This window comes from Monodelphis domestica, chromosome 3, assembly GCF_027887165.1.
Source record: "Monodelphis domestica isolate mMonDom1 chromosome 3, mMonDom1.pri, whole genome shotgun sequence".
Lineage (NCBI taxonomy): Eukaryota > Metazoa > Chordata > Mammalia > Didelphimorphia > Didelphidae > Monodelphis > Monodelphis domestica.
The window spans coordinates 195,696,490-195,828,385 of record NC_077229.1 but is presented as its reverse complement, the minus strand read 5'-3'; the positions used below and the strand labels follow the sequence as shown (position 1 = coordinate 195,828,385).

Here is a 131,896-nt window from a genome sequence, read left to right as displayed (position 1 = left end):
TAAATTTTTCTAATCATCTAGGTCTGCCTTTGTGTGAAAAGAGTTTTGTAATTGTGTTCATATAGTTGCTGGGTTTGTTTTGGTAAGTATACTGCTAGGTATTTTATGTTTACTGTTATTTTTAATGGAATTTCTTTCCCTCTCTCTTGCTGCTGAACTTTGTTGTTGGTAAATAGAAAGGCTGATAATTTACATAGGTTGATTTTGTACCCTTTTGTAGCTTTTTAAATGTTCCCAAACTTCCTCCAGAAACAAAGGCTCCATTTTAAAATGTTAATATAGTTCTAGTGTTATTGCATGACTAAAAAATATGGTACACTAGAGTATCCAAAGAATTGAAAATTAAGATCACCCAGAAGGCAATGGAAAGGCAGGTGTGAGTAGGCTTTAAACATGTTACAAACAGGGAATATGGAGAAGCAGAGTAAAGGATGTCATCAAAGAAATGTATGAGAGAAAAAAGAAGAGCTGGTCATGTGAGAAAAAGGAATAAGCAGTGGATAACCCACATGTTCCATTGATATCTTCATTATGTTAAGAGATAGGGAGGGGGACAGCTGGGTGGCTCAGTGGATTGAGAGTCAAGCCTAGAGACAGGAGGTCCTAGGTTCAAATCTGGCCTCAGACACTTCCCAGCTGTGTGATCCTGGTCAAGTCACTTGACCCCCATTGCCTAGCCCTTTTCACTCTTCTCCCTTGGAGCCAATACACAGTATTGACTCCAAGATGGAAGGTAAGGGTTTTTTTTTTTTTTAAGAGTATATTAGCAAGGTAATTTTATTGGTAGACAAAAAATTAAATCATTATCTTTTCAGCAATCTTGTCATCCTCTCTACTGGAGTTCTGTTTGAAGCACTGAAAAGAGGAATTTTACCAAATGAGAATCAAAGAGTTTTAAAAAGCTAATGCCCAGAGGCAGCTAAATGGCATAGTGGATAGAACCTCAGGACTGAAGTTGGAGGATCTGGGTTCAAATCTAGCCCCAGACACTTTCTAGCTATGAATTAGGCAAGTCACTTAACTCTGTTCGCATTACCCTTGCCCTTCTTTATGTCATAGAGTTTTCTTTCTTAGGAACATGGATAAAACAGAAATGTTTTACATGACTTCACATGTATCATCTATATCAAACTGCTTGCCTTTTCAATGAGGTGAGAAGAAGGGGAAGGAAGTAGAGAATTTGAACTCAGTATTTTTAAATGTATGTTTTAACATTTTTTACATATAATTGAGAAAAAATGTATGAAGAAATCAGAATAAAATAAATTTTAAAAGGGTACATCATTGGAAATTAACCAGAATGAAAGAGAGAATCATAGAAATCAGTTCAAGCAATGATGAGGATTTTGGAGAGCAGCATTGCTGATATCAGGGTGAGGGTGAGCAGTACTTCCTCCAGAGCCTTAGTCAGGTAATTAATCAATCAATAAATATGTATTAAGTATCTACTATATGTCAGGTACCGTGCTAAACACTGGGGATACTATAAGACTTAGGGAGTCTGTGCTAACTCTGTGGGAAAGAGAGATTCACTGGAATGTCAAAGTTTTTGTTCCTTTTCGGGAGGAACTTATGGACTATTTGGTCAGTGTTTCTACATCTATTTTGGGCTCCTTTGAGTATTTTTGCATTTTATGCACTTTCTGTGCTGGAAAATAAAAGCTGTCTTGTATCTGACATGCATTTGGTACCTTGAGTGCTAGTATAGTATCTGGGGACCTTGTATCCACATTTGGGGTGACCTAAGCATGAACTATATTATGTTATATAGGAGATTTTTCTGGAGCAACTGCTTATGTGATAGGACCAAGGTTCCTCAGTTTCTCTGAAACAGAAATTAGCTCCCTAAAAGGTGACAAAGTTGTCCTCAGTATCTACTTGAACCCTGCCTCCTTTGACAAAGTTTCCTGGTCATCTAAGGGCATGAAAAAATTCCACTCATGTGGAATGATCTTGGTGGATGTCTGAATACTCTGGGAGTCACCACAGGCTGTCTGCTGACAGTTTTTTCATCTGAAGACAAGAAATGGGAGGCATCAATAACAACTAAGTGCCATTGAATCTTTGTTGTTTATTCTGGCTATTGGGGCTAAGTGAATTTCTGTTTGTTAACTGTTCAATGCCTTATGAGTCCCTCATTTCATCCCCAAATCAAACCTAAACTAACAGGGTGCTGGAATCAGGCCCAGTACTAATGAGAGAAAGTAAACCAAATGAATCAAAGAGAGAAATTGCCCATCTTGGGGTCAGGTCCCCTTAGTGGATCCAGTCTGTGAGAATTCATTGTATTGGGGAGCTATACAAAATAGAAACACTTAAGGAACTCTGGTGATCACTATTCACATTCTCCTTCATGAACCAGATGGACTAGAAGTTAAATTATTTGCCATCAAGATTTATTGGGTTTCTAAGCTTCAGGTTTAATACTATATACATTAGCATTAAAGTCTTGTTTTTTCAAAAGATGAGATCATTTCTTAGGTAGGTCCTTCCCCCCCCCCCCTTTTTATTTGAGCAGGTCATGTGAGTATTCACACCTATTTTATTCAAGCAGAGCATGGGAGTTTTCACACCTGAGAATTCTGTCTATCAATGAAATCACAGATCTAGGGCCAGGTCAAGGCCCCTTTAGCAGAGAGGTTATTATTAACACTTCAGTTTCAAGGATTCATCAATAGTCTCAGCATGGTAGCTTCCCTCCATTGATGTTAATTGCAAATGGCAGTCCCTCTATGTATTGATAGTGTTCCAGAGTTAGTGGGATTAATAAATTAATCACCATTGGGCCAGCATGGGCAAGAGGCTCCCTGACCTTAGCTATGCTGGTCCTCAGAGGGCAGTTCATCATTATATTCATATGCCAAGTCTTCCTAGTTTAGCTTTTAAGAACTCAGGGTTCTCTTTTTCACCTGATGGGTTTCGGAAGTGGGGGGAGAAGCGGAGGAGGACATTAGCGGTGACATCTTTAAGTATTATTAGCATAACATTAGGTCATTTCATCAGGTTTCCAGAATTAAAATTTAATAGGATTTCTAAACCTTAAATGAGAATGATTCAATCAGCTCATAAAGTTCTGTTGAGTCTTCATATTAAGCCCACATATCTAATAACTTTTCTCCATAATGTAAATTAAGGTCTATGGAATTTTTTTTTCCTGTTTGGAAGCAAATGATTTTAGAAATATTCTGAACACATTATTTTTAGAAATTATTTTTACCTAATTAGCCGGTATAATGAATTAACAGGCCAGTAGGGTTTAGAGAATTCTATCTGCAAAGAAAATATTAATGTAAAAATAAGAAAATGAATTCATAGGAGAAACAACTGTCACATCCAATCAAATAGTAATTTGGAAACACCCAGAAAATTAACCAGATGGATTCAATCTTATTTTCCCACAAAAAAGGAACACTTTTATGGATTTTTGCTATAGTAATGGAAACTTCCAATAAAAATACCTTTTATCATAAGAGGGTTCAGTTCTACAGAATTTTTGACTTCCGTATTCATCTGAGAACTAAAATGTCTAAGAAAAGGAGCTTACAATGAATTGGGGGGAATTCTTGTTGCCAGGATCATTATAGCAACTCCATTTCCTATTTCTTTTTTCTTTTCTTTTCTTTTTTTTAATAAACATTATTTTATTTGGTCATTTCCAAACATTCATTGGAAACAAAAATCATTTTCTTCCCCCCCCCCCCCATAGCTGATGCATGATTCCACTGGGTATCACATGTGTTCTTGACTCAAACCCATTTCCGTGTTGTTGGTATTTGCATTAGAGTGTTCATTTAGAGTCTCTCCTCAGTCATATCCCCTCCACCCCTGTAGTCAAGCAGTTGCTTTTCCTCGGTGTTTTTACTCCCACAGTTTATCCGCTGCTTGTGGATAGTGTTTTTTAGATCCCTGCAGATTGTTCAGGGACATTGCATTGTCCATAATGGAGAAGTCCATTACCTTCGATTGTACCACAGTGTATCAATCTCTGTGTATAATGATTTCCTGGTTCTGCTCCTTTCGCTCTGCATCACTTCCTGTAGGTTGTTCCAGTCTCCATGGAATTCCTCCACTTTATTATTCCTCTTAGCACAATAGTATTCCATTACCAACATATACCACAATTTGTTCAGCCATTCCCCAATTGAAGGGCATCCCCTCATTTTCCAATTTTTGGCCACCACAAAGAGCGCAGCTATGAATATTCTTGTACAAGTCTTTTTCCTTATTATTTCTTTGGGGTACAAACCCAGCAGTGCTATGGCTGGATCAAAGGGCAGACAGTCTTTTATCATCCTTTGGGCATAGTTCCAAATTGCCCTCCAGAATGGTTGGATCAATTCACAACTCTACCAGCAATGAATTAGTGTCCCTACTTTACTTTGCCGCATCCATTTCCTGTTTCAAAAGCCACGAATTTCTCAACCTTCTGTTCTACTTTGCAAATACTTGTATCTGTTTAAAGAATCAGAAAATGTTGAGATCAGAAGAGAAGACCTAAGACTTAGAAGCCAAGAGCTCAATCTCCTACTTATAAAGATAGAAGGGAAACTGATGTCTTGAGAGATTTTTATGACTTGCCTCAGTTTCCCACAATTAATTAATGGTGGAGCAAGGACCAGAACCTTGTCCTCTCCTCAGGATAGGGTTCTTTCTCTTACCCCAGATCCCTTAGAACAAGAACTATAGAGTTTGCTGTTTCCAAAAGTAAATCACATTAGAGAAAGAGATTTATGAGACCAAAACAGAAGGAGGCATCAAAATAGCAATGAGAAATTCTGAAAGGGCTCTTCTTGTCTTATAAAATACTTATTTGTATAAACATCATGAAGCCCACTAGAGTAGAAATCCTGGAAATCAGGGACCATATCTTATACATCTTTTAATATTTCCCATAGGATATAGCATAGTATAGGTTTTAAGTACATAGTAGATATTTAATAAAGTTACTGAATAAATGAATGAGTCAATGAATCTTCCATTTCTTTCTATCTAAAAATCTTTTTTTAACTTCAGATCTCTTTCTTTTCCAATCTGTTTAAATAATTGCTCTGGGACAGCATGACATCATTGTATATGTATATGCAGTCATAACTAACATAGAGGAAAACAAGGATTTGTCTAAAAAATAAATGTTTAGCAACTTTGGAAGGGAGAGGAGGAATGCTTCCTCCTCGTGATGACTGTCAACCCTATGTCACCTTAACTGCCCCCAGGGCCTCACTCCAAAGGGTCCCTCCTTGCCACCTTTTCCCCTAACCCCTGAGGGGGCAAGTATAGGAATGCCCCCTTTTTTAATATGGCCTCTCCCAAAGTCCACCCATCCTCCCTGCTGCTGACTCCCCACAATCTAATAATTTTTGTACTGAGAGAAAATACTCTGTTTTATGACTCTGATAAGAAGTCCCCAGTATATGAACAAAAAGTGTGTGGCAGCAGAGAACTACGACCTCAGACTTCATTTGGTTCTCTGTGTCCCCTATATGGAAAGTCTCCAGACAGTGTTTTGACGTGATTCTCACCAGATGACCACAACCTTGTACTCTTAGAGTTGTCTATGTCACAGATGAACTCAATCAATAGTGGCCTGAACTTGGTTGCTAGGACAATAAACACAGTAAATTCTGTGTTTGGGGAAGCAGGGGAAGGGAAGAAGCACGTGGATATGAATGTGATTGCCACAAACTTTCATCTATGTCTCCTGTAGTAGATATTTTGAGTCAGGTCTTGTTTCTAAAATCACCTTTTACCTTGTTTACATTTTTAGGTCCCTACTGACACTGTTTGACGTAGCTTTTCAAAGCTACCTATTAACTTTGACCCAGTCAGACTAGCAGGTCTGGGAATATCATTTTAAGGCACGTGGTGTGGTTGCCTCTTCTATGATTTTCTCTCCAATTCTATCATTCTATCCTATCCTTTCATTTTATTTTCTTCTCTCTTTTTCACAGATTCATGATCAGATTCAAATAAGAATATGTACATAGTTGTTGTTTAGTCCTGTTGGACTCTTTACAATCCCATCTGGGATTTTCTTGGCAAAGATGGTGGAGTGGTTTGCCATTTCCTTTTTGAACTCATTTTATAGCTGAAGAAATGGAAGCAGAATTAAGTGACTTGTCAGGGGACTCATAACTAAGTAAGTGTCTGAGACCAGATTTGAACTCAGGAAGACTCATCTTCCTGATTCCAGGCCCATCACTCTGTCCACTGTGCCGGCCAGCTGCCTTTATATATTATCCTGTCCATGTTTATTGAATATCTATTATATGTAGGCACTAGGAATACTAACAAAAAATAGTCTCTTCCTTTATAGAGCTTACACTCTACTGAAGCTAAGAACCTGTATGCAGCTAAACAAAAGCAAAATAGCTACAACACAAAGTATTTAGGGGACTGAGCTAATAAAACTGGGGCAGGCTGGAGTAGAGCTGTGTATTAATCAGGGAAGACTTCCTGAAGGAGCCTCACCATGAGCTTAACTTCAAAGAGATCTAGGGTTTCCAGGAGGCAGAGGGGCATTTCTGTGCAAAGGCAGAGGAACAGCAAGTAGGCAGTTTTAGCTATAATACAGTGTGTGTGTCCATGTGTCTGTGTGTATATATACTCCATATTTCTATATATTCCATAAAATTAGCTTGGGAAGATAGGTTGGAGTCAAAGGGTATGACTTTAAATTCCAGAGGAGAGTATATTCCATCTTAGAAACAATAAGGAGATGCTGGAGTTTCTTGAGCAGAGAAGTAACATGCTTTAGGAATCACAATTTGACAGCTGTGTTGAAGATGAACGGCGAAGGACAGCGCCCTGTACAACCTGATTGGTCCCTTCTTGCTTTTCCAATCTTCTCATACTTCCCTTCCATCCATAAATTGCAATTCCATGGCCTCCTTGCTGTTCCTCACACCAAACTTCCCATCTCCCAAACCAAGGCATCTTCCCTGGCTACCCCCATTATTTGGAATTCTCTCCTCACCCCTCTTGGCCTCCTGGCTTCCTTCACTAAAATCTCACCTTTGCAAGGAGTGCTCTCCTGTCCTCTCTAATCTTGGTGTCTTCCCTCTGAGGTTATCACCAGTTTATCCTGTATATATCTTGTTGGTACATGCTTGTTTTCTTGTTCTCTTTCCCATTAGATTGTAAGCTCCTTGAGAACAAGAACAGTTCTTATTTATCTTTCATCTGAAACATTTAACACAGTGTCCATGGGGTTTAATAAATGTTTGTTGATTTTGATTTTGTGACTGACTTGAGAATTTTTTCCCCGACCTTCTAGTGCATACAGTTTGATTTTCAAGGGAGCTTCTTTGATTCAAATTTCAATTTTGTGTTCTTATCAAGTTTCTAATTCTGTCCCAATTCAAAAATGTTGTACATGTCTAGGTGTTCTAGCCAGGGGCGTAGGCTCTGTACAGAGATATTGTGAGGCTCAAATGAGATAACCGATGTAAAGCAATTCACAAACCTTAAAGTTTTCCTACAAATGGCAGTTATTATTATTATTAATTAATTCATATTGGCTTCCAGTCACCAGGCCTGCAGGATGGTGAAGACTTCATTCCTCATCATTTAAAATAAATATAATTTATTTAAACAAATGGCAAGGCATTATCCCTTGAAAGTAACAAATCCAGCCTTCACTGCTGTTCTCTTTAATCATATGATTCCGTTCATTTCCCTCAAATGCCAGATCCTTTCCATTCCTATTAGCAATTTTATCTAGATTGATTTTACTGTGAATGTCTCTGGATAAGCTTCAGTGTATGAAAAAATCAGCCTAATTATTAATGAAACACCAAGACTCGGGCCTTTGAGCACCTCCCCATGAACTGGTGGCCAGGGGAGTGCTGGTAAATGTTTAACAACCTGACTCTAGGGAAAACAAAAAAGCATGCACACACACTTTTAACTCTAATCTACATTATTAGCACTTTTGGTCTAAACAGTCAACAGAACATTAAATCAAAGCCTGATTTATAGTGATTACCAATTTAGGGCTAGGTACTTTCTGCATTTCAGACATCCGAATCAGCATCCAATCAGTCCTAATAACTTGAGCTAACAAAGAGTGACAGCAGCTATAACTGCCACAACTGGGGTTGGTTCATTTCTCAGTTGCCATGGCATCTGCACAGCTCAATTAATAGGATATTGACAATGATAAGAGAGTGAAGGAGGAGCCCACCACTTAGGGAATGGGGAGGATTCACTGGTGGCTGATGAGGAAAGGCATGGGTAGCTCATTGAGAACAATAGAAAGGTCTGTGGTTTGTTTTTTTTTAAAGAGAGATTGTAATTATGGTGGCTTCAGTTAAGAGAGACAGAGAGAGAGAGAGAGACAGACAGACAGACAGAGAGAGACAGAGAGAGAGAGGGAAGGAGGGAGGGAGAGGAGAATAAGTGAGAGAGAGAGACAACTCCTACTATGTAATAGCGTTGGGGATACAAGGACAAAGTGAGAGGGAAAAAAACAGTCTCTGTCCTGAAGAAATTGGTGGATAAACCACAATACCAGATAAATGAAGTCAAGATAAACTGAGGAAGAAGAAAACAAAGTAGAAAAGTAAGGTTCTGAGTTGAGAGGCTGTTGTGAAAGATGTGGAAATTTTTAAAAATTAATTTTATTTAAAAATTCTTTTTGTAAGATACACATGTCTATTTGGGTTGTAGCTGATGTAAGATATATATAGCCAAATGGAATTTAATGCATATTTAATGTTAAGTGTGGGTATCTGCATGAATTGTTTAATTGTATAGACACATGATTTCTACATCTTGAGGAGAGAAGAAGAAGGGGCCTGGGTGGTCACTCCTTCACTTGCCTATCTTGAACAGGTATATTCTATTAGAATTATGTCTATTTGCACATACCCCCTACCACCACCACCACCACCAAATTCAGCTTAGAAAAGGGTATGACTTTTTTTTTTAAGTTTCAAAACAAATGCCACTTCTCTAGTCGTTCCTAAGGGGAGGGTACACCCTTATCTGACAGCTCCTTCTCTGTCTCCTTTGCTGGATCCTCCTCCATATCACTGCCTTTAACTAAAGGTGTTCCTCAATTCTGTCCTGAGCCCTCTTCTCTTCTCCTTCTATACTATTTCCCTTGGTGATCTATCTCATTAGCTCCCATAGATTTAATTACTACTTCCTCTATGTTGATGATTCCCAATTTCTATGCTGATTTCCAATCTCACATCTCCAATGGTTTTTCATATGTCTTGAAGTGAATGACCAGCAGACATCTTAAACTCAATATATCCAAAACAGATCTCATCATCTTTATCCCTAAATTATCTTCCTTATTATTGTAGAGAGTAACACTACTCTCCCTTCTCCTAGTCCCTTAGGTTTGCAATCTCGAGTCACACTAGATTCCCCACTATTTCTCCTCCTTTCCCCCACATACCCAAGCTCTTTTGAATGCCTGTCTTTCATCTTTGCAGCATCTCTTGAGTGTGCCTCATTCTCTCCTCTGACATGGTCACTCCTCTAATGTAGGTCCTCATCATCTAACACTTTGATCACAATAGACTGCTGTTGGGTCTACCTGCCTCAAGTCTGTCCCAACTCCATCCAGCTACTAAAAGTGATTTTTCTAAAGCTCAGATTGGATCATGTCACCTCTCTACTCAATAAACTTCAGTGGCTTCCTGTTGCCTCTAGGACCAAATACAAAATGCTCTGTCTGGCATTGAAAGCTCTTCCTAACTTAGCCCCCTCCTACCTCTCCAGCTTTCTTATATCTTATTCCCCACCTCATATCCTTTGATCCACAGCATTGATCTGGCTGTTCTACAAACAACCCATCTCTCTGCTCTGGGATTAGCTGTCCCCCATGTTGGAATGTTTTTCCTCTGCTCAGTATACTGACCTCCCTGGCCTCCTTCAAGTCCTAAACAAAACTCCACATTCTATAGAGAGCCTTCCCCAAGACCTCTTAGTTTCACTGCCTTCCCTTTGTTAACAATTTCCTACCTAGCTTGTATATATCTTGCATTGTATATATTTGTTTGCAGGTTGTCTCTCCATGGGCTCTTTTAGGGCAAGGACTTTCGTTTTGCCTCTTTTTGTATCCCCAGCATTTAGCATAGTGTCTGGCACCTGGTATGCACTTAATAAGTATTGATTGCTTGATTCAAGGGGAAGGAGATAGGGAAAGAGCCAGAAGAATGATTGTATTTGATGCTATATTAGCCTCAGGGATTAGTTGTTGGGTATTTTGGGGGTTTGTTTGGGGGAGCTTTTTAACCACTAGAGAAGTCATGAACAGGTTCAGAAATCGATTAATTATGTGGAAAGTCACTGAGAAGTGAAGTAGAGGAATTAATTAGACAACATTGGCTGAGCTGAGCAGTGAAGCCCTGGCCTGAGATGGGGGTTCCTTGTAAAGGTTTCTGCCATCATGCTAAAGAAAAAATGCCCATTAAATTGATATTGTCAATACCATAGAAGTAGTTTCTCTACAATTTTAACACACTATCTCAAATGGAAGGTTTGCCTACTTTCCTGACACTAGACAGTTGAAAATAGTAGCTTTAACAACCCAAAGGAAGATGTGTGTATAGGGATACAGTGGATGCTGCCCATCATGGCCCTTTTGCTTACTAAGTATATGTCCTTGGGCAAGTCGCTTACCTGATGTAAGGGCAGTATACTCTGTAAAGATGAGTAAGGAAACCTCAATGACCTTTTGGGTTCCTGGTCCTATGAAAACATTACAACATTCTACTTGTCTTCAGGGCTATGGCCTGTTGAAACCCAAACTACTTGATAAAAAGTGAAAGATTCAGTTAAATATCTAGTTGTTTTGTCTACTGGCACCAAAAAATATAAAATGGAGAGAAGAATAGAAAGAGGTTGGGTTTTTTTTATTAATAATTAATTTACAGATTGAAAGAACCTCTGCTATCCTATTTAATCCAATGGTGACTTGTGATTCACATAAGTTCGGTCTTTGTAATTTGGGTATCAACTCTCTATCTTAAGGATTCTGTGGGTCTGTTTGGATTTATACATTAATGTTGAAGTGCTGTTATTGATTTCTTTTTTTAACAAAACCAGCCAAGTAATTATTTATTGTGCTATGGAACAACAACCTTTAGTTCAAAATATAATAGAAATTCAAAGAAATATATCTGTTATAAAGAACCAAAAAAGCAGAGAAGGCTCTGCTTTGTCTGATGGGAAATTTTTGAAGGAAAAACACCAGCTAAGGCATTTTTAGTGTCAGAAAATTAGCCATGTTCTATTTCTTTCCTCCTTCGGAGTCAGTTAGATCCCATTAAGTCCTTTCCCCAAAATTGCAGTATTGTGGCTGCTGACAAAGAAAAGTCAGATGCTGGATGGCCTCTCCGGGGACTCTGGGCACTTCTCCTTAATTGGCTTGAAGAATTACCACTGGGTATCAAACATCTGCCCCCATTCTGTGCCATGTCAGAAGCCAAGGGTGGGGAAGGGTGAAAAGACTGAATAAGAATGAAGAATGATACCTTAATCTGCCTGGTTTCAAGGCCCTCCTCCTGCCTAGCCAAGAGAGGGTTTTCTTTCTGCTTTCATTTTCTTTTTCAACTCTTCTAGGATTCTTACAGGAACCTCTTCCCAAAATGTATTTTTTTCTTTCCAATTTAGTTACATGATTAAGCCTCTTCTGATGGTGTCCACAGGCTTCCATTTGTCAGGGATTGGTGATTGCTCAGGAAGTACTTCCTGTCTGTAGTCAACAAGGTTGGCAAATTACTGGATTCCTCTTCTCTTTGCTCCCAGGTCTTGCTATTTATGATGTCTTTTGTTTTCTCCTTTGTCTTAAAGCTTCCTCTCATGTTTTCTCTCCATTACTTTCACTGATCCTTTTTAATAAGGTAACCAAGTCTGTTCCATGGCCTGTGCCCTGGGTCTCCCTGGCTACTTCTGGGGATAAATGGGGTCACCTCTGAGGCACTCATCAATTTGGGATGACAATCTCCTCATCATATTGCTTCACTAATTAAGGAGTAAGGGATCAAGTCAGGGTTTTCTACATATCTTAAAGCAAAAATTCAGAGATGAGGACATTTTTGAGAAAGTAGCAAGGGGGCAGGGGGTAGTGAGGTGGTCAAATGGACAGAGACCAAGGCCCAGTAAAAGGAGGTCCTGGGTTCAAATTTGACCTTGGACAATTCCTAGCTTTGTGACCCTGGGCAAATCACTTAACCCAATTGCCTAGCCCTTATTGTACTTAGTATTCTAAAACAGAAGTTAAGGGGGGGGGGGGAAGGAAAAGGTAAAAAAGAAAGAAAGTAGCCAGGGTAACTCAATTTATATACATCATGGGATGACCCTGTTAGAGTTACTTTCCTACTCCATTCTTTCTTTTTTGTTAAACTCTTACCTTCCACTTTAGAATTGATACTAAGAAACTAAATCCAAAACAGGAGAGCAGTAAGGGTGAGGCAATTAGGATCAAATTAATAAATGCCCAGAGTTACATAGTTAATGTGAAGCCACATTTAAACCTAAGATCTTCAATCTCCAGGTCTGACTTTCTATTCCCTGAGCCACCCAGCTGCTCCAGTCTTCCTCCATTTTTTTTTAACCCTTGCCTTCCATCTTGGAATCAATACTATGTATTGGTCCCAAGGCAGAAGAACAGTAAGGGATAGGTAAAGTGATTTGCCCAGGGTCACACAACTAGGAAGTGTCTGAGGTCAAATTTGAACCCAGGACTTCCCATCTCTGGGCCTGGCTCTCAATCTACTGAGCCACCCAGCTGCCCACTCTTCCTCCATTCTTAAACCCTCATTTCTCCATAAATTTCCAAGCTCTCACTAGTACCCATTGGCCATGTCCATCTCAGGAAAAGGACTGTATAACTAGGGTCTGACCAATGAGAGAGCAGTCTTTACAAGCATGCTCAGTGTACTTGGCCAGATGAAATTCCCCCAAGTGGACTTCAGAGAAACCAGGCATTCTATGATTCCTGTACATTTAACATGTGAAGAAAAAGCCTTTGATTAGCAGCTGAGCTGGGACTGGGAGTGCCTGTAAAAGACTCCTACAGGGTTGACTTAGTCTTTCTCTTTTCTGATGGTGATCAAAGGGAGACATACTGTAAGCCTCTGAGAGGGAGGCAGACCTTGAGCCTTTTTATCCTCCCATCTAGACTTCCATCCTCCTGTTGGTTCTGTCTCTTATGTATCTCTTCTTTCCTGCTCTTTAGGAAAGAATTATTGTGGATGGCTGAAGCTCGCCTGCTCTGAAAAGCTACAAGTTCCATGAGGACAAGGATTGTCTTTTACCTCTTTTTGTAGCCCCAGCATGTAGTGCCCACCACAGTACCTGGCATACAATAGGCACTTAATAAATGCTTACTGATTGATTATCTGAGGCCAAGCCTGCTCTGATGTCTAGGGATGTGAGTGCATGCCAGAGTGAGGAATTAGTTATCTGTTCATCCCAGCACAGGAAAGGACAGTGGGGGGAACAAGAGGCTTGGCTATTGCCATTGGCTACACATATATTCACCAAGTGAAGTTGGTTGGGTAAATGGTTCCCATGGAGCCAATCTCTGTCCCCAGTGAGGGGAGAGAGGAGGTTTTATCTTTCTGTTCTTGCTCTATCTTCTCAGCAAATATCCCTTTTGTAAAAGTTAGCTGATTTTAATCGGTTCCTGTTATTAGGGTTCTAATCAATGCTATTGATGATATTCAGGAGATATTAACTGGCAATTAGTTGGGTGATATTGAAGAGATAATTGGAGACTGGTATGTGGGAGAGAATACACCAGAACAGAGCTCAAACTGATTGCATCAGAAAAGAGCATCCTTTGTTTCTTAGGAGAATTTCTGGAAGCCTGAAGGGAAGCATAAGGAGCCTTACACTAGAACCCCAACTTGTCAGTGACAGTGGAAGTTGGGATAAGGACTCCCAGAGCTTTTGCAGACTGCAGAATACTTGCTATATTGGGCAAAAAGAAGGTAATAGATTCCTAAGAGCTTGGCAGAACACTTTTTTATTTGGCCTGAAGATTTCATATGTATTTTCTCCACCTTCAGTTTCTTCAGGGCAATGATGAGGAACTGGGCCCTAAGGCTTTTCCTAACTCCAAATACTGTGGATATAAGTCTCTTGAGGACATTAAAGTGGCGGGGCAGATGTTACAGAAGGCCTGGTGGAAAGGCAAAACTTAAGTTTATTAAAGGAAACATAGTTTTTGTCCTTTTAATAATTGTATCTCTCCAAAGGTGGTTTCAAACCTTTTTAGTATCCCCTTAAAAATGCTTTATGAATCTCTCCTCCTTGAGGTTGCTTGACCGTACTTATATTTTCAGTCTGTACCCCTGTTCTTGGTGATAATGAGCCCCATGTGTTTACTATCTGTTGCATAAAGATCCACTTCCTTTTATATCATAAAATTTTAAAAACTAGATAATTGTATAGATGAGATAACTGACTGGTTTGTTCAAGTTCACATGAGTGTTTAGTTTCAAAGATGGAACTAGATTTCACTTCATCACTTAACTCGTGGTTACATACTGTTTTCATGAGATCACACTAATTTAATGATTCCATAAACGTCTATTAAGCACCCAGCAGGCATAAAACACTGTCCTAGGCACTAGGGGATCAAAGAAGACATTGAACACGCTCTCAGTAAAGAAAAGAGATACATAGAAATATGGATGACTCAAGAGAATGAGACACCAAGGAGCAAAGTAGCCTAGAAAAGGGCTCAGCCAGCCCTCACACCAGAGATATTAGACTTCCCTGAACATCCTGTAAACCCCTGCCAAGGAGATTCCAGATAAAGTGCTACAAGATAATTGGGGTCAGTTTGAGAGTATTCAGGGACCTCTTCTTTAATTTAATTTCTTTAGTTTAATTTTTTACTATATTATTATTACATAATACATGCACACATATACATATATAAACAATATACAAGAAACAAAGAGAATCATAGAAAACTGAAAGTTTTTGTTATGTGACATTTTGAACTGTGAATTTTATATATGCTTTTTAAAAGTGTGTTTAATTTAACACAATAGTAACAAAATCTCTCATTTTCTTTGTGTACCCATCTCCTATGTATTTTTGAATTGTTTGGGGTTAAGGAATTCATGGTGGAAGTGGCATTGGTTGATGAAAAGTGAAGCTTATTATCACAGAACCCTCAGGAGCTAGAGGAGAGGGTAACAGGTAGTCTTCGAGATAGAGCTCTTCAACTAAGGATTATAATTGAGGCAGGAGTTTATAGGGTGTTCAGGGAAGTCTAATATCTCTGGTGTGAGGGCTTGCTGATCCCTTTTCAAGGCTACTTTGCTCTTTGGTGTCCATCTACTACCCAGTGCTCACCTGAAGCTCCAAGAAGCTGTAGCATGAGCAGAAGCTACACTCTAATAAAACCATCTTGGCACAGGAGCTAAAAACAGGTTGAGGGTAACTGAGAGGCAGTGAATTGGGGTGGGATGTCTACCTCGGGCATGTGAAGACACTTCCCCAGGTAAAAGGGCTGGATGAAAACAATTAGTGCCAGCAGCCATGAAGGCAACTGAGACAAGTGCTGAGAAGTACTTAGAACTTGGTCAAATATAGAAGAAGCTAAAGCCATCCTGAGTCATCATAACTCCTCTTAACTTTTGTCTTGTTGCTGGACCTGGTTGACTATGGAAGAGAGAGTGAGGCTTTGTGCAACTCTGTCTCCCTTAAATACAGTTTATGTTTGAATCAAGTAGGAAGGGCAACAGCCATAACTGAGTCACATTAGAAGACTATGAGACATTCAGAGGAAGAATTGTAGGAATAGAAACACAGAAGAAAAACAACTGCTCGACTTTAAGGTAAACATGGCAAAACATGGCAGCAGTCTAGATGCAGGATACTTCCTCTCCTCAGCATGTACCGATATCGACTACCTTAAAAGACCAAAAACCTCAAATTCATTTGAAGGAAGGGACTCTACAGTAGGGCACAGAATTGAAGGTGCATGGGATTTGGGAATTGCCACACTATAAGGGGGTGGAAAAGCTCCCACCAAAACGCAAGTTGATCTACCCTTCCCTACCCCACCTATAGAGCCAGAGTCAGAGCCAGAGTGCATCAGAATCAGTGAGTGAGCAAGGGGCACCTCTAGAGTGAGTGAGGAGCACTTCTAGGTCCTTGGCAGCTGACTAAGACCACCAAAGACCTACCCCTGAGATCAGTTACACCAGAAACCCCAGCAGGTTGAAGAGCTCAGGCCGTGGGCACTTGCGTGAAGATAGCACAGAGAAGGGCAGCAAATAGCAGAAGCTGTGGACATTTGAGAACTTGCCTCAGGCAAAATCCTTGCTCCTTAACTCCATACACAGAGAGCCTGCCCATCTCAATCAGATTTCTGACTAAAAAGGGAAGGAAAAACCTCCTCAGTGATGGCAAATAGTGGCCAGGAACAACAACCTCCCTCCAGCAAGAAAAACAAGAAGGGACTGACCCTGGAAAATTGTTACAGAGGAAAAATACAGGCTACAGAGGAAATAGAAGAGGAAACTCAAATAAATGCACCAAAACCTTCCCCCCCAAAATGGAAATTGTCCACAAGCTCTTGAAGAATTTAACTTGGAGCTTATCAAACAGATGGAAGCCTTCTGGAAAGAAAAGTGGGGAAATAGTGCAAAGAGAAAATAACAGTTTAAAGGACAAGAACTCCCAATTGGAGAAACAGCTGGAAGTCATTCAAATACCACAGAACTACAGGGAAGATAACACAGGATCTGGCTGCATCTACACTGAAAAACCAAAAGACATGGAATACGATATTCTGGAAAGCAAGGGAACTAGGTCTACAACCAAGAATCAACTACCCAGCAAAACTGACTATATTCTTACAGGGGAAAGTATGGTCATTCAACAAAACAGAAGAATTTCAAGAATTCGTAAAGAAAAGACCAGACCTGAACAGAAAATTTGATGTCCAAGCACAGAACTCAAGAGAATCATCAAAAGGTAATTAAAAAAGAGGGAAAAAAGAAAAACAAAACAAACAAACAAAATTTTTAAGAGACTCAATAAGTTAAAATGATATGTATCCCTATAAGAAAAGAGGTCATTGGTAACTCTTAAAAACTGTTGTTATTACCTGGGCAGCAAAAAGAAGTACACTTAGAGGGAACAGGGTACAAACTGTATAGGATGAAAGGACAAGACATAAATAGGTATATAGATATATGCATGCATTAATACATACACATGTGTATGCATATATATATATATATATATATATATATATATAACTAGAGCTTAAAAATAGGTTAATATTAAAAGAAATGGGAAAAGAAACAAATGGGGGTAAATTTATATGTCACAAAGAAGCTCATTGTGGGAGGGGGGAGAACATCAATAAACTGGAAGGGTAAAGAGGTCAGAGACAGGAAATACTCAATTCTTATGTGCATTGAAATTGACTCAAAGAGGGAAAAACAATCCAATCCATCGGGGGCAGAGAATAGATTTGCGCCTATAGGGGAGTAGAAGGGTAACAAATGGACTAGTGGGGAGGGAAGCAGTACAAGGGAGGAAGTGGGAGGGGGGTTAATTTTAGAAAGACTACAGGGAAAATAAGGGGGAGGATAAAAAGGTAGGGGGTTCGAGAGGGAAGTAAAATAAGGGTGGGAACTAGGGGGACTGATTAAAAACAAACATTGGTATAAAAGGAAATAGTGAAAGAAGAAAAGGCAGGAACAGGAATAGAAATCAAACTGCTGGAAAATACACAGCTAGTAATCATAACTCTGAATGTGAATAGAATGAACACACCCATAAAATGCAAGCGAATAGCAGAGTGGATTAGAATCCAAACCCCTACCATATGCTGCTTACAAGAAACACAGATGAGGAAGGTAGATACACATAGGGTGAAAATAAAATGGTGGAGCCAAATCTATTGGGCATCAACTGATAAAAAGAAGGCAGGAGTCACAATAATGATATCCTACAAAGCCAAAGTAAAAATGAATCTAGTTAAAAGAGATAGGGAAAGTAATTACATCCTGATAAAAGGCAGTATAGACAATGAGGAAATATCAGTACTCAACATGTATGCACCAAATGGCATAGCATACAAATTTCTAAAGGAGAAACTAGAGGAACTCAAGGACTGAACAGAAAGAAAAACTATACTAGTGGGAGACCTGAACCTTCCTCTATCCAAACTAGATAAATCAAACCAAAAAATAAATAAGAAAGAGGTAAGAGAAGTGAATGAAATCTTAGAAAAAATTAGAGTTAGTAGACATGTGGAGAAAAATAAATAGGGACAAAAAGGAATATACCTTTTTTTCTGCAGCACATGGTACATTCACAAAAATTGACCATGTATTAGGGCATAAAAAATTGCAAACAAGCTCACAAGAGCAGAAATAATAAATGCAACTTTCTCAGATCACAATGCAATGAAAATAATAATTGGTAAGGGAACATGGAGAGGTAAATCAAAAATTAATTGGAAATTAAACAATACGATTCTCCAAAACCAGTTAAAGAACAAGTCATAGAAACAATTAATAACTTCCTTGAAGAAAATGACAATGATGAGACATCCTTTCAAAACCTATGGGATGTAGCCAAAGCAGTACTCAGGGGGAAATTTATATCCTTGAGTTCATATATTAAGAAATTAAGAAGGGCAAAGGTCAATGAATTGGGCATGCAAATTAAAAAATTAGAAAGCGAACAAATTAAAAATCCTCAGATGAAGACTAAATTAGAGATACTAAAACTCAAAGGAGAAATTAATAAAATTGAAAGTCAAAGAACTATTGATTTAATAAATAAGACTAGAAGCTGGTACTTTGAAAAAACAAATAAAATAGACAAAGTACTAGTCAGTCTAATTAAAAAAAGGAAAGAAATAAACCAATTTGACAATATCCAAGATGAAAAAGGAGACCTCACCTCTAATGAAGAGGAAATTAAAGCAATCATTAAACACTACTATACCCAATTATATGGCAACAAATATGGGAATCTAAGTGATATGGATGAATATTTACAAAAATATAAATTGCCTGGACTAAAAGAGGAAGAAATAAATTACCTAAACAACCCCATATCAGAAAAAGAAATTGAACAATCCATCAAACTCCCTAAGAAAAAATCCCCAGGTCCAGATGAATTCACAAATGAATTCTATCAAACATTCAAAGAACAACTAATCCCAATATTAAACAAACTATTTGACAGAATAAGCCAAGAAGGAGTTCTACCAAATTCATTTTACAACACAAACATGGTACTGATCCCAAAGCCAGGCAGGTCAAAAACAGAGAAAGAAAACTATAGGCCAATCTCCCTAATGAATATAGATGCAAAAATCTTAAATAGGATACTAGCAAAAAGACTCCAGCAAGTCATCACAAGGATCATCCACTATGACCAGGCAGGATTCATACCATGAATGCAAGGATGGTTCAATATTAGGAAAACCATCCATATAATTGACCATATTAACAAGCAAACTGACAAAAATCACATGATTATCTCAATAGATGCAGAAAAAGCCTTTGATAAATTACAACACCCATTCCTATTGAAAAAACTAGAAAGTATAGGAATAGAAGGGCCTTTCCTAAAAATAATCAACAGTATATATCTAAAACCATCAGCAAACATCATCTGCAATGGGGATAAACTAGAAGCCTTCCCAATAAAATCAGGAATGAAACAAGGATGCCCATTATCACCTCTATTATTTAACATTGTACTAGAAACACTAGCAGTAGCAATTAGAGAAGAAAAAGAAATTGAAGGTATTAAAATTGGCAATGAGGAGACCAAACTATCACTCTTTGCGGATGATATGATGGTTTACTTAAGGAATCCTAGAGAATCAACCAAAAAGTTACTGGAAATAATCAACAACTTTGGCAAAGTTGCAGGATACAAAATAAACCCGTATAAGTCATCAGCATTTCTATATATCTCCAACACATCTCAGCAGCAAGAATTAGAAAGAGAAATACCATTTAAAATCACCCTAGACAATATAAAATACTTAGGAATTTATCTGCTGAGACAAACACAGGAACTATATGAAGACAACTACAAAACACTCTACATACAGTTAAAACTAGATCTAAACAATTGGAAAAACTTTGATTGCTCATGGGTGGGATGAGCTAACATAATAAAAATGACAATCCTACCCAAATTAATTTACTTTTTTAGTGCCGTACCCATTGAACTACCAAAAAACTTCTTTACTGAATTAGAAAAGACCATAACAAAGTTCATTTGGAAGAACAAAAGATCAAGGATATCCAGGGAAATCATGAAAAAAAAATGCGAAGGAAGGTGGCCTTGCAGTCCCAGATCTCAAACTATACTATAAAGCAGTGGTCATCAAAACAATATGGTACTGACTAAGAGACAGAAAGGAGGATCAGTGGAGTAGACTTGGCATAAATAACCTCATCAAGACAGTCTATGACAAACCCAAAGACCCCAGCTTTTGGGACCAAAATCCACTATTTGATAAAAACTGCTGGGAAAATTGGAAGACGGTGTGGGAGAGATTAGGTTTGGATCAACACCTCACACCCTACACCAAGATAAATTCATAATGGGTGAATGACTTGAACATAAAGAAGGAAACTATAAGTAAATTAGGTGAACACAGAAGAGTATACATGTCAGACCTTTGGGAAAGGAAAGATTTTAAAACCAAGCAAGACTTAGAGTCACAAAATATAAAATAAATAATTTTGATTACATCAAATTAAAAAGGTTTTGTCCAATGTAACCAAAATTGGAAGGGAAATAACAAATTGGGAAACAATCTGCAAATCAAAACCTCTGACAAAGGTCTAATTATTCAAATTTTTAAAGAGCTAAATCAATTGTACAAAAAAATCAAGCCATTCTCCAATTGATAAATGGGCAAGGGACATGAATAGGCAATTTTCAGTCAAAGAAATCAAAACTATTAATAAATACAGGAAAAAGTGTTCTCAATCTCCTATAATCAGAGAGATGCAAATCAAAACAGCTCTGAGGTATCACCTCACACCTAGCAGATTGGCTAACATGACAGCAATGGAAAGCAATGAATGGTGGAGGGGATGTGGCAAAGTCGGGACATTAATTCATTGCTGGTGGTGTTGTGAATTGATCCAACCATTCTGGAGGGCAATTTGGAACTATACCCAAAGGATGATAAAAGACTGTCTGCCCTTTGATTGAGCCATAGCACTGCTGGGTTTGTACCCCAAAGAGATAATAAGGAAAAAGACATGTACAAGAATATTCATAGCTGCACTCTTTGTGGTGGCAAAAAAATTGGAAAATGAGGGGATGCCCATCAATTGGGGAATGGCTGAACAAATTGTGGTATATGTTGGTGATGGAATATTATTGTGCTAAAAGGAATAATAAAGTGAAGGAATTCCATGGGAACTGGAACAACCTCCAGGAAGTGATGCAGAATGAAAGGAGCAGAACCAGGAGAACATTGTACACAGAGACTGATATACTGTGGTACAATCGAATGTAATGGACTCTTCCATTAGTGGCAATGCAGTTATCCTGAACAACCCGGAGAGATCTATGAGAAAGAACACTATCTACATCCAGAGGAAAAACTGTGGGAGTAGAAACACAGAATTAAAACAACTGCTTGATTACATGGGTCGAGGGGGATATGATTGGGAATGTAGACCCTAAAGGAACATCCTAGTGCAAACATCAACAGCATGGAAATAGGTTCTGATCAAGGTCACATGTAATACCCAATGAAATTGCGCATCAGCTATGGGAAGGGGGGATTGGGGAGGGAGGAATAGAATATGATTTTTGTAATCAAGGAATAATGTTCTAAATTGGTCAAATAAAAATAAATTTAAAAAATATATATATATATATATAAAGAAGGGAACCAAATCATCATTAAAGGCTCTTCCAGTTTTGATATTCCAAAAAAAAAGAAAAAGGAAAAAAAACCAACTGCTCGGTCACATGGTTTCATGGGGATACGATTGGGGATGTAGACTCTGAATGATCAACGTGGTGCAAATATCAATAATGTGGAAATAAGTCTTGATGTGTCTTTACACATGAAAATCCAGTGAAATTATGTATCCAGAGGGTATTGGGGAAGGGGAAGGAAAGAATGTGAATCTTGTAACCATGGAAAAATATTCTAAATTAACTAATTAAATAAACTTTTTTTCAATTAAAAAAAAAAAGGAGACTGTGAGAGCACACCAAAAGTGCCATAACCCCTCTTTTCCCTAGGAGAAGCTTATTAACCTCCATGCTCCCCAGGAAATAGTGAACATAATGAAGAAGAATAATAGTATATTTCTGCTATATTTCTGGCACTGTGTTAAGGACTTTACAAACATCATGTCATTTGATAAGGCAAAACAGTGGTAGCTGCTCTTTGAAGAGAAAGGCTTTTAAAATGTAATATGCCTGACCTCACACACTTCCTAGCTGTGTGACCCTGGGCAAGTCACTTAACCCCCATTGCCCAGCCCTTAATCCTCTTCTGCCTTGGAACCAATACACAAGACTGCTAGGAATCCCTCTTCTCCAACTGGACCTGAACTTCCCAGGTATCTTCTGGGACATCCAAAATTCTGTTCAGCATTCATGAGAATACTATGAAATATAGGAAGAATTTTAGAAAATAATGTAAAATTGGGGGGAAGGACTATAATAAAAATAATTATAATCACATAAAAGGGAAGATGAACAAGAATGAATGGATAAACAAAATCCTAATGAAGACTTAAAGAAAATGGAGAAGATGAGTTCAGAACTGATGAATGAAGTAAGGAAAAATAGGACAGGTACATGGGGACACAGTACCAGGCCAGGAGCCAGAAAGATCTGAGTTCAAATCCAGACTTAGATACTTCCTACCTGTGTGACCAAGTCACTTATCCTCTGTTTGCCTCAGTTTCCTCATCTGTAAAATGGGGATAATAATAGTACTTTCCTCTCCAGTTTGTTGTGAGGATCAAATCACATAATATTTGTAGATCATTTAGCATAGTGCCTAACTTATAGTGCTATGCAAATGTTAGCTATTATTATTTTTTAATAAACTTTTACTGAATAATGTAAAAAAAATCCTTCACCAGAAGTGAATGACTATAATTGTCTCTCCACATCCCAGGCACAGTTTGAATTTTTAAAATTGATGGGTATGAGTCAGTATCTCAAAGTTACCTTTATTTGAACTTTTTTTAAATTAACAAGGTTGAACATTTTTTTCAAGTCATTGCTAACAATTTGTTTCTTCTTTTGAAAATTGTCAGTTCATATCCTTTGGCCATGTATCCTTTCCAGTGTTGGCTGGGAATTACCACTGAAGCTTTTTAATACATCTACATCTCTTTCAGATGATTATTTTTTATTTTTCTTGTTTTCCATAAATATTTCTCCCACTATTATTTTTCTTTCTTCTAATTATGTTTTTGTACAGAAATTTTTATTTCTATGTAATCCAAAATCCTTCCATTTATTAAATAAAAATATTCATCCCTCTAAAATTGAGACACATTTTAATTTTTCATGTTTTTATTTTTACCTTTTAATTTTTTGAATCTCTCATCTTAGATAGATGTAAGATAATAATAATCACCAACATTTATTTATATTTACTAACCAATGTACAAAGCATTGTGCTAAGCTTTTCATAATTACTATCTCATTTGATCCTTACAATAACCTTGGAAGGTAGATGCTATTGTTTATTGCCACTTTACAGATGAGGAAACTGAGGCAAACACAGGTTTGTTGTTTTTTTAAGTGACTTGCACAGGGTCCCACAGCTACTAAGTGTTTGAGACTATATTTGAATTCGAGTCTCTCTGGCTCTAGCCCCAATATTTTTACTTCATTCTACCATTATTTCTGAATTCATCATTGCCCTGGATTTGAACTGAGGTCTCCCTGATTACAGGTGCTTAATCCACTGGACCATCTACTTTGAGTGCAAATTTTCTTCCTATCACCTTTTCTCTCTCCTAAGATGGAGTGGTCAGAAAAAGATGGAATCCTACAGATTTGGACCCCATTGGGTGCAATTATCATGTACTATGATCCAAAGAGTATTGTTTGGAATGAGAAAACCTCCAGGAGTCTAGCGGTGGGTTTGCCACTCACTATCTGGCTCATTATGGAGTCTCTTCTCTTTTCTCTCTTTACACATCCAGTCCTATATGTGTGATGATCATTTCTAGGCAGGTGGCTCTCAGATCTCTATCCAACCTTAGTCTCTCTTCTGAGATTCTGTGCCACATCACCAACGGCCCACTGGTCAATCATGTAGGCATCTCAGACTTAAGATGGCCAAATTAGACTTTTCCTCTTAAATTTACCCCTATTCCAAACTCCCCTATTTCTTTAAGAACAATGCCATTCTTCCAGTCACCCAGGTTTGCAACTTTACTCTCATTCAGCCCACACACACAGTACAATATGTCAAATCTTGAACATTGATACCATTACAACACCTCTAACATCTGTCCCCTTCTTACTCAAATAACCACCAACCTGGGGTCTAGCTAGGTGGCTCATTGGATAGACAGCCAGTCAGAGGTGGAAAGTCCTGGGTTCAAATCTGACCTCAGACACTTCCTTAGCTGTGTGACCCTGAGTGAGCCATTTAACCCCCAGTGCCCAGCCTTTACCACTCTTCTTCCTTGGAGCTGATTTTTAGGATCAATTCTAAGACAGAAGATGAGAGTTTGTTAAAAAATAACCATCAACCTGATTTAGTACCTCATTAATTCCTACTGGAACCATTGTATTAGTCTCTACCTCAAATCTAAATAGAGGTTTCAGAGTCCATGGTTCCCTTTGTAAGGGTAAAATTAGGGGTTATTGACTGAATATATTATACTAGTGGTCACCAGGGATTAATTCAATTCCAATAAATTACTCAAGTCAGTTTGGGAGTTTTTATGGTGGTTTAATTACAATAGAGGGAATGAATTAAGAAGAAGAAGAAGAGAGAAAAGGGTATAAGTTTTTCTCTGGCCTAGCCTAAGCCAAGGGAAGTTCAGAGAACTCAGCCATGATGCCTCCTCAGAAGAGTAAAACTATCTCAGCTTCCAGCCACGAGGTCTACTCTGAGATGAGGGGCCTCCTAAGAGGATAGTGCTTTAGGAGGTAAAGGAAAGGAAGAATCAGCCTAACCACTCACCCAGGTTGCGCAGGGAAGACACCTCACCTAACTGCCAAGATGCCCAGCATGCTGCCACAAGCCACACAAGCCAGAGAGAGTGCCACATCTCCACAAGAAAGGCTGGAGAGCGGAAGTGATGCAAAATATGTAGACCGTTCTTTACATAACTTCCTGGGTCTCACATGTACTAATGGTAGTTTAAGCTTGACTTAGGACAGCCCAGGGGATTGTTTCTTATTTGTCACTTGCTAGCATACGTCAGTCATAAGCCATCCTCCTCAACACTTAATCCTTAAGTAGGGGTGTAGACATTCCTGGTTGCTAGAATTTCTCAAGACTAAGCAGGTTTAAGTAAAACTAAAATTCATACCTTCTCTAATCAGAGAGGCAGCAGTTGGGGTGAAACTGGAGCGCTGAAGCTATTGAGATCTTGCAGTAAATCAGGACTGTCACTCTGCCTCCAAGTCCCCATTCCTTCCCTGGTGCTCTGTGTGAGCTTGTGGAAATGAACTCTCTTGACATTCACTTTCTTTGAATGGAGTGTTAGGACCAGGGGAATAGCTGTGAGGCAGTTCCAATTATGAAAATAAGGACTTGGTGACAAAAGCAGGAAATTTCCTCTATTCTTACAAAAAATTGCATACAGACATAGAAAATGAGTAGAAATAGTGATATTTCATCAGAAATGAAATAGCTTTGTGACTGTATCTTACATTTTTCCTGCAGAACTGTATTTTAAGTATATTAGACTGTTTGTACTTTAAAAATTTAAACATAATTCTTCATTGGCTCAGCAAAAGTGAAGTCCCCACAAAAGAGGTTATCTAAACTGAAGTTATAGTTCCCCTTGCATCCAAAATATTCTAGGCCCTAACAAGATATCTGGAGTTCATCAAATCCATATTAATATTATCTATTATTAATATTATCATCTTACATATCTCACCCTACCTGTTGTTCAGTTGTGTCTGACTCTTTGTGACCCCATTTGGGGTTTTCTTGACAAAGATACTGGAGTGGTTGCCAGTTCCCTTTCCAGTTCATTTTACTGATGAGGAAACTGAGGCAAGCAGGCTGAAAGTGACTTCCTTGGGTCACACAGCTAGTGTCTAATGTTGTATTTGAACTCAGGAAGAAGAGACTTCCTGACTTCAGATCCAGTGCTCTATCCACTGAGGTATCTAGCTGTCCTTTCTATAATGAGTGTCAGAATGCAAAGCTCCACTTGATAGGAAATCTAAAAATATAGACAAAATATAATATATGCATGCATTATAAGAAAATATGATGCTAGTGATAATAAGTAAATATAATGGCAAAAAAGGGAGGAAGAAAATAAGGACATATTATGTGCCTACTGACATACCAAACACTTTGCTAAGCACTTCACAAATATTCTCTCATTTTATCCTTACAACCTTTGGGGGGAAGTGCTCTTATTATCCCCACTTTGTAGTTGAGGAAACTAAGGCAAATAGAGGTTAAGTGACTTGCCCAGGGTCACACAGCTAGTAAATGTCTAAATCTGGATTTGAACTCAGGTCTTTCTAACTTCGAACCCAACACTCCATCCACTTAATTACCTGGCTGTTCGTTAAAGGAGCAAAATCCTGCATATGTACATCAAAAAGGCATATATCATATTAATAAAACATGAACCTCTCTATTTGACAGGCTGTCTAAAACATGTAGAAAACCCAAAACATGTATATCTTATAAAATTATGTATAAAGAAAAGGAAATGTAATATTAGTAATAATAATTAAATATAACAACATATGCAAAGTGCTATAGATATGAACCCAAAAGTTGTATGTCCACAAAACATAAGGAGCATAAATAAACATGAAAATCACTTTAAGAATGCATAATAATAGATGTTACAATTTAACTACTTGCTTTATATTTACATTGCTAGCTTTACATTTGTGCTTTAAGAACTTTTAGATGTCTTTGTTGTCTCCCCATTAAAACATAACTTCATTGCTAATAGGAATTGTTTTATTCTTTGTACTTCTATCCCGAGAGCAATTTATTCCAATGGTGGTATAGTGTACTATAGCTTGGTCAGACATTAGAGACTCCAAGCATCAGCTGCATCCCAGGTCCTGACTTTTATCTTGTCTCTGGATTTCCATGACTCTGGAAGGCGTGAGGCTGAAGACTTTGTGCAACTCTGCCTCACTTAAATCCAATTCACCCGAAAATCAAAATAGCACCCCATGGTGTCATCCGTCCTCTTCAGAAACAAAGGACAGACAATGACAACTTATTTCCCTAGCACTCAGCACAGTGTCTGCTACATAGCAGGGACTTAAATACTTGTTGATTGGTTGAACAGTGAACTGGGGTGAATGAATAACTCTTTCTCCTATAATATGGTTGTTTATACTACTCAGAGGACAGATGATTCTAGGTTTACTGACCTTTATGCAGATATGGCTCAAATTAATGATGGTATAAGCTGATTCTCATTATCTCTAAACCTTATAGGGTTTCTACAAGGCAGGAATTTAAGGGTTGTATTTAAATTTAAATTAAATTAATTGTTACATTTAATTATTTTATAAATTAAAATTAGACTTTTTTTAGGCAGGAAAGGTATTGCCTCTTCTTTCAGTCCTCCACCTTTGGCTGAACAGGGGTCCTTAGGAGTCTTAGGAAAGGTTAGTGAGTTTCTACCTACAGAGTTTGCTTACATAAAGCAACTTCTTTTCTCTGCCCCACATTAAAAAAATTTTTTTTTCAATAGCATGTAGAAACAATTGTTGGCAATTGTTTTTTGACATTTTAGAATTCAAGTTTTCTCCCTCCTTTCTCCAACCTCCCCCCTCCCACTGGTGTTAAATAGTCTATTATAGGTTATATCCACACTTTTATGTAATACATATTTCCATATTGCTCATGTCATGATCACTCACATATCACAAATACAATAGGAATCTCATGAAGGAAACATAATAGAAGAGGGAATGCTATGATCTGCATTCAGACTTCAACAGTTCTTTCTTTGGCTGTGGATAGCATTTTCATCATGAGTCCCTTGTGGTTATCCTGAAGACTTGCTTTGCCAACAATGGTTTTACTCCTTCACAATTGATTATTGTATAGTATTTCTGTTACTGTATACATTGCTCTCCTGGTTCTGCTTTTCACTTTGCATCAGTTCATATAAGTCTTTCCAGGTTCTTCTGAACTCATCTTGTTCATCATTCCTTATGGCACCCTAATATTCCATTAAACTATATACTACAACTTATTCATCCATTCCCCAAGTGATGGTCAATCCCTCAATTTCCAATTCTTTGACACTATAAAAAGAGTTGCCTAAAATATTTTCATACACATAGGTCTTCCCTTATCTCTAATCTCTTTGGAATACAGACCTAGTAGTGATATTGCTGGGTCATAGGGTATGCATAGTTTTGTAGCCCTTTGAACCTGGTTCCATATTGTTCTCCAGAATGGTTGTATCAGTTCACAGTTCCACAGTTCCAGTGTATTAGTGTCCCAATTTTTCTACATCCCATTCAACATTTATAATTTTTCTTTTTCATCATGTTAGTCAATCTGGTAGGTATGAGATGGTATCTGAGAGTAGTTTAACTTTCATTTCTCTAATAGATAGTGATTTGGAGCATTTTTTCATATGTCTATAGATAATTTTAATTTCTTCCTCCCTGAGAACTGTCTGTTCATATCCTTTGACCATTTTTTGTGTGGTGAATGCTTTGTAGTCTTATACATTTGACTCAGTTCTCTATATATTTCAGAGATTAATCTTTTTTCAGAGATAATTGCTATAATATTTCCCCAAAATTTGTTGTTTCCCTTCTAATATTGGTTGCATTGGTTTTATTTGTACAAAAACTTTTTAATGTAATCAAAATTATTGATTTCATTTTTCTTAATGTTCTCTATGGCCTGTTTAGTTATAAATTCTTTCCTTATCTATAAGTCTGGCAGGTAAACTTTTCCATGTTCTCCTAACTTATTTATGGTATCACTCTTTATTTCTAGATCAAGTGTTCATTTTGACTTTATTCTAGTGTGTGCTGTGAGATGTTGGCCCATGCCTAGGTTCTGTTATATTAAATCAATTCCTTTTCGATGAGTATTACATACTGACTGGAAAGGGAGCTGGGTTCCTCTTTCTTAAATAGCCATTTCCATTCCATGGTTTCCTTTTGAGCATTTTAATAGCCTGTTCATATTAAGGTGGTGGTTTGCTTTAGTCTCTAGCTATCTTTCTATCTACAAAATGAATAGCTTGATTTTGCATAAAAGTCTGCCTTTGTTACTATATTCAGCTGAAACTATTTCATGTTCAGGTTTTTCTATGTTTATGAAATCTGTTTTGCTTCTCCTTCCAATCTCTCCAATATGTCAACTTTAAAAAAAGAAAACTATCATTTTGCTGAATGTTACAATTTTGTTATTGCAGTTTTTGATAACAAACCTACTAAGCACTGTGCTAAGCACTGGGGATACAGAAAAAAAGAACAGTCTCTGTCCTCAAGGAGCTTGAAATCTAAAAGGGGGTGAAAACATGCAAACAAATATATACAAAACAATCTATATGCAGAATAAATAAGATATAATTAACCAAGGGAAAGCACTGGAATTAGGGGAGTTTAGGGAAGGCTTCCTGTAAATGGTTTTACTTGTGTAAAAATTAAAATTGGTCTCAATAATAAAATATTATATTTTAGGAGATTTATTAATGATCATTAGAAATCAAGGAATAAAGAGAATACAAAATAAAGACCACTTGCCCATGATTGATTAGCCCATTTAAAATCCCTGTGCTTAGCTTACCCCCACCACCATGCTGGCTGAAAGCCCACTCACTAATATCCTCTGTCTACAGGAAGTATGTAATAACAGGAAGTCAGTGGGCTCCCGGGAAATGCAGTTCTTTTTTAGGGTAACAGATTTTCAATTATACACTTGGGACTTTACAGGAATTCATAAAGGCAGCTAGGTGGCTCAGTAGATAGAAAGCCAACCTGGAGATGAGAGATCCAGGATTCAAATCTGACTTCAGACACTTCTTGGCAGTGGGACCCTGGGCAAGTCGCTTAACCCTCAATTGCCCAGCTGTTATGGCTCTTCTGCCTTGGAAATAACCATTAGTATCAATCTCTAGGACAAAAGGTAAGGTTTTAAAAAAAAAAGCCAGGGATCAATAGTTGGATCAAAGGAGGGACAGTGTTCCAGGCATGGAGGACAACCAGATAAAATGCCCAAAGCTGAGAGATTTCGAGTCTTGTTTGTGGAACATTCAAGAGAGCAATGTTAAGTATAAGAAGACTGGACAGATAGGAAGGGGCTAAGATATGAAGGGCTTTGGATGCGGAACAGAGCATTTGTATTTGGTCCTGGATGTAACAGGGAGTTTTCAGGTTTCATTGCATTGGGGGTGAAGTGATCAGACACCTGCACTTAAAAAAAAATCACCTTAGTGATTGAATGGGAGATGAATTGGAGGGGAGATACTTGAGTGGTTTTCAGAAAACTTAGAAAGGAGAAAGAAGGAGAGAGTGATCAACAGTATCAAAGACTGCAGAGAAGTCAGAGTGGGTGAAAACTGGCAACTAAGAGATCCTAAGTAACTTTGGAGAAAGCAGTTTTGGGTATTGACAAGATCCACATTTTTAACAGCAAGTGTCTCTGATTGGACTTTCATAATGATGTTTTGTATTAAAATACTATGATCTATCTTATGATAAGGTCATTCTTACTGTTTTCAGAGTGTGGACAATCTCTATCCATCATTGTTTCTTTTCTTTTTAAAACTCTTAGAATCGATACTAAGTATTGGTTCCGAGGGAGAAGAGCCTGAATAGCCAGAGTTTTGGCACAAGTCTGTGAGAGAGAATTTTTTGTATCTAAATCTAAGCATTTCTGATTAGAGAGAGATTCAGGAGCTGTGTTTTCCTTGTAAAAATCTGATTCAAGCCATTTTTTCTCTTTTCTTTTTTTAAAGACTTAACCTTCTGTCTTAGAATCAATACTAAATATTGGTTCCAAGGCAAAAGAACAATACTTGCCCAGGTACACACAGCTAGGAAGTATTTAAGGCTTTATTTGAACCCAAGTCCTGCTATCTCTCAGCCTGGTTCTCTATCTACTGAGCTGCCTAGCTGCTCCTGAGCCATTTTCTACTTTAAATTTATAGGAGTTAAGAATAAGAGGCATAATTCTTCCATTGATTAAACGAGGGTACAAAGTTTAGATTAATCGTTTTAAATTTATTTAAAAAGGAAAGAAAAGTAGTAATAACTTTCAGTGAACCCCTGGAGAATCATTTAGCTAACCCACTATATGGGGCCAAGGTGGTGAAAAGGAGGTACAGATCTTAATTGTAGTCATCAAAAGACCTCTTGCTCTAGCTTGGTTAACCACCTTAATTCTGCCTTCAGGGAGAACCAATTCCTCTCTGAACTTTGATTAAGCTTCTCTTTAGAAATGGGTTAGGCCACTAATAAGAATGCTAAAAAGGATTTTAGACTGAAAGACATCCCTAAGAATTGGATTAAGTACTGACAAGATACATTTAATTTAGAAGAGTCCAGGGTAACTTCAGAATGAAATAATTCTTGATAAAGAGTGAAAAGAGGCAGGAGAGCCCCTTAGCATCCTCATTCCTTGTTCCTAAAGGACACAGGTGTAATAATGGCTAGTCTTTCATTTTAAGGTTTGCAAAGTGCTCTGTGTGTGTATGTGTGAAGATATATATTTTCTAGTTATATAACCCTCGGCAAGTTACTTAACTTCTCAGCCTCAGTTTCTCTATCTGTAAAATAGGGAGGATAACAACACCTGTCTTATAGGATTGTGAGGCTTCGATAATGCTTACAAAGTGCTTTACAATTCTGAAAATGCTATTTGTGTAAATATTCATTATTATTAGGCCAGGCCCATAGTGCCACTGTGGTTATTTTGCAAATGTTATGGCTGTGTGATTTCAGGTTTTCTTGCCCTTAGAGACTCCACAAGTTCAGAAGTAGGTCCCTTGATGCTTCCTACTAAATTATACATTTTGTCTAGCTCAGATGCCTATGAGTTTTTAAATCATCATCTAGCCTATTCAGTCTAACCTCTACTGATTCTCTCCAAGGAGGACAAGGATCTTGTCCCGAGAAGATTCCTGGCCAGGGCCAATAATAATGTTGTGACACAGGAAACCTATATTTAGCCCTCCCTCTGTGTAAAGCTTCTTTCTCTGATTTCAGCTTGCCTTGAAGTTTTTTCGACTGGCAAACCTCTACACAAGAAAGTCTCCAGCTTTTTAATTAACTCCTCCTTCTCAGAGGTGATTTAAGGATGAATTTCTAGGTGTGGTCACTGTATCAGGAATTTTGAAATAATTGAGTCTGTTAATTCACAAAATACTGACTGAGCAGTTTCCCTGTTCTTATCCAGCCAATTATCAGGTAACATTCTTCCTACTCTTTTTTAAAACATATTTATAATGCCCTTTAAAAAAAAAAAAAAACCTTACCTTCCATCTTGGAATCAATACTATGTGTTGGTTCTGTGAAGAGTGAATCAAACTCTCTTTGTCTATCAATCAGCAACTTTTAAGTTAATCAATCACAAATTTAAGTACCCCTACTTAGTACCTTACCAGTCACTAAGTAGGAGAATTCACAAGTCACTTGCTAGAGTGGGTGACAACTCCAGAAGCCACTGCCACCACCACCCCTGGGCTGTGCTAGGCAAATGGAAAAACTGTGGTTGGTTCCTGTAAAGTGGGGGAGGGACAGGAAGTGATGACAAGAAAATTGCTTTAAAAAGGCCAGCTCAAGGATACTGTCATTCTCTCTGTGTTGGTGAGCCAGACTGGAGGAGGAGACTTTTTCCTTTGGATCTTGCGGTGGTGAGTGGAATGATTCCTTCCTTGTTTTTTTGGTGAGAAGACCCTCTCTATTTGCTGGTGCTTCAGTGGAACACTCCCTTCAGTGTGAGTTCTGGTGCGATTCTTGGTGGTCTTAGCACTAAAGGTTCTTGACAGATCCTTAAGTGTCTTCTGGCTCCTCCAATTTTGGCTTCCTAATTAGGACTTTGGATTCTGGTGAGATTCACTTTTGGGATTCACATTTGTGATCTGGAGACATTAGGATTAAATTTAGGGTATTTGTAACTAGGCAGTACTTTCTGTCTCCTTATCTACCCTTTTCTACTTTCACTCTTTCCACCTCTTTGTAAATAAAGCTACTAAAAGTCATTTTTACTTAAGCTGTAATATTTTTAAATCAGTATCTACAATATTATTTTAGAATTCTCATATTTAACATAAAACCTAAATTTAAATTCTTGTATATGTTGTAATATAATTTGTAATAGAGTTGTAATGGGGGGGAGGGAGCTTAAAAGATGATGGGACCAGAAAAGCAGCTGCTTTTGGGGACTGAGTTCTGGGTAACACTTCCTTTTTCCTCCTCTAAGCTGGGCAGCTATAATGAAGTCAGTCAGTCCTGACCAGAGGGTAAGTCTATCCCTCAAAGCCTTCTTCTTTTGATGAATTTGAAAATCCTCCCACCTATTACATAGACTTTGAGATAGTTCTGCTGTAATCTAAATTATCTAATTTATTTTCTTGAAAGGAAGGGAGAGAGGGTAGAGGGAAAATAGGGAGATCCCTGCTAGCTATTTCCTATGGCCACTTTTGATGGTGGGATCAAAAACTATCTTCAAAGAATACAGCTTTTAATTTCCCCTAAGGGAAATTGTAATCCAAGGTGGTCTTCAGTTGAGGGCAAGAAACTTTCATTCAACTCAGCCAGGCAAAAAGGGTTTAAGGAGAGTATCTCTCTCATCCAGCTTTCCCAGAATCTTAGATAAGAAGACTGACCAGAAAATCTGTAGCAGTCCACCCCTAGCTATGGGCAAGGGAAACAGTTGGTATGTACAGATTGCCTTAGAAGAGAGCATGCTCAGTCTTGAGCATGCTCAGTATTGCACGTGGCTGGGAAAGCCTTTGACCCTTGACCCCAGCTTCTCCCAGGTTAGGCGGGAACACAGGTTTTTTTGTGCCCACCTGGTTAAGAGAAACCACACCTATACCTTGTCATTAACCAATGAGAATCATCCCTATGTACTGTGTATATTTGCATATCAAAGATTATATATAACCCAGCAAGCTCCATCTCTCTCTCTCTCTCTTTCAGGCTAGCAGATGGCTGTCCTGGCAGGAGCTTGGCCTCTGGCCAAGCTCCATCTTTAAACCTTCTCTATCTCTCTTTCATCTCTCCGACCTGTGTGGTATTAAATGTGGATCTCTGGACTGGTAAAAGCCTTCGGAAGGGTCCTTTGATCAGAGCTTTGGCTGTGGCTTATTGGTAATTAATAAAGACTCATTCCTGCCACCTCATATCTCTAATTTGACTCCGTCATCCCCCTCATGGTATCTAAAACTTCTATCCTGTCTCTATCTTCCTACCTTAAAGCTTCTCTCCCCTCTGAGGAAGCTTTAAAATCTCTCTCTGGCCAACAGTTTTCCTTTTAATCTTCATGGAACTCTCCCATCCCCCACAAGTCCTGAATGCTTCATTTGCCCCTCCAGACATTTTCTTCCACTTTGCAGGTCTCCCTTATTTTTGGCAAATTCCTTCTTCACACAGTTCCAAGGCAGAAGACTGGTTAGGGCTAGGCAATGGGGATTAAGTGACTTGCCCAGGATCATACAAGAAGTGTCTGAGGTCAGATTTGAACCCAGGACCTTCCATCTCTGGACCTGACTCTCAATTCACTGAGTCATCCAGCTGCTCCCATAATGCCCTAATATTGAGACTTTTGTGTATCAACACTCATCATCTCACGATACTATTTTAGATGTCAGCTTCCATTTTGTAAGTCATTGTCAAATAAAATTACATTTAGCAAGACACTATACAATAATAAACAATGAAACAATAATTATCTTTTTTATTTTTAAAATGTTATTTAATTGATTCATTTAGAGTATTTTTCCAGGATTACAAAAATCATATTCTTTCTCTCCCCTCCCCTTAATCCCCTCCCATAGCCAATGCACAATTCCACTGGGTTTTACATGTGTCATTGGTCAAGACCTATTTCCATATTATTGATATTTGGTCTAACGTGATCATTTAGAGTCTATAACCCCAACCATATCCCCATTGACCCATGTGATCAAGTAGTTGTTTTTCTTCTGTGTGAAACAATAATTATATCCAATTACTTTATCTCAGATAGAATACTAACACATTGACATTAATGCCATTATGGATCAGCAGCATTGTTGGGCACTTTATATTCCCGATTCTATGAATTTCAGTGGATTGATAATGAAAGAAAAAAATACCTCTGTGAACGGGAAAAAACTTTTAAAATCTCAGATGTCAACTCTCATCATTCTTTACCTTTTATTGTCTCATTTTCTTATTCATTCTCTTCCCAGATGCCAAGACAATTAAAGACACATCCTGATATGTTGGGCACTGAGTGTTAAAATAGCCTGCCCCATCACACTGGATACACCAGAGGTAGGACTTGAACTCTGGTAATCCTCACTCTGAGCTGACTTTCTCTTTCAGTTGGCCTTTCACTTACATGGTATATATCTTATGTGTAACTAGTTATTTACTTGTCATTTTTCCCATCAAAATGCACATTCCTTGGGAGCTCAGTGGATTGAGAGTCAGGCCCAGAGATGGGAGGTCCTAGGTTCAAATCTGATCTCTGACACTTCCTAACTGTGTGACCCTGGGCAAGTCACTTAACCCCCATTGCCTAGCCCTGACCACTCTTCTGTCTTGGAACCAATACACAGTATTGATTCTAAGGTGGAAGGTAAGGGTTAAAAAAAAAGTACACATTCCTTGAGGGCAGAGCTTAGCACCCTACTTTTTCCTTATCTACCACCCTTCAAACATGCCCAAGTTTTCCCCATCCTCATGTAGAGTCCCTTTGAGAATGTGCAATAGAGGGATGCTTCTACTCACTTCATAGCAGGCATGGAAAATAATTTCACTTTCTGCAGACATTCGAGAATACTTTTTTAATTGGCTGCTTTGGAAAAGACTCTGTAGGTACATTTCTCATGGTTCTCCCTCTTAAGCACAAGTATTGTGAGGCTCAAATGAGATAATGGATATAAAGTACTTTAGGAAATTAAAAACACAGGAAAGAAGGAAGTTAGCAAGCAAAGAAGAAAGGAGTAAGGGACAGGGGCAGAAGGGAAGGAGGAACTTTGGAGGAAAGGAAGGAAAGAAGGAAGAAAAGAAAGGAGGAAAGGGCATCAAACTCCTACTGTGTGAGATGTTCAGGGAGGACCCTCCCTCCCTCCTTCTTCAATCCACCCAAACTGACCCTGTCTTTATGCCTCATACAGAACACTTCATCTTCTCTTCAAGTCTTTTCACTGACCATCCTCTATGCCTCCAATACACCTATTCCTCACCCCTGCATTGCAGAATCCTCATCTTTCAAGAGGGAGCTCAGGGATCATGTTCTATATGAAGCCTTTCCTGATCCCTGTCAAATTACTAGCACCCTCCCTCTTAGTTTAACTACTTTGAATATATTATTATTCTCCTTGTGTTTATTTTATATACATAGTTCTTTAAGGGTTGTAAAGCATTTTACACATATCTTATTTGATCTTTATAATTTCCCCCTGTGAGGAAGGTGCTATTATTACTTTCATTGCAGATGAGGAAAATGAGGCATAAAGAGGTTAAGTGACTTGGCCAGAGTCAAACAGGTGGTAAGTATCTGAGGCTGGATTTCATCTCAAGTCTCTCACTCTTAAGTCCAATGTATCACCTAGTTGCCTGCCTCCCTTTCTTTCTCCTTTCTTCTCTTCTCCCTTTGTTTCTATTCCTGCCTCTGTCTCCCTCAATCCCTCCCTGCTTCCCTCTCTCTCTTCTCTCTCTGTCTCTGTCTCTGTGTGTGTGTGTGTCTAACTCTTTGTCTCTGTCTCTCTTTTTTCTTTGTCTTTTTTTCTATGTCTCTACCTCTCTTTTTTCTTTGTTTCTCTCTCTATTGTCTTTCTGTATCTGTCTCCTCCTTTCTCTTTCTATATAGAAAAATACATACGCATATAGATACATGTGTACATACACATATACACATTGGAAACATTAGCTCAGAAGCCCGACTAGCTTTGCTTCTGTAAGTTGGTTACAGGTAGCTCCAGAGAATCAGAGGTAAATGACTTCATCAGGAATTTTGTCAACAGCTATTGTCTTCCTACCCCACAGTTTAAGTCCTCTATTTTCCTGATTGTGCTAACAAACATGTCCAAAATGGAGCTAATGATCATCTTTCCTCATAAACCTACTCCTCTTTTTGACTCCACCATTTCTAACATTGGCACTAACCAGTTTGCCATGTTTGAAACCTTGCTGCTCTCTTTGATTCCTCTCTCCTTCATCTTTGGTAGCCAATTAGTCATTAAATCCTACCATTTTTACAGATCTTTCATATGGTTTTTCCTCTCCATTTCCACTGCCTTCATCCTAGTAAAGATCCTTAATACCTGGGTGAACACAATTACCTCCTATCAGACCTCCCCATTCCCACTTTTCCCTGCTTATCCATCATTCATACTGCTGCCAAACTAATATTTATTCCTGTTTAGATTTGGTCATGCCATTCCTCTGTCCCCAAATCCTCAGCGACTCCCCACTAACTAACAAGGAAGGAATAGTCAAACTCCTTTGTTTAGTAAAGGCCCTATACACTCTGGTGCCACACTGTTTTTTTAGTTTTATCTCACATTACTATCCTCTACCTAATAGGCAAATTGCATTACTCTCTGCCCCCAGAACATGGTCTCTTTGTTTTCACTTCCATTTCCTATTCCTGGAATGTCCTTTTCCTCCTTCCATTTTAGGAGCACTTCTATACCCACTGAAGGAAAGTTAGCCTGAATCCATCTTGAAGACTCAACTGGTCCAAGAGACCAAGGCTTAACCCATTAATGTCACCTAAAAACAAAAGTCAGTACATGAGGACTCAGCGACTCAATTTCTCAAGCCCAGTACATATTTCTGAAGAGTAACTTATGGCAAATTCAGAGGCAGGGCCTTTGTACCCATCTGAAACAGTGCTATAAATTTCCTTTGTTTTATTTTTCCCCTTGTATTTAAACAAATTTTTTTAACAGATGGTTTACATACTTATTGTGATAATATCCTTTAATTTTGTGTGATAACTTCCCACAATGAACTATTTAGAAAGCAACATTTAGTTAAGAATAAAATGAAAAAGCCAATCAAAAAGATATCATTGCTGATTTTTAAAAAACTTATATATTCTCCAATTATGTTTAAAAAAAACAAATCATATACAAGGGATATTAAATACTAGGCAATGAAAATATAGCTTCACATGATTTGTAGCCCCTGGATCCAAGACTCTGAAGTCTTGAAATCCCAAATTGTCATTGCTCCATCAGTGCCACTGGTGCAAAATTTGTGGCAGTCTTGCTTGTCCACTTCATAAATAGACACTTGAGTGATACTAGGTTGTTTTGTTTTTTGTTTTTGGTAATGTGTTTCCCTTTTTTTTAACTTTTTTTTATTACTTTTAGAAACAATTTTTGACAATTGTTTTCTGACATTTGTCATTTAGATTCTCTCCCTCTCTCCCCTTGAGGTGGTAAATGGTTTGATACAGGATATACCAGTGCTTTCGTACAATACATAGTTCCATATTCCCCATACTGTGACAAAAGACACACAGCACAAATATAATTTAAAACTCCTAAAGAAAATAAAGTGAAAAATGACATTCTTTAATCTGAAATCATATTCCAAAAGTTCCTTCTTTGGCTGTGGGTAGCATATTTTAGCATTAGTCCCTCAGTTATCCTGGGGCCTTGCTTTGCTCTTAATAATCTATTCTTTCACAGCTGATGAAGGTACACCACTTCTGTTACTGTATATATTGTCCTCACTTCACTTTGCATCAGTTCATATACATCCAGGTTTTTCTGAATTCATCCTGTTTGTCATTTCTTGTGGTGCAATAATATTCCATTGCAATTGCATATCACAACTTGTTCAGACATTCCCCAAGTGATGGATTCAGTTTCCAATTCTTTGCCACTACAAAAAGAGCTGCTAAAACTATTTTTGTACGACTGGGTCCTTTTCCCTTATTTCTGATCTCTGGGATGTAGTCCTCATACTGGTATTTCTCGGTCAAAGAGTAGACATAGTTTTATGGTCCTTTGGCAGAGGTTTCAAGTTGCTCTCCAGAACTGTTGTATCAGTGAGTGATGCTGTTTTGGTGGAGCATGTCTGGAGCAACATTGAGATCTTCAGTTGTGCCATTCCATGGCAGGGATGTTGTGCTACTGGATGTTGGAATGTCCAATTTGAAGACAAAGGTCAAGGAACTACGAACATCATAATTAAACAACACCGGGCAATATTCATAAGTGGGAGGAACTCTGTTTTCAGCTAAGAAATCACCATGTTTTTTAAGTATCAGCAACTGCTACAATACTATCATGGCTGACCCAAGCAAGCCGGTTTCTTTCCATTGGCAGAGAAATTGACCTCATGGATCCAGGCACCACTTCTAGTACCACCAGACTCTCATATCAGCTGACAAAAACACATCTTGAAACTCACTGGAATAATCGCTAGCTTTTCATAAACTTTTTTAATTGAGGCAAAAAAAATTTTGCATTTGAAGTCACAAGATCCAGCAGCTAGCAAAACATCACTGGGATGCCAGTCATTATTAAGGACAGTAGAATGAATTGGCTTTTTTATGTGTTTGCTCACCCACCATTCATTTTCAGAGTGAAAGTAGTACAGAGAAATCAGTCAAGCTCTGTTCCCTACAGCAAATTTATTCTCCAGTGGAGCCCATTTCATAAAGGTGGCTGCATGATTAATCCTCAGGATCATTGGAGTTAGTTTCCAGAAGCCATCATTCTGATTCCAGAAATAGGCATTATGGTCTGCACCGCAAGTAACAGTTCAGGAGCCCAGCCATTAGCTCTGATGTTTTGGTTCCCATCCTTCTTGTAGATGTAGACTTCATGATTTACTAGAGCTAAGGGCAATCTGGGTACAGTCTCTGTTTTGAGTATAGTAGATGATTTGGCTCTAGTAAAAATTGATTTAAAGATGTTATTCTTAATATTTTTCAAAAAAGGATAAGCTGGGATGGGGAGAGTGCAGATGGGGAGGATTTTCAGTCTCTGGTCAGTTGACATAAATAAGTCCCCACCCCTCTTTAAACCTTACTTTCTGTCTTAAAATTAATACTAAGTATTGATTCCAAGACAGGAGAGCAGGAAAGGTTAGGCAAGGGGGTTAAGTGACTTGCTCAGGGTCACAGAGTGAGGAAGTGTTTGAGGCCAGATTTAAACCCAAACACCCAGACTAGACTAAATAAAGTCTGACTCAAAGCACCTTCTTGGCCTGTTCAATTTATGCACATCCTTTAAAGCTAAACTCAAATGCTACCTTTTCCCACAAAATCCTTTGTACTCCCCAATTAGTGAGTAAGGAACATTTCTACTTCATACATCATCTAGCCCTAGCCATAGTTCATTGCTCTGCCCATACAGGTGGAACTGACCCTATCTCTAGGGGAAATGATTGAGCAGATATCACTGCAAAGTTAGCAGCCATAGAAGGACCTGAATTAATTTTAACTTTAACAACAAATAATGAATCAGATTTATCATTTTCTTATAATGAAAAGCAAGTGGAAAAATGGAAGCAACAATTTATGGCTAAACAGATAAATGGTGTATGGGTGTCATCTAAAGGAAAACCCCTGCTCCCTAGAAATGTTTATCATCAAATAAGCCAATCCCTACATAAACATGGTCACTTTAGCACCTGGGGCATTATATACTCTATTAAAAGAATATGGATAGCTCCTGATATAGCTACAATAGCCCGCAAAGTATGTACAGCCCACCCCACCTGCCAAGCATGAAACCAACATGCCTTTTGTGGAAAAGCATTTGGTGGGTGCCCCCTGGCTTACACACCTTTTGAACACCTGCAAATAGATTTCATAACTACTCCAAAGGCTGGACATTATAACTTTTGTTCAGTCATAGTGAATCAGATGACCAGAAACATTTCCTACTGCCCAAGCCACATCAGCTTTTGTTGCCAAGGTACTCTTAAAAGAGATTATTGTGAAGATTGGATTTAGCTATTTCCTGTTTGTAACAATGAAGATACTTAGTTTAACAAAATCAGGAATGTCTTGGGAACTCTAAATTACTCCACCCTACTTAGACCGTACTTTAGGGAATGATAAAGTTGTAATCTCCTGATTGAACAATGAAGGTACTTAGTTCTCACCTTATAGTGAAGCTAGAACTTTAAGCTAAGTCTGTTTTAGATCTTAATACAAAAAGGTGTTAAGTAACTATAAAGGTTAAATTAATCACAAAAAGGTCAAGTAACTCACAAAAGTTAAACTTAACAAAGAAGTGTTAAGTAACTCTAAAGATATAATCAAATCAAAGAAGATGAGAACTAAAAGTATGGGCAGTCCTGGAGAAAAGCCTTTGATATGGTTGGTAGCCGTGAAAATTTAGAGGAGGAGACACAAGGGTGAAACGTCTATATATTTGGGATTTTTGCTCTCTCTGGCACCTTATTGATGGAGGAGAGTTAGCTGAGAGCAGCATTCTGAGCCTTCCAGCATTTTAGCGTGGCTACAAGCTATTTTTCTGGTTCAGTGGTGAGTTTCTGACTGAGTTTCCTCCTTTACTTTTCCAACTTTATCCCCTTAGGAGCCTCTAATCTTCTTCAGAGACTTAGAGGCGGGAATTTTAAACTCCCCTTGTCACAGGCCAGGCAGGAGGAATCCTATATCCTCTTCCCTCCTTCTCCTTAAATTCCTTCCCTCTATATTAATTAAATTACCATAAATTTTCAGACTGACTTGGGTATTTTATTTGGAATTTTCCCTGGTGACCAATTAAATCTAGATTTTAAGTCACAACCCTAAAATTGTCTTGGCATTATTCCTCACTTGCCTGCCTACATGTATTGATCAGACAGGGGAAGCCATTTTACCAATTCAGTTTTATCTCAGGTTTATTCCTGTTTTGGGATAATTCCCAAATTCCATGTACCCTATCATCCCCAGACCAAGTTGAAAGAATGAACAGAGAGTTCAAAACTATGATTAGCTAACTGTGCACTGAAATGCATCTAAAATGGCTGGAAGCTCTCCCTCTAGCTTTATTTTATCTACAAAGCAGGCCTAGAGGAGATCTACACATCTCATCATTTGAGATGCTTTTTGGACACCCTCCTATACAAGCTAAACCTTCTTCTCCTGCATATTTATCATTATTAGGGGGAGATACTTCTATTGCTACATATATACAAGAATTACAGAACAAATTTTGTGAACTCCACGAATCTGGAGCTGTAGTACAAGCAGGACCTATAGACTTTTAACTTCATAATTTAAACACAAGAGACAAGGTATACATAAAGAACTTCTAGTGTACTGGAGTATCTCAGCCTTCCTGGGAAGGTCCATTTCAAGTACTGTTAGCCACTCCAACAGCTATAAAAATTGGAGGAAAGGACTCTTGGATTCATTGCTCACATGTAAAGAGAGCAGTTTCTATTGAAAACTTGACTATACCCCATAACTCAACCATGCATCCCAAGTTGATCTAAATGTTGATCAACACCCTCCTCAGGGGGGAATGCATAATTGTCATAGGAATTGTATAATTGCCATAAAACTAAAAAAATATTTTGAGAAAGAAACATTTCAGGAAAGAGATCTCAATAACTCTTTGAATCTAGAAGATTAATTGTTTGAAGAAGGCACCATGAAGATGCCTGAAGAAACATCCACAGAATCAGAAGATCCAGCATAAACTTTGGAGTATAACTGATTGAACTTTGTGATTGGTTTTGAATGTAAACTTGTATGCCTCAGGGGATTGCCCCCTAATTGGTTTATTGTCAATGCACCTAGCAAACATTGGTTTGCTCTCTCTCTCACTGCATCTCTATCTCTCTCTATCTCTTTTATTTCCCTCTTATCTCTAACTATTGTAGTTTAAAGTGATCCACTGGGGAGGCTAGTCTCCTAAAGGATCACAGGGGGAATTGTGAAAGAGAATTCTTTACTCTCTTGCCTATCCTGAGTTAACACTAACTTAAGTACCTCACTAGATTGTGAAGACAGGATTAACTCTCCTTTGTCTACCTTTTGATTGAATCAACACAAGCTTGAACTAGGTGGAGAAGCTCACAAACCACTTAGTGAATTTATACTCAATCAGCCTGGATGAGTATTAACCTCTCCAGAAGGTAAATTTTAGAAAATTCACATCCATAGATGAGGACTTAACCTTCAGAATGTGAGAACTTAAGCTTCAGAAGATTAAAAGTAGATCCCACAGACACTGGCTCCCTGGGCAGTGCTAGACAATTTGGAAACTGTGACTGGACCCTGTGAAGAGGGGAAGGGACAAGGTGTAAAGATTAAAATTTAGGAAAACTGAGGCAGGTAGAAATTAGTTTCTCTCTGCAAGGAGTATTATATTTTTATGAGGTTTATTAAAGATTAAGGATTAAAGAAAATACAGGATAAGAAAATACGTGCCTAATGCAAATACCAACAACAGGGAAATGGGTTCGAGTCAAGAATACATGTGATAACCAGTGGAATCGTGCATCGGCTATGGGAGAGGGAAAGGTGGTGGGAGGTGGGGTGGGGAGGAAAAGAAAATGATCTTTGTTTCCAGTGAATAATGTTTGGAAATGACCAAATAAAATAATGTTTAAAATTAAAAGAAAAAAAGAAAAAAAGAAAACACGTGCCTAGGCCAGAGAGGCCTAGACAAGATAATCTCACATCATATAAGAGACGCATCTGCTCCAAAAAGGAAGTCCAAAAGACCCCTCAGTAGGGGGAGGACTCCTTTAAATAATCATTTGTGTTCTTGCCCAGGCAAGAATTCAGTGTGATTACAAAGCATTCTGGGGAAGTGGAGCAAAGGATTCTGGGGATTGGAGTCCTGGATTCGAGTCTATTTTTACAAAGGAGCCACCATAAAAGCCAAGAAATCCTTCTGCTTGAAGCAGATTGTCTTTGAGAAGATAGTCCAAAGAGATTGCCTTCTAAAGATAGTCTTCTGACAAGGAAGAGTCTTTGAAGGAGCTTCACTAGAGACTGTGGCTTGAATTGTGGGCTTGGAGCTCGGCTTCAACTTAGACTGACTCCTGGACTACTTCCTTGGGTGAGTAAAAAGGGCTGACTCCTTTCCTAGTTTCTGAAGAAACTAGTTTCCATCTTGGAGAAGACCGTGGTGGTTACTCACCACCAGCCCTCCTGGTTGAGAACTAGTATAGGTATTTTCTCTAATCTCTTTTACATTTCTCTACTTTATTGCTTCCCCTCTATTTTGTAAATAAATTTCTGATAATAAGTATTGGCAACCACATAATTTCATAAAATTATTATCCAACCATTAATTTTTACCTTTACAGGCAATTGGGGTTAAGTGACTTCCCCAGGGTCATACAGTTAGGCAGTGTCTGGGGCTCTCTATCCACTAGCTGCCCCATTCTCTTAACTATTTTAGAACAACCATCTTTTTAAAAATTGTGGTATCTTTAACTGGGGTGTCAGAGACATTGCCACCTACTAGTTATGTGCTCTTGAGTAAGTCCAACTGAGCTTTCATTATATGCTTTGTGAAATGTAGCTTTAGGCACTAGGCAAATCCCTTAGCCTCAGTGTGCCTCAGTTTATTCATTTGAAAAAGTGGATAATAATAGCACCTACCTCCCAGGGTTCTCATGAGAATCAGATTAGGTAATATTTGTAAAGTGTTTGGTAAACCTTAACATACTATATAAATGTTAGCTATTGATTAATATAGAGATAATACAAGCAGGAGCTACTTCAGAAGTCTATTGTGAGGAAAGCTCTTTGCAAACTGTAAAACACTAAAATCTTGAACCAGTTTTTTAAAAAAAGCATCATCAAGGAAAGGGAAAAATCATGCTGGTTCCAGGCTTACTGAACAAAGCTGTATGGTATTCAGAAAATCAGAATTTTGGGCAAATCAGATGTCTATACCCATTATTTCAGAGATAAAGTTACAGAGGGGCCCAGAGTGATTAAAAAACTTGTTCCAGGTTGCACAGCTAAATGCTGATTAGAACAAGCGTCATAGAAAACTCAAGGCTTTTTCCTTTACAATATCAATTCTTAAAAGTGTTGTCTGCCACCTCATGGAATCCCCGAGATCTTTTCAAGGAGTCAACAAGGTCACTAGTTTCATAAGAATACTAAGACATAATTATTTACTAAAATTCTCTTTCCTTTTCCAAATACATATCTGTGTGAGGCTGAATTTTCTTTACATGCTTTAATCAAAACAACATATTGAAATAGATTGAACACAATTGCCAATAGGAAAAATTTGGCCTCAGATACTTCCTAGATGTATGACCTTGGGTAAGTCACTTAACCCTAGTTGCCAAGTCCTTACATCTTTTTTGGCTTGGAAAGGATATTCAGTATCAGTTCTAAGACAGAAAGTAGAGGTCTTTTTTTTTTTCCATTTGAATAAGTTTATTTAGTCAATTTAGAACTTGGTTACAAGAATCACATTATTTCCCTCCCTTCCCTCCACCCACTCTTCCTGTAGCCAACGGGCAATTTCATTGGGTATTACTTGTGTCCTTGATCAGAGCCTATTTCCATGATGTTGTTTGCACTAGGATGTTCATTTAGAGTCTACATCCCCAACCATATCCCTTTGACCCATGTATTCAAGCAGTTGTTTTCCTTCATTGTTTCTACTCCCACAGTGTTTCCTCTGGATGTGGATAGTGGTTTTTCTCGTAGATTCCTCCAAGTTGTTTAGGATCATTGCATTGCCACTAATGGAGAAGTCCATTACATTGGATTGTACCACAGTGTTTCAGTCTCCGTGTACAATGTTTTTCTGGTTCTGCTCCTCTCACTTTGCATCAGTTCCTGGAGGTTGTTCCAGTCTCCATGGAATTTCTCCAAGAAAGTAGAGGTCTTTAAAAAAAAAAGGCGAGAGCCCAGCTATCTTCTATTAAGCCAAACATTAAAGAGATTTGCAAAAATATGGAAAACAATGTCCTTCTTCTCATTAAGTTGTTTTATTTTAGAAAATATAGTTGTTTTCATTAAAATTTAATTTATGTTAAGATGGAATAATTTTATAATTGCTTTTAAATGAATATATAAATGTTTTAACATTTATCAGTTTTAACTTCAAAAAGTTAAAGATTGATAAAAAAAAAAACAAATAAAAAGACAAACAAACTACTCTTTTGGGTCTGCAATAAATTTTAAGATTTTAAAAGGGCCCTGAAAAGTTTGAGAGCCACTGCTTCATGCAACAGTGCCTCCTTAATAGTTTGACACAGTATTCTATTGTCTTTTTTGCATTTGTTTGTTTGCTACTAGGGGCTGAGGTGGCATGGGGGATAAAGCTCTGGGCTTGGAGTTAGGAAGACTTGAGTTAAAATGCTGTCTCAGACACTTACTATGTGACTTTTGGTAAGTCACTTAAACCCACACTGCCCCCATTTCCTCAACTATTACATGGAGATGGTTATAACACGAGATAATATTTGTGAAGTGTTTAGATGCTAAATAAATGCTTGGTGCCTTCCATTTCTTTTCCCACATGCTCATTAGGGCCCTAATCATTAGATGAATATCCCCATGCCACATTTAGGAATGTCTCTAAGCATCTCTATTGCATCTACTCCCATAATGACAGCATAAAGAAAACTCAGATTTCCTGTTACTGTTATACTACTGCATATAAACTCCAGCATCCTCTGGATTTTTTCTTTTCTTTTCCTTAAATTGAGTGAATGAGCTATGTATCTCAAATGTAAATAAATCTATAAATCTTGAAAGGAATTTTTCATGGCACTAGGTCCAAACTCCAATTATTTAGAAGCCATTAATGTGACTTGGTTCCCCCCCCAAAAAAAGTTTCCAACACTGAGACCTGATAGTAATATAAATGTGAACTGTCTTGCACACATTTTTGGAATGCTAAATGACAGGCAGTGATTAAGACTGGAGGTTTCATTTCGGGGAGGGAGCAGGATAAAAAAGTAATGGAATATGTCACTCATCAGCGTTTCCCTGCTAAACTGGTAACTGTCAGTCCTCTGGCAATTGAATTGACATTTGAACCCTGACAATTTCAATCTTACTTTAAAGTGAGCTGAGAGCCAGGATAATTCCGTAATTATTTTTTAAATCATCAGCGCTTCGGTGGCCTGTTAGGGTGGTTGTTTTTTTTTTGCCCCTTTCCAATCTTTCCTCCATTCTCCAATAATGCAGCAGAATATATACCAGTTATGTCTCAATTATTTGGCTAAGTTGAACATTTCTGAAAATTGTGGCTGTGCAGGGAAAGCCTGCAACCTGCAGGACAGCGTCCATTCACCCACTTTCATGACAAAAGTTTCATTATTGCCTCCATTCAGACAAGATAAGAGATAAGCACTAAAGAACACTTTCCATCTCTGCCTTATTGCTTCCTCTCTTATGCCTGCCCTACCCTGTGGCAGCAAGATTTATCACAGCACACAAAGCTGACTCTGTAGGCCATTTGAAACCTTCAAAGCCTGGCACACCAGTGTGGCACATTTCATGTCCTCACTCTCATCAGGAGGAGAAAATGCTGCAGATAACCTCATGTTTCATCAATGGATTAGAAGACCTATAAAATACATCTGTTTAGTATGCTCTCAGGACCACATCTAACCCATAAGCCTGGAGCAAGTCAATCTAAGTCAGAAAAGGCGAACACTTTTGTAAGGATAAGTGATAAGGGATAGAGAAAAATGCACAGATTGTCTTTAAGAGGAAAGGAGGACAATTTATACACACACCCTGGGAGAAGATTCTGGAAGGAGAGGAGGATCTTGGGAGTTTACTGGGTTTAAGGGTCTCTCTTGATCTGGCTTTCCTCTGAGCTGGTAAGGAGGATCTTTGCTCTGGCATCCCCTGGGAAAAGACTAATCTTGTGGAAAGATTAGGAAATTCCTGGGTTGAAGAACTGCCTTGGAGGAGACATGCTTTTCCCTGAAGTATGGAGATCAATCTGTCAGAAACAACTTGGTTAAGGTAAACCCAAGGGTTTTGTCACCTGAGACTTTGGGTTTACCTAGAAAGCCAACCCCAGGCTTTGGGTAAGAAATCAGAACATCTGGGAGTCCTACATCCTCCGCCTTTTAAAGACAATCTATAGTATATAGGTAGTCAGATAGCTTTTTGATAACATCAGGGAGTGAATAAGAAGGGCTTTGGAAGACCAGAAGAGCAAACCCTGTGAAGGGGAGCATAGAAAGATGGGAGGAGCTATAGCTGTGTAGATTTAGGACCTTATCCATCATTTCCTACCATCAATAAACTTGTTTGTTTAATAATTGCAAGGGTTGTGTTTCAATGATTCTGGGAGGTTCCTAGTTGGGTTTTTTCCCCCTAACCCATTTCCAATCTCTCTAGGTTCTTTCCATTAAACTATCTCCTTTTGGAGGTAGTTTTCTTTTTCACTTTGACTAGGTGAGATATTAGGTCTACCACAAAGACAAATCCAAATTTCAAAGGGCAAAGCTTAGTCTACTGCTGGGCACTTACCACTGACTGAGGAACAAGCTTTGAGCTCTCACCAAGCTTTTCCTGGTTTTTTAGCCACTTCTTAAATTCTTTCATTCTATCCCAACTCTCCTTCCTAAAGGAATTTTTCTTTTCTTTTTTAGTGTAATTGTGTTTGGAATGGATGGACTCCCTTGTTGTCTGCCACTTTCCATTTTAGGGTTTTTGGAATGTTAAGTATGTAAAGGGTTAGACTCAAGGCTATAGTCAGGAATTTTTAAAATTAAAAGCCCTGGTAGCTATTTATGGGGCACATGTAAATGTAAGCAATTGAGACAGGATGAATTTTCTTTTAGGATCTTGCCAGCTTAGCTGTCTTAGACAACATCATTTTTATGGATTGGCAGCTTGTTACAACTGTCTAAGGACTTGGAAAGGGGCTGATGGGGGAAATGACATTATAAAACCTCTCCCCCACATACTTCTCATCAGAACAGTTGGTCTGGGAAAAGGAGGAGGACATAGGTCAGCCAGAATGGCCTGAAGATCTCGCTTTCTGTTAAAAGACTGGAATCTTCTCAACATTACACATTTAATTTGTACATAAGAGTAGACCTTATTTGTAGCCACCTTGAGATCTGTCCTAAAGCCTCTGAGGCATAGAGTAGTGTCTCCATCCTTCACAGAGCCTGAAGAGAAGCTTATATAAGTCTGACTCAAAAGACCAGAAAGATTCAGGGAAAGAATCAAGAACATGCAGAACATCAGTGGTTAGCACAGTGCCTGGCATATAGTAGGTATTTAATAAATGCTTTTTGACTTGACTTGATATGGAAATTCTGCTCTCTTTTGAGATCATCATAGAAAACTGGAAGTAGGAAACAACTAGCTTCCTCAGCTCTTTGAAGAAATCTCTTTTGACAAGCAAAAGGACAAATGGACCTCTTTCTTCTCTCTTACCTAGTTTCAGAGCTGGAATCCTTGTAAGGTTTCCTGTCTAGATTCAATAGGGAACAAGTGAATTAATCTAATCTGACATTTGTAGGAAAGCTTATGTCTGTGTCCTTAAAGTTATTGTTAAGAATTATATCATCAATGGTTAGAAGTCATTTTTGTTGGTTTGTAGGTTTGAGTTAGAGATAGAACTAAGCTAGAAATTTCTTGGAAAGTTCTCATTAAACACTGGTCACCTTCTTTTGTGTAAAATTGACTATGTTTATTAGGCAAGATTCAGCCAGCTTACTCTCCTGTCATGCCCTGCTTAAAGATCCCAAGAGTTACTATTACTAGCTAAGAAAATGGGATCACTCGCACCCTTAGATTCTTTCTGGAACAGGGTTATTAAAAATCTGCCCTAAGATAAGCATCTTGAAGGAAGGCAAAGTTCCCAAATGCCTCAAGATGGTACTTGGGAAATCTTGCCTAAAACAGGCTAGGTTAATCATGATTCTAGGTCACAAGGCAGAGTTTCTGGGGCAACAGACCTTTGATTGCTTCTCTTTCAGGACAATTGTCAAAGGAGAAGATAACTCCAAGATCGACCAGATCTGTGACCAATGGCCTTCTGGATTAGGCCAATCTCAGGGAAGAATCTTTCCATAAGGTTATGATGAAATGTGGTGTCCAACACGTCCAGAACGAAATTCCTCTTCTTTCTCTTTATGTCCAGCTGCTTCAAAGTTTAAAATCCATTTAAAAGCTACTTTACCATTTAGGAATTAAAAGAACAGACTTTACAAGGACATAGTAAAAGTACTCTGCTTCACCTGCAGTCAATAGAGCCGACTGGAAACAAATCCTCAGGAACTTTCATACCCATTCCCTGCTCAAACCTTAGCCCAAGCCTTTCAGTATCACTAAGACAAAGAAATAAACACCTAAAGAACTTCTTAAGGAGATAATTAGTTTACTTGAATTTGGAGCATGATTCATGGTGTTGTATCTTCACATATGAAACTTCAGTGGGAAAAATTACATCTTTATTTCAATATAATTGATTTCCTTTGCAATCTTATGTATTTTATTTTGTGTGTTTAATAACATTATTTGGAGAAAAGGCCATCATTTTCAACTTATTGTCAAAGAGGAGAAAGAAGCCCTGGGATAGCTAAAAGCCCTAGTCCAGGAGTGTGCTGGTCAGGACAGGAAAATGTAGCTACAACAGAGTTTTAAATTTAATCTGCATTTTTTTTCTCAAATAATCAACAAAAATAATCAAGCCCTGATTTGAACTTTGTTGACTTCCAACATGTAAATAAATGTTCACACTAAAAAAATAATAATTTGCCCCCTTTGAGCTGCCTTCAGCACATTTCTTCCAGTCTCCCACAGTGGATTGATTATTCTTCTACTATAGCAACACTTGCTAGTCATGTAACTTTAATACACCCCCTCCCACATTCTTACATTTGCTTCTCTTCTTGACTATTCAATATAGCCAGTGTTCCAAAAGCTTGCTTTTGAATTGACTCTGAAATGACTCAGTTTCTTTTTTCTTTTACTTTTTCACATTCCTTTATTTTATTTTTAAGAATATTTTTCCATGGTTACAGGATTCATTTTCTCTCCCTCCCCTTTTCCCACCCCACTCCCAGATCTGACAAGCAATTCCACTGGTTTATACATCTTATTACTCAAAACCTATTTCCATATTATCCATATTTCTAATAATTTTTTTAAAAATCCAACACCAAATAATATATCCATCTAACCAAGTGATGAATCATATGTTTTTCTTTTGTGTTTCTACTCCTACAGTTTTCTCTAGATGTGGATAGCGTACTTTCTCAAAAGTTCCATGAGGTGGTTCTTGATCATTGCATTGCTATTAGTAGCAATTTTTGATTGACAAACATTTGATTGTCTCACAATATTTCACCTTCTGTGTACAATGCTCTCATGGTTCTGTTTATTTCACTCTGCATCAGTTCATGGAGGTCTTTCCAGTTCACATAGAAAACAAGCAGTTCATCATTCCTTACAGCACAATAGTATTCCATTATCATCATATACCACAATTTGTTCAATCATTCCCCAATCAAATGATACCCCCTCATTTTCCAATTTTTTTTTGCCACCACAAAAAGCACAGCTATAAATATTTTTATACAAACATTTATTTTTTCTCTTTGAGGTGCAAACCCAGTTGTGGTATAACTGGATCAAAGGGCATGACATATTTTAAAGCCCTTTGGGCATAATTCCAATTTGTCTTCCAGAATGATTGAATCAATTCACAATTCCACCAACAATGCATTAGTGTCCCAACTTTGCCACATTTATCACTTTCCTTTACTGTCATATTGGCCAATCTGCTAGGTATGAGGTGGTACCTTAGAGTTATTTTGATTTGCATTTCTCTAATCAGGAGGGATTTAGAATACTTTTTCATGTGATTATTGATAGTTTTGATTTCTTCATCTGAAACTATCTATTCTTAGCATTTGACCATTTGTCAATTGGGAAAGACTTAATTTCTTGTAAATTTGACTTACTGCCATATATATAGTAGTAGTAGTAGTCTCTCGGTAACCAAGGATGACTATTGTCTTTTTGTGTTTTTGTGCACAAAGACACTTGTGCATGAAGGAGATTTAAGTGGAAAAGTCGATGCACAGAGACAGTCCCACTCTCTCAGCTTTGGAAGCCTGGGTCCATTGGCACGAAAAGTCGTTACACCTGGAGACTTCCTCAGCTGCATTGGATGGCCATGTTGTCTTTTGTGCTCCATCATGCCCTAAGCACTCCACAGTGCTTTGCTGCGTCGCCATCTCAGCCGTTGAACCTTCTTATTGGTTTCTTCCATCTGTTCCGCCGAAGCAGTCTTCACATGCTGGGTGAGCAAAGCCCTGGTTCATCAGGGGTCGACGACCCGATGGCTACCCTCACAAGATTTAGATGGCCTGTCGAAGCCGTTGCCCAGGGTGTGGCCGCTGCTGCATGCTAGCAGCTACTGGGAGCCACAAGTGAGAGCTGGGTGTCAGGTGAGGGTCAGTGGCTGGAGAGCTGCCCTAGAAGGGCATGACAAGCCCTCCATACCAGAGATATTACCCCTCCCTGAGCACCCCATACACCTTCACTTCTACTGGTATGACACGAAAAGTCGTTACACCTGGAGACTGCCTCAGCTGCATTGGATGGCCATGTTGTCCTTTGTGCTCCAACACGCCCTAAGCACTCCACAGTGCTTTGCTGCGTCTCCATCTCAGCCATTGAACATTCTTATTGGTTTCTTCTGCCTGTTCCGCCGAAGCAGTCTTCACATGCTGGGTGAGCAAAGCCCTGGTTCACCAGGGGTCGACGACCCGATGTCTACCCTCATAAGGTTTAGCCAGCTTTCCGGTTTCGGAAAAAGAACTCACTATTTGACAAAAACTTCTGGGAAAGTTGGAAAACAGTATGGGAAAAATTAGGTTTAGATCAATATCTCATACCCTATACCAAAATAAATTTGAAATGGGTAAATGACATATATATATATGTATATATATATATATATATATATATATATATATATATATAGAGAGAGAGAGAGAGAGAGAGAGAGAGAGAGAAATCATATATAAATTAGGTGAACATAAAACAGTATACCTGTTAGATTTATTGGAAATGAAGGAATTTAAGACCAAGCAAGAGATAGAGAACATTAAAAGATATAAAATGAATAATTTTGATTATATTAAATTTAAAAGTTTTTATACAAACAAAACCAATGCAACTGAAATTAGAAGGAAAGCAACAAACTGAGGAAAAGATTTTAAAACAAAATTTTTTGGCAAAGATCTAATTTCCCATATATATATATATATGTATATATGGGGTGTATGGGGTGCTCAGGGAGGAGTAATATCTTTGGTATGGAGGGCTTGTCGTGCCCTCCTAGGGCAGCTCTCCAGCCTCTGACCCTCACCTGTCACCCAGCTCTCACTTGTGGTTCCTAGTAGTTGATAGCATGCAGCAGCAGCCACACCCCAGGCAACAGCTTCGATTTTTCAAATGCCATTTATTAAAAAAAATTGAATCTTGAACATTAAAACAGCCAAACTGAATCTGCAGTGGATAAAATCTATAGTTAGGAAGATAAGTTCAAATTTGACCTCAGACATTTACTAGCTGTGTAACCCTGGGCAACTCACTTAATTCTGTTTGCCAGTTTCCTCATCTGTAAAATGAGCTGTAAAAGGAAAAGGCAACCATACTAGTTTCTTTGCTGAGAAAACTCCTACAAGTTGCTTGTCAGCTCTGGAAAGGGGGAGGGAAGAGTGGAGGGAATCAACAGGAATCATGTAACCATGCAGAAAAAAGTATTTTAAAAAACTGGAAAACTCCTAAAAGGGATCACAAAGAGTCAGACAAAACTGAAAAACACCACAACAAAACAAAACAAAAGTTTATTTAACTACACAAAATGTCAAAAACAACTTTTAAGTAACACCAATTCCCTACCAGATTTCTTTGTCCATTTATTCTTATGAACATTTCCCTTTAGTAATTACTCTCCTAGTTTTGCTTTCCTGTCTTTGCATTATTTCACATGATATCTTCCACGTTTCTTTATATTCCATCTTGATCACTTTACAAATGAAAAAGCAAACTGAGCCTACAAAAATTTAAAGAACTTGCCCAAGGTCACCTAGAAGAGTTGGGAATCAAACTCTTTCTACCTCTCATTGCCTAGCCTAACAATTTGCATTAGAAAGTAATTTACTTTTTGATGAGTTGAATCGACAAAATTGTAGAATTGTGCTGATGAGTCTATTGACACTACAACTTTAATTTTCATTTGTAACAGATAAAAGAGATGTAGCCTATTAAGCAAATGCCTTCAATGAAAAAAATAATCTATGGGTACTTTAAAAGTATATGCATCATATTGGTTACTTATATTCTAAAAGACTGGCATGAGAATCATAAGAAAAATTTGGCCCTCTTCTAATGTTAAAGCTATATCACATCCTCAACCATCTTTGGTTTCAGTTATTACTTTTACATCATTTTCCAGGGCTTACCAAGAGAAATATAAGGAGTGATTTTTAGAAAAAGCATCTGTTACACTAATGCACTGTTGGTGGAGTTGTGATTTGATCCAGCCATTTTGGGGAGAACAATTTGGAACTATGACTAAAGGGTTCTAAAACTGTATACCCTTGGATCCAGCATTACTTCTACTAGATTTGCATCCCAAACAGATTTTAAAAAGGGAGGGGGAGGACCTATTTGTACAAAAATATTTATTGCAGCTCTTTTTGTAGTAGCAAAGAATTGGAAATTAGGAGATTGTCCATCAATTAGAGAATGGATGAACAAGCTGTGATATTTGATGGAATACTATTGTACTATTAGAAATGATAAGCAGGATAATTTCAGAAAAACCTGGAAGGACTTACATGAACTGATACAAAGTGAGGTGACAGAACCAGAACATTGCACACAGTAACCGCAATATTTTTTGATAAACAACTGTGAATGAACTAGTTATTCTCAGCAATACAGTGATTCAAGACAACTTCAGAGATTCACGATGAAAAATGTCACCTGCCTTCAGAGAAAGAACTGAATCTGAATGCAGACCAAAACTTATTATGTTTTACTTTCTTTTTTTTTGTTGTTGTTTGTCTGAAATCTTTTCCACAAAATGACTAGTATGGAAAAATGTTTTGCATGATTGAGCATGTAAAATCTATATCAGATTGATTACTCTCTGAGGGTGGGGAGAGTAGAAGCATATGGAAGAGGATGGAAGGAAGGATAGGATTTGAAACTTAAAACTTAAAAAAATAAATGTTAAAAAATATTATTCCTAAAAAGAAAGAAAATAATGCCATTTTCTGCCTGAATATTAATTAGGAACTAGAAATGATAAATATTGTCATTGGTACTTCAAATAATTCAAAGAATCATTGAAACCAATAATCATTTGTTAAGTGCCAAATACTGTGCTAGGTGCTGGTGTTAGAGACAAAAATGAAATAAATATATGTAAATATGTGCCCACATATATATGCATGTGCATATATATGTATGTATGCACACATATGTATGGAGAGAGAGAATAGGAAAAAAAATGAGGAGTAGAGAACATGAGCAACTGGGAAGAGGGGGAATCAGGAAAAACTTCATGAAATAGGTAGCACCTGTGTTGAACTCTGAAGGAAGACAAGGGTATGGCCAGGCACTGTTAGGCACTGGAGATACCAATCTGCATGAAAAAGAAAGATAGTCTTTTCCCTCAAAGAGCTTACACTCTAATACTGAAAGATTAAACAAAAGAAAGCTGGAAGGAGTGGCAGGGAGGTTGGGAAGGCACAGTCAACCTTAAAACCAAAATACAGCTCTGCAGCAAAGATGTTTATTTGCTTTGGGAAAATTCAAACACATGTCTGGGGAAGAGGGCCAGGTAACCCCCAAGGTTCCCCCCCTAGAGAAGGAGGGTACAGACTTATGTAGTGTTTCAAGAGAAAGGAGGAGAGTAGTCTCTTAGAATTAGGTAATACAGGAAATTTCTACCCTGCACAAGAAATACACTGTTAATCTTTTGAAATGTACATCAGGATGGGACTCATATATGATAAAGGAAAAGTGTAGGCACGTTGATCTTTTTGGTCCAGAACACTGTAAAGTAGGCATATATCACCATTCCATAATCTTCATCTTTTAAAGCAATTATAAATAACACAAAAGCTATTAGAAACTTGTAGACCCTTAACAGTACCTTGAGGAAGTAGGGTAGAAAGTCAAAGTACAAAATAAGCAAGGCCAGGTTTATTTTGTGTGTCTTCCTTAATTGGAGGCTGAGAAGTTCACAGCTCCAAGTCAAAGGGGCTGACGGAGTACCAATACTGATTGGCTGTTGCAGGATAATAAAATTTCCCAAAGATGAAGTTATTGGGATCATGATGGAAAAGTCCAAGAAGTATAAAATAAGTACAGCTGAGTGAGAAATGGGAGGAGAGGATATTTCATCCCTGAGATGGGAGTGTTAAACTTGGGAAATAGTTTTAAGTCCAATGGAATGTAGAGTTCATGAAAAGAAGTGGTAAGAAATAAGGCTGTTTAAGTTAGGTGGGAGTCAGACTATGGTGGCCCTTCAACGCCGATGTGAAGAATTTGTTTTTTTTTTTCCTGCAGGCAATGGAGACTCACCAAATGTTTTTAACCAGGAGATTGACTAGTACCTTAGGAAAATTATCTTGACAGCTAATGGAGGATGGATTAGTGAAAGGAAAGACTGAAAGGAAAGTTGGGTTGTAGCTATAGGAATGGAGAGAAGAGAACGGACACAAGAAATGTGGAGATAGAAGAAATAGAATTGGCATCTAGCTAGTTGGAGAGAGGGCTTAGAAAAGGAAAGGATTTGAGGATGACTCCAAGATTTTCTAACTTGGAAGGATGACTATGTACTCAACAGGAAGTAGGAAGTTTAGAGGAGAGGGAAAGGTAATCATTTCTGTTTTAGACATGGTGAGTGGTATTGTCCAGTAGTCAATATAAGACTTGAGTTCTAGAGATAGTAGATGGAAATAAGAGAGATGATAACTAAATCCACATATGATCTTGGACCCAGGATCATTGCAGACAGTGACTATAGTCATGAAATTAAAAGACACTTCTTGTCAGGAAAGCTATGGCAAATCTGGGTGCTGTCTAAAAAGCAGACATCACCTTGCCAACAAAGGTCTGTGGAGTAAATGGTTTTTCCAGTAGCAATGTATGACTGTTGGTCTATAAGGAAAGCTGAGCACTGCAGAATCCATGCTTTTGAACACTTTTGAGAGTCCCTTGTGCAGCAAAGAGATCGAATCAGTCAATTCTTAAAGAAATTAATTCAGATTCTTAACTGGAAGGTCAAATACTGAAGCTGAAGCTTAAATATTCTGGCCACATAATAAGAAGACAGGATTCATTGCAAAAGATCCTGATGCTGGGAAAGATTGAAGGGAAAAGGAAAAAGGGATGGCAGAGGATGAAATGGATGAATAGATAGTTCCAGATAAATAATCAACATGAACTTGGACAGAATTAGGGGAAAAGTGGAGGGTAGAAGGAACTGTCATATTATAGGAAGAATCAGACAGAGTTAGTTTTGGGGAGCATCTACACTAAGAATACATGAGATCTAGAGATGAGTATTGTCTCTATAAAGGAGACTGAGAAGGGACAGCCAGACAGGTCGGAAGAGAACCAGGAGAGAACTTTATCACAAAAGCCAGAGAAGGAGAACAGGCTCAGGAAGAAGACATAGTCAGCAGTATGCAGAGTGGTCAAGGATGAAGATGGAGAAAAAGCCATTAGATTTAGAAAGTAAGCTATTTCTGGTAACCTTGGAGAAAGAGTTTTCAGTTGAGTGGTGAGATCAAAAACCATCTTGCAAGGGATAAGTTAGTGGGGGTGAAGAAGTGAAGGCAATGGATGTAGATTGTTTTTTCTAGGAGTCTGGCAAAGAAATGGAAGAAAGACAAATCTTGAGGAGGAGACAAGTTCAAGGGAAGGTTTTAAATATATATGTAATCTATATGTGTATGTATATATACATATATTTGCTCAAATATTTCCTAATTACTGTAAAAAAAATTTAACACTCATTTAAAAAAATTTTGAGTTCCAGATTTTCTCCTTTCTTCCAGGTATACTCCTTTACTTCTTGAGACGGCAAGTAATGTGATATTGACTAAAATATATAGCAAATAAATATACACATATATTCAGCAATATAAAATATATTTCCATATTAGCTATGTTGCAAAAGAAAACACACACACAAACAAGAAACACAAAGTAAAAAAGGATTCTTTAATCTACACTCAGAGTTCATAGGTTCTCTATTGTGGATGGCATTTCTAGAATCCTTTGGAATTGTCTTGGATCACCCTTGATCAGAGTAGCTAAGACTTTCAAAATTAATCATTATTATAATATTGCGGTTACAGGGTTATCTTGGTTCTGTTCACTTCACTTTGCATCTGTAAGTGAGAGTTCTTTAAGAGTAGAAGTTAAACTCCACAGAGCATGTGTTGGAAATGAGCCAGTAGAAGTAATTCCTGGCATTTTCCAAGGACTCTGGGGTTGTTCACGATTAATGCTGAATTTATCACTGACTCTTGGGATTTTGCAGCAAATGCTAAGTTAGGTTGTCCCTTGGTCCTTCCCCTATTTTGTAGCAATAGCAGGGAGTTAGAGAACTTTTTCAGTTTGAAAAGGAGAAAAAAAAAATTCGCTAACTCTCTTAATTTAAGCTGTCTGGGACTCACTGTGGCAAGTAACTCTCCCATAAAGGATGGGGGAAAGGCTGCCTTCCTGAATATTTGACTGAAGGGTGACTGTGAGCATGTGGGAGCTAAAGACTGGATCTGAAAATCCTATCTGCCTCTTCTGTTTTGTATTTCTTTGCCTAGTCTGGGTGACAGTCCTTAATCTGTTGTAAAGTGATCTTTCCATATCTATTACAGCACTTCTGGGAAGAGAAGATCAAATCAATGGCAAAAGGATGGGTCCAAATGCAGACCTGGCTTTCAAATAGACATGGCTCTGGAAGAAACTATTTAGACAATATTGAGTTGAAGTGAAATGCAAAATGTTTATTCAGAAATTCTGCAAACTTCTTTATATTCAAATGTTTGTTTCAATCTCCCAGAAGAACACAATGACAGTTAGAAATTAATGTAAGGGTCACAACTTAGAAATGCATACTTAACCCAAAAGTTACAATAAGGTACTGTAAAAACCCCATAAAAGAAAAAGAAAAAATTCAGACTTCTTTTTTAAAAGCCCTTACCTTCTGTCTTAGAATTGATACTATCAGTTCCAAAATATCAGAGTGGTAAGGACTAGGCAATTGGAGTTAAATGTCTTGCCCAGGGTCACACAAGTAGGAAGTATCTAAGTGCAGATTTGAACCCAGGACCTTTCTTTAGATCCAGCTTTCCATTCACTGAGTCCCCTGTCAGCCCCTAGTAGTTTTTTTTAATCAATTTTATTTACTTCTTTTGTTTTTACATCACTTAGGTATAAATGGTCACAAAGAAAATTTAATAATCAGCTTTATTTATAGTAGGCTGACTCCAGTAGACCACTCTTTTAATTTCCCATTGTATCCTTCCTTCCACCACTTTCTGAAGAGCCATCGCAAAAGAGAGGAGGGGGGGGAAGGGAGAAGGAGGGAGGGAGGGAGGGAGGGAGAGAATGTGTATTGGGATGGAATTGTCATTTTATATCTTTTCTTTTAGAATAAACTTGGTTATTTTAATTTTGTTTCAGTTGTTATACTGTACTTTCATTTACACCATTGTAGTCACATATTTCATTTATATTGTTTTTCTGGTTCTCTTAACTTCATTTTGCATCTGTTTATGTAGATTTTCCTATGATTCTCTATATTGATCACATTCATGATTTTGTATAACAGTAATATTTCATTCCATTTATATATTAAAATTTCTTTAGCCATTCCCCAAATGATGGGCATCTACTCTGTTTCCAGTTATTTGCTACCCCTTAGCTCCTATCTTAAATACTTTTAAAAATAATAAATTAAGGATCAGCTGGGTGACTCAGTGGATTAAGAGCTAGGCCTAGAGATGGGAGGTCCTAGGTTCAAATCTGACCTCAGACACTTCCCAACTGTGTGACCCTGGGCAAGTCACTTAATCTCCATTGTTTAGCCCTTACTGTTCTTCTGCCTTGGAACCAAAATGACTTAAATACTTAAAAGGATATCCTGTGATTAAGAGAATTATGCCAATGAAATCCCAATTATTCTTAATTCTATTATCTCCAAAAGGATCAGTACAATGAATTCTGGAGGACAGATTTGTTAAGATAACTTTAAGCATGATTTTAGAATTGACAGTTGACAAATTCATTAAAAATTATAAAAGTTAAAATTAAATCTCAATAATAATATATTTTAAGAGATTTATTAAGAATCATTAGAAATCAAGGAATAATTACTCTAACTTAAAATTACTCTCAAAAAGAATTTTAAATTTGCAATTTAAAATAATAATAATAATACCTTCCCCCCTGAAGAGGGTGTTGAAAAACATAGGGATCACTTAGGGATGCATGGCTGAGCTATGAGGTATATGAATCAATTGGCAAGAGAAATTTAAAAAAAATCTTTAAAAAAATCCAAATTTAAAAAATAAGTTCTGGATGAAATATAGACTATCAAAGTCTTGTCTGTAAAAATTCTAATTAAAGGAAAAATATATCCATAACAGGTCCTTGAATCAGGGCCCAATTAAAATGATTTAAGCAATTATACATTTACCAATCAGTAGCCAGGACTATAGAAAGTTTGCCACACCATGAAAGATAGAAAAGGGACTAGATTATAGGAGCCAGGTAGGAGCCAAATTTGAGATACTTGGTAGAATGTGGGACAAGGAAGACCTGCTTATAACACATGTTAAACAGCCACAACCTCGAACCCCAAACAAGTTCAAGTCTTCTTTTCTTGGCTCAAAATTTTCATGAATTCCATTGGGATTGGTTGGTCTTTTTGACCTTGTACTCGATAGGTACTATGCAGTTTAACTTTGTGCTTCTTTGGCACTGTGCAATGGCTCTTTTTGTATTCTCTTATCCAGGAATCAGACAGAATCATTAATCAAAGTCCCATAATTCTTTTTTAAACAATCAGTGGCATCATTTTTATGGTCTCAGGCTTTTGGGGTATGCATTGACATTATAGCAAATATATTTTAAACTTATATTACTGCAAAATCAAAAAAGTTAAAGAAAATCTTCTCAATGCTGGTGACATTTGCTTCAAATACAAAATAGATAGAAAAAAATAAAACTGAAATAGTATATTGCACATGTAAGCAAAAACAATAATAAAGAGTTTTAAAAAACAAAAATATATAGCTTACAATCATTGACACTCTGTCAGCTAAGGAAATGTAGAATACAAAGGTTTCTTACCAAAAATGAGATCCATGTCCTCTTCAAACCTGACCATGATCCACTGTGAGTACAAGCAAATGATTTTCACAAAGTAACAGTTTTTTAAAAATAAAGAACAATAGTACAACATGTAATGCACATTCAAAAAGTATCAAAATCCCCAAAATTATAATACCCCATTTAATGACAATAGCAAACAAACCCAGAATCGTATTTCATATAAGTTGCTGTATGACAAAACAAACAAACAAACAAAAAACAAAAAAACACAACCTATGAACTGATGGATATTTGTCAAAATTTTTACAGATGTAGCAAATCTTTCAACCTTGGCAAGTATATTTTTAAACAAAGTAAAACTTATTTGGGTCTAGAACATCACCAAGAAATCTAGATTGTTCTGGTGGAAGTAAACTAAACTGAAGAATTTTGCAAGAGCTCTTTCTGTCTTCTTGCTTCATAGTGTGAAGATAATTTTAGGGTTGTGACTTAAAATCTAAATTTAATTGGCTGCCAGAGGAAATCCCAAATAAAATACCCAAGTCAGTCTGAAAATTTATGGTAATTTAATTAATATAGAGGGAAGGAATTTAAGGAGAAGGAGAGAAGAGGCTATAGGATTCCTCCTGCCTGTCCTGTGCCAAGGGGAGTTTAAAATTCCAGCCTCTAGGTCTCTGAAGAAGATTGGAGGCTTCTAAGAGGATAAAGTTGGGAAAGTAAAGGAGGGAAACTCAGCCAGAAACTCACCACTAAACTGGACAATAGCTTGCAGCCATGCTAAGATGCCGAAAGGCCCAGCACACTGCTATCAGCCAACTCTCTGCCGCCAAAGGTACCGGAGAGAGGAAATGAGCCAATATATAGACCTTTCACCCTTGTGTCCCTTCCTCTAAATGCCCATTCCTTTAGAGTTCTCATCTTCTTTGATTAGATTATATCTATAGAGTTACTTAACACTTCTTTGTTAAGTTCACCTTTTGTGAGTTACTTAACCTTTTTGTGATCAATTGAACCTTTATAGTTACTTAATGCCTTTTTGTATTAAGATCTTAAGATAGACTTAACTTTTAAAGTTCTAGCTTCACTATAAAGTAAGAGTTAAGTACCTTCATTGTTCAATCAGGAGATTACAACTTTATCTTCCCCTAAATTACAGTCTAAGTAGGGCGGAGTAATTTAATGTTCACAATCCCCCCTGATTTTGTTAGACTAAGTATCTTCATTGTTAAAATCAGGAAATAGCTAAAACCAATGTTAACAATAGAAATACCTTGGTAGGAACAGTTCTTTGTTTCTCTACCTTTAATACAACATTCTTTAAAATATAAATATAAAAAAACTCATCCATTCAGAAACCACTAGTTTTATTAAAATTATTTCTGAAGACCCCTTAATATTACAATTAAATTCTCAGCTTATTAAATTTTCTCAAGGTTGTTAGCCAGGTTGAGCCCATCCATCATCTATGTGACAATTAACAAATGCAAAATGGGGGGAAGGCTGTTTATGGGCTTTTACAATATTTTACAATATTTTGTTCAGAAGTCATAAGGGAAAAGTAACAGAATATATCTAATAGGTAAAACACAGTAGATTAAAATGATTCAGTGTAACAGAACAGTATCAAATATATTTAATATAGGAACTTAAAACAACAAAATTAAATCTTAAACAAAACAATCAGCAAAATATAGTAAGATACAGAGACTTTCATTTTAAAAAATGGAGTCTGAAAAGGCTTGAAATTTCACCTCCAGACCCTTTAAAGTTCCTTTTTCTAGAATTCAGATCCCTATTGTCAGCACTGTGGTATCTCCCATAGTGAGAGAGGACATAGGTTTTAGAAATCTCAAACTGGGCAGGCTCAAATGGCAAAGGGTTGTAGGGGGATGAATTTCTCCCCTTAATCTCAGGCAAGATAATTGAAAGGATCAGTGGTAGAAAGAAAAAAAAATATCCTAAAGCTGGAAGCTGTTTGAAATAGGTAATGCAGTGCTTTCATAGAATGCACCATGATTGTAATCAATTTCCTGTTTGGAAGAGTCTCTTCCTTTTCCCATCCACCCTGAGGTAAAATGCTAGTTTCCCCAGAGGGAGTTAGGAGGCTAAGTTGCCTAAGGAAAAAAAAAACACCCTGTTTTTTTTTTTTAACCATCTGCCCTGAGGAGTGACTCCAAGGACTCCTAGCTTCTGGGTAATAATAATCAGCCCAGCAGAGGCAGCAACAGTGATGATCAGGGTCAGGACCAATTTAGGATCAGAGCTGGAGATCAGGAGGAGGATTTCTGGAGGCCAGGTGCTGGGGCCAGGTGAGCGATATGGGTCCAGAAGATCAGGAGGAAGCAGTATCAGCAACACCAGACTTAGCAGTGAGGAGGAATGAAGGAGGAATGAGAAACGAAGGACTCAAGCATTTGGAGGAGAAAATTGGTTTATTTCTTCTTCACCAAAAGTCCCCCCCCCCCCAGTAAAAATAGCCTGGCCAGTAGGGAGAAAAAGCAACCAGGCAAAAAAATAGTAAAAGAAAAATGCAGCAGCTCCAAAGAGAGTTGGAGTTTGTGAGGGTGGGTGGGTGGGCAAAAAGCCTTAGCAGGAGAAATGTGGCTTAAAAAATAATTGTATCTAGGCTATCTTAAAATTTTGAGAGGTTCTTCTCTGACTAGTGGTTGCCATCAATGTAAAAGTTAAAATTAAATCTCAATAATAATATTTTAAGAGATTTGTTAAGGATCATTAGAAATCAAGGAATAAAGAAGATACAAAATAAAGCCCATGTGCCCATGGCTGGTTAGCCATTTCAGCCATCCCCACCTTACCACCATACTTGCTGCATCATTGTGAGAGAGAGAGAGAGAGAGAGAAAGAGAGAGAGAGAGAGAGAGAGAGAGAGAGAGACAGACAGAGACAGACAGAGAGAGAGAGAGAGAGAGAGAGAGAGAGAGAGAGAGAGAGAGAGAGAGAGAGAGAGAGAGAGAGAGAGAGAGAGGGAGCCTCCAAAACCCACACCCTTTATCCTCTGTGTAAAGGAAGTATGTAATGACAGGAAGTCAGTGGGCTCTTGGGATATGTAGTTCTTTTTTAGAGTAACAGATATTCAATCATACAAAATGCAAAACTGACTATCTTTAATATTTTGTTGAGAAAAAACAACAAAAATTGCCTTTGAGTCAAGAAAATCAGCTAGAAAATCACTTTTTGAAAACAGAATCTTCTCAAATCAATGACTAAAACATAGTTAAAATTTAAATTACAGAGTGTCAGATGACTTTTTCATGGGAAGAATATTTGAATGATTCAATAGGTTCTGAATCATAGAACCACAGAGTGTCAGATTTAGAGGAAATTTCTTCAGAGGTCTTCTAGTCCACTGGACTTGAATAGAAATCTTGACTTAAGTTCTTATTTGAAGATTTCATGTAATGAGTTACACATCCTGAGACAATTCATTCCACTTTGGAGAGCCATATTTATTAGAAAATGTATCCTTATGCCAAATCAAAATCTGCTTTTTCCCCCCTAGTTTTGCTCTCAGATGTTTGAAGAGAGGTAGCTCATTTCCCTAAGACTTTTCTTCTGTAGTTTAAATTTTTGTAGTTCTTTCATTTTGAGTCTTTTGACAATTCTTGTCACATTTCTGGTCATCATCCAATTTGTCATTGCCTTCTTAAAATACAGCGCTTAGAACTAAATATACATTATCCATCAAGATTATAGAATACAAGAACTTTCAATCTTCTTCTACCTGGATACTAAGCTTTGCTAAGTACAACCTGAGATATTTTCAGCTTTTTGGCCTGCCATATCAAACTGTTGACTCATGTTTAGCTTCTGTCTACTAAAATCCCTGGATTTTTTTATACAAAAAATATTACAGAGCCATTATCTTAATCCTTTATTTGCTCAGTTAATTTTTTTTATTATAAGTTCAGGGATTCACTATTTTCTATTTGTTTCTATAAAAATTTAGTTAATCTTGTTTGCTTGTTAATTTCTGAAATACTTATTCAGTCATCCAATGCATTAGTCATTCCTTAGAGCTTCATACCATTCACCCATCTGATAAGCACCCCATCTTTGCTTTTCTTCAAAGCCACTGATACAAAGTTCTGATAGAATAGGGTCTGAAGCATTCCTGACATTGATCCATCTAAGCAGTTCTGTGTTCATTATAATTCAGCTATCATCTAGTGACTCCCATCTCTCTATCTTGTTCACAAGGATTATCACAGGAGTCCCTGTCAAATGTCTTCCTGAATTTCAGATATGCCATCTTAAAGCATTCCTTTTATTTTCAAAACAACCTAATACCAAAAAAATGAAGCTAATTTGTCATGATTTGTGCTGGCAAAGATGAAAAAATGATCAAGTTCCCTACTTTAAGGAACTTATAGTCTACTGAGAGTGGAAGAGGATATGATATGTACGTAAATAATTATGTGGCCAGGGAAGATTGTAATAAAGGAAAATGAGAGAAGCAAAGAAATACTCTAAGGAACTATGGAGGAGAGATATTTTCACCTGGAGAGATTCAGAAAAGTTTCCTAGAGGTAGCACATGAGTTGGACCTTGAAGGAAGAGAAGTATTTAACCAAAAGAGATGTGGGGTAGGGAGATTCTAGGCCCAAAAGACAACTTGTGTGACTGCATGGAGGCAAAAGGGGGTGGTATAAGATGGGAGAAAAGTTTGACTGGAATACAGAGTACATGAAGGGTCCTGAGGTAATAATGGTCTTGGATATACTAAGATGCACATAGTCTTAATGTTTTATCTCACAAGCCTGGAGAATGATTTTTGATTTGGACTTTCTCTCTTTCTCTGTCTCTCTGTCTCTCTTTCTCTCTCTCTGTCTGTCTGTCTGTCTGTCTCTGTCCCTGTCTCTGTCTCTCTCACACACATCAAGAAATATTGCCTTCCTCTTCCAGAAGTTTGGCTATATCTCACTCTCAGAGTCTCAGGGTCTAAGCCCTTTGAGGGCCTGAGGGGTATATCTTTCTCAAATATTATTATCGCAATTCCTATTCTGATTGCTCTATTCTCACAAGTAGATATCAGTGACTAGTACCATTTAGCTAGTTAAACTTCAAAGAGAATTTACAAAGAGACATTTACTTTGAAGAAAAAAGCAACAAAAATACAAATATTTTCCTCCCATATCTCAGAGAGGACACTCTCCTATTCCACCTCAATCTCTGGGGAGAGTAGCATATTTTAAAAATAACATTGTCAATGACTAAATGTGACATTGCTGCTGAATGAGCCTTTATTTTAGCTCTTGCTGGGCCTGATCCCAAAAGTTGCATGCTTGCTGCATTAGACAGGGACCTAGCCTCATAGACTCACTAGTTGTTTGACCCTGAGCAAGTCAGATAATCTTCCTGTGCCCCAATTTTCGCATCTGCAAAATATGAATAATAATAGCACCTAACTCCTAGGGTTGTTGTGAGGACCCAATGAAATAATATCCATGAAATACTTATCAGAGTGCCTAGTACATAGTAGACATAGTTTTCCATCCTAGTTTTCCACAGTACACTGAGAACAATGCTTCACTTCCAGGCACATTCCATTCACAATATTATAGGGACAAATGTTATTGGAAAGAGGAAAAGAGAAATCCTAGGTGAGCAAGCAGAGGTATGCATATTTGTGTTATGTTGTCCTGTTGTTTCAGTCTTGTCTGATTCTTTGTGACCCCATTGGGGATTTTTTTGGCAGAGATGCTAGAGTGGCTTGCCATTTCTTTTTTCAGCTGATTTTAGAGATGAGGAAACTGAGTCAAACAAGGTTTAGTGACTTGCCCAGGATTACATAGTGTTTAAGGTCAGATTTGAACTCACAAAGATGAGTCGTCCTGATTCCAAGTCCAGTGCTCTATCCACTGCACCACTTGGACTCTCCTCCGTGTGTGTATATCCCCATATCCCCAGAAGCAATTACATTTCCCATGAGGTTTCCCATCCACTGGTAGTAGTGTCTTAGTGGTAAATTCTGTCTCAGGCTGCTCTTGCTGACCATTCAAAGGAAAGGGAAAGGAGAAACTTCCTATGGCTCAGTAGTGCATAGTCCTTAGGAAAGTTCCTTAGGAAAGGAAGTGAAATATTTACTTTATTTTCTATTATTCTGTACCTGGCAAATGTCAATAAAACACATTTTTTCATACAAGAAAATGAGCAGAAGAAGATTATGTATGAAACTGTGACTCTCTCTTAGAGAGTTTGATATTTTTTGAAATAATACACAGAAGTGGTACCTTGGTAGTCATCATTAATTCATTCCAGAAAGCAGGACAAGTACCAAAAAGGTCAAGCATCAAATGAATTTTCCCATAAGGAATAATGTAAATTGAATGAATCAGTTCCAGACACCCAGAAAATGCAGATTTTATAAGTCCTCATATGCATTAATGGAGTTGTATTTTACTAAATAAACATTAAGAATACATAGACATAGATAAAAAATAATTAAATTAAATTATTTTAAATGAACTTTACCTGTATGGAGAGTAGTTCATGGCTGAAGGGGATGGTGAGAAGGAGAAATGTTACTGTCTAGAAGAGGAGTCCCCTTCCATAATATCTGAGGGCAATTGCCCTGATGGAGTTTTCTCTTTCTCTTTTCTATCCCTTATAACCACTTAACCTTACTTGAGATTCTCCAGGTGTTAGCTTCACAAGAAACTTATCCAATGATATTTATTATCATTAGTTGTTCAAAATTCCTCTAAAACGGGCAATGGTCTGGTCATTTAGCATATTTACAATTCTGCTTGTTAAAGCTTTATCAGGGTGATATTTTTCAACAAAGTTTTGCACTTCCACACATTTTGCGTTATTTCCTTGATTAATGGAGTGGGGACATCCTCCTTTGCCTCCTCCTCACCTGAAGAAAACCCCCCTGACACTAGCTATTGCTGCTCCTGCAACTCCTCAGTATTGAGCTCTTCTTTATGCTCCTGAACTAACACGTGATCCTTTGTTTTGGCTGGAGTGGATGATGCTTCCAGAGATCTTGACATCAACAAGTTCTAGCAAGCACTTCAAGTGCCAAGCAAATGTTGAATACCACAACTTTTTCTTGTCAAAATGCATTAAATATAAAATTCGACTAATTCTGAAACTGTCGAGTATCAAGGTTTGACTATTAAATTTAACAGGGTAGTTCTGGTACTACCCTGCTTGTCTATTTCCAGTGCCAAACTTCATCCTGTGTAATTAAAAAAAAAATTACCTAATGCTTTTTTCTTTCTTTTCTCTTCTTTTGGTATCACTATTCTTCCTCCCCATCCATAATTATCCCTACTTTTAAAAAATAGTTATTTTAATAGATAAATATAGTCAAGCCAAATAAGCCACATAATGATCATATCTGAAGATACATGTCTCATTCTCTACCTCTACTCCATCAATTTGCTGCCAAAAAAAAGGAAATATAATTTAACATCCTCTTCTGAAATCAGGATTGATCATTAAAGTAGGAAATACTAAATGGGCTCTCTCATCATTCAGTGTTATCTCATGCAAAATAAAGACAAAACATTTGGGTAGTCTTTCTCTTCTTTTTTGATTCTTACACTTTTACAAGTGGTTACCAGTGAATAGTCTCTCCTCCAGTTATTAGTCCCAGCTAGCATTACATATCACTCTTGGAGTGGATATTCTATTTACCCCAATGGGCCCAGAAAGGAAAGAGGGGAGGCAGAAACAAATATCTCACATGTGTTCAAATTACACTGATTGATTTAGACTCAACATAATTAATAACTTCCATTACAAGTTAATTAGAGACATACTCTTTAACCCAGAGATTCTCCTAGTAGGCATATAACCCCAAGGAGGTCATCAATTAAAAAAAAGAGTTCCAATACACACCAAAATATTTATAGTGGCACTTTTTTTGATGACTGAAAACTAGAAATAAAGTAAATGCTCATTATTTGGGAAATGGCTAAATAAACTATGGTAGATGAATACAATGGCATATTACTGTATTATAAGAAACTAGTGATGAATGCAGAGGAATACATTAGAATATAAATAGTCAAATTAGAATTTGATGACTGCTTAAAAACTGCATGATTCTTAGTACCCTCTGTCCTCTTTCCTTTTACTCTGCAACTACCATTATAGAAATGGAAGAGGGATATGAGCATGAACTGATGCAGAATGAAATAGAGACTATATATATATGCCCAATGACTGTACTACAATGTAAATGGAAAGAACAGCAACCACAAAACAATAAAACTGTCCCTCAGCTCAGTTTTCAGTAGTCTTCCACCGGTCTCTCCCTGGGTGAAAGCAGAACTGACACCACCCTTAGCATAGCTTTCATGTGTCCTTGAATCGTGTGCTTGGTCCCATCCCTTATGTGTAGGCAGTTCCCATCCTGCTTCCCTTCCTCCCCTGGAATGACCCTGAAACCAAAAGCAAAACAAGGAGATGGGGGTGGGGGGCGGGAAGGAAGGGGTTCCCTACTTTGTCATTAAACTGTATTTACCACTTCAAGCCAGAAGGTGTCCTCAGTGAGATAGGAAGAGAAATGGGCGAGGTGGGTCAAGCCATCATTACCAGTTGGGACTAGCATCTCCCCTGGGATTCCGAGCCAAGAGCTTGGGGAAGAGCAGTTTCTCCACCTCTGGTCCTTCTTCCAGGCTAGCCAATGCATCCATTACCAGGGGAAACAAACCCTGTGGGAAAAGGGCCTAACAACCCCACTATCACCCCGACTTGTTCAACAATTTCCACTGATGGGGCAGGAAATCCAGCAAAAAGTGAAAAAGCTAGGTATTCCGAGGAATCACGTGTGCCAGGTGGCTCAAATAACCATTACTTCAACATCATATACCCTTAGGTTGTGATAGATGGGTTCAAGACCCAGAGTCTAAGAGCCCTAGGAATACTAGTACCATCCATGCCATGGTCTTGCTTCAAGCATGGCCCTGTTGACCACCAAAGAGGAAATCAACCCTTGTAGAGATGTAGTCTGATAACTGAGTTTGCAGACTGCTTTTTTTTTTTTAACCCTTACCTTCCATCTTAGAATCAATACTGGGTATTAGTTCCAAGGCAGAAGAGTGGTAAGGTCTCGGCAATGGGGATTAAGTGACTTGTCCAGGGGCACACTGCTAGGAAGTGTCTGAGGTCAGATTTGACCCCAGGACCTCTGGACTCAAGGCCTGGTTCTCAATCCACTGAGCCACCCAGCTGCCTCCCACCCCCACCCCAGTCTGCTTTCTTAGCAGCCTGTCCCTCTGAATCCTTGCTTGGACAGATCTTGTGGTGAGTGGTAAAAGACCGACTGACCCCTCTCTTCCTAGGCTGGTTCATGCCGGCCTAGGCTGGTATAGCCCTTTTCTCATTATTTCCTTTTTCTCTCTTTCTTTCTCTCTTTCTTAATTCCTCATTTGTATTAATTAAAATCTCTATAAAACCCAGCTGACTTGGGTATATTTTAATAATTGGGAATGTTTCCCTGGCGACCACCTTATATATTGATTTAAAAACAAGACACTGTAGTGAAACATATTTTCTGCGGTCACAATTTACTCATCCACTCTTTTATCTACTACAATTTAAGTCTTTCACTATTTTAATCATTACAGTTTAAGACAACCAACTATTTTAATTATTACAGCAGCCACAGCTACTGAAGGTCCAGAAGAAAAAGAGCTCTCACCGCCAAAGTTCTTGGCATTTTCAAATGATTTGACATCAGAAATATGTATTATTTTTTCCAGTGAAAATGACTTTTAAAGAAAAGGCCATCTGCCTTGTTGTTGCATTCTAACTCTAAAGTCTATAGGTCTTTTCTATCTAACTTCAGATGAAACTTCTTTTACATATTGTCTTTCCCAATTATTTGTGAGTTCCTTAAGAGCAGAGACTCTAGTATCCCCAGGGCTCAGCACAGTGTTTTTCACATAATCAATCAATAATTGTGACCTGTACATCTCACCTCTTAGCAGAATGAAATGTGCATTTTTAGATATGGTCAACATACAGATTTATATTGCTTGATTAAGCTCCTTTGACACAAGACGAATTTTATTTTGAGAGAATTTATGGAGGATAGGGGTAATATCCACCACCAGGCAGAGAGAGAGAGAGAGAGAGAGAGAGAGAGAGATTAATGAAACATTAAAAAAATACTTAGAAGGATTTTCAGATAAGAACACAGACAAGCAACGTAGTATTGGAACTACTATGTTAAATTTAATATATGCTTTTATATAAATTGAACAATAGATTTTATGGTGTCATATACTTTTTGTTCTTTGCATAAGGAAAATATTCATTTGTCAGTTAATAACATTAAAGAGAGACCTTTTTGAAAACAAATAAGTTAAGCTTTTTCAATGTTTCAAAAAATATTTAGTCAAACAGACCAAGCCTATGTCATCATCAGGCGCTTAGATTCTTCTTTTTTTTGCTTTTTTTTCTTTCTTTTTCTGGACAGGGGTTATAGTGCTAGCCAGAGCAGCACTTCCAGCTGCTAAGGCAGGACCACCAACTCCTATATTGCAAATGAAACTTTCAATGTTTACACTGGACAGAGCTTTTGCAAATAATCCAAGTCAGAATGGTTCAACATTTACAACTGCTTCTTTAATGAGGACATCAATTTTATCTTCTGTGACTGTAATCTCATTTTTGTGAAAGATGAGGTCAGAGTAGATGCAAATGCGTTCAGAAATGGTGATTTCAAGAGCTGGATGAGGAGAGACTTGTTTGTAGAATGGTGCTATCTTTGGCTGAAGTGAAGGTTCCCCCCAACTTGGACTTGGTTTCCAAAAAACTGAGCAACTTACCGACAACTGATGCTAAATGTGCAGGTGTCTTATATCTCTTCATTCATATCTCTTCGTCTTTTCTTTAATCTTTATAATTTTGTTAAATTTGCTTTTGAATTTTGGGTGTATAGTTCTTCTTTCCATTTACACTGTTGTAACTACTGTGTATATAATTTTTTTAACTCTGCTTCAGTTTATGTAGATATTTCCATGTTTCTCTGTATTCATCATACATATCAAACATATTTGTTTCAGCTCAATATATACTCCAGTTCTCAGACTGATCTTGGCATGATCGTGCCTTAAATAGTATCTGATCAATAACTTGTTTCCATTATTCAATTTTTTTTTGTCCTTTTCTTGTAACCATCAGATGAACAAGATCTGCTGGCCATTACTGTCCCCTGCTTGTGTGTCTCAGTAAGGGGGTTCTGAGTAACATGTAGTTGGCTAACAAAGTCTCCAAGAATAGCATTCCTTCCTTCTCCTCTTCCAATATTTCATAGCTTCTCTGATGAGGCCCCTTTCAAGACCACTAGGACTTGATGCTTTCTTATCTAGTTCAAGCACTCTATTGGGTGGTTCTCCCCACCCAATCTCAGTTATTACAATATCTTAATAGGGAGGATTTTACTCATATAAAGTAAATGCAAAAGAGGAAAGAAGGGTCCTAGCATCTGGACAATGAGGAAAGGCTTTATGTAGAAAGTTATGCTTGAGCTCAGTCTTGAACGAAAAAGAATGGATTCCAAGAGGCAGAGGTAAGAAGGAAGCTCATTCCAGACATGAGGGATAGCAGAAGCATAAAAATGAGAGATGGAATGTCATGTGTGAGAAAAAGTAAGATAGCCAGTCTGGCTTGGATTATAGAGTGTGAGAAGGGAAGTAATGTATAATGAGTATGGGAAAATAAATTAGGGACAAAATAGTTGTAGAGGACATCCCCTGTTTACCTTTTAATTCATCTATCATATTATTGCCAGAGTAATATTCTCCATATGTAGATCTGTTCATGCTGGTTCTCTAATCAATGATCTTTGGTGATTACTGCCTAATATATGAAGATCAAACTCCTTTCTCTGGTGGTATTCAAGGACTTTCACAATCCAGCTTTAAAGTCAAGTACATTGTCAAATATGCCCCTGTGGATCAGGGTAGAATCTCTGCTTGCTTGTTTAGAAATGCAGCCTAGATCAAATCTGAATAATCTGTATGATCATGGACTCATCTTTCCAATGAGCTAACTCACATTGGGACAAGTACCAAGCATAGCCACAGAACCATTAGAGTGGAAGAGGGGTGAAGGGTAGAAACATCATAATTTTGTCTCTAGCGAAGCCCACACAAAGTCTACAAGAAGGAAAACCCCATTGGCCAGACTGATGCCACTGTTTTTCTCCTCTCTTGTTGAGGGTGTCCACTTACTTTCTCAGTTCTTCTCTCACTGACTACTACAAAGAAAACAAGAGTTGTGAACAGTCTTAGCTACACTGGTATAAGTAAGAGGATATAAGTAATTGCTTTTTCATTTCTTTAAATATCCTACCTAAAAGTCACCTCTGTAAAAGGGAAAAGGGAAAATTATGCCTTAGGAATTGACTCACAAAATAGCTTTGTCTTGCTTGCTTTCTTCTCTATGGGTTCCATGATATTCCTTACAGCTTCAGTGACACAGGATTAGCTTGGGAGAATCTCCTACCTATAGCACAAGATACTATATCTTTTATCTTTTCTACCCTGTGCCTTGTGGAACCCAAATCTCCCTATTGTATTGGTACTGGTACCATCTTCCTTTTCCAGTTTCATCACATGCTAATCTGAGGCTGGTACATATACATGTTGGGGGTGGGAGGAGATTGAGGAGGTGAGGATGGACATGAGGAACCATGTAAAGAATTAAAACTAAAGTCCTGAGCTACTTATTTTATTTTTCAAGTGCTTATAATCTGAAGTGTGCCAGGAGTTACTGAGAAACCCCGAATAGCATACTTTTCGTTCAAAGAAAGCAGTGAGGACAGCTGAGTTGACTCAAGGCAACTTCCTTCCTTTTCTTTTTGGTAAACAACATTTGAGGGGAAAGAACAAACTAAGAGCAAGACTACTTTGATGAAGGCTCAAAAGCAATGCCTATATTTAAGAGAAACATAGAACATGAAACCCAAATTTTAGTTGTAAAAAAATACATCACTGAAAGTAATTTTAGGACAATAAGTTTATGTACATATTAACTGTACCATTGATTTGACATGCAAGGAAGTTATAACATATGTCATTCATTGTGTTTTCCTTCCTCAAAAAAAAAAACAAAAAAAAAATCAAGACACCAAACAAAAACAATGAAAAGTCCTAGACTGTATTTGTTATATATGAAAAGTGTTTTACTAACCTTCATAGTGCCATTCTTATCCACAAAATATCCTATTTTGCTTCAAAACTTAAATGGATAATTTCTAATGTCATGAATATTCATTGCCAGTAGTCAACAACATTTATTGATGAACCATTTTTAATATTGCCCAGTAATGCTAGGAAATAGAGAGAGGTACAAAAGAACTAATAGAAGATACTGTCCATACTCTAAGGGATCATATGATCCAACCACCAAATATATCATAGAAACTCAGAGAATCTAACCTAGCCAGCATGTAAATGAATCATATGTGCAACATGGCTGACATATGGTCATTGATCCATTGACAGAAGACCTCTAGGAGGAGGAATGCACTAGTTCCCAAGGCAACCAATTTTTTTTGGTAGTGCTAATTATTAGAACGTGTTTCTTTATATCAGGTCTAAATTTACCTTTCTTCAACTTCCTACCACTGCTCCTCCTTCTGCCTTCTGGGGCCAAATAGCCATCTTTGCTCAAACACAAACCCAGCAACTAGCAGAGCTCAGGCTTGAAAAGAAGTATTCAGACTTTATCCTGGATCACATCACTTTCAGCACATGGAAAGATTAGAGGTCTCCTATTTGAGCTGTATCTGAGATCTTTGAATCCCAATACTCCAAGAAAGTATTATCAGGACCCAAGAAGATTAAAAAAAAAAAGGATTAAGTAGAAATTAAACATTTTCTTCCAGAAGTATACAGAGCCTGGCCCAACACAAAATCCAAATTTAGGAAGTGCAACTGAAAGCATAAGCAAACAAACAAAAATAACCCCACCATAAAGAACAGAGTCACTTAAAATGAAAAAGCCAAAAGAGGAGAATTACTCTAAAACATCTACATAAAAAGTTTGAAAGAAAGGAACAATTTAGGCAAAAATTTACCTAGAATTCTTTTTTTTTTTAAACCCTTACCTTCCATCTTGCAATCAATTTTATGTATTGTTCCAAGGTAGAAGAGTGGTAAGGGCTAGACAATGGGGGTTAAGTGACTTGCTCAGGGTCACACAGCTAGGAAGTGGCTGAGGCCAGATTTGAACCCAGGACCTCCCATATCTAGGCCTGGTTCTCAATCCACTGAGCCACCCAGATGCGCCCTATCTAGAATTCTTGGAAGAGAGGGAGCAAGCATTTTTTAAGAGGGTTTAAAATTTTTATATATGAAATAAAGGCACTAGAAGAAAGAATTGGAAAAGAAATGAGAGCACTAGGAGAAAAATTGGAAAAGAAATGAAAATTATGGAAGAAACAAATGGAAAGAGAATTAATAGCTTGGTTCAAAATGTACAAAATCTTAGCCAAGCAAAAGGTTACTTCAGCATTACAATGGAATAATTAATAGTTAATGACTCCTTGAGACAAAAAGAAATATTTTTTAAAAACAAAGAGTTGAAAAATAGAAGAAAGTATGAAATATTTCATGTTAAAAACAGATAGCAATGATAAAAATCAGGACCTCAGAGAAAGAAAGAAGCAAAAACAGACTTAAAAGAAATAAACAGGGGGCAGCTGGGTAGCTCAGTGGATTGAAAGCCAGGCCTAGAGATGGGAGGACCTAGGTTCAAATTTGGCCTCAGCCACTTCCTAGCTGTGTGACCCTGGGCAAGTCACTTGACCCCCATTGCCTAGCCCTTACCACTCTTCTGCCTTGGAACCAATACACAGAACCAAGACAGAAGGTAAGGGTTTAAAAAAATAAAAATAAAAAAATAAACAAAGCAGCTATATTTTGATCAAAGCTATCATAGACAGAGAATTAATGCCAGAACTTAACATATATTCATGAAATATCATAACATTTAAATACTTAAAGGAAAATTTAAATGAGTTATAGGGGAAAATAAAATGATAATAATAGGGGATTCAAGTACTCTTAGTTCTAGATAAATGAAAATTAAAAATAAATGAGATAGTAATTAAGAACCTGAAGAGAATTTCAGAAAAGATAGATAGGCTAGACTTCTGGAGATTACTGAATGGGAAGAGAAAGGAATATACATATTTGTCAGTTACACATGGCACCTTTACAACAACTGATGATGTATTAGGGTATTAAAAAAACTTACAAATGTCCAAAAGAAATAAATATTAAACATATCTTTTTTAGACTACAATGAAATAAAATTACACACAATAAGAGGCTATTAAATAAGTGATTAAAATTAATTAGAGACTAAATAACAATCCTAAAGAATAGGTAGGTCAAAGGATAAATCACAGAGAAAATATATTTCACTTAGAATGACAGTAGTGAGATAACTCATTCAGATTATGAAGATGCAGCCAAAGCAATATTTAGTGGGGAAATATAGCTCTAAACACTCATGGCAATAAAAAAAAAAGAGAAAGAACTAACAAACTGTATATGTAGGTTTTTAAAAACCCTAGAAATAAAACAATAAAAATCTAGTTAAACACCAAAAGAAAAATAAAAAATCAAAGAAGAGATGAACAAATTTTAAAGCAAAATAGCCATTTTGAATTAATAAATAAACCAGAAGTCTATTTCTGGGGGAGAGGACACTAAGATAAAGAACCATCTGATTTGATTTTTTTTAAAAGAAGAAAACCAAATTATCAGTATCAAAACTTTTTAAAGTAAATTCAACAGCAAATTTTTTAAAATGGGGGGAAATATTAGAATTTTTCCAATTAAATGCCAATTAAACTGATCATCTAAATGAAAACATTGAATTTTCACAAAAATACAAAATGCTTGGCTTCACAGAATAAGAAAAAGAGAATTTAAATAATGCATTCTCAGAAAAAGAAATTGAATAAATCATAAGTAAACTTCCAAAGGAGGGGAAATCCTAAGACTAGATAGATTTTCAAGTGAATTTTCTTAGACATTTAAAGAAAAAAGTTCAAAATTATATAAACTACTTTTAAAAATAGGGGGAAAAAAGAATTCTACTAAATTCCAATGCAAGGATAGAGGAATAAGGGATAGGGGAAAATGCAAAGGTTGTCTCTAAAAGGGAGAGAGGAGAATTTAGCCATAAACCCTGGGAAAGATTCTAGAAGGGAAAGCTCTGCTGAGTGGGGTTTTGAGAGTTAACTGAGAAAAACTATTGCTCCTGGACCATCACATTTCTCTGAGCTGGAAGGGAAAACAGCGACTCCATCAACTCCTGGGAACTAACTAGTTTTATGGAAAAACTAGGAGGTTCTTGGGTTTGGGAGATACCTAGGAGGAGATCTGAATTTTCCCTGCAGTGGTACGGATAATTTGGCTGTGACAATCTGGCTGTGGCAATTTAGCTAAGGTAAGCCAAAGGGTTTTACATTTGGGACTTTGGATTTTACCTAAGAAGCCAACCCCAGGCTTGGTGAAGGATTCAGTCCACCTGTGAGTCCAGTCTCCTCAGCCTTTTAGAGACAATCTGGGATATTTAGTTTAGCAAGGTAGTCAGATGGTTTTGGGGGGGGTTAGAAAGAGCAGGAAGAGACTAAGAAGGGTTTCAAGAAGAGCTCTCTCCTGAGAGGAGTGTAGAAAGTGGGAGGAGATAGAGCCCTATAGAGTTAGGACCTTACCTACCATTTCCCTAACCTCAAAAATTAAAATAAACTTGATTTCCTATAGTCCAAGGGGTTTGTGCTTCACTGGTCCTGAGAAGGTCCCTAGGTGGTTTTTTTCCATTACCAATCCATCTAGGTCCTTCCCAATCAACATATCTCCTTTGGGAGGTAGATTTCTTTTTCACCTTCTATGTAATGAATACCTAAACCAGAGAGAATCAAAACTGAAAAAAGAAAACCATAGGCCACATATTCTAATGAATATTATTGTAAAAATTTTAATTAAGATATCTGCAAGTAACTTATAGTAGCACTTTATTAAAATTAATCACTATGAATAGGTTAAGTTTATCCTAGGAATTCAGAGTTGGTTCAATATTAGGAAAAATTGTAAGTATAACTGACCATATTAATAACAAGGATGACAAGAATATTATGATTAAATAGGAAACAGAAAAAGCTTTTTGATAAGGCATAACATCCATTCTTGTCAAAAAATCCAACACTAAAAAAGTATAAGAATAAACAGATTCTTCCTTAACATAAGTAGTATTTATCTAAAACCAAGAACAAGCATTATATATAATGAATGGGAAAAAACTAGAAAATTTTACAATATAATCAGGGGTAAAGCCAGGATATCAGTTTCACCAATATTATTTGACATATGGCTAGAAATGATACCAATAGTGATGACAAGAAAAAGAAATATAGGGAAGAAGCAAAGATAAAGAGAAAAAAATTATTGCTTTTTGCACATAATTTGATGGTTTTCCTTGGAGAACCCTAAAGGCAACTAAAATTAATTTAAAATTTTAATAATTTCAGCAAAATTGTAAGACATTAAACAAATTCTAGGCACTTCTGCATGGTACCAACAAAATCCAAAAGGAAGAAGAGATGGAAAGAAAAACTTTAATGTAAAATTCTATATTTATGTATTATTTGTGTTTATCAATCTATATGTTAATATATATTCAATGGATATTTTTTAAACTTAATTTTAATTTAAAAATACCTATAGAATGTATAAAATACTTGGGAATTTACCTTCTGAGACATACACACACAAGAACTATATGAACTGAACCATAATACTCTTTAAAGAAATAGATTTAAATAAATGGAAATATATAAATTACTTCAGGCTAAGCCAATATAATAAATATAATACTAACTAAATTAACTTGCTTATTCAGTGACATATCAAACTACTAAAAACTGCTTTATAGAACAAGAAGAAATAATAATAAAATTCATTTGAAAGAACAAAAAATTAAGAATCTCAATGGAAAAAATGGTGGGTTGGGAAATTAGAAAGGAAAAAGTCCTCCCAGAGACAGTTCTCAACCAAATACTTGGCAATTACAAAACAGTAATCATCAAAATGGTTTAGTATTGATTTTAAAAGGGAAGCAATTCAATGGAACAAATTAGGTGAATAATATTCAGAAGAAATTGAGCACAGTAACCTAGTTTTTGATAAATTAAAAGACCCTACATAGTAAAGTACTCAATATTTTCAGCAGGAAAAAACTGCTGAAAAAATTGGAAATCAGTCTGGCAGAATTAAATCAGTTAAATCAATTAAAATTAAATTAAATTAAAATCAGTATTTCACACCATATACCAAAATATGCTCCAAATGGGTACATTTCTTAGATGTAAAAATTGACATCATAAACAAATTAGAAGAGCATTGAAAAAATTAACTTTCAGATCTATGATTAGAGGAAGAGTTCATATTTGTTACAAGGGTTTTGTTTTTCTTATTCAATAGGAGCGGGAAGTTAGAGAGGAAAAGGTAGATTTTTGGTAATGAGCAATGAGGAGATGAAGGACATTTAATTTTTCAAAAATTAATGCAATTTAAAAAACATAATCATGTTTATGGCAAAAGAAATACTAATAGCTTCAAAGGCACACATTAAGGCAAAGAAGAAAAATAATATACATCACAATCCATACAATCAACCTGAGTCAAACATTCCCACCAATATACTCAAGCATCATAGAGGGGAGATTGAACATTCACTTACAAAAAACTACCAGGGAAACAAGAGTGAGTAAAATTAATGTACTTAGGATAACTTATAACTCTGCTTCTATGAACTTTGTTGTCCATGTTCTTGGAAACCAGAAAAACCTTTTTTTCTTTTAAAATTTAATTAATTTAGAATATTCCCCCATGGTTATATGATTCATGTTCTTCCCCTCCCTAAATACAAATTTTTAAGAAAGAGAAAATAGACACGTGAAGTGAAGAGCTCAGCTTTAATAAGGTACTTTTTGCCCTCTATAGGTAGGCTGTTTAAAGGCTTTTTTTTCCTTTTTAGCAGGACATGGATCATTCCTGATTGTTAGTGGTATTTTCGATAGATGAGGTTGCTGGATAATTATGTTTCACATAGTTGTAGTGTTACTATATATACTATCTCTAACATTAATCCTATGAGATAGTACATCTCAAATTCTAAATAACTAACAAAAATGAGCTCTAGGAACATCATAATTTGGAGAATATACATATGAGAAATATATGCAGAAAGACAACCTAATACAAATTAATGTAGCATAAGTATAGCATGGGGTGTAGATGTCCTAATCACCTAACTTCTCTTTCTCTCTGGACTAGTAGTCTGTTCACTCCGACCTACACTCACATTGGTAGATCAAAGTCCTATGACATAACACATTGTAAAGGTCTTACAATTAACTTCCCTGAGGTCACTTCCCAACATGTCTACACTTCATAGATACAGATGGAACCTCACCAGTTGCTCCCCATTTAAAGAAATCAACCAAGAGAACACCACTAAATCTTTTTTATCTTAAATTTCTTTTTAATTTGATATTTTTAAATTTTTAGATGGCCCACTTTTCCTATGATATCCTTCCTTTTCATCCCTCAAAGCCATTCAAGGCATTTTTCTTAAAGCAGGAAAAGAAAAAAGATCAGCATAACAAATTAACACACAATCAGACATTATATGCAATAACCCACACTCGTGTGTCTTCATTTCTTACATCTCTTTTGGGGGCAAGACTGTTTTATAATTCACAACATTATTTTGATTGTTTTATGGTTGTTCTTTCCATTTACATTGTTGTAGTTATTATGCATGTTTTCCTGGCTCTGCCTACTTCCTTTTGCATTGGTTCATGAAAGTCTTTCAATGTTTCTCTATAGTCATTATATTTATAATTTCTATAATACTGTAATATTCTATTACCTTCAAGTACCACAATGTATTTAGCTGTTATCCAAATGATAGGCATCTTACTTTGTTAGTTCCATACTACTACCAAAAGTGCTACTCTAAATATTTTTGTGTATTTTGGAAATTTCTTATCAATATCTGTTTGGGGTATATATCTAGCACTGGAATTTCTGGCCAAAGAGCATAAACATTTAAATTATGCTACTAGCATAATTCCAAATTGATTTCCAAAATGGTTGTCTGGATTTACAGCTATACCAACAATAGTGAGTCTATCTTCCCACCTCCTCTCCAACATTGACTATTCCCATCTTTTGTTATTTTTGTCAACTTGCTGGGTGAGGCAAAACCTTTAGGTTGTTCTGATTTCTCATTAGTGATTTGGGTTATCCTTTCAAATGGTTAATAGTTTGAAATTTTTCTTTTGAAAACTTCTTGTTCATATACTCTTACCATTTATGTATTAAGGAATGGCTTTGGGTATACATATATACACATATATCCACTGAGTCACCTAGCTCTCCCAACCTTTAACTCTTAATCACATTGAAACATTTACTAAAGAGAATGTGAAACAAATCCTATAAACATAGTATCCCTAACCTTAATCAAGTTGACGACATCTTTCTATCCTTGGAAAATCTGGAAAAATGGAATGGAAAACAGCACAGAGAAGTGGATTCAGAACTGGTACAATGACCAGACTGCTTTTCTTTGTATCCCAAATGCTTAGTATAGTGCCTGGCACACAATAATCGCTTAATAATGTTTGCTGTTAACAATGATGATTAATGTGTTGGTGTCAACCTGAAATTAAGTTCTTAATTTTTAACTCCCTCAATTCAACTCCTTTATTCCTTTTAACTTTTCAGTTAAAAATGGCCCTCTCCAGCCCACTGCTATCCTCAGCTCCTTCCTTTCAATCTCAGATGATGAGCTGACCTCCCCATTCCTGCCAAAGATAACCCCAAAGCTAAGGAAGGATCCTTGATTCTACTGCATCCTTTCCCATCTATTTCTTTCTTTCTTTCTTTCTTTCTTTCTTTCTTTCTTTCTTTCTTTCTTTCTTTCTTTCTTTCTTTCTTTCTTTCTTTCTTTCTTTCTTTCTTTCTTTCTTTCTTTCTTTCTTTCTTTCTTTCTTTCTTTCTTTCTTTTTAAACCCTTACCTTCCTTCTTGGAGTCAATACTGTGTATTGGTTCCAAGGCAGAAGAGCTGTAAAGGCTAGGCAATGGGGGTCAAGTGATTTGCCCAGGGTCATGCAACTGGGAAGTATCTGAGGCCAGATTTGAACCAAGGACCTCCCATCTCTAGGCCTGGCTCTCAATCCACTGAGCTACCCAGCCGCCCCCCTCCCATCTATTTCCTGACCTGTATCTATCAACCACCTCCTCTTTCATTCATCTTTAGTCTCAGTCTCTTCTGGTTCCTTCCTCTTAGCCTACAAACATACTTAGGTCTCCATTGTCTTTGAGAGGCAGTGTAATATAATGGGGTAGAGTGCCAACCTCAGAACCAGGACAACCTGGATTCAAGTCCTGTCTCTGGTGTATATAGGTTGTATGATCCTGGACATGTCATTTAACTTATTGCTCTATATCAGCAGTTCTCAATCTCTCAATTTGTAGCAATGAGAATACATAATGCACATCAGGTATTTACATTCTGAATCATAACTGTAGCAAAATTACAGTGTTTTTTTTTAAACCCTTACCTTCCGCCTTGGAGTCAATACCATGTATTGGCTCCAAGGCAGAAGAGTGGTAAGGGTAGGCAATGGGGGTCAAGTGACTTGCCCAGGGTCATGCAACTGGGAAGTGTCTGAGGTCAAATTTGAACCTAGAACCTCCCATCTCTAGGACTGACTCTCAATCCACTGAGCTACCCAGCTGCCCCCAAAATTACAGTTTTGAAGTAGCCACCAAAATAATTTTTTGGTTTGGGGTCACTGCAACATGAGGAACTGTATTGAGGGGTCACAGCATTAGAAAGGTTGAGAACCACTGGTATATATGATTCTCTGAGACCATACATTTCAGAGATGCTAATCTGTTTTGGGTTAGGATTTCCTCACTATGGGGTTCACTTTAAGAAGGAAGCCTCAGGTCTTGTTTCTGTCTTGAGAACAATCACACAGCTTTGTTTAAATCTATCACTATATTGTTATCTTCCCATTTCCTCCTCTCATAGGCAGCCAGACATCTAAAAAGTGTAGTCTATGCATATTATTTCCATTTCCTTTTTGTATGTATGTGTGTGTGTGTGGGGTGTCACTGATTGGAAATTGAGGAAATAGCCATCAGTTGGGAAATGGCTAAACAAATTGTGGTATATGATTGTGATGGAATACTACCATGCCATAAGAAGTGATTAAGAGATTAAAAAAAAAAACCTTGGAAAGAGCTATATGAAATAATGAATAGTAAAATGAATAGAATCAGGAAAACATTATCCATGTATACAGAATTAATGTTGGAAGAATAAACTGTGAATTTTACCTCCAGAAAGTGAACTGAAAGGTGAAACATTAAAGACTTCATTTATATGAACATGTTGGTCTCCCAGATGATACCTTTGTGATACTGGGAGATTGGGGAGGGACTGGTACACTTATAGATAGGATTTATTATGTAGATAATGAAGAAAAGTAAGCTAAACATATAAGAGATCTGTGATTTCATTTATGTACAATCTTCTTTTTCTTTGTATATAGAGATGTTTGTTTTATTTGGTTTTGTCAAATTTGGAATAAAAAAGGACTCTATTAATAAAGAATTTGTCACAGGTAGTACTGGTAAAAAAAAATGCATGTTCATATCCTTTGGTCATTTATCTATTGGGGAACAGCTTTTAGTCTTATAAATTTGAACCAGTTCATTATATCTTAGATATGTGACCTTTATCAGAAAAACTAGCATAGATTTTCTGCCCCCATTACCTGTTTCTCTTCTATTTTTTTACTACATTTATCTGTGCAAAACCTTTAAAATTTTATATAATCAAATTTTTCAAATCAAAATTGTCCATTTTATCTTACGTGATGTCAATTAGTCCATCTATGGATAGTCCCTATCCATAGATGTGAAAAGTATATTCTCTTGGAAACAAAATCCCATATTTTTAATATCCATATTGTCTGGCTGCAAAACACAATAGCCTACAGTCTGCATGGAATTAAAAAAAGAGTATTTACCCACACACACAAAAAAGATGTGAGGAGATGATGGATGTGAGCTGATTACAATGAATAACAAATAAAAGAAACACTGACTCTGGGTATTTTCTCAGGCTGTTCCCAATTACTGAAATGCTCTAAGCCTCATATGCAACTAAGGATGTCCTATAAACCTCAATTAAAATCTCATCTTTTTTTTTTAAACCCTTACCTTCTGTTTTAGATCCAACACGGTGTAAGGCAGAAGAAGAACGGTAAGGGCTAGGCAATGGAAGTTAAGTGATTTGCCAAGGATCACATAGCTAGGATATCTGAAGCCATATTTGAACCCAGGATCTCCTGTCTCTGGGCCTGGCTCTCAATCCTCTGAGCCACACAGCTGCCCCCTAAAATCTCACTTTTAAAGGAACTCTTCCAAATTCCCCTTAATTATAATACTTCTCCTCTGTTAATTATTTCTCATTTAATTGGGATATAGCTTGCTGTAAATATTTTGTTTATCTCCCTTAGTAGATGTTAAGCTCCTTGAGGGAAGGGGCTGTCTTTTCCTTCTTTCTGTATCCCTAGGACTTAACACAGTGCCTGGCACATAATAGGGATTTAATAAATGTTTACTGACTGACAGACACTGGAATAAAAGACTCACCAAGAAATTGAATGATTGTAAAACAAAGGTTGAACCCCTGACAATGGTGAAAGCTAACATGGATGGAGTAAGTCTCTTATATTTTGGAGCAGCTAGGTGGCTCAGTAAAGTCTGGATGTTCCAAGGCTTCAGATACTAGCTGTGTGGCCAGGGGCAAGTCACTATTTGCCTCAGTTTCCTTATCTGAAAAATGGACATAATTGGATTTACTTCCCTGGTTGGTTGTAAGGATCAAATGAGATATTAATTGCGAAGCACTTAGTAAGAGCTATAGAACCGTTAGCTATTATCATTGTTGTACTGGTAATATTCTAGGGAAGAGGAGGCAAAAAACTTCCCTCATGCTTAGCTCCCTTTGGCCAACTTCTAGAGAGACCGAGGAATAAGTCTCACAGGACGATTAGGCTAGGAAGAACTGCAATCTGAATCATAGTAAGAAATATCTAATCATGCAGACTCTTAAACTGATCACTAATATAAAGAAAGGCAGGAGGAGGGAGGAGAGGGAGATGGATAAAGAGGGGAGAAGGAAGAAAAGGGCCGTCTCGCGAACGGCAGGGTCCCTAGGCACGCCTTTTCTATTTATCCTTAACTGGGACCGCCCCCTGGAGGCTTCGTCCAATCCAGATGAAGAGCCGCGCGCCGCGTAGCTCCAGCCAGCCACGTGGGAGACCAGACAAGCTATTCTGGGCATGCGCGCCGCCGTAGTCTAGCCTTGGCTCGCCTAAAACGATTTTAGCCAGCCTGGTAGGGGTGTTTTGGCAGGTGACCATGGCTACTTTGCGGAGGCTGCTGGAGGCGCCACGACACTTGCTGGTGTGTGAAAAATCCAACTTTGGCCATGGCAAGTCTCGGCACCGGCAGCACGTGCAGACGCACTACTACAACTATAGGGTGAGTCCGATCCTCGATTCTTCCTCTCCGGCTGGTAGGGTCTGCGCCGCCCCTGTAGTACAGGTTTGCAAGGCGGGGAGGGGAGACCGGCGCTGCCCTCTAGCGTACCCGGCTCTCGTGCCCGCTCCTCTCACTCCACGGCTTGTCCCCAGCCACACTCTAGAGGAATTTGGCACGTGGGTGGGAGGGGCAACCGCGCCAGGAACGTTGGGAGTTGTCGTGTTCTGTCGTATCCGCGGCGTAGAGTCTTGGCCCCTGGAAAGATTAACTCTCACACTGCGGCCCCCAGTGCAGCCGGGCTTGGACTCTCTCTTGGTATCTCAGTTATAGAGTTGGGAGATCCCTGCGGGGAGAGTCTAGTCCAGCTCCTTTAGTTTACAGATCGTGGAACTGAAGCCCAGGATTATTAAATGCCAAAGGAAGAACTTTCTAACTCCATAACCAATACCCTATACCGTGCTGGGGAAAGTGCCCGAAATTGATAAGGACATCTTCCCAAAACTTTTATCTGTTCATACCCCCTTACTGTTTCACCCAATCTTTGGGGTCCTCTTGGATGTTACCCTCGGAAAAGATAGCAGTGAGAAGGATATTCATGATGATCATGTAACTTTTTCAACTTTTAGGTTAAACCTGAAGGTGCCTGGTGCAGTCCTAACTTGTATTTGTTTTATTCTAAAGCCTCTAACCCCTTACTAGTTTCTTCTTCTTACACTGTCCTCTCCACCCCAATCTTGATTTACAATACTTCTCTTTTTAAGCCAAAAGATTGGTTATGCCCAGTTTGGAGGTTACATTTCCAAAAGCTGCTAACTGGAAATGAATTGAAATCTAAATACATGTACATATATATGTATAGATACACACATATACATACACACAGATATATACATATATCTATATTGGACACACACCAATGATTGAGAGTTGGCTGGGTCCAGAATTGAATAGGAGGAGAAAATGAGCTTAATTACCATTGGACTGTTGTGCTGTACTTATAATATTCCTAGCCTTAACCAACGTCCATTTTTGTTTTTTCTATAACAGTATTTTTCCACTAGCTCTGTGACCCTGGACAAGTCGCTTAGCTTCTATTTGTCACTGTTAACTTGTAAAATGGGGATAATAATAAAACCTACTTGCTGCAGAGTGAAATGAGCAGAACCAGGAGAACATTATACACAGAAACTGATACTTCCTGGCACAATCAAATGTAATAGACTTTTCTACTAGCAGCAATGCAGTGATTCAGGACAATCCAGAGGAACTTATGAGAAAGAACTGTGGGAGAAGAAATGCAGAAGAAAAACATATGATGGATCATATGGTTCAATGGGTATATGATTGGGGATTTTGACTTTAAATGATCACTTTATTGCAAATATTAATAATATGGAAATAGGTTTTGAACAATGATACATATAAAACTCAGTGGAATTGCTCATCAGCTCCAGGAGGGAAGGAGGGAAGAGGGGTAGGGAGGAAATCATGAATCATATAACCATAGGAAAATAGTCTTAATTAATTTTTTAAAAAAGAACCTACTCCACCTGATTGTTCTGAAGGATCAAAAAAATATATATATATAAAAGCACTCTTATGTGCCTGGCACGTTGTAGATCCTACAAAGTGATGCATTTTGGAGGAAAGTCATGAAATACCACAGCCTTTGAAGAATTAGTTATTTATCTTTCAAAGGAAAGTGAGCAAGGCAAATGGTGGTTTTAAGTGGGTTGCAGAATATTATCAGCAAAGACAATTTGCTGTCAATTTAAGCCCATTAAGCTCCTGCTTCGTTCAGGGTATTATTCCAAGCACTGGAAATACAAAGGATATATCTGCTGAGGATTAATCAAGTATGGTCTTCAGAGTGCTTGGTTCCTTATCTGGGTTATTGAGGATAAGGCCCAACCTTTCAAACACAAAAAGGACCTAGAAGAATTGGGAGAAAAATTTCAGAATCATTTGTCTCATGGTACATAAATCTTTGTACACCATCCAAAACCATTATGAATAAAGAGCCCTGAGATGGCATAGTGAATAGAGTACTGGGCCTGGAATCGGGAAGACTTAAATTCAAATCCAGGTTTAGACATTTACTAGCTTGTGTGACCTTGAGCAAGTCACTTAAACTCTGGTTACCTCACTTTCTTGTACTTTAAAATGTTGATAATAATTGTTCTTACCTCCCAGAATTGAGATAAAGTGAGATAACTTTTGTAAAGTACTTAGTATACTGCCTGGCATACAGTAAGTGCTATATAAAAGCTAGCTATTATTTATTATTGTTATTACTACTATTATTATGTAAAGTAGCAACTTGTTTTTTTTATTTGTATATGCAGATTTCTTCTCTTTGCTTTGCTTGTCAAACTTATGTCCCTCCTACACCAGCTGGTAAAGTTTTCCCTTACTCTGTTTTGCCTTGTAAAATTTTTGAACACTAGTGACATTAGGGGGAGCTTACTTGTCATTTTCTTTGTAGTTTATTAGTTGAGCATCTTTTCTTTGATTTCAAAATGGGGATGGATTTGTGGGGCATTTAATGATGCTCCACAATATACCAGAGCAAACAGCTGCTCCTTGTACTAAAGAATTCCCAGAATGAGAACCTGGTAATACTTTCATTGAGAAAACTGTAACAATATACAGGGGGTCCCAAAAGTCTTAGGGATGTTTTAAGCTTAAATTGTTTAAAACTATATATACTAAGTTATAAAACTATGTAAAGAATTCCTAACTTAAAAGTCTTTTTGCTTAGTACCATTGTTGTATTGCTTGTTAGGTTGCATATCATAAAATACAAATCTATTAAAAAATCTCTTTCCTGGAAATACAAGTAAGCTTATTTTTTTTGTTTAACAAGTTCCCTCCTCTCTTTACCCCAATCTGTCCTCAATCTAACCTTCCAGTCCTATTTCATACTACTTTCCATCACAACTTTCTGTTTGAGCTAGCTGCTCCCCAAAGTCAATCTTTGTCACCTCTCTCCTTATTACTGTGTCAGAGTTTTGGTCTTCTTCAAGGTTCAGTTCACATATCACCCTCTCTATGAAGCTTGATTTCCTTACATGGTAGTGCTTTCTTTTCACTTATTATTATTAGTATATTTATTTTTATGTGTTGAGTTCCTATAGAAAGTAAGGTTCTTGAGGACAGAGATTATTCTGTTTCTGAATCCCTAGGACTGAGTACAGTGCCTTATATGCAGATGGCACTTTAAAAATGCTAAATTGTGTTGCCTTTATGAACTTGAGTACCACTTGCCATAGAAATAAGATTTTTATTTTTATTTCACATTCATATAGGTATCATTTCTGATTCCTGAATGTGGGATACTATCAAAAGAACTGAAAAACCTTGTCATGGAGATTGGACCATACTACTTGGTGAAGAATTTACCTCTTCATGAATTAATCACATATGAATTCATCAATAACTTTGTGAAAAAAGGTAGGAAACTATTATTTTTTTGTGAAGACCTACAGTACACTTAGGAACTGTTAATAATCAGCATAGTAGTTTCTTTTTCTTTATATAATATTCTGTTTGTGTTCCTTTTATCAAAGTTTATATTCTATCTTTAGGCCTCAGTAAAGACTTTTCATTATACATAGCCCCTTCTATTGTATTTATAAGAATTCTTACTTCAATATACAAGAAAGAGATTTGTGTAAGAAACTGAGCTTTTGAGATAGTTTTTTTTTTAAATTCAGGGGATCATACCATATTAAGGTTAATTATTTTTTTAATTCATTTGTAAAATTTAAGCTAGTAAGCTATTTCTCCCCTACCCTCATTAAAGAAGGTATCATTTGACAAAAAGATATATGTACATATAAAACTATGTCTTATTTTTATTTATCAGTTTTTTCATATATACTAGTCATTCCTTAAACAATATTTCTGTTGCTGTATATAATGCTCTTGGTTCTGCCATCACAATCATGTGCCATAACTTGTTTAACCATTCCCCAATTGATGGGCTTCTCTTCATTTTCCACTTTTTGCCACTACAAAGAGAGCTACTAATAAATATTTTAGAGCTTAAAGGTTCTTTTATTTTTTCCATGATCACCTTAGGAAATCAATGCTAGGTGAAAAGGTATATGAGTTTTGTAACTCGTAGTTTTTGATAGTTAAAAAAAGTTTAAAGTTTATGTCTCCTCTATTTTGTTTTCTTTTCTTCTATGTATTTTTAAAATATTTTATTGATTTTCCCTTTTGGGCACTTCTACCACGATTCACTAACTCCCCCCTACCTTTTTCTGCAGAAGAGTCCTCCCTCATTAACAGGTATGGGTATATTCAGAAAATAAACACATTTGTACATATCCGAATTGCATGTCTTATTCTGAACCTCTGCTACATTATTTCTCTTATAGGATTGGTGGGGAAATCACAATTGAGCACAGCTTTGATCAGAGTTCTGAAGTTTTTCAAAGTTGTTTTCTTATTTGTTACTGTTATCATTGTGCAAATTGTTCTCTGAGTTTTGCTTGTTTCATCCTACATTAGCTTGTGTAAGTCCTCTTGGTTTCTTTGAATTTGTCATATTCATCTGTGGTAAGAGCAGTATCCCAACCATACCTCCCTCCCCATGGATTTTGGCTATTCCAAGGCATGTCTGATCATGGTTTTAAATTTTCAGTGTGAGCATTTATACTACACTTGAGAAATCTCTACTAGTAGATTACACTTAAAATTCTTTTTCTGGGAGAGAGGTTATTAAAGATTTGCCAGCACACATAAGCTAGTCATACCTTAAAAGATATTGAAAACATCCTCAAGACATAGTCAGCTCAGAGGCTAAAGTCTTAGGCTGTTGGCCTCACTTCCTCATGGCCTAAGTGGCCATGGCCTCTTCTGTGAGGAGGTCTTGGGAGTACCTGATGCTTGGTTTATGGGAAACAATTGCCAACTTAGACAAAGAAGCTTTGCCCAGTTGAATCAACTTCACAATGCCTTTCCCTATTGAGTACCCTTCTGCTATGGCTAAGTAAATCTCCTTTTGATAATTGTTGAATAGAATACGCCTATATGGCCCACTGGATTTCTGAACTTGGAGTCTGGAAGACCAAAGTTTAAATATTGCATCAGACACTATCTAACTATGTCTGCTTCAATTTCCTCATCCAAGTGAAATAATATTTGTAAAGTGCTTTGCAAACCTTTAATTGCTATATAAATGTAGCTTTATTATTATTATTATTATTATTAGTGTCTCATTTTGTTTTAGTATTTAACCTGAACTGTGAGAGGATGGCCTGAATCAGGTGTAACGCAGAGCACTATCAAATCTTATGACATAATATTTATTTCATTCATATATCATAATTTGTTGAGCCATTTTTCATCTGATTGGCACTTATTTTGTTTCCAGTTATTTTTGACAATAAAAGGTACTACTATGCATAGTCTTATACATATGGGGTCTCTTTCCCTTTGTTATTGACCTTCTTGGGACACATGCTGTGTCAACAGGTTTGTGTATAGTTTGTGTCTTCCAGAATAGTTGGACCAATTCACAGCTTCCTCAACAATTCATTAGTATTCCTGTCTTTCCATAGCCCTTCCAACAATTATTATTTTTCTCCTTTATCAATCTGATGAATGTGAGTTATAATCTTAGAGACATTTTAATTTACATTTCTTTTATTACCAATTATGTAGAGCATTTTTCATGATTGTGTTATATTTAAAAGAGTGGGAGCCATAAACTGTAATAATTAGAATAGTTATCTGCCATAAACTGTAGCAGTTAAAAGAGTGGATGTCTTAAACTATAAGAGTTAAAATAGTTGAGGTTGTAAACTGTAGTGAGTAAAATAGTGGAAGATATAAATTGTAGTAGATATAAGAGTGGGTGAGTAAATTTGTGACCGCAGAAAATATGTTTCACTACAGTGTCTTGGTTTTAAATCAAATATAAGGTGGTCACCAGGGAAATATTCCCAATTATGAATATACCCAAGTCAACTGGGTTTTATAGAGAATTTAATTAATAATACAATGAGGAATTAAAGAAAAAGAGAGAAAGAGAGAAAAAGGAAATAAGTATGAAGGGCCTTAAGCCAACATGGCCTAGACCTGAGTCTTAAGAGAGAGAGATCAGTCAGTCAGTCTTTTAACACTCACCACAAGGTCTGTCTAAGCAAGGATTCTAGTGACAGAGTCTCCTCAGAGAGAGTTCCAGCCAGAGTCCTCCTCAAAGAGCCTTCCAGCCAGAGACTGTTTCAAAGGGCCTCTCTCAAGAGCCTCCAGAGGGACAGAGTCCCCTCAGAGGAACTCCAGCGAGACCTCCTTAGAGATTGTCCTCCAAGAGCTTCCTTTCTTCAGAGCCTCTCCCAAGAGCTTTTCTCCAAAAGGATTTTCCAAAAGGATTGTTTCATAAGAGATTCTGCTTTTTCTTATATAGGGGGTTTTCTCCTATGTCGCCTCCCCTAAGTTCTTCCATCTACCAATCACAGTAGATGTTTTCCAAGGGACAGCCCATTCTGAATTCACTGCTGGGTCGACTAATCTCTTTAGTAAGTTTGAACCAGAAAAACTTCTGAATAAGTTTTCACCTCTTTGCTCCTGGCAAGTTTATAAGTTGCCTGACCTTTTAATAGGTACTTAGCACCCCTTTGTATTACTTCTAAAAATAGGCATGGCTTAAAGAACTTTTTGCCTCATTATAAGTATGGGTTAAAGTACTTTCATTGTTTAGCAAGGAGTTTTCTCCCCTAAAGCAGTCTTAAGTACGGGTGGAGTAGAGGTCCTCCTATTTCTGATCCAAGTAGAGTTCTCACTGTCAAAATGGGGAATGTTCCCAGTAGGGAATTGTTCCAATTGAGAATTCCCCGATGAGGAAATTTTTAACATTCACAAGTCTGAGAAATTTCAAGATTTACAATTGTTAATAGCTTTTATTATATATTTGTATCTATTTCCTAGAGATCTTGGATATCTGACTTTTTTAAAGCCAGAAATATTTCTGTGAATAATTCTCCTTCAATTATTTTCCTTCTGATTCTGCCTTTAGTTTGCTTATGCAAAATATTGTTCAATTTTCTGAATTAAAAATTGTCTATTTTTTAACTGTAATCTCTTCTATCTCTTTACTTAAATAATCTCAGTTGCTTCTCTAATTTGTTTAGTTGACCTTTTATATTTTAAGTTTTGTCTCCTTTTGGAGTTTATTGTGGTGTAAGATATTAATCAAAATTCCATTTCTAGCAGCTAGACCACTTTCCACTTTTTCCAGCAGTTTTTGTCAAGAAGGAGGGAGAGTTTATCCTACTAGATGATAATTTGGGGTTTATGAAACATTATTGCTTCTTGTTTACCTAATCTACTCCATTCATTGTTCAACTTTTCTATGTTTTAACCAGTACCACAAAGGTAGGATTTTGGTGGTTTAATTTTTTAAAGACTTTCTCTTTTTAAAATAAATTTGAACATCAACAAGCATTTCAATCAATCAAGAAGACTAGGAGTGAAGGTAATATATTAAGCTGTGAAGCTCTATTGTATGTTGATACTTTAAAATATATATTAAATTTAATACAGTAATACAAAAATTATGCTACTTACCTGCATTCCCTTCTAAATTTTCTTCTTTGTATTTTAAAATTTCCTTTACTCTTTTTTACATTGTTATCATTACCCACCAAATATGAACCCTTTCTCATAATAAAGAAGTATAATTAGCAAAATAAATTGGTATATGTAAAGATTAAAATTTAGGAATATTGGGCAACTGGGGCAGGTAGAAATTAGTTTCTCTCTGCAAGAAGTATTATATTTTTTAGAGGTTTATTAAAAGTTAAGGATTAAAGAAAATACAGGATAAGAAAACACATGTCCAGGCCACAGAGAGGCCTAGACACAGCCTCACCTACATTATGGAAATAGCCACATCTGCCCCAAACAGAAGTCCAAGAGACCTCTCAAAAGCCTTTGAATCAGCTTAAATACCTTCTCAATCTCGGCCCAGGTGAGATTACAAGGCATTCTGGGGAAGTGGAGCAAAGGCTCGTGGGGATTGTAAATCCTGTATTCGAGTCTATTTTTTACATTCCCCCCATTTGAGCATTTGAAAAAAATTAATTTTTTTCCAAAGGATCGTGAAAACATAATCAATTTAAAGATTACAATAATTTGAGGATAAGAGAAACAAAAGAATAAAACCAATAATTGCTGAACACATTGACAAAAAGCCAGTTAGGGGGCAGTCCCCTTTGGCATGAAAGTATACATACAAATAAATGTTCAACCAACCACACCCAAAGTTCAATTTTGTGCAACTTGTGGTCTGGAGGCTTCTTCATGGTGCTTCTCCAACAGTTCAGTTCTGGATTCAGAGAGGTAGCATCTTCTTTACCTAAACTTCTTCTCAAAAGGAATTTAAACTTTGCAATTTAAATAATAATATTTTTTTACATTTCCCAACATTAAGAGGGTGATTAAAAAACTGGGATCACTTAGGGATGCATGGCTGAGGTATATGAATCAATTGGCAAGAGATATTAAAAAGATATCAGAAAAATCCAAAAGAAAAGAAAAAAATTCTGGATGAAAATATAGACTATCAAAGTCTTATGTGTAAAAATTCCAAGTAAAAAGAAAAATAAATTTATAACAGGTCCTTCCATCAGGGCCCAATCAAAATGATCTAAGCAATGATGCATCTACCCGGTCAGTAGCCAGGACTACAGAAAGGTACCACACTATGAAAGGCAGAAAAGGGGACCAGAGTATATAAGCCAAGGTTCCGGGAGCCAAGTTTGAGGTACTTGGTAGAATGTGGAACAAGGAAGACCTGCTTTTAACACATGTTAAACAGCCGCAACCTCGAACCCCAAACACGTTCAAGTCCTCTTTGTCTAGGTTCAAAGTGATATCAATTTCACCAGGATTGGTTGGTCTCTTTGACCTTATGCTCTATTGGCACTATGCAGTGGCTCTTTTGTGTATATCTTGTCCTGGAATCAGACAGAATCATTAAACAAAGTCCCATAATTTAAATAATTAGTGGCATCATTTTTATAGTAACAAGCTTTTTAGGGCATGCATTAGCAAATGTATTTCAAACTTATAGCACTGAAAAATCAAAAAGTAAAGAAAATCTTAATGCTGGTAACATGTGCTTCAAATATAAAAAGGAGAGAAAAATAATAAAACTGAAAAAGTATATTGCACATGCAAGAAAAATATAATAATAAAAGAGCTTTAAAAAATTCAAAAATATAACTTATAATCATTGACACTCTGTGTCAGTTAAGAAAATATAAAATGCAAAGCTTTCTCACCAAAAATGAGATCCATTTCCTCTTAATATCTGGCCATGATCACTGTGAGTAGAAGGCAAATGAATTGAACAAGGTTAACAATTTTTTTCATTTTTAAAAAATACAGTAGTACAAATATGTAGTTACCAAAATCCCCAAAATTCTCAATAGCCCAATTAATTACAATAGCAAACAAACACACTTTCATATTTCACATAAGTTGCTGTATGACATTTTTAAAACCTATGAATTGATGGACATTTGTCACAATTTTTACAAACATAGCAATCTTTCAACCTTGGTATTTAACATATTTTTTTAAACAAAGTAAAACTCATCTTGGGTTAAGAACATAATCAAGAAATCTTGATATCATTCTGGTGCAAGTAAAGTAGTGAGCTGAAGAGTATAAATAAAGGGTTGCTCCTTTTTCTTGGAGGCTTATAGGGATACCAATGCCCTGAGATTAACTGCCCAACTTCCATTCACATATTTAGAAATGCGGGAAGGTTGGGGGTTATAAAATGTATTTCACTTCAGCTACTATTGGCTAGGGGCAGGCAAAAATAACCAGATTGTTTAAAAAAAATTCCAAAAATCATATTTAAAAAACCCTTAAAATCAAATCATTTGAGGTATTTAGCACATTAAAATTTCCAAGGTTGTTAATACAATTATAACCAATTCTGAAGTCCATCTACCCTCAGCAAAATAGAAAAAAGCTGTTTTTTCATATATGGGCTTAATCACTAATATTTTTTCAACACAGTTATAGGGGAAAAACAACAGAATTTCAAAACTCAGTACATTCAAAATAAATTCAATCAACCTTCAGTTCAAGCAGAATAATATTGAATCCAGTAATATATGAACTTAAAATCACAAAGTTAAACCTTAAACAAAAAATGCAATAGAATAGAGAGATTTTTATAAACCATTGGAGTCTGAAATGCCTTAGAATATAACCTTCAGTCTTTAAAGTGCCTTAGGTGTTTTTATCCATTTAAATGTCTATTGTCCGAAGGCAGAGTAGTAAGGGCTAGGCAATGGGTTTCAAGGGACCCGTCCAGGGCCCCATAACTGGGAAGTATTTGAGTCCAGATTTTAACCCAGAACCATGCTTTCGGTGCCCTGAGCCACCCATTTGACTCCCCAAAGTTGAATCTTTGGGCTGAATTTTTCTTCTGGCACGCAGGTGAAATCAATGAAATTACCAGAACAGTCAAAAGGTATCCTTTTAAATACCCATTGCTATTAAGTTTCTATTTGAAAAATCTGTTTCTTCTCCTCTCCCTTTTCTCTCTCCCCTGCTCTGATCCCCCTGTGGCCAATACCCCCATCCACGTGGAGGCTTAGCCTAAGGGAAAATTGCCCATTCTCTTTTCCCTCTCCTCTCTCCGCCAATACTGTTACTAGCTGGTCGAAATGAGTCCTTAGCAATCTGCTCCAAGGATCTGGGTGATAAGCCGGCTGGGGTCACGCTCGTGGGTTTGGGGCTGGGGTGATGAGCTGTCTGGATTGGAGGCCAGATGGGTGAGAGACAGACCGCCGGGGTGGGTTGGGCCGGAGCGCAGCTCGGGCATCAGGTGAGAGGCCAGGAGCAGAAGCAGGAGCCGGAGAGGGCCACAGGCAGGAGCTGATCAAGATGGTTTTCTAAAGAGCATCTCGGAGAACCGTGGCTTTAAAAAAATCATTATCGAGGCTAAAAAATTTGAAAAGTTCTCATCCAATCTAATGGTCGCCAAAACTGTAAAGATTAAAATTTAGGAATATTGGGCAACTGGGGCAGGTAGAAATTAGTTTCTCTCTGCAAGGACTATTATTTTTTTTAGAGGTTTATTAAAAGTTAAGGATTAAAGAAAATACAAGATAAGAAAACACGTGTCCAGGCCACAGAGAGGCCTAGACACAACCTCACCTACATTATGGAAATAGCCACATCTGCCCCAAACGGAAGTCCAAGAGACCTCTCAAAAGCCTTTGAATCAGCTTAAATATCTTCTCAATCTCGGCCCAGGTGAGATTACAAGGCATTCTGGGGAAGTGGAGCAAAGGCTCGTGGGGATTGTAGTCCTGTATTCGAGTCTATTTTTTACATATATCAGATTTTTTTTTTTAAAAATGACATAACTATGTGTGTGTATAGTATACATATGGCATATATAGAATTAAACTGTAATTGGGAAATGTGTAAAAAATAAAAATAAAGTATCACATAATATTAATTTATGGTTTTCTAAGTCTATATATGCCCTACAGGGATGTTTCTAATTGAATTTGATAGTTTCTCCAGCCTTTCACCTCATTGTCAAGAAGTTAGAAGTATTTTTCATTGTCAGCTTCCTAAATTCATTATTGGTTATTATGTAAACTGTTCTCCTGGGTCTGCACATTTTACTCTGTATCATCAGTTCAACAAGTGTTCTGAGCTCTCTCTGAGTCCTTCATACTTGTCCTTTGTCATGTTACAATAATATTCCATTGCATATATAATACCTCCTATATCTCTAGCCATTCCTAAATTGATGGGCACTTCTTTCCTTCTAGTTGTTAGCAACAGCAAAAAAAGTGCCACTGTAAATATATATGTAAACGTGTTTGTGTATATACACACACAAATCCTACATGTGTAATAATTCATATAAATGTGGGTCCTTTTTCCTTTCATTGTCCTTCCAGAAGCATAGGCCTAGTAATGATATTACTATGTCAGCACTGACTTTGGGGGCATAATTAGTTCTAAATTGCTTTCCCAGGTGCCTGCATTAGTTTGTAGCTCCACCATCAGTCTTTACTGCAAAGAGGTCAAAGAAACAAGAACAAGACCCAAATGTACAAACATTTTTATATCATTTTTTTGTTATAGGACTGGAAACTCAAGGGGTACCTGTCAACTGGGGAATGGATGAATCAGCTATGGTATATGAATGTAATAGAATATTATTACAGTGTAAGAATGTGATGGCGACCCTATGGAATAGGTGCCAAAGATGGCGTGCAGAGTGCTCTTTATGGGCACAGGTGCTGCCGCCCCCCATCCCAGTTGGTTACTAGAAAGGCAGAGGGACTGGGGAGGAGTTGCACCCTTTTTCACATCCCCTGCTCAGCAGCCCAATGGGAGCTCATACTCCCCTCCCCCTCTTCACCTGGGCTGAGGACTTTTCTCATATCACTCACACCTCCAGAGGCCCAGCAGCAGAATGGGAGTGCTTTCTCCCTCCCCTGTGTGGGGTAAGGGGAGGCCAGGCCCAGCATGCAGTCTATAAAAGGTTCACCATCATTGGTGTAAGGAGACAGGGAAACCTGGAAACACTTGAATGAACTGATGGAGAGTGAAGTAAATAGATCTGGGAAACAATGAATTCAGTAACAACAATATTGTCAAGAGAAACAAGTAAGAAAGGCTTAAGAACTGATGGGTTTTAATGATTAACCATCATTTCAGAGGACTGATGCTCCTTACATAGAAGACTGAGAGGGCTTGAGCCCAAGATGCAGAATAAGTTTTTGAACAGAATTAAGTATAGAAAATCCCTTTGATTTGACAATGCTTGTTAAGTCACAATGACTATTTTTTTAAAAAAAAATTTCAATATAGCAGTATGAGTTGTGGTAGGGATAGAGTAGCCAAAAAAGATAAGAGAGAGGCATTGAACTTTTTTTTTAATGCACAGAAGAGAATTAAAGGAAAGCCATAAGGAAGCAGTCAGTGAAGAAAGGGGAAAAGAGTCCCTTCCCTCTTGGAATTCACATTCCAGTAGAGCAAACCACATATAAATAATTAGGTACCTAGAAGATATAGATGAGTAAATGGAAGGTAACCTCCGAAGGGGAGGTGCTAGCTATTGAGGGGCCCAGGAGAGGCCTGATGCAGGAGGCAGGAGGTAGGAGGCAGTGTTTGAGTTTGTCTGCATGGAATCTAGAAACCCCCAAACTTGTAGCCTAAAACAATTTAGTGCCCCCCAGTTTACTTAGTTTAAAGGTGAAAACTCCAGGTTTGCCCTTGTCACTTGAGAATTCCTCCCTGAGGCTAAATCCAACTTCACTAGTCTCAGACTAACAATAGACATAATCCTAATCTAGTGATAGTATCTCTTTTGTCCCAATGGTTTCTCCCCTTAGGCCAAAGCCCTTTACTGAGATGACACAGCCTTTGGCTGGATCTTTCCCTTTTGTGTCCTTTGTAAAGCATCAGCCCCTCACTGTTATTTCTGTCTGGAACTCCTCATTTTCCTTTGTTACCTTTGTAAAGCCAATTAAATATCCTTCTCCTCAGTCCCTATGGTCCCCTAGAAAGGTATTTAAGCTTCCCAACTTTTATGGCTCCTTGGAATTGTCCAATCTTGCACAGTTGGCGTTCCCAGGGGTCAGTGACCAGAGCAACCAGAGTTCAATCCTTGGACTCTGGGTAGTTGTGTGGCACGCCGCTCTCCATGGAGACCTAACAGCACTGAACCCCTTTTCTTAATTAAAGAGTAGTTTTTCTGACTACTTAATAGTTCTGTGTTTTTTCCCAGTGAACAAGTTCAATCATGAAAAGGGAGTCTAGTCTTCTAAGAAGTGGAAGTAAGAGGCAGAGCATTTCAGGTAAGGGGGACAAGTACACAGGGCAGAGATAGGAGATGAAAGGTTGTGTTTGAAGGACTGCAATAAGACAGGAATGACTGGATCAGAGAATTCTTGGAGGGTAAGGTAGGAAGGGGCCAGGTTGTAAAGAACTTAAAATACCAAAGGATTATATATATATATATATATATATATATATATATATATATATATATATATATATATATATATATATATTTCTTTTTTTTAAACCCTTACCTTCCGTCTTGGAGTCAATACTGTGTATTGGCTCCAAGGCAGAAGAATGGTAAGGGCTAGGCAATGGGGGTTAAGTGACTTGCCCAGGGTCACACATCTAGAAAGTGTCATGTGTCTGAGGCCAGATTTGAACCTAGGACCTCCCGTCTCTAGGCCTGACTCTCAATCCACTGAGCTACCCAGCTTCCCCCTAATATATTTTTTTGATTCTGGAGTTGAATAAGGAGTAAGTGGAATTTTTTTTTTTAAATTAAGGAGGTGGCAGTGGTCTGACCCATGCCTTCAGAAAAATCATTTTGGCAGTTTGCACATGTTTGGCTGAGATGGTTTCTTGACTTTGGGGGATTCTTTTTGGATATTATTTTAAACTTTACTTTTAAAATGATGATAGAGTAAGCTAACATTCTTTTGTCATTTCCCATTTTTCAGAATTGACTGTTTCAATAGACTAGGTTGGAATTGATATAATTATACACCTCCTTTTTATCCTTCATTCTAATTTTGATATCAATGTTTCATGATATTTAATGCTTGCAACATCCAGCATTTCTGACAGTGTTTTTGGAGAAAATATTCATAATGTAAATTAATCAAAAACTTCATTCTTCTACAAGTCTTTGACTTTTTTTAAATTTCTTAATCACAAATCATTTTTTTCAATACATTGTACTAGCTTCTTAAGTGCCCACTGTTACATTTAAATTATTCAATATTGTGATATTGAAATCACTTTTAAAAGACTGATATATATTAATTTAAGGTCGCCAAGGATTTTACTTATGAAAATCCTAAATGTAACACTCAAGTCAGAATGGAGTTTTATGGTAGTTTAATCACAATGGGAGTAAGAAAGAAGGAGAGGGAGGAAGGAAAGAAGGGGACGAGGAAAGAGGTTAACTCAACCTTCTGGCAGAGCCAGAGGGAGTTTAGGCCTTGGAAGGCCAAGGTAGAGAAGAGAATCAGTCCTTTGATTCACGTGACCGATCTGAAGGAAAGCTGCCTGCGGGCCTCCTCCCTGCTCGAGCTCCTAGAACGAACTGGCGCCTAGCCCTGTCCCCAGAAAGTGAGCCAACTCCAGAGGCTGTTCTCTTCCTCACTTCCTGCGCCTCACACATGCCAATGGTGGCTAAAGCTTGGCTTAGGACAGCCCAGGTGGGCAATTAGTTATTTCTGATTTGCCAATGACTAGCACATGCCCATGTAGTGTGGGTGTGCACAATTTTGGGTGCTAGACCAAGCAAGATGGAAGAGATTTAAAAATCACAATCCCCCTGTGAATCTTAAAAATTCTCAGACCCTACTTCATAAGATTTGGTTAAGACCATTCCCCATTTTAGACAATGAAGGGACTTAGTCAGGAATGTGAGAACTCTAAAGCATACTTTAGGGGAATATAAAGTTGTAAACTCCTTACTGAACAATGAAAAAGTACTTAACCCATACTTATAGTGAGGCAAAAGCCCTTAAGCTAGGTCTATTTTTAGATCTAATACAAAAAGGTGCAAAGTACCTATAAAGGTCAGGCAACTTGCAAGTTTCTTTTCTTACTGTTAATAGGAAAGAATCAACATCTGTAAATTAAGAAGACAACAATTACCTGTACAGTACTGCATATTTGTAATACCCTTGTATATATGTTACTTGAATACAGAAATGTTCATTTGTGATGCTTTGCACTTGGGGAAAGAAGGGGGAGGGAAACCAATTGCAACAAAGAGTGTGAGATGTGAGATTGTATAGAGATGAAGTGTCATCACATCATGTGCATGGTGCGCGGAATCTGCTGTTTTATCTATTTATTGTGCCGTGTTTACAGTTTTTTGTACACTGTACCTTCATTGGTTCCTGTGCTGTAGTAAATGTGTTAGGTAGCTGTGGACTCCTTGGTATTTTGTAAATGGTATAACATAACTTGGTTTCCCTCTGGGACCCTGAGTTTTCTGTGTATCATGTGAAAAAAAAATGGTGACATACATACAGAATTAAACAAAAAAAGGCATCAGTCTAAAATGGGGAATGGTCTTAACCAAATCTTATGAAGTAGGGTCTGAGAATTTTTAAGATTCACACCCCTGATGATTGGGGAACTATTCTCCCCAATTGATCACTAAACATAAGCGTCCTGCAACCCAGAAAATTCTAACTGCAAGTGTATTCAAAACTTTACCCTCTAAGAGGAAAACTACAATAGTTGTAGATAAAGGGAAATAGAGGAGAGAGAGAGAGACAGCCAAACCAATGTTTTGCTTGGCACATTGACAAAAGCCAATTAGGGGGCTAGTCCCCTTTGGCATAAGAGTGTACATTCAAAATAAATGTTCAATCAACCGCACCCCAAGATTCATTCTGGATCTTTCTGTAGTGTAAGGATTTAGATATCTTTCTGCAAACAGTTCATTCTCTGGATTCAGTTAGTTAGCAAGCTTCTTCTCTGAAGATCTATCTTGAACAAAATTTAAATCTTGGATTTTATGAAAATACAATCCCCCCCTGAAGAAAGTGTTGAAAAAACACCCAGTCCAACTGAGTATACAAGGTTTAGTTATGGGGGTGTGTGAGTTAATTCAAAAGAAAGACAAAAACAAAAAACAAAAGAAAAAGGGAAAAAATTAAGGGAAAAAATTTAAACCCTTTATATATATATATATATACTTATATATATGTGTATATATATTTATTTATTTATTTTAAAGAAGAATTCAAAATCAGAATCAAAATATCAAAATCTATATATAAAAAATTTTGAGAAAGCAAGAATAAATTTCTCACAGGCTCCCTGTATTAGGGTTCAGTTAAGTAATTTCTAATCCCACAAGTCTGTAGGATAGAATGCAGTAATTTTCATTTACCCATTTGCAGCCAAGGCTACAGGAAATTGCCATACTATAGGAGAGAAAAAAGGACCAGATTTTTATTTTAATAGGGAAGTGTCATTCCCTGGTACGATTTTACCTTCATTCTCAAGGATAGAGGGAGCCAGGATGATAGCCAACCTTTGGTACTTGTCTGTAAATATTTTCACGAAGAGTGTGGATACAAGGAAGGCCTACGTCTTAATGTATGTCAAGCATTGCAACCTCCAGTCTCACGCTTGGTTCAAGTCCTTAGTTTTGGCTTAGAAGTGCATCAGTCCTACCTGGATTGGTTTTTTATTTGTATACCTGTGAGCTCTTTTCGCATTATTCAGGTTATCTCTGCTCCTTTTTGATCCCATTTCCTAGAATCAGACACAAACATTAATTACAGTCCCATAACAGTTATCAATAAATGGCAGATTCCCACAGTCTAAAGCTGTTTGGGTATGTATTAATAATATAGCAAATATATATACTTAAACTAATATTATTGTTGAATAAAAATTAATATTGATTGTATGTACCTGGAGTACACAGAAATGAGAAAAGGGAAAAATAAAATATTTTAAAAAGAAAAAATAATAAAGTAAAGGAAAAAGAGAAAAGTGAAAAAAATATAATTTCAAGAATTCAATGTATTAAAAAAAAATAAAACAGTTCCACTTGTCAATGGGTAATTATCTCCAATGCATGTATAGGATACAGTCAATCAGTCCCAATAGAAGATGCTCTCTTTACATGTGAGCAATGAATCCAAGAGTCCTTTTCTCCAACCTTTATAGATGTTGGAGTAGTTAACAATATTTGCAATGGTCCTTCCCAGGAAGGCTGAGTTGCTCCCGTACACTGGAAGTTCTTTATATATACGTTGTCTCCTGGGTTCAGGTCATGAAGTGAGAAGTCTAGTGGTTTGGCTTGTATTGAAGCTCCGGATTCATGTAGTTCACACAGTCTGTGCTGTAATTCCTGTATATAGGAAGCAATAGTAGTATCTCCCCCTAATAGCAATGTATATGCTGGGGAGAAAGGCTTAGCCTGTATAGGCGGATGTCCAAAAAGCATCTCAAATGGTGAGATGTGTAGGTCTCCTCTAGGCCTGCTTCTAAGATAAAATAGGGCCAGAGGGAGAATTTCAGGCCATTTTAAATGGGTCTCAGTGCATAATTTACCAATCATAGTCTTAAGTTCTTTATTCATCCTCTCCACTTGGCCTGAGCTCTGGGGGTAATATGGAACATGGAATTTGGGAGTTATCCCCAAGCAAGAATATATCTGATTTGGAACAGAATCAGCAAAATGACTTCCCCTATCAGAATCAATACATGTTGGCAGGCCAAAGTGAGGAATAATTTCTTTTAAAAGCACCTTAGCAACAAAAACCACTGTGGCTTGGGCTGTAGGAAATGCTTCTGGCCATCTGGTCAGTTGGTCTACTATGACCAGACAAGATTTATATTGTCCAGCCTTTGGCATCATTATGAAATCTATCTGCAGGTGTTCAAAAGGTGTGTAAGCCAGAGGACGCCCACCAAAGGCTTTTCCACGAAAGGCGTGTTGGTTATATGCCTGGCAGGTAGATCAGGCTGAACACACTTTAGAGGCTATGGTAGTTATACCAGGAGCTATCCACACTCTCTTAACAGAGTCCATGATGCCCTGGGTACCAAAGGTTTTGAACCTAGTATGAAGACTCGAGGTTGCCATGTTTAACATTTGTTACGACATAAGCCTTCCTTGGGTCCATACTCACTCTGAAAATACAGACGAGTATCCCCAAACTTGCCTCCTATAATCTGGTCCCTTTTCTATCTTTCATAGTGTGCAAACTTTCTGTAGTCCTGGCTACTGACTGGGTAAATGCTTACTTGCTTAGACTATTTTAATTGGGCCCTGATTAAAGGACCTGTTATAGATTTAATTTTCTTTTACTTGAAATTTTTACACATAAGACTTTGATAGTCTATATTTTCATCCAGAAATTTTCTTTTTTATTTGGATTTTCCTAATGTCTTTTTAATTTCTCTTACCAATTAATTCATATACCTTGTAACTCAGCCATGCATCCCTAAGTGATCCTGTATTTTTTCAGTCACCCTTTTAACGGGGAAATGTAAAAATATTATTATTTTAAATTGCAAAGTTTAAATTCCTTTTAAGAAGAATTTTAGGTAAAGAAAGATGATACCTCTCTGAATCCAGAAACTGAACTGTTGGAGAAGACACCATGAAGAAGCCTCCAGACCACATGCTGCACAAGAAGATCAAAATTGAACTTTGGGTGTGGTTGATTGAACATTTATTTGTATCTATACTTTCATGCCAAAGGGGACTGCCCCCTAACTAGCCTTTTGTCAATGCATCCAGCAATTATTAGTTTTTTTGTTTTTTTTCTTATCCTCAAATTATTGTAATCTTTAGGTTGATTATGTTTTCATGATCCTTTGGGAAAAGCCTTTTCCCCAGAGGATCATACGGAGAAATGTAAAAAATGGAGATTTGAACCCCGGACTTCAATCCCCAGAAGTCCTTGGCCACTTCCCAGAATGCTTTGTAATCTCACTGAGATCCTCACCTGGGCGAGATCAAAATTTTTATTTAACTGGCTGTAAAAGCCTAATGATCTCTCTTCCTACTTCCACTTCCAAGTAGACATGTCTCTCATGATGTAAGTGAAATTGAATGGGCCTTTCGGCCCTCCTAGGCATGTGCTTTCTTATTTTTGTATTTTCTTTAATTCTTAATCTTAAATAAACCTCTGAAATATATAATACTTCTAGCAGAGAAACTAATTTTAGAAGTTTTTAAAATCTTGTCAAGTTCAACATGTATTTACTTCTTCTTCCTCTAATATGTATATTGATGTGTAAGCTGTAATTATTTCTTAGTGATTGGTTGTTTTGCTTAAAAAATTATTGATGCCTTTTCCTTTTTACTTACAAATATACACCTTCTTTGTTGCAAACCTCCCGAAGGAACAAAAATTCTTAAAAATCAGCGTATTAAAATAACATACTAATCATGTTTGCAATAAAACAACATGTTCTATACTCATAATCTCCCTTCAACCAAAAAAGGGTGATAAATTTTCTCATCTCTTCTCCAAAGCCAAGCTTTCTCCCTCTGTTTCTTGTTGTCTTTGGTTATATAGTAACATCATTTTCTGTATGATCATTGTTTTGAGGAAAATCCTTTGGCTACAACTTTATTACAACTACTGGTTTTATTTATAGTGAAGATGTCAGAATGAAACTGGTTCAATTCATCTTGCAGATTTCAGCTAATTGATCACTGGACAAACATGGCACACTAAAAAGTATCGCCAATTAATTTTGGCAGACGGTCTAAGAACCTTAGTGTCCTTTGCCCCCTATTTTTGCCATTCCATTACTGTCACTATAGTCATAAAGAGTCCACATGGTACATACTGAGGGATTTTTGTATGCTGAGCTGATTCAAGAGTTGCCATTTCCAGAAAATTCATTACTTAGTGGTCTACCTTCTAGTGATGAGTCTTTCCATACTTAGCTAGCCTGTTCCCTAGAAAACACACAGTCTTCATTTAAAAGGACAAATGAAGATAAATGATATTGCTGTCTTTGTTTTCAAACACACAGCCACTCTGTGGCTGAAAAGATCAGTGCACAATCAATAGTCTCTACACTGCTTATGTCTGAAGGCTGTACTGTGGCTTATGTCTGCAGCTGCTATTTGCAGAACGTGGTATCTTTGTGGCTCTTCTCCTCCTAACACTTAGACTTTGTGGTATAGCCTCTGCTCAAAATCTTTGCTCAAGAAAAATTGTCTCAGGCTTGACAAATTTTTTTTGGACCCTAGGGCCAGCCTAGACCTTTAGGAGCCAGTTTCCAAGAAAAGATCAGCAAAAGACTTATAAGGTCTGAGGAAAAGAAATAGCACAGTGCCATATGGAATTTGATCCCTACCTCAGGTCCAAAATTAGAGTCAATAGATATCTTCAAGTTCTTTCTCAGGAAAGACCTATGAAAGGTGAACAGAGTTGCTTTGGGTGTTTATTTACGAAACTATAAATTGGGGAAGAGGAGGCTAGCACTTAGGCTTGGGAGCTGATTGGCGTAGTTATACCATAGAAGCCTGAACAGTCTCTATGTGAATTCCTGCTTCTCTCCAGACTGAATGTTGTCCTGTGAACTTTTTATCATACTATATTAATAAAAGATGAATAAGCACAAGCAAGAAAATCTCTTGTTCCTTAGACTGTTTACACTAGAAATTATGGGAGCCCGAGTTGACTCCAGGCTTTGGATTTATGTACCTGTGGGTTGATAGATCTGTTTCTGTTGTAACCCAATAGCCCCTGGTTATATAACTTGTTTGCAATTATATTTTCATGTTTTAAGGTGTTCTGCTAAAAGTTATCTCTTACCACCTTATCTTGTACTTGCCACTTGAGTACCTACTTTTTGGCTATTTTGCTTACCTTGTCCAGTGAGATAATATTGTGATAGGTAGTTTTTGAATTATTTTTTAAAATTCAAAACTTGGTGAACACACAAATAGTTTCTATGTACAGAGTAAAATAGAGAACTCTACATGAAATCACAAATCTCTATTATGTACAGCTTGTTTTTTTTAACTACATAACAAATTCAACATGCTACTTTCAAAGCTGTCTTTTTCCTTCTGAATGGCCTTCTATGAATTTTTCAAAATGCTTTGATGATACTTTTTTCTTTTTTTTTTAATCATACTGATTTTAGAAAGAACTTTAAAAAAATCAAGCATAGGTATAAATATAGTAGAACCTAATATAATGCCGATGCTTCCCAACAACAGTAAACCTAATATTTTACAATGTTACTGAAAGAAACAGCCCCTACTGTGTCTGAAGGACCTGATTTAATTCAGATTATTTAAGCAGAAAGCAGTAGGTGGGATGAAAAAAATAGCACATTGCCATTGGGACTTTGTGCTAGTCCTTATATCCAAACTTCAAAACCCCAAAGAAGAAAGAGGAAAAAAAAAACCCTTGTAGCCAATAAGAATAATAGAGCAAAACAGATTGATGTCTTCTTGAAATGAATTTGATTGATTCTTACTTACCTTTTAGTGTTCAAGTTACTTGTAGCTTGGTGCTTGTTTCAGCAGCACATATACTAAAAATATTACTTGTAGCTTGCTATAGGTGTAACTGATCAAAAAATTGGATTAACAAAATATTAATACTAGAATGCGATAGGCTGACAGGTATTGGGTTAGGGGAAAAGTTCTTTAGTGAAACTGACATTTTAATGTAGTCAGATGTGATTTGCCATGTTCCATATACCCATATTTCTTTACCTCTGCAAAGAAGGGGAAAGGAAGTTTATTTCTTCATGTTTGGTGCCAAGCTTGGTCATTTTAATTATATAAATTATACAACATTTACTAGTTGTGATTTTTTTTTGTTCTTTCTGTTTAATGGATTGTTGTTATCCTTGTTTTGTATCATTTTGATAATTTTGCTTGCTCTGTTCACTCTGTTTCAGTTCATGTAAATCTTCCCTTGCTTCTCTGTATTCTCTAGATTCATAGTTTCTTTTGGTACAGTAATACTGCACTACACCCATATATCACAATTTGTTTCACCATTTGCTGATTGATGGCCCATCTCTTTTGTTTCCAGTTCATTGCCTCAGTGAATAACTTGATGTTTGGCTTTTTGACTTTGACCTTGGAATATATGCCTAACAGTGATCTCAAAAGAAAGGAATTCTATTTTTAGCTATAATTCCATATTATCCCATTGGATTATATTAACTCTTGAATACCACAGGACTAAGAAGAATGGCAAAGAATTTAATAAACTGAATTACATCAAGCCTGTTTTGGAAAGAACTTTAAAAAAATTAAGCATGGGTAGAAATATAGTAGAGTCCATTTGTAGTGCTAATACTTATGAGAGAAAAACACCCCTTACCATGTCTGGAGGACATAATTTAAATTAATATTATTTCAGCAAAAAACTAGTGGAAGCAGTGATTGGGAGGTAAGAAAACACGCATAATCATAGGGACTTTGCTTTCATCCTTAAATCCAAACCTAAATTTGGGTGAAAAGTTGTGTGTGTGTGTGTTTAATTTCCTAGATTATTTATGCTTTAGAGGAATCCTGCTTTCCTTGCCTTTCAGTATTTTTAGATCAAGTATAATTATGCTGTGCATTGCCCAGGAGACGGATTGCCTGATCCGTGTGAGTGTTGTACAAGTTGAGTGAGTACCTAACACAATGAGTAAGCAGACCATGCTGGCTTTCTAAAACCTTTAGATTAGCAGAATGTTGGATTCAAAGTACTATAGGTCAGGGGTGGTCATGTGAGCAAGAAAGCGGTGATTGTTGTTGGTTTTTAAAATGATCTTCTTAAGTGTCTCTTTTCAGTTGAATGGGTCATTTTAAGTACTGCCAGGATCGTCCTTGCTTATATAGCTAGGACTTAGAACACTATAATTTGAATTTCAAAGGAAAAAACTTAACTTTCCCAATAGATAAATTCTAAATTAGAACCAATTGCCAGCCAAATTTAGCAAGCATATGAAGCTTTAGATCCCTGAATGGTCTTTTTTCATTTATCTAAGTCAAAAATGTGTGCCTTAGCTCTTAGGAGTGTGCCAAATTTTAGCCCATGGGGATCTTTTTCTGCTCCCTGGGAAACTTTCCTTTGAATAAAAGGATCATTGTTCATCTTAATCCTATAATGCTTGTCCACTGTGGGAGGTATCAACCATCAGAGTTGTTGCTGAAAATGTAGCCTAGATAGGTAGCATGCTTCATCACTGCATTGTGTCAGTCTTCTGAAATTGTGTTTGATCAGACAGAATGGAATATGCAGAATGAGATACACATTATTTGATATTGCCAGTGTGGGAATTCATTTTGCTTAACTATGCTGATTTGTTCAAAGGAGTTTTTTATTCTTTTCTTTCTTTCCAATCCTTCCACCTCCCACAAGGGCTTGGGGGAACAGGAGAGAAAGAACATAAATACTTTAATTGAAAAAAAAAATGAAACCACAAAGTGTACTCTAGATCAGTTGTGGCAAAAGAAGATAAATCTCTATGTCCTGAAATCCATCCTTTGTTCTTCAGGATCTAGCTTGAACTTGTTGGCTATAGTAGTGTCTTAGCTTTTTTTTCTTCATATTCTTGATTTCCTTTGGCTTGGTTTCTACTATGCATGGTCAGATGAGTAATTTGTATTGGTGATCAGTTGACTAGAATTCCCTGTTATCTATCCCCCATGACTGGGTTCTGGTCATCTTGAGGAATTCATTCATATTTAACCTGTCTAAATTGATTATTGCCAATGTAATGTTTATTTTTAATTTATGTTTTAATGCCCTCTTTGTGCTTATTTTTATGTTACAGGTTCCTGTTATGCCCTAACATACAATACAAATATTGATCAAGACAATACTGTGGGCCTATTACCCAATGGTAATATTCCTTTTGTTTCTATTAAAAATGACTATTGAATATGGCTCACTTTCTTTTAGTTCAAAGAAAACCTACTTATGCTTATAATATGCCTCTCATGAAAATTATGGTTTGATGTGTAGGAAAACTAATTTTGTCCCTGGATAAGGACACTTACGAAGAAATTGGACTTCAAGGTTGCCCATCTCAATACTCTGGTAGAAAAGTCATGAGATACAGTAAGTATTTATAAAAAGTTTATTGCTTTTCCCCTTTATACAGAAGTTGAGGGGGAGTAATTAATATGGAATATTGAATACATTTTTAGATATAGTTATGTATTAGTTGGTTTTGCTTTGGAATGCCTTTTTTCCTATCCTTTGTTTATTTATTTAAAAACCCTTCCCTTCTGTCTTAGAATTGATACTAAGTATTAATTCCAAGGCAAAGGAACGGTAAGGGCTAGACAACTGGAGTTAACTGACTTTCCCAGTTTCACTCAACTAGGAAATGTCTAAGACCAGTCTTAAACCCAGGACCTCTTGAGGACTGGCTCTCAATCCACTGAGCCAGCTAGTTGCCCCTTATCCTTTTTTTATATTATTGATAGAAGGAATGACTTGATGGGTAGAAAGAGAGGGGAGGAATATATTTGGAAATAGATATGATATAAAAACAAATGACATCAACCAATAATTAAAGATTCCATTATTTTTTAAACAAATCAGAAGTGATTTATGCAAACATAAGTAGAGATACTTTTATCAGTTCTCTTTTTTGTTTTAGGAAAATGAGGATTTCTTTGAAGTTTTTTTGCCTCCAAAATTCCCAACTTCAGTGGATGTAGTTGACCTATAAATTTTAAATTCAGTAATAAAAAGTACTGACTGATTATATCCTAGATCTTATAAATTAAGATAATTGTAAAGCTCTTTGCAAATCTTAAAACTTTATAATGATAGCTATTATTTTATTTATTGTTGTTATCATTATAACTTTTTCCTAATGAGTTGCTGTTTTGGAATTTCCCCAAAGTTTTAGGAGGTGAATAAAGTTGCTGATAGGAGCAATTAGAGGAAAGGATTGCTGGGCAGACCACCCTCCTCACTAGGAATCTCTGTGTTGTGTGAGAATTAGGAATGGATATAGCAAGCTCTTTGGAGACCTTGCTCTGAGGTGTAACAGTAGAACATGCTTAATTGGTTGGAAACTGTTATCTTAGATTGTTGCTTAAGCAAAGAATGAAATAAAAATATTTTTTGTGTTCACTGTGGAGATATAGTTCTTCGATAAATTTTGCTTTTGTAGACAAATAATTTTGCTAGCTTTTAAGAAGCTCTAGTGACAGGTAGGTAAAATGACAAAGCTTTCTTTGTAACTTTAGCCTAAAATTTTCTTTGTGTGGTATTAGCAATGTGAGATAAATCCTATACTATGTTCTATTTTTTTCTTTTTTCAAGTTGTTACCCTTGATTTGATGGATTTGTCCTTCAATCCTGAATCCAAGAAGTATAAAAGAGCATCTTGGGCCTTGAATGAAAAGAAACCACTGAAATTCAATTTCCTTCTGGCTTGGCATCATGAAGGTATTAGAAATTCATTGTGTGATGATAATATGAAATTGGAATTCAGTTGATCATTGAAGGGAGCCAACCAAACATTGAATGGTGATTCCATTGTATGGATACAAGAGGATATAAAGTTAGTCAGGAAACAAACCACATTGCTTTCTCACAGCTCTTCCTCCATGGTCAGGAGCAGAACTTCCCCTTTGTATAGACATTGTTGCTGCTTATATGTTACAATTAGCTTTCCTTGTTAGGTACCTAGGCTGCCCATTATTCAGTCTAACTTTATAAGGGATATACCTTTTTTTTTTAACCTTACCTTCTGTTTATAATGATATCTAATAATAATAATAATAGCTATCATTATAAAGCAATACTATATATTGCTTCCAAGCCAGAAGAGCATTAAGGGCTATGCAATGGTGTTAAGTGACTTGCCCAGGGTCACACATCTAGGCTGTGTCAGAGGTCAAATGTGAACTCAGAACCTCCTGTCGCAAGGCCTGACCCTCAATCCACTAAGCCACCTAGCTGCCCCCAAAGACTATACATTTGAATAATCATGGTTGATACACTTTTTAAACTCTAGTCAGAGTCGACTCAAGAATGGGAAGCAATGGTTCTCACTCCATTTCTGCCTTGCATGTCTTCATAGTGTAAAATATACCACTATATAGCTAGTACTGACTCTTTAGGTTCTTATTCCTTGAATCATGGAGCCAGTTCATTGCAAGGAATTTCCCTTTCCTCATCCTGGTTATAAAACAGTAATACTTGACCTCTAGAAGGAGGCAAAGAGTGATATCTGCCTGAGGGGAAATTTCCAGGTAGACAAAACTTCTTTGCTAAGTTCTCTCTTTCCAATTCCTAATACTTATGTTATTGTCATGGGACTGTCCAAAGCACCCTGTGCTTCACTGCCTACTCAAGCTTCCTTTCCTGGGCATTCTATGCTATACCAAATTGCTCTTTTCCCCTCCAAAAATATATCTGCTCAGTGTGTCTTAGCTAGGAAAACATTCTAATTAAACGAATCTCTCCTACTATAGGAAGAAGAACCCCAGCCTTTCCCACTATTGTCCTAGTGCTAGTCAGATGGATTTTTAGTGGGAGGATTTTCACATAATTATTTGCATAAATATTTTTGGTTAGGGAACTTCCAAAAATTTCACAGAGCCAGACTGTCTCCCTAAATGTAAAGCTGTCACCTAAAGACGAAAGGAGGCCAGGAAGGTTCTGAGTCCTCTCTTTCTAGCTCCTTAAAGCTCCTCCAAAAGACTCCTGAGGCTGTTCAATGGGGCAAGGGCCCTTTGCTGCCTTCCCACTAGAAACACCCAAGGTCCACAGATCTGGGAACAGTGAGAGGAATCAAAGCTCAACTAGTCCAGCCTGTACTTGGCTGGAATATTTCCTACAACATCTCTGACAAACAGTCATTCAGTTACTATGTAAAAGTGTCTAGCCTCCAGATCATTTCTTTCCTCTGCTGTACTAGACAATTTTCTTAGGACTTTTTTTTTTCTTATTCTAAATCAAAATCTACATTTATAAATTCCTGAGCAAATGCTCCTCCCTCAGCCCAAGAAGTATGTGCCTTGTTGCTTGATTGACTGAAATACTTTGGTCCAGAAAGAGTAAAGGACTCTGGAGGTAGAGACATAGGACATGAGTTTGAATCCTGGCCCTGCTCCTTATTATCTTGGATAGCTCACTAATCTCTGGGCCTCAGTTTCCTCATGTAAATTGAGGGGTTTAGGTTAGATCTCTGAGGTTCCTTCTAGCTCTAAGGACTATGCTTTTTGTATTCTTTTGTTTTGTCCTTTGTATCTTCTGTGAGGAAAAAAAATCTTCCATGTCAATATCCAGGTGTTGATTTGATATGATACACTTTGAAATGTTTAGGAGGAGGTGCTGATGAACAATGCAGTGGTCAGAGAGTTCCATGGAAGACCAGGGGAATTGGAACAGTGGGGTACTCATCAGTGTGGCCGCAGTGCCAGATTGGGATAGGTCCAGGGGCTCTGAAGCTCACAACCCTCTCTGGAGACAGCAAATAGGACCCTAAAGAAACAGTGCTCTAAGCCCCAGAGATCAGGGGAGGAGGAAGGAGAATGCCAAGGCTACTGTCCCCACAAGGTAGAAGAAGGAGTCAGCTTAGGAACTTGGGGATCCTGGAGAAGACCAAGCAGGGTCAAAGCACTGCTCAGGCGATGGAGCTTGGCCCTGGCACAAAGCCTTATTAATTTAAGAACTACATACAGCTAGACAGATGAGAAAATGTCAAAAGAGAGCCCTGACTGGTATCAAAATTTATTGCACATTTGGAGATCTCCCAAAGGAAGAGGTAAGAGTATCTAGTAGTGGACTTGCTGAAAATTGGAATAGACCAATGTCTCCAGAAGCCTTTGGTGAAGCATATCCTGATTAACTGAAGCTACAGAAAAAGAGATGCTCTGTGTTTTTTCAGGGCTGCTGTGTAGACTCATTTTGCTTGATTGCACTTATTTATTACAAGAGTTTTTTCTTCTTTATTTTTTAATTTAATGGGAATAGAAGGTTAACCATAGTGATCCCAAAAAGTAGGGGCAAGGAAGACATTGAAACATTTTTACAAACATAGGAGAGAACAAAAGAAAGTTCTGAAGGAAATGCAGACAAATAGGACAGTTTTGGAAGTCCTGGTACTTTTTAAAAAATGGTATAAAATAATAATTCAAAATTTCATATACAATTTTCTTTGTATTCTGTGTGTATAGGAATGTCCTTTTTTGTGTTTAAGTTCAGAATAAAAATACGAAAATGTTAAAGCTTAAAAATAATTCTCACACACTATGCCATGCTACCTCTATTGGAGACCTTACACATAATACTTAATATTTGTTGAATTATTAATAAATTATGGTCTTCTTTGTCTTTGATTTCCAAGGCCATTTGTTTGAGTAAGGATGTAAGTTTTTATTACAACTGGCCCACAAATCTGGTTTCCTGTTACAAAATATAAGACTTATGGAATGAAAACACTTTAATATGGCCTTTTCCTTAATCAAACTTTAGGTAATATGTTCCCAAACAAAAGACTTTCATCCTAAATGAACTTGATTCATCCTCTCAGAGTTCCTAGTTTGTTTTGGGGATGTTCAGGGAATGGCATGTTTTTGGCATGTTCCCAAGCATGACTTTTGGAACTATAAAGACAAGATGATAGAAAAAACTCCCATCCCTAACCTGGCATGCATTCTCCTACCTCATCAATGATAGGCCCCTTGAAATTCAAAGTGGACCAGTCCAGCGTGAAAGTGGCACTGACTGTGGTCTGCGGACCAGGACTATTCAGTCTTACTCTGCAGACCAGCCCTTTCACTTTGACCTGCTTCACACTTTAACTAGCCATTCAGGCTCTTATTTTTAGATGCTATGGGGAAAAGAGGCAAGCCATTATTTCCAGCCAAGTTATATATATATATATGTATATAAAACTTTATTATTTAATGTCCTCTATTATCTTTAAAGATATGCTTGAGACCTATCTCTTTCTGTGCCAGTGTTCTGTATGTGAATTGTGAACTTTATTTCACTTAATCTAAATTGCTATATTAAGTACAAGTTATTCAACTTGGCACATAACATCAGCTGGATTTGAAACTATGCTTCATTTCCAGGGAAAGTGGGAAGCAAAATGAACAGTGAACAGTTTTTTGGTCCCTGCAATGAACTGCAGAGTAAGACCTTAATGGCCTCAGAACTTCTTTTCTTTTTTTAATCCTTACCTTCTGTCTTAGAATCAATACTAAATATTGGTTCCAAAGCAAAAGAGCAATAAGGGCAAGACAATTGGAGTTAGGTGACTTGCTCAGGGTCGCAGAGTGAATGAGGTCATATTTGAACCCAAGACTCAGTCTTCAAGACTGGCTCTCTATCCACTGAGCCACCTAGCTTCCTCCCTTACAACTTTTTAGTTTTTCTCTTCAAACTTTCTTCTGCATCATTCAGGGCACCAATGGAGTTATTTAAATAGGTTTTTATTGTGATTAAGGATTTTAAATTTACATTTTTCTAAACAATATTATGTGGTGTGTTTAAGGTGCAGGAGAGTCAACAACAGTGATGTCATATTTTTCCAAATACCAAATTCAGGAGCATCAGCCAAAAATAGCATTGAGCACAGTAAGGGATCTTCAATGTCCATTGCTACAGAGTGGAGAACTTCAGGGGAAGCCTGAAGAATCATGCAGTGCACCAGAATTCTTTGACTGGCTTGGCGCCATCTTCAGTAATGTGGAATTGTACGTATCGAGGATGACTGTGATCTTAGGAGGGGCTGGCCCTTAAAAAACACAAATGAAACAAAACTGTTCTTATTCATTATGTAGTAGATACCAATCTTAATTTGAGTCTGGTTTTTTTCCCTTTTTTTTTGTGGCAGAAATAATCAGTCATTCAGTTTTGTATCAACCTATTCCTGTCCTCAACCAAGTACATTGGTGGAAAAAGCTTATTTGTGCACAATCACTGGCTTCATAGTCTCTGAGAAGATATACCTATTACTGGAACATCTGTGGTAAGAAAAATCTTGTTTGTGTCTATGCAGACAGTGTCTATGGCTTTAATGATCTCTCTTTTGGACCTTAAATCTTAGTGTTTTAGAACTGAAGAGTTCCCTAATAAACACCTTTCCTTTCTTCTTTTGGTCTCTTGGGATAGTAATGTTGCCATCATAAGTGATATTTATTAGGAATAACTATGATGAAATATCTTGGTTGTTTTTGGTAAAAATGCTTATTGGGAGCAAAGTGTTAATTTTTTTTAAGTAAATTTATTTTCATGACTCACTTATTTGCTGCTGGCTGCTTACCTAAATTGGTAAACTCTACCTTTTAATATATTTTACTCTGCCACAGTATGGGGTTCATTGTTAAAATAATTGTATATTTAATGTTAATAGGAACAAAAACTCATTACATATCTGAAATGTTAGGTACCATATGAAATACATTCATTATTTCCAATAATAGTAGCCTCAAGTCACTTGTTATTAGTATGATCCATTCAGAAAGCGTTTATCGAAGACCTTTTACTATATGCTATATGTTGCATTAGCAAATGGGGATATAAGGCTAAATAAAGCACAGTCTCTGCCATCTGGAGTTGGCAACATAGAAGAGATGAGTTAACTAGCATACCAGTTCAATCTAGCCAGCCTAGTTCAATTTAGCTTTTATTTTATCAAGACAGATTACCGTAATCTTTTTTTTTAACTTTAAGCATTTATAGAATTTGTCTTTTTCTTTTTTCACTACAATATAATTTCTATTTTGTCACTCATCTTAGCATAGTACTTTGATTTCCCATAATAGACTGTGGTGGCACTTAAAGGAGGAGCAATGACTTCTCATTGTTCCAATTAAAGAAGACTGTGTAAACATAGCAACATTGAAGTCTAAATGCCCAGGGAGGGAAACTATTACTGTGCACTTTACAGATGGCTTGTTGTTAAATGAATTTCTGGCTGAGTAGGGTAACAATTGGAGTATATTTCATGTATATTATCTGCATTTACATTTGTTATATTTACAGAAGGCAGCAGGAGTTTAATGAGCATTTTCATAGGGCTGAAATCTAAGTTAACATTTTGATTTCTTTGATTAGAATGTCACCAACCTCATTGGTTATTCTAGGTGGGCAAACAGGATTTTTCAAATGTATTTGGTTTTTCTTTTTCTTTATTTACTAAAGCTTTTTTTTTCTCTTTTAGCCACTACTTTGATGACCCAAAGTTAACTCCTTGGGTTACTTTGTCTGTCCAGGGCTTTGCAGATAGCCCTGTGTCTTGGAGAGAAAATGAACATGGATTTCGAAAAGGAGGAGAACACTTGTACAACTTTGTTGTTTTCAGCAATCAGGACTACTGGCTTCAGATGGCTGTGGGGGCCAATGATGACTGTCCACCATGAGAATAAACAAAACTGCCTGTGACTTTTTTTATGGTAGACTTTGGAGACCTTCATTACAAAGAAATCGCATACTTAGGATGTTTGTTTGATATGGTAGCTTCTTATCCAAAGACTGATATTCTTTGGGGGGGTTTTGCTCTGGTGACCAGGATATTTTTTCTTAAAACCTTTTTTATTTCATTTCAGAGAATTTTGGAATAACCAACAGAGTGATTGCCACTCAATTTGCATCTTTATAAAAACTAGTCCAGTGTTGCTTATCTGCAGCTGCAAGGCAAGGCAAGCCAAGACTGGGAACTGGTAGGCTGAGGGCTGCATAGGACAATGAGGTGTTGAACCAGCAAAGCCGTGCAGCTTGGAGAGGGGCTGCTCTGTGGTTTGTTTATGGGAACTGAGAAACTGAAAGGATTTACTAAATACTGAGCCCTCATGTCTCAGGCATTCAAGAGGAATCAGGAACACAGTAGATTCTGAGGGAGTGGGCCAGGGTCAGCATCCAAGATTTTGTCTTTAATTGGAGGGAGAGCAGGCAAGAAGCACCAGTGAGAAGATACGCTTTAGATGCACTGTGTGGTTATGATTGATGACCCACGAATCAAGGTAAACTCCCTTTGGATTCATTCCAGTATATCCTATTGGGTAGGAGTTGGCAGATGTTCACTAAAACCAATGAGATTTTTCCTGCTGCTTCCAAGGTAGGCAATACTGATTACAGCAGAGAGATTGTATTCATCTGACAGAGTAGTTCTTAACCTGAGGTACATGAATTTTGTTTATTAAACCCTTACCTTCCATTTTAGAATCAATACTGTGTGTTGGTTCTAAGGCAGAAGAGTGGTAAGGGCTAGGCAATGGGGGTCAAGTGATTTGCCTAGGGTCCAAACATCTAGGAAGGGCCAGATTTGAACCCAGGGCCTCCATCTCTAGGCCTGGCTCTTGAGCCACCTAGCTCCTCCTGAATGTTTTTTAAAAGAATTTTGAGAACAGTATTTTAATATAATTAGTTTTCTTTGTAAATTTATACATTTTATGCATCTAAAAACATTATTTTAAGAAAGATCCATAGACTTCATTAAAGTGCCAAAGGGGTCCATGACACAAAGATTACAATCCTCTGATCCAACATTGAAAAAGCATCCTTCCAGTTTCTAACAAAGCAAGTACGCCTGCCATCCAAATGGACTCTAATTTAAAGAAGTTGGGACCATAGTGCAGTGGGTGTCCCAGGGCCACAATCTTGGGGCTGGACGTCTCTGGAGAAGTCATCTTGATCGTCCTCTGGTGTGAAAGCAAAGGAGGGTGAGGGTCAGAAAGAGTAAAGTACTTCCTCCAAGTTACTCAGCTAGTGAGTGTCAGAGCTGAGACGGCAGGCCAGGTGCCGCTTCCCCATCCAGACCTCTGCATAGATGTGCAGTCTATGAGGCTAACTGGGTTCAAAGCAGTAGATTTATCAGGGCTCCTGGGAATCCCACGGCAGGAGTACCTTGTCTTTTGTAATAGGTGTGCACTTAGAACACACCTGTGTAAATTAAGTGATTTTAAATCCAGTTGTTTTCTTATTGTACCATGTTGATAACTTCCCAAATGCTGGCCTCCATTCCTTTACAGTACATCCTCTTAAAATGATGAAAACCCACCTAATAGAATGATGGACCAATCGTATATATGCCTTCCCACTTTTATTATTTGGTGATTTTTTAATAGAAAAGAGAGGCATGAAATTTAAATAATTCCATATACATTTTGTCCATTTCATCTGCGTTTTGTTGACTTAATGTCTTTATTCAGTTTCTTGTAGTCTTTTTGTATATTTTTCTTGGGGCTCTGCTTTTTTCAGTCTATATTTACTATTGAGTGCATTTCTTGTGTTGTTAGTTTTATATAACTTTTCCAGGAAGGATTCTGTGGATCAGGAAATGTCATTTAAGTTGTGTTCAACTCTTCATTGCCTCATTTGGGGTTTTCTAGGCAAAGATACTGGAGTGGTTTCCATTTCTTTCTCCAGATCATTTTACAGATGAGGAATGAGATGAATAGTTAAGTGACTTGCCCAGGGACACAAAGTTATTAAATGTATGAAACTAGATTAGAACTCAGGTCTTCCTGACTCTAGGACTGGCTCTCTATCCACTGAGCCACCTACTTGCCTCAATATCAGGAAATGGCCACATTATAAATTGAAAAGATATCATTAAGCTTTTTAAAAAGATAGCATTTACTCCAAATGTATGTGCCCATTAATTGGGGAATGGCTAAGATTATGGCATATGGATCTAATAGAGAATTGCTCCATAAAGAATGAAGAATATAAGGAAATCAGGAACATGGGAAGACTTGGATGAACAAAGACAATGAAGAAAGAAGATCTAGGGGAAGAAAACAAACAATAAAATAATGAAAACATATTTTTGCACACATTCATCATCCTATATTGGTTCCAGATGATTGATGTGAGAATTGGAAAACTGCAGATAGAACATTACTTGTTCTGTCAGTTGAATGTGTACTTTGCTTATGAGATGATGTCGTTTGGGATAAGACTTATCAAAACAAATTATTGATAAAAAATATTAATGTATACATAGAAGTATATTTTGTATCCTCCACAAGTCCTCCTCTAATGGCTAATCATTATAGAGAAGTATGACCTGCATTCTCAAGGGTTATGTGAGCAGAGGGTAAATTGCTGCTGCTAGGAGATGAAAAGGCTTCTGGGCTTAGACCCCACTTAGGCTGGTACTTGAACATAATTCACCAGAAGTTAACCAACAGAGAGGGAGGGTGGGCGGAACACAACCACCCATGAATTGAGGAAGAAGGACAGGAAAGTGAAGAAGTGTAGAAATGGATATGAGCAACAGAAAAGAGTGGTGGATGCCTAGAGACATTCAGGTTAGTGGGAAATATTAGATTTAAATTAGATATTAAGTTTATTTTTTTATTATAAAGATATTTCACTTTACCAATGAATATGTAATAAGTTTCAATATAAGTTTTCTAAAGTTACATGATTAAAAGTGTTTCCCTCCCCTTCCCCATCCTGGGGCTGGCAAGCAATCTAATCTGGGTTATACATGTATTACCATATAAAACATTTCTATTTTGTTCATTTTTGTAAGAGAATGATCACATAAAACCAGAACCCCAAAATAAAAACTTTAAAAAAAATTTTTTAATTAAATAAATTAAAGTGAAAAATTGTATTCTTTGATCTACATTCTGACGCCAATTGTTCTTTCTCTGGAGGTATAGCATTCTTTTCCATAATTCCCTCAGACTTGTCCAGGATCGTTCATTGTATTGTTGAGAGTAACTAAGTCTATCACAATTGATCATTCCAACAGATTGTTGTTACTGTGCGTAATGTTCTCCTGGTTCTGCTTATTTCACTCTGTACCAGTTCATGTAGGTCTTTCCAGCTCTTTCTGAAATCATCCTGTTTATCAGTTTGTATAGCACAATAATGTTCCATCACCATCATGTACCATAATTTGGTCAGCCATTCCCTGATTGGTTGACATCCCTTCAATTTACAATTCTTTGCCACCAAAAAAGATCACTTATGAATATATTTGTACAAGTAGGCGCTTTCCCTCTTTTTTTAATATCTTTGAGATACAGACCTACTAGTGGTATTACTGAATCAAAGGATATAGTTCTTATAGCCCTTTAAGCATAATTCTAAATTTCATTCCAGAATGGTTGGATCAGTTCACAGCTCCACCAGCAATGCATTAGTGTCCCAATTTTGCCACAATCCCTCCAACATTAGATATTAGATTTAGATTAGAAATATTAGATCATTGGACCTGGGTTAGAATTCCATCTGTGCTGTTTCCTAATCTGTATGGTGTTGGAAAGTCCCAGAGTCTTAAACTGTAAAAATCATAGGGTTGAACTTTAGGTGACCTCTTCCACTTTAAAATTGAAGTTCCTATGAATTGCATTATTTGGGGAGGACAAATGATCAAATTGCTGACAATTTAAGTCTGTCCAATGACCAACAGGGACAGTAACTGGAGAAACTGAAGCTCCTTTGTAATGACAGTAGATGATTTTTAAAAGTTGGTTTGACTGAATTTGTTGAGTTCATAAGCAACATAGACAAAAAGGAGCTAAATAGAAGGGAATTAGAGTTTTGGCTTTTTTCAACAACAAATAGCACCTTTTAATTGTTTATCTCACCTTAGAGTATTTAAGATCAACATGAACAAACAGTCCACCATGAAGACAATTGTAGTTTATGTGCCCTCATTAGTTGCAGGTGATAAAGTCAAGTATCAAGGTTTAGACTTTTTTTATTATATGTGACAATCCTTCATAAAATTTCTCTAACTCCAGAGTTTACTCTTGTATGCAGACTATTTTCTGAAAGATACTGTTGAAGAATGATGAATTAGGTTTGAACCTATATCTTCCTTTCTCCAAATCCAGAAATCTAAGAAAAACCAAGCCATGATACCTATTGTTTCTCCATTTTTCCCACCTATTTTTTTTCAAGTTCTGTTACAAATATTCTTTTCCATTTGTGGTGCTATATAGTTAGAAATCATGAAACTGTCCCTTAGAACTTAATTTCAAGTGACCCAAGTGGCAAAGGAATGATTGGTGTAAGAAGGCTCTCTTGTCTCAAAGATGTATTGCAAAGGATAGATACAGTTTGAATGGTAAGGGAGCAAGAATGAGACAATTAATAGATGGATAACCAGAGTTCTATTGTACTCTTCATTGTAAAAAAAAAAAGAGGGAAGCCCTCCCAGTATATGTGGTGCATAATTTAAGAATTAATTTAGGGGACAGTGAAGTGGCTCAGTGGATTGAGAGCCAGGCCCAGAGATGTAGAAGTCTTGGGTTCAAATGTGACCTCAGACACTTCTAGCTCTACAATTTTGGGCAAGTCACAACTACCATTGCCTAGCTCTTATTGCTCTTCTGCCCTGGAATCAATATACAGTATTGATTCTAAGGTGGAAAGTAAGGGTTTTGTTTTTTTTAAAGAATGACTTGCAGAAAAACAAGAATCATAGACTGGAAAGGGAATGGCTGGATCAAGGGAAAGAGAATGGAAAACATGGGCATGTTTGTAGGCAGTAGGGAAGTAGTAGACTGGGAAAGACTGAAGATAAATGAGGGCATAATAGTGGATAATTTGCTGGAGAAGGTGAGATGAATAGGATAACTTGTGCATATTAATTCACATTAAACATGTGACAAACTTCTTCCCATTCCAATTCATCTTCCACTCTGTTACTGAAGCAATTTTCCTAAAGCATTGGTCTGATCGTGTCTCTCCCACACACACACTCAATGAACTCCAAGGGCTCCCTATTGCCTTCAGAATCGAGGATAAGATGTTTCATTTGGCACTCAAAGCCTGTCTTCCCCCCACCTTTCCAGCCTTCTTACACCCTACACCCGGCTGCCATATAACACGCAATGCAGTGGCCCTGGCCTCCTTGCTGTCCTTAGCACAATGTACTCCATCTCCCACTCTGGATATTTTCATCTTCTTTTCCACATGCCAGAAGGTTCTCCCTCCTCATTTCCAACTATCGTCAACCATGGCTTCCTTTAAGTCAACTACAATCAAAGCATCTCAGAAAGTCTTTTCTGTTTCCTTCTTGATTATTTCTATTTATTCTGTATGCAGCTTGTTTGTACAAAGTTGTATGTATGTGGTCTCCATTAGACTGAACTCCTTGAGAGAACAAGAACTAGTTTGTTTTTTTTTAAACCTTTCTTGGTATCACCAGTAGTTTGCACAGTGCCTAGCACTTAATAGATCCCTAATTCATGTTTGACTACAATGCTCTATCCTAAATAGGCACATATTTTGGGCCAAGAGAGGTAATTTTAGAGATTTAGTCCTTATGTTCATCTCAAAGTGCAGCTCTAATACTTCTTTGTGGATGTAGATGACTGAATCCTGTGAACTTGGAAATTACTCCACCCTACTTAGATATACTTTAGGGGAAGATAAAGTTGTAAGCTCCTGATTGAACAATCAGGGCTTGTTCAATCAGGAGCTTACAACTTTATCTTCTTCATTGTTCAATCATGATGAGAAGAAAAATTTCTGGAGGAACTGAATTACACCAATATCAGTGTTTCCCCATAAATGGAATTAAGAAACAAAAGGAAGTTTTGGCTACTTGAATGGAGGGTTCAGAGAGGCAGAGAAATGAACTTGAAAAATTGGTTTTGCTGCTTGTCCAAAGGTAACAAGTAGCAGCATTTCATGGGACACTCGTTCTTTTTTATTGAAGTATTCATGATAAGCATTTGTAAAAAAGACCAACTCAAAGATTATTACTGTTAAATGCTAACACCTATTTCATAGGAGGAAGAATTAATGTGGTACTGTAGAAAGAGCACTGACTTTAAAATGAGATTTCAGTTCAAATCCCATCTCTGATAATGACTACCTGTGTGACCTTGCCAAGCCATTCTCCCTCAGTTTTCCTATCCCTAAAATTAGATGGCTTCTGGGATCTCTTACCTCTGAGCTAAGTGGTACAGTGAAGAGAACACTGGGCATGGAATTAGGATTCATTTTAATGAGTTCAAATCCTGCCTTAAAAGTTAGCTTTGGGACCCTGGGCAAGACACTTAACCCTGTTTGCCTCAATTGCTCATCTGTAAAATGAGCTGGAGAAGGAAATGGCAAACCACTCCATTATCTTTCCCAAGAGACCCCCCAAATGGGGTCTTGAGGAGTCAGATACAACTGAAACATCTGAACATCAAAATGAAAGTGTTGTATTAGATGGCCTTTGATATCTTTTTTTCCATTTCTAGATTTATTATTCAATAATGTAAAGAAATTCTATTAAGAAGTCCATAAAGGGGTATCTAGGTGACTAGATAGAGAGGAGGACCTAGATCCAAATTTGATCTCAGATACTTCCTAACTGTGTGACCCTGGGCAAGTCAAATAACCCCAATTGCCTAGCCTTTACTTCTGCCTTGTAACCAGTACCTATTATTGATAAGTCGGAAGGTAAGGATTTTTGAAGAAAAAAAGAAGTCCATAAAATAACAAATTAAATTAACATATACTTTAATATTCGGTAACTGAGTCAAATGTGCTAATAGGAGAATGCAAAAAAAAAATATGTTGGAAGATATTGCTTAAGAGTAAGAAACAGAAAAGACTAAAAACAGACAATGCAAAAGCCTCACACCTTATTTAATCAAGAATATTGTTTTTGAAACTAAACAAGGGGGCAGCTGGGTAGCTCAGTGGATTAAGAGCCAGTCCTAGAGACGGGAGGTCCTAGGTTCAAATCTGGCCTCAGCCACTTCCTAGCTGTGTGACCTTGGGCAAGTCACTGAACCCCCATTGCCTAGCCCTTACCACTCTTCTGCCTTGGAGCCAATACACAGTATTGACTCCAAGACGGAAGGTAAGGGTTTCAATAAAAAAAAAAATAAACTAAACATAGTGGCCCATGCCTTGATCAATGCTACCAAGGAGGTTAATGTTGGTCAACATGAACTTAGGAATCTTGAGCTGCATAGGGCTAAAAGTGATCGATCAAGTATCCACACTAAGTCTAGTACCAATATGATGAACTCCAAGGGATGGGGGCCATTGAGTTACCTAGAGAGGGGCAAACTTGCCTAGGTCAGAGATGGAGTAGGTAAGTTCCTATGTCTATCAGTAGTGAACTCAAGCCCATAAAAACCTATTGTATTACCATCCTCAGTGAAGTAGGGAAATCCACTCTCAAAAAAAAAGTGGGGAGAACATGGAACAAAGTTATCACCAAATAATGTCATATAAAGAAAAACCAGCTAAATCTTAACAGTTAAGTAACTTGTTAAAGATGTGGAAGACATACCAATCAGCTGTGTAATCAAGTTTTTTATTTAATAGAGCAGTGATAAAAGTCAATATCAAGTTGGAAGAATAAATAAGAATGAGAAAACATGGAATGCAATTAGAACAACTCAAATGTCTACTTAAATAAGTTGTTGATGCAGAAAATAAGTAGGAGGAATACATTAACAGAATCAACACAAATTATCACCATTTCCAGGGAAGTTTAACTGATGAAAGTCAACTGACACATCAAAGAAATCAAAAGAACTAAGAAAAAAATATTCTTGTAGCCCCATCGGTGTTGACCATACTGTTGGTCTCACCTTTATTCATAAGGGTTCAACTGCTATAATCAAGAATGTCCTTTTAGAAAACTATCACTGTCTTTCCCTATACCTTCTTCCTGATCTATTCTTCCATTATATGACCTCCACTTTTTCTAGCCCTCTGTATTCTTCCAGGTTTTTAACCCTTGTTCTAATTTCACTTTCTTCCTTTTATGATCATTTTCCTCTAGTTAGCCACCTGATTCTATACTACTGTTTACCCTTCAATCTTTTGCCTTCTTTATTTTCACCACTCACTTCTTAGTCCTAGGATGCTGAATAGTGCTTGGAGATATAAAAGTGTCCTGACTGGATCCATTATAAATTTATCTAATCTAATGGACCTTCAATGCAACAGGACAATTCTTTTCTTCTTTCTTTATTGATTCTCTCAACTCCCCACAGTACACTTCCCAAGCCTTATCTTATCTCCTCAAGCCTCTCACAACCCATTTGTTTATCATCTGGACAGGGGACCATGCCTCATGTTTTCCTGGGGGGGAAGAGATCATTTACTATGAGCTCCTTCCTCTTTCCTACTCTATATGTCAGAAATCCCTTGATATCATCACCCATTCTGTTCTCTTTTAATCTAGTCTTTGATGAAGAGGTGATACTTTTTTGCCCAAGCCAACCCCAATAAAAGAGCCAATGTCCCATCCTGCCTAAGCTCTTCCAGCAGATTATCCCTGCAGTCATCTCCCTGCCTCTAATTTGCAATCTCTCCTTGTCTACTTGCCACTTCTCCCCAAACATACCTGTGTGGGATGAAATTTGTGCATGATTCCCCAATAGACATTGATTAGTATTAGTAATTATAGATTGGCAACTTCCTATAGAAAAATAATGAAGTTAGGTGCCCTCGACTAGGAGATATCAACCTCTCCTTTTGAAGAGTAGAAGAAACCCCCTCCCCAAGTAGCTTGATATATATATATGTATATATATTTAATATAGGCCTTTAATATATTCTTTTTCAAATGTGGCTAAGAGACTGCCCCCCTTTCTTCTATTCCCATGGGAAGAAGTTTAGGGGTGACCTAATTCCTATGAGAGAAATCTCAAAAACTGACGAGTTATAATCTTGACTGTATGTCCCAAGAAATGTTTCCAAGAATATTCAGCCTTGGACAGGCTTAAAACCCTTACTCAACTAAAAAATGCAAACCTAAGGAATATTCCCATACATTTAGAAATGTCTGACGCATTGGGAAAGGATTGAGGAGGATAGAAGGAGGGCAGAATAAGATACAGATGATGGGAAAGTGGAGATAGCATTGTGTTGGATCCCTATAAGATCTTAGTAAACCCAGGTAATAATGCTCACTATTTCTGAGACCCCAGACTGTGGAGCCACTTTCTCTCTAACCCTTGCCCTACCCCCTTGTGAGCATATTACCTGAGTCCAAGTAGTATTACCTCACCCTGGCCCTTGCTGCCCCCCTTTGTGAGAATGCTGTCTAACCCAGAAAGTGTTCCTCACTCTGTGCCCTCCTCATGCCTCTTAATAAAGTCATGTGAACTGCCAGCATCAAGTCTCCTGTTTGCTCATTAGGGTGATCTGGGGGGTATGAGCTCCCCCCTCCCGAATTTCACTCCATACACACCCAATTCTTTCTCTTCAAAAATCAAAAACAAAATCACCTTCCCTTGACTCTGCCATCTCCTCAAGGTCTTGTCCTATTATCACCTCCCTTTCTCAGCCAAACTCAATAAATTGAAACTGCTCTCTTCAGAGTTACCAAGGATATTTTAATGGTTAAATCCAATATTTTTCCACCTCAGTTTCATCCTTCTTGATTTCTCTGGAGCACAGTACCTAGCACATAGTAGATACTGACTGATTAACTGGACAATATCTTAGCCAACAAACATTTGATCTCCTTGCCAAGTAGAGAGATTGCTTTAAATTATAAACTTGTTTACAAAATCTTGCATAGGAACATGGTAGGAAATCCTGAGGAACATCATCTCTAAAACAGTGAGTAGTATAGGGAAAAATAAGTGTACAAAGTTTGACAAGAAACTCAGATTATCAAAAGAGCATTTAAGAATCAAAATTAAGTTTTACTTATTTATTTAACTTAAGGAGTAAGATTACATTAAGCATTAAGGATTGTTGGGAAGACAACAAACTACTGAAAAATTGAAAAAATGTGCCATGACTAGCTCTTTTCTTCATCAATGGAATCACCATATTTGGACTCTAGTAGCACAGTACCCAGTTTTATACATGAGACAATAGAACTATACCAAGGAAAACAAAGATAGAAGGAAAAGCTGTATATGAGAAAAGACTTCTAAAACTGTTTTTGTTTTCAGCATATTGAAGTATTGATTTTCAAGATTTCTGAAAGATGGAAAGATATCAAGTACTTTTAAAAGGTCATGGACATTATTTCTATCTTCCCCAAGAAAAACAATTTTTAAAAAGTAACTAGTGAAACATTTAGGAACTTTCCTATACTTACAAAATCTTTTTTTCAGAAATATTGGGGAACTTCTTAATGAAATTATGTGACGAGAATGGACAGGCTTTCCCAAGTGATATTCTAAAGCAGCCCTGATCTTTATGGTTACACAAATGATGATGGAAAAACATAAAGAAAACAATATACCACTGTTCTTTGTTTATTATAAAAATACACTTGAGTCAGTAGAGCCAAATCCTCCCTGAAAGGCTCTCCTTCAAAAATGTGTCTTCCGTATACATGCTAAAGCCATAAAATTCCTTGTAAGATGCAACAACAGAGAACTCTGTTCAACCCTCTGATCATAAATGTCAAGGAAAAGTATAAATCACAGAAATATATGCTCACTAAAGGTATTTGCCACCATTATGGATGAGGTCCAGGACAGAGTCCAATTGGAAGAGGGATTCACTGTAAATGGTGACATTGAATACTGCAGAGCCCCGTAAATGAGATTCACAGTCACTTAAGAGAATCCAGCATAGGGGGGAAAAAGTGGATGAAGAATGTCTATTGTCCCAACTATGTCTTTCAGTTCGATGTATAATCCACAGAGCTAGCCTATTGGTACATATACGTCAGCCAAATGCAGCTAAAGAACAATGAACTGAGCCCAGCATTGAATGGGGAAAAGAGAGCAGGCAAGATTGCATTTGGGAAATTGTGTAGTGCTTTTAATGACTCCAAGTTTCTCCCTGAAACAAAACCCATCTTTTACAATGGCAATATCCTTCAAGGGATGCTGTATAGCTATGAGTCATGGAATACCAGAGTCTTTCAAGAATTATAGGTCACCCACAGGTCAATGGAGAATTGTATGGTAGGCTTCAATAGTCTATAGTAAATATACCACAAAGAACTGCACAGGAGAACCCCTGACAGCTGAACAACAAACTCTTCTCCCCATATCAGCTATATGATCCCTGCTAGCCATCTATCACAACTCTACCTCCTCCCACAACATTCCACTTTAGCCCTTTCACTGCGCTCTCTGATATTCTCACTCTTTAATTAATAAACCTCTTCATTTAAGACCTCCTCCTCCTTTTCTCCTTCTTTCTTCTGGCACTCACTGATACCTGATTGCTCCTGGATGGCATTTCATGTCTGGACACCCTTTCTGTCTATTCTCATGCCACCCCCTCCTCTCATCCCCAAACTCCTAGTTCCAACTAACCAGTCCTGATGGAGAAGCTGGAAATAAAGGTTCCTCATGGACTCTTCCAGATATCACTCAGCAACTTCTCTCCTTTAATGTTCACCATATGTAAATTTATTGACCAATTTGGACATTGGTGGCTATTATCCACAGCAACCCAAGACATTTTTCCTCTTTCCTTAATGAGTTTAATAAATAGCTTAATCTTTCCTCCCAATTCTTGCCTTTATAGGACTTTAATACATATTTATGCTTTCAGAATACCCAAATCTAGCTCTCCCAAGCCATCTAGGTTTATAAGTGTCATATAGAACTTTTTTTTTTTAACTTTCATCTTGCCAAATGGAAAAATTATTCTGCCATAAAATCAAGCTTAAATACACACACACACACATACACACACACACACACACACACACCCACACACACACACCAGCTTGTATCTGGGATAGATGCAAGCTGATTAATTTGCATTAAAAGGAAAATTAATTATGGATATGCATAGAGCAAAACTATCATAGGAGGGTTTAAAAAACCCATTAGTTACAAAAGTTGTTCCTTTATGTGTTAGGCACATGGAAATAGCATGAAGTCCCAGCCCTTTTACACAAGGTCAGAAATGATGAGGCTCAGCCAGAATCTAAAAAACCAGATGCTTTTGAATCTTTGTAGCATAACTTGAAGGCATTTTGGAGACCAGAGAAACAGCTACAAGTTTATTCTTTAGAATCTGGATGAGGGAAAACAGTGTCTCCTTTGTAATGAATAGATAAATCCAACTTATTAAGATGGAAGCCAAATGCTGTACATCATTAATGAAGAAGTGGCCAGAAGGCAAAGGAATGGGGCAATAATGACCTGTTTTCCTTTGGCCAAAGGCTAGTGTTCCCTTCTGATTTCTAGGGACTTAGAAAGCATTGTCCAATAGCTATGTCCACTCGTTAAAGGCAAGATTCAGCAATGTATTCTTGTTTCATTCTTTCAGGTCACCTGGTATTTATTTAGCATCTGTTGAGTTTCTGATCTAGCCTTGGAGCCCCTCTCCCATACTGCTTTCCATTCTATATCATAGTGATTCATGTGCTTATCTAATTTTCTTTCCCAGAATGTAAGTATAATATTGAAAAATTAATATTATACCAAATGTAATATTTAGAAATTGATTTGGAAATATAATATTAGTAAAGAATTGGTGTGGTCACCATTTATAAAAAACAATTAACCCTTAAGTCACAAGGATGATAGTAGCTTTTAACAATTTAATTTTAATATAAAAGAAATAAGGAGGGAAGGTAATAGAAAAAAATATTTACTAGTCTACCACCCTAATCTTACCTGCTCTGAGAGTGTCTTTCGCTCAAACCACCAATGCTGGATCTCAGACAAGCTCCCAGACAAAAATCTCCAGAGAAAAGATGCCCAGACTCCTCTACAGTCTCATTTTTATAGTCTTCCTTCTTCATGTCACATCTTTTCCCTCTGTGAAGGTCTAACACATCTCAGGAACCAATCAAAGTCACTCTGATCCCATCCCATAACTCCTAGTTCCAGGTCACTAATGGACTGGCTCAGACAAGCAGAAAGTTCATGACCCTGGGAGGAAGGAATTTCCTTTACACAGTTCCCCCCTGTGATTCTTTGGGAGATGATCATGTTGAAATCTCCCAGAATTACATGCCTAGTCTCCCCAATGAATCATTTCATATAACTAGCTTATATCTCTAATTGTCTTTTACTAGAGGTGTATACAATATTGCACTTTCTAAGAAGAAATTACAATAATTTGGGGGTAAGAGGGAAATAAAAGAGAAAGAGAGCAAAACCAATGATTGGTAGGCACATTGAAAAAAAAGTCAATTGGGGGCAATCCCCTTTTGGCATATGAGTTTACATTCAGACTAAATGTGCTCGACCCTCTT

At 37.3% G+C, this 131,896-nt stretch overlaps 1 protein-coding gene and 1 pseudogene across 1 annotated transcript; one reads left to right on the top strand and one right to left on the bottom strand.

Moving 5' to 3' along the window:
- Nucleotides 1-39,382: 39,382 nt before the first annotated feature.
- Nucleotides 39,383-70,329, bottom strand: LOC100618586 (actin-related protein 2/3 complex subunit 1A-like; annotated as a pseudogene).
- A 15,745-nt stretch (nt 70,330-86,074) lies between these two features.
- RPP40 (ribonuclease P/MRP subunit p40) lies at nt 86,075-121,381 on the top strand. The gene is made up of 8 exons (XM_001368008.3): nt 86,075-86,296; nt 89,605-89,749; nt 110,630-110,698; nt 110,821-110,916; nt 112,138-112,263; nt 116,327-116,528; nt 116,669-116,803; nt 117,998-121,381. Exons 1-8 carry the CDS (start codon nt 86,174-86,176, stop codon nt 118,194-118,196), a joined length of 1,095 nt encoding a protein of 364 aa, XP_001368045.1. The 5' UTR covers nt 86,075-86,173; the 3' UTR covers nt 118,197-121,381.
- The last annotated feature ends 10,515 nt before the right edge of the window (nt 121,382-131,896 follow it).

Coding starts and splice junctions, on each gene's coding strand:
- RPP40 (XM_001368008.3), top strand. CDS start 86,174: ATGGCTACTTTGCGGAGGCTGCTGGAGGCGCCACGACACTTGCTGGTG. Junction 89,750..110,629: donor CAATAACTTTGTGAAAAAAG/GTAGGAAACTAT, acceptor TTTATGTTACAG/GTTCCTGTTATGCCCTAACA. Junction 116,804..117,997: donor CTATTACTGGAACATCTGTG/GTAAGAAAAATC, acceptor TTTCTCTTTTAG/CCACTACTTTGATGACCCAA.